Raw genomic sequence first — 144,179 nt, forward strand, 5'->3', positions numbered from 1 at the left:
CAGTTTATTATGATCCACAAAGTTGAATGTCTTTGCACAGTTAATGAAACACAAGGAAACATCTTTCTGGTCTTCTCTACTTAAGATTCTTTTACTTTAAAATCATTTTATTGGGGGCTTGTGCAATTCTTATTGCAATCCATAAGATTCTTTACTTAAAATTATCCAACAAGGGTTGCAGCAGTACATTGACGGGGAACTGCCAGAAGTTCAGGCCGGATTCAGAAGAGGACATATCATTGGTGATGTCAGTGGATTTGCTTCAAAGCAGAGAAAGGTTTGACTCTTAGTAGATTAATCTCTGTGAATGGTGGTGACAACTGGAATGGCTCAATTGAGTCTTTTATCTCAATGTCTATAAATTCTGTATTATCATCCCAGATTTCCCCATCCCAAGATTCAGGGTCTCATGATTTCCAAACAGTGCCCTCACTTTAATATCAGACATGTTTTGAAGTTGAGAATTACCTTTGCATTGCACTTCAGCTACTCAAATGAGAAGACTCTAGGTTTACTTTTGAGCAATATCAGCTCTGTAACTAGAAGAGATGAGCTTTTCTTTCATGGCACAGGCCAAAGCTTTGAGATTGCTTATTTTGCTTTGCAGCCAGACATTTCTAACCTTTACCAGTTTGTATACTGTAAAAATATGAACCAACCCGCTTCCTTCTACTTCATAGTCTAACAAAATAGTAGCGATATATCAACCATGCAATGACCCAGAGCCGATGTCTCACTCACGCTTCGTCTATTGGTGGTGCCGTTTTTCACCATTGACGTCACTGCTTTCTACCATGGGTCAACCGTGCCCTCTTTACTAAGAGTGAAAAATGTGTTTGTCCTAGCAGAGACAGCGCTGAACTCTCAATGTCATTAGGTCTAATCAGACTTCAGAGTCAATTTAGAAAATTCATGTGAACAATTTTGTTTCTCTAGGACCACTTCCAGGACCAAATGTATTAGACTGGGTTCTCTAGGGAAGCCAAACCAGGGACACTTCTATGTGTATTTAGAAAGAGATTTGTATCAAGAAATGACTCACACCATTTCAAAGTGTGTAAGTTCAGTCTACTTCAAGTCTGTGGATCAGCTGGTATGCTGTAGGCATCTCCTGACTCAGTAGGGGACTGACAAACAGGAAGTAGGAAGATGAGGCAGGAGGACCATAAGTTGGTGGATGCAGAGCTGAGTGAATGGAAGGTCAGCTGTCTGCTTGTAGCTCCTGGGGACTGTAACAAGAGGTGATACAGCACGAGGGGACAAACCAGATGCAGTATCCCAGTCCAGCAGAAGTGAGTGAACTTGCACACACTGTCCACAGCACTGTGCACGAAGGCTCTTCAGGCCTAGGCCACAGGACACCCTACGCCTACCTGGTCTCAAAGGGAACAAATAAAAAAAAATGCATTTCCTTTAGGTTATATGGTCAAGTCAGCACAAAATTAATACACAGAAGAGAAATGTTGCTTTTAAAAATGCAACTTTAAAATTCAAGATGGATTCTAAACTTACATCTAGATTTAAGATAGAACCAAAGGTCCATTTTCAGTTCACTCTATTTACTCATCATTTCTCTTAGATCCACAATCAACACTGAATGAAGCAACAAGAAAAATCTGAAACACTATTAAACCGGAGAACCCTGCAGCAGAAGGTACTAAGCAGCATATGTGACGCTTTGAGGACCAAGGTGCTCCTGACCCAGGCCATAGTATTCTTCCGTTGCCGCAAATACTCGTTAAAAGTGGGCAATAGACAGGGAAGACCAGCGAATAAGCGAGGTATTGGAGTTGTAGTGCTGGGAAGAATGTTGAAAATATGATCTGCCTGAAGAACAAACCAATCTGTCCTGGCGCAAGTGCAGCGGATTGCTCTTTAGAAGTGAGGGCGGCAAGGCTGTGTGCCCCATAGTTTGCACATCATCAGAAGTGATCAGGCTCTGGATAAAAGATGGTATGCTTGGTAGAGGGTCAGTTAAAAAAAAAGTAAGACCCTCAGGGTAATGGATTGACACAGTAGCTACAATATGGGGCTTGGCCATGACACTGGTAGTGAGGATGGTGGAAACCAGGCGGTGTTTCTTTCTGCTACATAGAGGATGCTTCCGTGTTGGAGCTAGCTCTACTGCACTTCACAACAACACACACACTACTGCCTGTCCGCGATTTTAGGCTGCCACACATCCCCTCTGTATGATAATGTAGGAATGTGAAATTATTTGATACACACAAGCCAATGTATATGTGTTTTCTACCTCCATTACAAGTCGATGTCCATTGCCTCTGGTTTGAGTTTATAATAGCCTGGACACCCTCTTCGTTCCATGCTAGGGCACTGTCTACTGTCATCGCTAAGTCCAGACAGTCCATCAATGGAAGAGATTTAATAAATGTACCTGAGTCGTTTCATTGGTAACTGGGGTTTCTGTGGGACAAAGCATTGGCAGTGACTTTTAAATAGCAATTGATTTTCAAAATTATAATGCCAATAACCAGACATGCTATAAACCCTGTAATTAACATTAATCTAATCCAACTGTGATATTAAGAAAAAAAGAATTCTTTCTGAGTTGGACTGTGTAACCATATTGCTTGGAAAATTTCTGCTGAGCATTTCATTTAAATGCAACAGGCTCTGTTAGCAAAGGCACACAGGCCTCACCACTAAACCAAAGGTTCATGATGGAGAAAACCTATGGCCTCTTCTGGACTTGTTCCTTTTCTTTCTTGTATGTTCCTCGAGGAATGATGAAGATGCTTCCACCTTCTTATTAAAATGTATATGAAATTCCCACTTCAATAACAGGTTCCTGCCTATTCCATGTCTTGGAGTATCTTCACTAATCAAGCACAGGTTAATATACATCTGTAACAGGATCAAAAGAAATAGATAGAGATCGATTGAAAATAGTTAATTTTTTTTCTTGATTAGTAACCCTTCTGACTTTAGAGGGTTTGGTTTTGTGTCAAAATAAAAATCTACCTGCTTCTTCATTACTATAAATAGTAGTTTCTAGCTGAGAATTAAATGCCACCACAAGAGATAGCCTTCATTCCGTCCCTACATGAACAATATACACCAGGCCTGTGACTCAGGTCATGTTACATCATGGCCAAGGCCCTGTCTTTGACTGAAGCTCACGTAGTATCATTGCTGCCCTTGGGTATCTATGTGTTTCTTTTGTTTAACTTCCTTCTCTTAATCTAATGCTTAAGAGAACTTGTGACTGAAATTCATCACATGGGCTATGTCCCAGTTTAACTGATTACAATAACACATTTAGCAACCTCTGAGTAGATAATTTATGAATTTAGAGTTAAAAGTGTCTTCAGATCCCGGATCTGCTAGGGAAAGACCTGAATGTCTTCCAAAGGGTTGAGCTGAACTGTCACATGCCTGTAAATATTATCATCTTTCTGCTACTAACAGCAGTGGATTTTTGCCCAAGTGCTATTCTAGGAGAACAATTTGGGGAGAGCTTTCCCCCACCCCCTTGCCACCTCCCTGGCGATGCCTGAAAGGTTCCTGGAAGAGGTTGTTGGTTTCAAAGTGAGCAATTTGGGGGTCTCAATGACCATCTTCTTCCATCCATGAATGGGCACCTCTCGATCTCATTCGCATGGGTACTTCCAATTAAAAAAGATCCACTGTACCTTATCAATATGGACTAAAGCAACGAGTCACAATGCTCTCTAAGGTGTCCAAGCTGTCACCGTGATGAAAGAAGTTGGCTGCCACAGCTTTCTCCTGCAGAGCAATGGGCGGGTTCCAATCACTGGCCTTCTGGTCAACAGCCAAGTGTCTCAACCGCTTTACCACCAGAGCTCCTCAGCAAATTGCATTGGTTAGTATTAACCAGGTCAAAAAGTCTGGTGGATGGCGGTTAGTAACCGGAATGCCTCAAAAAGATTATCTAGGAGCACTACGTGGCATGTATCTCCAGAGATCTCAGAGAACGTATTCCTAAAATGTACTTCTGTGATAGACCTATCTTCCTCTAAAGCACTGCTTCCCACAGTGGGTGATGCTGGCCAGTGGAGGGTGTCAGAGGGCTACAAAAAAATAGCTACACTTTATCCTCGATTATGGGTATACAGTTTTTAATATCCAGGGGTGATGCTGAGTTTGTTTTTGTTTTCTGTTTTCCTGAAAGGGATATGGGAGGACAAATGAATTTGGAAGCCTATGTTCTAAAGGGTCTCCATGATAATAGAGAAACTCAGATAAAGGTTTTTAGGAGATGTAAGAAGTGAAAGAGGTAAACAAAGTCTGGGGCCATTGGGGATGAGAGGGAACGGAAGAGGGGGAGGAGGAGGGAGGAAGAAAGCGGGTGTCAAATGCTAAAGGATAAATTGATACCATCGCTTTGGGAACCAGAGGTTTAGGGGCAGTTGCTGGATGAGTAACAGGTGAGTTTGCAGGGCTTTGAAACTGTGATTTTTTAAAATCATTTCAGCTTATTTGAATACAGTATTTTGCAGGGAGAAATTGTTACTGTTTGTCTTTTGGAAGTTTTTCACTGCCAGTGAGTTAATGCTGACTCATTGTGACCCCAAACTGTTTACAGGAGTAGAAAACACAGTGTTTCTCCCCTCGCAGCTGCTGATGGTTTCGAAGTGTTTACTGCGCATGAGCACTACGCTACCGGGACTCCTCTTTGGAAGCGTTAGATACCTGGTGCGTACAGCCAGGAAGTGGGGCGGCAGGGATTGGCAGGGATGCGAGAGTTTTTCTTCTCCCGTACGTTGGACATTAGTCACAAGTGCTAGTCTGTGGAGCAGGGCAGCACGTGGGGTACAGAAGAGGGACAGGAGGCAGAAGGCCCTCAGCAAGGTGGAGTGACACAGTGACGCCAGCAATGCACTCAAGCAGAGCAGCAGCGGTGAGTGAGGACATAACGCACAACAGGGAGGGGTTGTGTTCTTTTTTTGCATAACGGGTCACTTTGTGACATCACTGACTTGAGAGCCCTTAAGAACAACAATATATATTCAATCACATACTCATCAAAATCCTATAATGGAAGTTTTGTTCTTACCCCCAAATCGGCATACTAAGTTATTACAAATGTGTTAAAAGGAGGTCCTGCGATTTGTACCCAGAAAATGGATATTGAAGAAGCCTCATTTTTGTTGTTGTAGTGGAATAGTTGCTTGGACTTCATTTTGTGTATTGAAGTCATTACCCCAAATGCGTTTGCTCTGTGAGTAAGGAGGATAGAAAGGTCTCCAGGTGGTGCAGAGGGTGCTGTAGAACTAACTTAATGGTCAGCGTTTCAAACCTACTCAGGATAAAGGCCAGGTGATCTATCTCTATTTGAATCATAGCAAAAAAAATCTTACAAATCAGTGCTTCTCCTCAACATGTGCGGCACCTGAATCAGACTCAACACAAAGGCCATGGATTTGCTTTCTTTTGCTGTTGGTGCTTTGCTTGATGGGGTATGGACCAATGCATAGTCAAAACGTGCTGTTCCCATTAGTTTTGTATCAGAACTTTAAATTCCCTGGCCTTCATCTTTATTAATAATTACATAGGAACATCAAGAAAATGATAAAGTGAGGGTGGAGTTTTTTCCCTTCTTGTTGGTTTGCATTTCAAAATAAGGTTGAATTTGGTAGCAATTTAGGAGAGTAACTGGATAACCCAGTGCTCTAATTCACCTAGTGTCTTATTTCCATGTATTCTGTCCCTCTAGAACAGCGGTTCGCAGCCTGTGGGTCGCGACCCCTTTGGGGATCAAACGGCTCTTTCACTAGGGTCGCCCAGTTCATAACAGTAGCAAAATTAAAAACAATATTATGGTTGGGCGGTCACCAAAACATGAGGAACTGTATGAAAGGGTCTTGGAAGGTTGAGAACCACTGCTCTAGACTCTAGAGTTTGACTTTCCATCCAATGCCAGCCAGAATCAGACACTTCTAGTCCATAGTTTGCACATGCAGAATCCACCTGATGGAGGCATACAACGAGAGGGAGCCCACAGGAGGCACAGGAGTGGGAGTGGGAGCACCCAGGGCAGCACCATGGGAGGGGGGAGAGCAATGTCTGATGTCAATGATGATGTCTGCCTTCTGTTGTAGTCAAAACCCTGACTAATCTCTTTCAAAGTTCAAGGCCGGGATTTCATTTTTTTCCCACTTACTCTATTTATATGATCTCTGTTTTCAATGCTTAGTCCTATTACTAATCTTCTTTTCACAAGTTGGCTCATTTATGTTTCCGTGACAGTAAAGATTCTCAGATAACACCGATCACGGAGGCAGTGTGAAAACTTCCTTCCAACTTTTAAAAACACATTTATTAAGGTATACATATATCAAAAGAGAAATAAAATGTATTCATAATCTGACACTCAGAATGCCCTAATTAACTTTCACAAACAAATGAAACACAAGTTCCACTGGAAATCAGAGAGGTTCTTTATCTGTATGTATTGATTGAGTTGTGATAAGTCAGAATTTGCCTTAAGGACAATGGTTGGTTCTCGTATTTCATTTTGTTTTGTGGTAGTATTTAACGTCTGCTCGAGAGTTTGCCAAGCTCTTCCATGATTTGTTGCGAAGTGCCATTGAATTGGTGCCATAAGGAAACACTGCCTGGTTCTACCCATTCCTCACAGTTGCTGTTTGAGCCCATTTGTTACAGCCGGTGTTCATTCATCTCCCTGGGGAGCTGCCTCTTTTCTGCTGCCCATTCACTTTACCTTCTCCAGGGATTGGACCCTCCTCCTCATATGTCCAAAGTACAAGAAATGAAGCATTGCCATCCTGGCTTCTAAGGAACATTCTGGTTGTACTTCTTTCAAAACAGAATTGTTTATTCTTCTGGCAGTCAATGGTATTCAGTGTTCTTGGCCAAAACCATAATTCAAAAGCATCAATTATTTATTGGTCTTCTTTATTCATTGTCCAACTTTCCCATACACCAGAGGTGATTCCCAATACGTTGTGTAGATACATGTGCACCCTAACCCTAGTCCTCAGCATGCAATGTTCATGCTTTAACTCTTTACAGAGATTTTGTGCAGAGCTGTCCAATGCAAGATGACCTTTGATTTCTTGACTGCTTCTTCCATGAAGATTGATTGTGAATCATAATAAAATGAAAATTTGAAGATTTCAATCTTTACTCTCTTTACCATGATGTTATTTACTGGTCTATTCATATATAATGCATAATAAGAGTGAGAATTTTTGGCATCTCTACATTGAGGTATAATCTGTACAGAAGACTGAAGTCTCTGATCTTCATTAACAAATACTTCAAATCCCCTTGCGTCATCTGCCTATCAAAGGTTGTTAAGAAGCCTTCCTCCAATCCTGATGCCACATTCTTTGTGATATAACCTAAATTCTTTGATTATTTTTTCAGCATATATATTGAATTAACATGCCAAAAGGATACAACCATGGCACAGACTTTTCCTGACATTAGGCAATTCATTGTCCCTTTGTTGTGTTCGAACTACATACAGCTTTTTGGCTTAGAGACAGATTCTGCAAGAGAACAATTCAGGGCTTTATTGTTCTCACTTTTCCAATGTTATCTATTGTTTGTTGTGATCCACAGAACTGAATGCCTTTTATAGTCAATAAAACCCAAGTAAACAGTTTTCAGGTAGTCTCTGCTTTCAGACAAGCGTCATCTGGCAAGACTATTCCTCTGACCACATCCTAATTTCTGGTAGATCTCTGTTAATGTACTATTACAACCTTTATTGAATGATCCCCAGTACAATTACATTGGCCTATGGTATTGATAATATTGCTTGATAATTTCTGCATTGTATTGGGTGACAATTTTTTTTTTAAATATGGTTCTCTTTCAATTGGTTCACCCGGCAGCTTTCTTCCCCCTTTGTTGGCAAGAATGAGTGAGAAGCATCAGTGCTGCTTTGGTTTATTTAAATATTTCAACTTGTTCTCTGTCAATTCTTGAAGCCAAGTTTTCACCAATGCCTTCGGGGTAGCTGAAACTTCTTCGCTCAATCCTCTTATCCTTTGGGCTCATGACACTGACCTCTTTAAATGGTTGAATGTCTGCCAGTTCTTTGGGGGTATGTAATTCTGAATGCTCAATAGAACATTTCAGATTTTCTTCTGACATGCATTTTGATCTTCTATTCTTTTTTGTTTTTTGAATGACTTTTTTCAGTTTTTATAAATTATGGGTTTTTAAAAAATGGTTTTATTGGGGGCTCCTACAGCTCTTATCACAATCGTTACATCCCATCCATCCATTGTGTCAAGCACATTTGTACATTTGTTGGCATCATCATTCTCAAACCAGTTTCTTTCTACTTGAGCCCTTGGTGTCAGCTTCTCAGTTTTTTCCCTCTCTCCCCACCCCACATCCCTCACAAATCCTTGATAATTTATAAATTATTATTATTTTGTCATGTCTTACACTGTCCAACGTCTCCCTTCACCCACTTTTCTGTTGTCCACCGCCCCCCCCCCGGGAGGGGGTTATATGTAGATCCTTGTGATCAGTTCCGCCTTTCTACCCCACCTTCCCTCCATCCTCCCAGTATCGCCACTCTCACCACTGGTCCTGAGGGACCATCTGTCCTAGATTCCCTCTGTCTCCAGTTCCTATGTGTACCATGACATTTCCAGTTCCTGTCTGTACCAGTAGGCACTGTACCAGATGTTTTTTTTATATCATCACACAACTCCTCTGGTCTTCTAGTGAATAATGTCCAATGTGCCAAATATTTTTGAGCTGGCTCTAAAGTCAGATTAGATATACATAAGATAATATTTGGACTCTTATAGACTGTTTCAATTTTAATTTGATCTTACATATGATCAGATGACTGTCTACTGGATCCTGACCTTGTTTGGGCTTGTGATATTGACTCTCTACATCCTCTCTTTCCGAAGACATAGTCCATATGGCAAGGTCCTTGTGAGTAGTCGACATTTATGTTGTTGATAAAGGAATTTGCAATGAAGAAATCATTGATCCTACATACTTCTAACATGAGATCTCCAGCATTGTTTTATCACCAAGGTCATATTTTCCAACTACTGGTTGTGCAGTCTTGTCTCCAGCTTTTGCATTCCAATACCCGTCATTATCAGTACATATTGACTGTATGCTTGACCAGTTCCAGACTGCAGAAGTAGAATCTGTCACTTAGTTCATCATTGGCTCTAATGATTGGTCTGTAAGTTTGAAAAATTGTTGAATTAATTGGCCTTCTTATCCTCATAATGGATCTCATCCTGTCACAGAATTATATTTCAAGACAAAGTCTGATCTTTTAAATTTTTACACAATAACTGTCACACCATTCCTATTTAATTTGCCATTTTTAGCAATAAATAAATGTATATTCTAATAAATAGAAAAACAAATAACAAAAACAAAACAAAAACTTTGGTCCATGAAATCAATTCAAATCCACACCTTGCTTGGAGCTTGGTACAGAGTATTGTATGTCACTATTGCCCTCTGGTGGTAATTAATCAGACTACAGGTAAAGATTATAAGCAAATGATTTCTAGGGCCTCCTTCACTTAACCAAATGGATGTCTGTCTACATATATTTTAAAGTTATAAATAAAGCTGTAAAACTATTAAATAAAATATAGACATTTTCTTCCATGGAAAAATATATATCCATAATAAACCAGAACCCAACTTACAAATGAAAATCCTCAGACTCAAAGATGAATGGATATTTAATAAAATCTTCTAAAAATTCTCTGCCACCAAGTCGATTCTGATGCATCGCAATAGGAGTAGAAAGCCTTGTCTTTCTCCGGTGGAGTGGATGGTGGGTTTTATCGGATAACCCAACCATTGGCAGCCCGCAGCGTAACACCACGGGGACGCCTAAGCAAATATTCAGACTCTTAAAATGATATGGTAACTATCGAGGTATGAAGCGTTGCCTCTCTCCTTCCATACCCACTTTGGTTTATTACTGTTCGATCATGCACGTGGATTCCCTCTCAACCTGGCTAACCTCGATCCACAGATCCACGACAAGCCTCTCCCAATCCACATACCCACGGTGGGTCTAGAGTGTTATATTAATGCTACGTACAGTGATAGAGTGAGGGGCACCCCTGGCAATTATAATGTTGCCCAGAATCCAGGATAAAGGGTCGACATCTTATTTTTGAAGCTCCCTGAAATGATCCAAGGTTCCCCAGGGAGTGGTATCACCTAATTTGGGAATGGCTGCTCTAGATGGTGGGGTGGCGGTGCCATGAGTTCTTAGAAGGCAATTAAAATGACAAACCCAATTTTCCTAGAATGAATTTTAATATGCTTCATCTGAATGCTCCAAGCCCTAGTTTTCAGGAGTGTGTTTGGAAGGTTGGAGGAAATGCAATACCCAGGCGATTGTAGTCCTTCCGTAAAGAGGCTGGAGGTCGGGCGCCACCTAGTGGGAAATGGGCATGGCATAGATTATCACCATGTCATAGCTACTGTTACTGAATTTCTCTTGGACCACCGATTTGTGGCCCATAATAATGGATTATCCATTGACTACTGCTCACTCAAATGTTCCAACTAAAATATATACAGTAAGTGGTTGTAGTCTTGATCATTGCCATCCTGCCTTTGGCATTGGCTGAGGATTAACTCTTGTAGTTTTCATTGAGAGAGCCAGACCCGTTGTCAGCTACTGTCTAATTGACTCTGAGTCAGGGTGGTGCCTGGAGTGCCTGAGTAGAAATGCGCGCGGTAGGATTTTCAGAGGTGGGCTTTTGGAACTAGATTGTCAGGCTCTGCTTCTTAGGACTCCGGATGAACTCAAACCCCACCTTTAAGGCAGATGTGGAGCAGATTGAGCATCTGACCCACCCAGAATTATCTCATGGCCATAAAGTCAATTCCAACTCATCGTCACAGAGTAGAACTGCCTTTGACGGTTTCCAAGGCTGTGAATCTTTATAGGAGCCAAAAGCCTCCTCTTTCTCCCCTGGAGCAGCTGGCAGATTTGAACTGCAGACCTGTGGTTACTGGTCCACAATGCCCCCAGCGCTCTTTCACTCAGAGGTAATGCGAATGTAACTTTTCACATTGTGAAGATTGTCGTTGTGTGTATGTTTTCTGAGCTTTTCCTGATTTGTAGTGAATTATAAAATGAAGACAATTACCTATATATATTTAATTTTCCCTTTTAATTGTTAACAATTGGCACTTGTAACTAGTTGATTGTTGTTTTGCTTAAAAAACATATATTAGTAATAAAAAAGTACCAGCAGGGCATATAATTTCAATTATTTTAAAAGTTTTCCATCATGAAGTCCTAACACGATAATTATTTATTTTGTCGCAGTATTTTTACTGTGAATGTCACTGGTTGTTTTTGTCTGGTATTGGTCATTTTTCAAGACAGTCCCATTGACCCTAGATTCCTGGCTTGCTAAGGAGCAATATGGCCTGAAATGGAACAGAGAGGGGTGCTAGAGCCTATGATAAATGGGTTTCCACCATAGAGTGCAGTTAAAACCTATGGGTTATACCTTTAAGAAGGAAGAGGGGGTGGGGAGAAAAAATTATGGACAATTAAAAACAAAAGAAATGAAAGTTTATGGAACTATAATAGAGTTTCCTTGGGAATCTATACAGCTGCCACAGAGACATGTGGTCCAATAGATTTGTGAGTTTACAAAGAAAATTACTTTGCAAAGAAAAAAATCATTTATTTTTGATGATGCTTACATTCAAGATCTCATCTTATAATGTTGCTTGAAAGCAGATGCTAAACTACAGAAATTAACTAGCGATTGCATTTCAGAAAGCAGTGATATCCGACTCCTTTATTACATTTACTGTTAAGTGAACATAAAGAAGAAGAGCATTTCTTCCATTAGCAAAGCAAATGGTTCATCTGCGCACAAGAAGGGTGAGATAAAAAGTTGGTATTGGGAATTCACTGTGGTGTAAGGAATAATTGGCTTACAGGTACACAAGTTCAGATTTCCAGATCCTAACTTGGAAAGGATCTCACAGGCCTTAGGAATTTCATGCATTTTGTATGTTTTATTTTATTTGTTTGTTTTGGTCATTTTATTTTTATTTTAATCCTGTTTCGAAGACATCCAAAAATCAATTTCAGCCTAAGTATGAGGAAAGAAGAACTCAGTCTCTCGAAGCCTCACAGTCTTGTGTTTATACTCTGAAAGTGAATCTGTCTCTATGATCAGACCTGAAGGGCGAGGGTTCATTCAGGGAGAGCCCCGGAGTCAGAATAGAACAGGGCCTTTGAGCACTGCTAGCATTGCGTGGTAGTCCCATCATTCGGTCATTATCTATCTATCTATCTATCTATCTATCTATCTATCTATCTATCTATCTATCTATATGTTTGAAATAAACTCTGAGCCTTTATGAAAGTCAAACACAGCATTACAAAGGAATGAACCCCCTCGTCATCAGTATAGGTCAGCAGAGAAGGGAAAAAACAAGAGAAGGGTGAAATTTATGTAAAAAGAGCCAGGGTTTCAGGCCTTGTTATCTCTACCAGGTGAATATTCCTCCTATACATTCACTTTCAAACTTTGTGTTCCTTGATTTAATATTACTTTGTAAGGAGACGCAGTGGTTGATCACCCAGCATAGAAAATCCTCGGCGGTAAGCTACGCTGGGGCTGCATCCACTCCCATCCCCTCCCGATCATGTTTTAGAGAATAACTTCACCGTTTTTTACTTCTTTGCCATCTTTAAAAAGGAGCACTATTCCTCAAGTAGAGAGTATGAGGAATTTACACAAGTCAGGCACCATGATAAATTACTGTCATTGAGTTCATGCCAACTACACTCACCTTTCTTTTGCAGAGTGGCTGGCTGGTGGGTTTGAACAGCTGACCTTGATATTATCAATTCAATGATTACCACAGTGCCACCAGAGCTCCAGCGAACTATCAAAAACAAAACAAAACAACAGAAACTCACAACCACCAAGGCAATTCTGACTCATAGCGGCAGGTGGAGTAAAACAAAACAAAGCAAAAGTCATGCCCCTTGGTGTTTCTAAGGTTTTAAGTGTTTTCATGAGCAGAATTCCCCCTTTTCTTCCAAAAAGTAAGTGGTTGGTGGGTATGAACAACTGATCTTGTGGTTATCAGTCTGCCATTGAGTTAATTTTTGATTCATAGTGACCCTTTGGGCAGCATAGAGCTGGCTATGTGGGTTTCTGAAACGGTAAATCTGTATGGGAGTGGAAAGCTAGATTTTTCTCTAGAGGATAGCTTAGTGGTTTCGGACTGCTGACCTCATGGCTCGCAGCTCAACAGGCACCCTCAAATTATAAATAATAATGGCTCGCTTTCTTGCTGTGCAGATGATATAAACCCAGAAAATTTGAAAAGTACTTGTCATCAAACTGAACTCTGCACTATGTTCTGGACTTCATCTCACAGCCAAATGAACTTGTTAGTGAGCTTTTGTCCTCTGTGCCAGGCGCTATGTTTTCTTTTTCTTTTACTGCATTCACCCAAGCGGGCAGATCCTAGTATTCCTACTTTACAATGGGAAATTGATGATTAGTTGTAGCAGTTACTTTATCTCCTGTCAGTTTAGGAAGGGGTGGAGTTTAGTTTGTCAATCAGGCTACAGCTTGGTGGCTTCATTTGGAGGCTCTATTGAGACAAATATCTCACTGGAGGCCAGATACACACAGACTCTCTCTTCTTCTATCTTCCTGGTAACAAGACTCATGGAGCTACTCTAGACCCCTGACAGCACTGAGATGCTTACACCACCACTGGATCCACAAGTCTTTCCACCCATTGGCTGTGATTTTTCTGCATTCAGTGTCATTGCATGTGTTGTGTGAGTCTGAAGAGGAATTTATAGATTGGTATCAGATATATGGAGTAATATCAAACTAACACATTAGTCATATTCATAAATTGGAAAAACTACAGTGTTTGAAAAATATCTGGTATGGTCAGAATTCCAAACACAGATAGGTCTTATACTAAAGTTCACATTATTGTCACTTGAGAATGATAGGCTGGGTAACATTTTAAATTATTAACAATTGTGCTTCAATTCTCCTCTTCCACCCAATCCACTTCCTTCACCATGAGTCACACCCAGCCCAAGCTATAAGACAGGCTGAGTTTATTGATCCCAAGACCAGAAAGTTAGAAAGGGAAAAACAAAGGGAAACAAGTATACCCATTATCACTTGGCATGTTTCAAAATAGCCTTCCAAGTTCAAGACAACGGGACCAGGTGAAGTAAAAAGACTTCTGAGTCATGAGAGCCAAGGTCTTTGAGTTGAGACTGCCCTAAAGAATAAAGAGAAAAATGGTCGCACTTACACTAGGGAAAATATTTTCTGCCCTTGGGTTCCTAAGGGAAGAGGTGCAGTGGGAGACACAGATAAGACCTCTCAACAAGCGTCTGTGAAAAGAAGCACTTGACCTTGTTGTATCAATGTTCCCATCCTTCTCGGGCTAAACACTTAGAGTCTTGGGGCAGCAGATATCTTGTACCTCATTCCAAAACAGGTTAAGTAGTTGAAGGAAAAGGAAGCTGGCTTGTGAATTTTATCCGAGAATCCTGGGAATTGACAAGAGTCCAGAGTTTTCCATCGTACTGTGGCATTAAAGAGAAGCTGTGTGGGTGCTGGACTGATCGCCCCTAACCAGACTTGTGTAGGAACTAGTCGAGTGTTTTTTCTGAAAGACATGATAGGACCTGAGGACTGAAGACCTTGAAGGTCATTCAGACAGGATAAAGGATGCTTTGAAGCCCATTTGACTTCATCCACATGGAAGTGAACAGCAGATGTTAGAACAGGCAGAGGCTGGTCAATGACTACGTACCTTTCATTGATGCCATGGTACTAGATAAGAACACAAACTCACTGCCATTGAGTCTGTACCAACTCATGGAAACCCTATCAGACAGGGTAGAACTGCCTCTGTGATTTCCCAAGACTATAATTCTTTACAGGAGTAGAAAGCACGTCTGTCTCCCAAGGAGCAGCTGGTGTTTCCGCAATTAGCATGAGAACTTGTAGCCACTCAGCTAGCAGGGCCCCTGCTCCAAGATTTGCCCTTTGGAATGTGTGTATGAGTTGGCACTGACTCCGTGGCAAAGGGTTGACAGGTGGGATAAGGTCTTAAGATAGAAACTAACTCAATTAAAACAATTACATTTATTTGCACACTTGGCACATGGATTTCATATTTATTCCCACTGCTTTTTAGTGTTATATTTCTTACTTCCTCCCACGGGGTCAATTCATTCATTTTATAAAAACAAATCTCTAATGTGAAGACGTATAGAGTGGAAACAAAATGGACCTTCTAAATTCACGTACCTCATAGGAAGGTGTCATCTGTGCTGCGGTAGTTACATAATCTAGCATCAATTGGGGATTGGAGAGGATTAAGAGTGAAGGGGTGGAGTCTAATCTGTCAATCGGGTCATAGCCAATGAGGCCTCAGTGTGGGCATGGCCTTCCCCTGAGGATTCTGGGAATTCCTATATTTTCTTTTTGGAGGCGGGAGACACTGTCTCTCAGCTCACTCCCTGAGAGACAAGGCAGTACACTGATAGACCCTGTATTCTGGAAATTAGAGGAGCTACATGGAGACCCCTGCCAGTGCTGAGATGCTTCTACTGCCATTGGATCCACAAGACTTTGCACCCACTGGCCTGTGATATTCGGCGTCATTGCATGTGTTCCATGAATCAAAAGAGGAATTTATACATTGGTATTAACATGCGGGCTAATATCAGACATAAACTTGATCTGGACTGGGCATGGTGTTTTCTCAATATTCAATTGCTCTCGTATATAAACCTCTTTCTTATATACATATGAGTCTCCCTGGATTGGCTTCTCTAGTCTACTCAGACTAACACATATGCACATGCCCATGAAACTATTCATTTCATTATGGTTACTTAAAAATCCTACTGGAGTCTCCTTCTCCCTTTACCTCTATTCAAGAATTTTCAACTTCCTGCCACAAAGCTGGCAAGCCAAGCTAGTTTTGTGACATAGGGCCACCTTGCGTGTGTCAAAGCCACAGGGTTTGCAATGGCTAATTTAGGGAAACTAGAGTTCCAGCCCTTTTTCTGAGGGACGCTAGATAGATTCTAATCTCCACTCATTTATTTAGCAGCTCAAAGTATTAACCGCTTCCACCACCCAAGGGCTCCCGGAGAAGGCAAGTCTAAAGCCCAAACTCATGGTCAGAGCATCGATGCGGACTTATCACGGCCCTATTGCACAAGGGAGAACTTCTATGTGGGTTTCTAAGACTAACTCCTCCGGGGAGTAGAAAGGCTCATCTTTCTCCCTAAGATCCTACTCAGTGTTTCGAACTACTGACCTTGTGGTTAACTACCCATTGCATAACCATTATGTCACTGGACTCCTTTTAAGAAAGGCAAACCAGTACTCAGTAAAAACATCATCACTTTTTAAAATGAATAGTCAAATGAATGCACACAGATATGTTTTAAAAATAAATCAACAAGATAATCTAGACAAAGGTAACTTTATTTCCGTTTGAAATTTCTCTTGATTTTATATTTCTTTGTTAACAGAATAGAGTCAACTCACTTCTCTGTGGGGTTCTGATGAATAGGTTCTCACTAACAGCATTCAACAAAGAAGAATACGATGCTCTATAGAGCAGAAACATAAATAGTGATGAGATCCCCTTTTGATTATTTCAAACAGAATCCTGATCCTTATTTTCTAGGCTGACTGTCCTCAGTGGGGGACAGGGTAAGGGGATCCCCTCCTTTTTGTTTTCTCTGGGGAAAAGGTCCGTCTTTTAAGCACTTTGGTGGAGAATTGACTCTAAAGTCTTATCCCTGACACTTTTCAGGAAACTCAGAACAGCAGTTCCACCCGTGCCTCTGTCTTCTAAAGCTTGAGGCGGCCCTGGGAGATGGCTCTTCCTCCTGACCTTTGCTTTAGCTGCAGCTGAGATAAGGTATTTGGTCACTACAGCAATGTGATAGCTTCGAAGCTTTGCTAGGGCCTCAACGCATTGGTTATAGGCTGTACAGAGTTGGCTGTTTCCTGAGGATAGGATGTATTCTCTCAGTGAAGGAGCAGAGTGGATTTCTTCTAGGAAGGCCTTGTGGGCGGGAGGCATGTAGTCTCTCATGCGGTGCAGGAAGTCAGCTGAAAGGAACAAGTTATAACAATATCACAGCTTCAAATGGAATTGCAGCCAAGTCTTTAGTACATTGCCAGGTATTAGTGTAGCGGACTCTGTTGGTGCTGGCTTAATGGACCACTCAATTGCTGACATTGTGATTTGTAGAGTTCAAATATTCACAGGCACTTTTTTGATTGTTGCCAGGAGATGGGGTGATGAAAAGAAGCAACCCCATCTCAGATAGACAATTGACTTGAAACTAGACCTAGACATCCACCCTTACATATTTCCTTTACATTTAACATAAAAGGAAATCCATAAATGCAAGGCATAATCAACAAAGTTATCTGTTCAATGATATTTTTATTATCTTTTAAATTTCTATTGATTTCATATTAATTTGCACATAGAATAGGGCATATGCAGGCCCCTGTGGGGTTATGCCTCAGAATGACTTGACCTGATTCATTAAATACTCTGGTGAATCCTATTTCCTAAATAATTTTATTTTGAGATAATGATTATGAAGAGGAAATTTAGAACATTAATAAGGGTGATTAAGGAAAAAAGATAAACTATTAATAACCTTTAGGAATAAAGTTTTAAAAACAAATCTATACAGATGTATAGATTTGGAAAGCCATTGTGTTGTTATTACACATGGTGAATCAATAACTCACTTTACCCAATGTGAAATTCAGTGAAGAATTCTGTTTTGGAGAACTGACTTTTGTGGATGAGACTGAACTCTCTGCTGCAAACTTTCAGTCTATTTACAATTCTAATCCACCTTGGAAATTCTACCTTGGAGTGGCTTACTGCAGCTGACAGGCACTGGACGCGCTGCTGGCAGGTCACGAAATGAGCAATGTCAACTTTCCAATACGTTAGATAGCTCTTCTGGCATAACTTAATTTGACTCAAAGTTGTACCATTTTTTGAGGAAGAACTTTTAGTGGAGAAATTCAAATACAACACTAGCTGATCCTAAAATCTTTGATAAATTCCAGAGCTTTCCAACTCCAGATGCTTCCTCTATTATATAGAAAGAAAGTTACTATTAAACAATCCAAATTGAAATCATTAATATTAAAAATATGAGGGTAAGTCAAAAGGTATTTGGAATAGGGTTCCAGTTAATACATAGTGTTTATTTCAACAAAATGTGTTTAAATGTGTCTCTGATAGTGAATGGCTGAAGAAAAGTTCTTTCAGTAATACACTTGTTTTCATCTTACAAGAGTGACTTTGAAAAAAAAAAGATACCTTTTTTTGTACCAAGAGAAAAACAATTTTGAGGTCAGGGCTAATATATATTTTTTTTACCCAAACTCAAGTGGACATCTTTCAAAATCCTTGAAGCTTTGCAACAAGTTTATGGAATGATACCCACATAAAATAACAATTTTTAGAAGGAGGATGTGCTTTCAGAAAGGTTGGAAATACCTCAAAGGACAACCAGCAGAGTGAAGACTCTCAACCTCAACAAATGAAGAAACTGGTTGAAATACAGAAACTCATGGAAAAGACAGCAGCATTATTATTGATAAACAGCAACTAAAATTGAGACCAAACATAGTTCAGCATTTTCTATTTTAAATAATCATCTTGGCCTTCAGTAAATTTTGGCTTGATGTGTAATCAAAGCATTCTAAGAACAGCTTAGTCAGAGACGTGATCTTGCCATCAGTCCTTTAAGCAAGACGGAAGTGAATTAGATGGTTTTATGGAATGATCTTAACATGAATGAATCTGGGGTTTACCAACATAATCCAGAGAGTTAGGTTCAAACAAAGTGGTGGCTTTTGAAGGACTTATTTTTTTTGACCAGTTAGATCAAAGATTTGCTCAGAAAGGCTTAAAAAAATTATTTCAAAGGGGTAACCCCACTCATTTCCCAGGTGGCTAATGTGCTTCTGGGATTCTGGCCTCTGGGACACTGACATTTCAAGTACCATTAGGGTAACCCATAATGAACAGGCTTCAGCACAGCTTCTAGACTAGGAAGAAGGAGTAGGGATATCATTTCTTAAGTATTAGCCACTCAAAATAGTATGCATAGCATTAAACATTGTCTGACATAGTACAGGAAGAGCATCACCCTGGTTGGAAGGCAGTGAGAATATGCTTGGAGAAAAGTAGAATTGACTTAATGATGTAAATGGAGTAAAGCTTTGGGGACTTTCCTTTGCTGATGGGACACAAGTCGATATGAGAAAAAGATAATGGCAAGAATCCACTAATAATCAGAACATGGAATGTATGAAGCATGAGTCTAGAAAAATTAGAATCCATCAAAATTTAAACAGAATGTATAAAGACCATTATCCTGGTATTAGTGAATGGAAATGAGCTGGAAATTTTGAGTAATAATAGTATGTTAATTACAGGAATGACAAATTTGAGATGAATGGTGGCATACTCATCATCAAAAAGAACACTTTTTTCTTTTTGAAGTTCAATGTTGTCTGTGATAGGATGATATCGATATGTTTAAAAGGGAGATTGGTGAATAGAATTAATATTCAAATTTACACTTCAATTACTAAAGCCAATGATGATAATCTTGAAAAATTATTTTTACCATCTTATGTCTGAAATTGATCAAACGTGCAATCAAGATGCATTGATAATTACTGGTGATTGGAATAGAAAAGTTGAAAACAAAGATAATGTTTGAAAATATGGACTTATTGTTAGAAATGAAGCAATAGATTATAGAGTAGGATATTGCAAGATCAATGCCTTCTTCGTTGTAATTTCATTTTTCAGCAACAAAAACAGTAACCATACATGTAGATCCTGCCAGATGTAATGCACAAGAATTAAATGGACTAAATCTGTGGGAAGAGGTGATAGACAGCTTCAATCCCATCAGCCCAAATAAAGCCAGTGACGGAATATGGAATAGACCCTCAATTGTTTATATTTAAATTCATGTTGTAATTGAAGAAAATTGAAAGAAGTCCATGGAAGCCAAATTATAAACTTGAGTATATCCCACCTGAATTAGAGACCATCTCACAAATAGGTTTGACACATCAAACACTAATGATTAACGATCAAATGAGTTGGATTAAATCAAGAATATCATATACAAAGCAACAAAAGGTTATTAAAATGGCAGAAAATAAAGAAAATACTGATAGATGTGAAAAAATTCTGGAACTTGCTCTTGCTATATGGATATGCAAATCAGTGAGCAGAGATTTCTTTGAGGAAGGGTTGGAGAGACCGAACCCCTTCAATTATCTACCTACCTGGAGAATATGTGCAGAACAGTAGTCCCACATTTTGATATTTTTATTTAAGGGAGATTTCTTAGCAGATATTTTTTGTAAAGAAATGCTATATGATTTGAAAGTGAAACTCCAGTCACTTGTGTACCTTCGGGGATCAATCTGATGTTAATTGTCAAGAAACAGTAACATATGGCAGGCGTGTAGGTTGACTTAGATAAAAATAAACTTTATGATGCTGTCATTTACAGTTAGTCTTATCAACTGGTAGATCAGACTCTGCTTTCTTTTTCCATATTATTAAAAAGAAAGATGTTGGACTTACCACTTTCCTTGCTATGGGAAACGCCTAAGAACGCATCAAAGGCTTGCAGCACTGTGCTCTGAGCCGCACTCCCTCCAGAGTATTCCAGGGGCTCTTTCGAAACGCCTTCATAGATCAGCCCCAGGGGCATTGCTGGATTATCTTTCCATCTAAATAAAAGTCACAGAGAAGTAGGGAATGCTACGAGTTAGCATAGTTTCTGATAGGCAAGCAGAGAGTCACGGGAACATGATTTTGGTGTTGATAATAGGACAAGGGACTGGCTATATTTGTCGGGAGGCTGTGCATCCGTCATCTCGACAGCAGCTTCGTGGCTGTCATATAACATAGTATGACTCTTCTTCGTGGAAATGATTCCTCCGGATAAGTTCGAGTTATTTGGAGAAGACCCCTTACCAGGAGTCTTTTTTTTTTTTTTAATCATTCCATTGGGGGCTCATACAACTCTGACCATAATCTATACATACATCAATTGTGTAAAGCACATTTGTACATTTGTTGCCCTCATCATTCTCAAAGCATTTGCTCTCAACTTAAGACCTTGGCATCAGCTCCTCATTTTTCCCCTCCCTCCCTGCTCTGGAGTCTCATGAGATGTTTGTTGGAGAAATTTAGCTATAAAAATGCTCTCTGTGGTGATCAACACGGGCAAGACTATAGAACGCTTCTTCACTTTCTCTGTTCATTTCCACAATGATGAGCTGCTGCCTGCAACTCCACAAGAAGCGCCTCAAGTAAGCTCGCACACACATGCTTGCCCCTCCATAAAACAGCGATAGCTTTTACAGTTGATCACTGTTTTACCCTTACCCACTGTAACTATTCGAATCCATGAGGATGGCGGTTGAATCATTTGTTGATATGCTAGTAGCTATTAGCAGTGAGGGTGAATGATATAGGTGGCAACAATGTGGACACAATACAACCCTAAGATTGACAGAGGTAATGTTAGGGTCATGTCGAAGGATTGTAACTGGGGCTTTTAAAAATCCAAACTACAAATTCCGGGCCATCAAGTCAATTCAGACCCATAGAGAGCCCTACAGGCAGGGTCAAACTGTGGGTTTTCAAGGTTGTAAATCTTCGCAGGCACAGAAATCCTCCTTTTTCTCCCACAGGATGTCAGGTCGAGTCAAACTGCTGACCTTGGCAGTTGGCGGCACAGCTCAGAGCCCGCTGCCCCACAGGGCTTCTACCTGGGCTCTTAGTCAGACTCATATCAAGTGAGCTCCTCTCTCTCCTCTTTCCCCCTCTCCCCTTCCACCCCTCGCTTCCTCTACCTCTATCCCCACCTCTCCTCCCCCCTCCTCTCTCTCTCTCCTCTCCTTCTGATTCTGTCTCTTCATCCCTACTCGCATCTATTTTACTCGTCCCTGTGTACGGTTTTTTGCAGCGTCTTGAACAAGGCTGTGTGGGGGAGGACTCTATATACTGCTATAATCTAACAATGGTAACAAGAACACATGGCATTTGTGTGCATAATGCTTTAGTTTATACAGCACATACACATGCACTTGCCATTTGACCTTTTGTGAATGCAAAGGCCATTGAGCGCAGTCAAGTCTCTACTGTCACATACCTTGAGAATGATGAAGCCAGAGCTTAAACCCCAAATGTGCTATCCTCTCTTTCCATTTTCCCAAGAACTTCACATGTGGATTTCTTTATCGGAAAGGAAAATAAGGCTTTCCTCTTATTTCTAGGAACAGACTACTTTCTTTAGCATACGATTTAAATAGCTGGCTTACATTGACGTCGCACCTTCTTCCTGTAATTCTAAAGTCAGTTTACTCAAGAGAAAAAGCACACCACCCTACACACACTTACAAAAGCAGTAAACAGCTCTGCTTGCTATGCATGACCTTTTCCAAATACTTTCCTGTGGTAGGGAATGCTATAAGCAACCGAATTGGTTTTTTAGTTTGTTTCAGTTTTGTTTTTAGCTGTTTGGAGTTGACTCCCCTATGGTTTACACTGACTGAGCAGTGTATTCTTTACAGGTGGGAAATATCACTCTGGAAAGAGATTGGGGACATTATCAATGGTAAGGAAATGCACAGAAAAAGCAAAGAGGAGATTCCGATTGTTACACCATAACTAGCTGAATTAGATACCTGTTAAGAACGAGAATTCTCTCCATGATGCTCACCTTCCCGACACAATTGCTGAGGACAAAGCGGGTGCATAAGCAAATGTGGTGAAGAAAGCTGATGGTGCCTGGCTATCAAAAGATATAGCATCTGAGGTATTAAAGGCTTGAAGTAAACAAGTGGCCATCTAGCTGAGAAACATCAAAGCCCACATGGAAGAAGCACACCAGCCTGTATGATCACAGGTGTCAATGAGATAAGGTATAAGGCATCAAAGAACAAGAAAAGCATAGCATTGTAAATGAGGGAGAGTGCAGATTGGGGACCCAAGGCCCATCTGTAAGCAACTGGACATCCCCTTACAGAAGGATTGCAGGGAGGAGATGAGCCAGTCAGGGTGCAGTGTATCAATAATGAAACATACAACTTTCTTCTAGTTCTTTAATGCCCCCCCCACTCACTATCATGATCCCAGTTCTACCTTACAAATTTGGCTAGACCAGAGGATGTACACTGGTACAGATAGGAACTGGAAACACAGGGAATCCAGGACAGATGAACCCCTCAAGACCAGTGGTGAGAGTGGCAATACCGGGAGGGTGGAAGGAAGGTGGGGTAGAAAGGGGGAACCAATCACAAGGATCTATATATAATCCCCTCCCTGGGTGATGGACAACAGGAAAGTGGGTGAAGGGAGATGTCAGACAGTGTGAGACATGATAAAATAATAATTATAAATTATCAAGTGTTCGTGAGGGAGGGTGGGCGGGGAGGGAGGGGAAAAATGAGAAGCTAATACCAAGGACTCAAGTAGAAAGAAAGTGGTTTGAGAAAGATGATGGCAACATATGTACAAATGTGCTGACACAATGGACAGATGTATGGATTGTGATAAGGGTTGTATGAGCTCCCAATAAAAGGGTTTTTTTTAAGTGAGAATTCTCTTTGAGGCAGATGTAGAATTTCATCTCAACTTCTCCATTTAGTACCTGTGGGCCTTCAAAGAGCTCATGGGAAAATTCCATTATTTTTTTAATCCATTTCCCCTACTTTTTTAAACCCCTCATATTATTATATCCCTTATTGGATTGTTTTGAGAAATGACTAAACTATTACATTCTCAGTGCCTGAAATGTATTAAGGTACAGCATTTTTGTGCAAGTCAATCTGACTCTTTTCCCAATTTGTGCCTACTTCTTAAATATTCTGGGAGAATTAAATGTGATCCAGAGGGGCTTTGTGAATTGTCAATATTAGGATACTGTTCTTATAAAATTTCTAAACAAGGGGCCAAACACACATAGATATCCACGTTCAGATTTATCTTTGTAATCTAGCCGAGGGTCTTACTTACTCATGGTCCCTTATGTCTCTTTGTCTAGACCCTTCCCATTTTGAGGACTCTAGACATGTTGCACGTTTGACGAGGTCAATATTTTACCTTCTCTCACTGCTCGTACTTCTCACGTGATTTAATATAGAATTATAGATTTAGGAACAGCTGTCATCTAACAAATTGTTAGTTTATCCTTATTTTTTGCTCATTACTTTTGAGTTGATCCTGACAAGGTGGTGCCCCATGTGCAGAGGAGAGCCTCGCCATGACGGGGGTAGGGGGGCGGCTCAGGGCTGTGGCCTTTGAGCAGCAGCTTACCGCCACCAACCCCCCGCTTCGGCTTGGAGTCAAATACTCAAACATTTGAGTCATCCCTGACGACCATTTGTATCTGGACCTTTCTCCTCTACTGGAATCCATTGGCGCATAGACCCAAATGCCTATTTGATCATTCAGTGGAATCAACACGTTGCAAATTGACGTTCTCATCCTCCCTCTCCTTTGAGAAGTTTGTTTCTCTATCATAGAGACACTGAGAGCTCCACTATTTGAGTGGATTGGGCTCAAAATCTTAGGGTCATCTTTGACTGATGTTTTCCGTTTTCATTCGACATCCCATCCTATTGCAAATTCTGTCAACTTTTCCTTCAAAACATATCGCTGATCTGATCATTGTCCAACACCCCCACAGCTCCCAGCTCACTCTAAGCCACGGCTCTGGATTCTTTTTTTTTTTTTTTTTTTACATTTTATTAGGAGCTCATACAACTCTTATCACAATCCATACATATACATACATCAATTGTTTAAAGCACATCCGTACATTCTTTGCCCTAATCATTTTCAAAGCATTTGTTCTCCACTTAAGCCCTTTGCATCAGGTCCTCTTTTTTTTCCCCCTCCCTCCCCGCTCCCCCTGCCTCTGGATTCTTTCCACAACTTCTTGAATACGCTCCCTGCTTTCAAGCCTGCTCGCCCATCATCCATGTCCCACGTAGCAAGTACAGTGGTTCGCAACTTACAGCAGATTTATTTTACACTCTTCTCAAACATTTTCAACCATTTCCATTTCACTTAGAAGCCAAGCAGTTCTATTGATCTTGTTTCCTCCTATCATTCTGAACTAATCTTATACAATTCACTTCATGCCAACCCTGCCTGTTTGCAGCCTCGCCTACTGGTACACACGTGCTTGTACTCAGGGTCACTGGACTCAGTGTCCTTTTGCTTGGGACAAGGTTGTAGGTGGCTCGCTCCCTCACTTCTTTAAGTACATAGAAATGAAACTTCCTCCACCACCCCTGGCATGTACTAATAGCCCGTTTATTACTTTATATCTTGCTATATTGTTTGTTGACATAAATATGGTTTATAGTATTCTATTTTATTGTTTTATTAATATACTAGCTAATTTATTGTCTTCTGTCATTAAGATGGAAATTCTACAAGAACAGAGTTGTTGTTTAGTTTTACTTTCCAATTCTCAGCACCTAAAATAATTTCTGAGTTGAAGGATACATTCACTAAATATCCGCTGGATAAATGAATGGCATTCTATTAGTTTGCATTAGAAATCCTAAATACACAGACTCAAGTGGCACTTCTTAAAAGGGTCTGCGCAGTTGAAAAGAAGCATCAACTGTCTCAAATGGCCCAACCAACATCAGTTAGTAATCATTCACTTCCCCAATGTGAAGAGGCATTTGAAGCCAGCTGGTAGCTGCTGGAGATAAGGCCAGTTTTAAAGTGGGAAAATAAATAAGTAAAAACAAAGACGTGTTCTGTTTTCAAAACTTAAATTCTACTACTCTCATGAGATTCATCTCAGGAAGGAAAATCATATTTCTCTCAGAAACTTGTGGACCGAACCCATGAACTGTCAGGCTTAGGCCTCTGTGTATGAAATAAACTATTTCCCTTTCACATATCTGTCCATCGAGTCAATTCTGGCTCAGCTTGATCTCATGAGTAGCCCTATAGAACCGGGTAAAACTGACCTGGTGGGTTTCAGAACTGTAGCTCTTCACAGGAGTAGAAAACCTCATCTTTCTCCCACGGAGCAGCTGGTGGTTTCAAACTGCTGAACTTGTGGTTTGCAGACCAGCACACAACCCACTAGGCCACCAGAGGTTGGCCATATTTTAGCTTTTGGTGTACTATATTTAAAGCAACACCAAGGATTTTCAAATATTCTAAGCAAAAGAGTTTTTGAAAATGTCAACAAAATTTTAAACTAAATATAGGACAAATAAACACAAGAGAAAAATTAGATACTGCAAGACAACCTCATGAGAATTCTAAGCAATGCTGATGTTAATATATTTAAGGTTTACTATTGACAACTTAGTTTAGCTGCATGGTAAATATTTTTGAGGATCAGAATCAGAGGGGGGGCATTTATCTAGATTCTTTTTACAGTATATTACTTGTCTGCAGCTTATTTTAATAAAATAGTCAACCTCTCATGTTCAACTATTATTTTTGTTGGTACTTTTGCATCAGCTTTAGCTCATTTTGATCTCACGAGACAAAGTAGAATGACCCTATAGGGTATTTTAGGCTGTAATGTGATATTTATGGGCGTAGGATCCCTGAGGGTGTAGCGGGTTACTTGTAGAACTGCTAATCACAAGATTAGAAGTTCAAACCCACCAGCCAATCTGCAGGAGAAAGGTGAGGCTTTCTTTCCTGCACCATGAGACTAATCTTTACCTACTCTTATGCTCGTTTTAGAAACCCACAAGAGCAGTTCTTCTCTGTCTGTAGGGTCACTCTGAGTCAGAATTGACACCATGGCAACGAGGTTGTCTCTTGGCTTAGCTGAAACCATTGGTGGGTCTGAACTATCAAATTTCTGGTGGGCACCTGGAATACTAGTTCCGGATCTCCTTTGAGTTCTGAGATTTCAGATATGTAGTAGCTCATTATCAGACACCTCTTTGTAAAGAAAGAAATAGAATTTATTTATTTCCTGGAGGATATTTTGGGATAGAATTCTAAACCTATCTCGCCACAACCACCACCACAACCAAAGATACCCAACTCAAATCCTCAGAATGTTAGTGTGAATGCAATGTTATATCCAGGAAGATCATACGTTCTAGGCACATTGAAAAATAAGTTGACTTTAAGAGAGAAATTAATCTTATATTATACAGGTGATGACATCTACTTACAGGTATGCCCCGTGTTATTGTGCTCTGTTGTAGTCAGCTTTGCAGATGCTGTGGTTTTATAGACGTGGAAGGCTTGTGGCAATTCGGCATTGAGCAAGTATATCAGCATCACTTTGCCAACAGCATGTGTAATGTTATTGCACACTTCATATATGACCACGTGATGTAACCATAGCTCTTAGAAGCACACGGAAACTCACAATTCTGTCTGACTCAACGTATTGCGGTGACTGGTCTGGAACGGAACCCACAATATCTAGGAGGTATGGCTGTATACAGGTGGAGTATATCAAATCACAAGACTTTTAACAACAGAGAGCTTGCTTTGGGAAGAGACAAAAGGACACATTGGAAAAATTCACTAGAAACATTTGAAGCCCAATTGCTGTGATGGAGGAAGCACATAGAAGGACTGAAAGACTCCAGAGCGCCTCCTGTCGGATAGCCCTCAGAAAAACAGCCCCCCACTCCAAGCACGAGGAACCGACATATGGCTGGAATGGACCTGGAAGTGGATTCTTGACTAGATTCTGTGGACAAGAGCACAGCCCAACACACATCTTGATTTCACCCCAATGAGGCCTTTTAGCAGAGAACTCTGGTAAATTTGCCTGGATTTCAGGCCTCCAGAAGTGTCAGCTAAAAACTATATGTGTTGTTTTAAGTTGCTCAATTTACAATAATGGGTTCTGCTGCAAACTATCTGTTATGCAGAAAGCTATCTATAGACTTAAATGTCCAAATAAAGTGCAAATGGATTTTACTGGATTCGGTGTCTTTTAAATACCAGTCTATTTCACCCCCTGGGGACCCCCAGTCAATGGGCATGGAACACTAGGGCATTGAATCTTGGGTCTTCACAACATGCTCAAAGGCCACACCAGAAGGATCAGAGCTGGAGACCCTAGTAGATGAATCCCCACTAACTCTATCTCAAACACGCCTATAACTGGAGGATTTAAGACGGAAATTGCATGGTGTGTGAAGAAACAAGGCAGCACAGCCAAGAGTATTGAACTATCAGTAGGTGGACCAACATTGACTTACTACATCAATGACCTACTTGCTGTATTAAGATATGTATTATTCTGGCAAATCTGTGATTGACATTGTCGGTGAATATTGTTATGAGTTTTGCCTGACAACCAACTCCCATTGATGGGGTAAATTTCATCCAGTCACATAAGCATTTATTCTGTACCGGTGAATATATTCAAGTATTGTGATACGTAGTTAGCCTGCACTGGTTGAATCTCCCTCTCTCAATAGTGCTTTAAAAATGTGTGCCATGGTCAAATCACTGGGGGAGTGCAGCGGAACAGCAAGGGAATGGAGTGGCAAGGTCCCCAGGGAATGCTGAAAGTGGACTTTGGGGCCAGGGCATGGTGCCCCAACAGACTGGACTGGAAAATGCTCCTAAGGGCCAGCAAATGATCCCTGAACTAACTACAAGCTTGTCTCTTGTGAAAAAAAAAATGTGTGCCATGGACTAATCAACTAACAGAAGTGAGATCCTCTCCAGGAAGATGATCTACCATAAGTTACCAAGGATGTTTCTAAAGAAAGCCAGAGGCAGATAAAAACCACAGATTCAGGAATGTGTTTGGGGATTGCATTGATCCCAAGCCCAATGTAGGAACAATTAGTTCTTTCAACACGGCCCTGCTCGGAACTCACCTTCATGAAAGGAACACAGATGATATGGTGCTCTAGAAAAGTGTGATGAAGAAGTTAGATGTGCTAGACCATCAGATAAAATAGCATCTGGGGCCTACGAGTTTTGTTTTCAAGCAAACAGCCATCTAAATGAGATGTCAACTAACCCACATGGAAGAAGTACACCAAAATCAAGAACCAAAGGATTGTAAACTATATAATCCCAAAATGAAGCAGGGAATATTTTCAGAGCTCAAATTCTAGTTTGCAGACACCTATGGGTGACATTGGAAGCTCAGAGTGCATTTGTGGGGTCCACACAGGAAATAAGCCTCTGGTGATTTCCCTCTGACCATAATTGAGGAATAGGATTAAACTGGTTACCAGAGTATTGGTGAGACGACTATCGACTCTCAGAGATTAAAATCATAAACCTGACTTGAATAGTTAGTGTCTTGTAATTTCATCTCTCCTCTGATACACTTTGGACTTGATCTAGAGTTCAATTTTTTGTGGAATTTGTCTATTAGTTTTATTTATATTGGGGTTTAGCTCTGATGTCTTGTCATTGTGGGTAGACTTCCGGAACCTTTGTTATGTGTGTTTCTATGTTTTTAGTACATGAAACTCAGGATTGATTAAAAAACATCTATTTCAGTAGTTAATGTAAACTTGTAACATAATAGCAAGTACTTTAAAAAATTTGCCTTTCCTTTCCTTTTGCCTATTCCTACCAGAGCATAGCAGCATATATTGGTTGATATTTACTGCCAGACATGCTATGATGATCTCTATCTTGTGTCTGACATGCAAAGAACACAGAGAACAGGAAGAGGTTTATGAAATAAATACTGTTATGGATTGAATTATGTCCCTGAGAAATATGTGTTGTGCATCCTTACCTCTTTGCCTATGGTTATAGTCTCATTTGGGAATGGATTTTCTTTGTTATGTTAATGAGGCAGGATTCGTGTAGGTGTATCTTCAATCTCTTTTTAGATAGTAAATGATATTAAACAAGCAACCCAAGCAGAGATGGGGGAGATACAAGCCAAGACATGGATCTTCAAGGCAGTAGGACTCAGAAGCTAAAGAGACAAGGACCTTCTTGAGAGCTGACAGGAAGAAAACACTTTTCCCAAGAATTCCCTGAATTCGAATGTCTAAATTTCGAGAAAATAAAATTTTGTTAAAGCTACCCACTTATGGTATTTGTGTAAGAGCAATACAGATAACGAAGACAAATACAAACTGTCTTTGGAAGCAGTCTCTAAACTGAAGGAGTATTTGTGTAGAGGGAAAGACTCAATTTCGAGGCACACTCCCAACTCCTGGCTTACATTTTTCTCACTTTACCCCATCCACCAAGGTACCCATTCCTCCCAACAAACTTCCTAGCTGCTTCCTCCCGACAATGAAGATTCTCACCCAGGCTGATGTTCCCTTAGAGTTTTACCCATTCCAAACCCACCTAACCCGAGTAAATATTTAGTATATATTTCTACTTCTTCTTGCACCAGTTGAATATGTTATTGAGAGATTCTGGCACTTGGCATGTCCAGAATAGCTCTAGAATCTTCCTACTGATATGACCTCAGGCAGCTCTTAATTACCAAAATTACACACCAGATGCAACATATTTTGCATTTTTCACCTAACATACACGCTACTTCCATATTTCATTTTCACCATTTAAAAACAATGTATTTCCCTTAGTTAATGAATAGGGAAGTAGTCTTATCAAGAGATGCCAAGTAGACAATGGCTGCTACTGTTTCTAGGTGCCATCAAGTCAGTTCTGATGCAGAGGGATCATATGTACCACAGGACAAAACATCGCCCAGCCCTGCAAGGTCCTCACAGTTGTTCTTCTGCTCGAGCCCTCTGTTGCAGCTACTGTGTCAGTTCATCTTGTTGAGGGCCTTCCTCTGCCGATACCCCTCTGTTTTAATAAGCACGAATGGCTAGTGTATCCAAATGAAGGAATGTATCCAAAAGAAATGTCTTCTCTCTGGATACAATCAGCACGTGGGATAAAAGAAGACTATCATGGAATATGAAAAACTGGTTTGGGGCAGCTCGTCCAGGAGTGCTAGGTAATACTATCGTGCTACTGTCTACCCTTCCAACTTCAACTGCCTCCACCTGAAGGGGCAAGAACGGCCAGAAGCAATATAGTGACTACGTGGGTGGCAGCTTGGGCTGCTTTTTCTTTTCTTCTTTTGCTGTCAACAGTTGAGGTTCCAGGAAAGTGAACACAAATAGGTCTAATAAGGTGGCCCAAGGACAATGGCTTTGAACAGAAATAGCAGACTCGCTGTCATTTGTCAGGCAGATGCTATCCCACTTCTTTCATCCCAGAGTGGATGCAGGTGAGGACTCTGCTCGCAGAGGTTTCTTGGTGTGTTTCTGCCTCAAGGGAGCTTCAGTCTGTTCCTTTTCTCATAAATGTGGAAAATGCTACCAGAGGCCCCATGCTGGGAAAAGAGATGAACTATACTTACCCGGAGAGAAAGATCCGGATGACTGCATAAAATATGTCTGGATCTACATAATCTGGAGGAGCAATCAGAATGGGAATGTTACTGCAGGCACCACAAGAAATTGGTTACATGTGCAGCTTTGCTGCTTTCCCGGAGCTGCCTCTGCTGTCTGATCTGCTCAGAGGGCTGGACCCAGAGCAGCGCCTACAGGGGCTGGAGTGGGCTCTCCTGTGGCCTCCCTTGTTGCTGTTTTGGAATTTTTAAACTATTCCACATGCTGCCCTTTTCTGTTTGTGGCACCTCGCTGTGCTGTACTTAACAACAATAACAGCAAAAAGAGATCAAGACCACCTTCAAAAATACTGTGTTGAAGCCCTAGCCAACACAGTATGAAAGAAATAAAAAAGGTTATAAGATGATACATGAAAAAACAAAACAACATTATGTTCAAATGATATAATTTCTATATGGAAACCTCAGATAATCTACATATAATCATTAGACTTAATAAGACTGTTTAGTAAGGTATAGAATACAAGATTACTATTCAAATATCAAATTCATTTCTATAAACCAGCAGCAAACAAACAAGAGGAAATTAAATCAAAACATACTGTATGCAACATGAACAAAATTATAAATTGTGAATGAAACAATTTGCTGATAGAATAAATTGTTAAGTAACCTTAAAAACTAAATAAAACAGGATAAATGTAAAAGTATACCTTGTAGACAATGTTCATGGACAAGAAAGTGTACCATCAAAATTTAAAAAGGAAATGTATCTAAGAAAACACTTCACTATATGAATATATTTTAAGCCATATGAAAAAATTCTATCAATATGAAGAAATAGTTGGGAGTACTTTATCCAAAAACCTTAGAATAAATCTGTTATGCTACTGTAGCCCTCCCTCCCTCCCGATAATAAAAGGAAAAGGTTAGGTATAATATCAAAGTCATGCAATAGTTTCCAAGTTAATATACAGTTTATTAATATAATAATATTTCAGGTAACGTTTTCAACAAACCTATGTTTATTTGTTTGTAATGGAACTGAATGGAAGCCGCTTCTAGCAATCTATGCAAAAGGAAACGATTGCATAGGCTTTCCTGAAGAAAAAGCAGATTCAATTTTATCCATTCAACAATAAGAAATATTATAAAACTATAGTTAATAAGATAGCTGGTACAAGAAAAATTAGACCAATGAAAGAACAGAGTACTTTAAAGCACATCCAAAAATTAAGGAAAAAAGTTGAGAAAATTCTAATTTTGTCCCAACTTTATTCTATATGCAGATAGGACCTATCTGTAAATTAAGAACTGAAGCTTGAAGCGTAGAACTGTAATTTTACACAGAAAGACAGAAAAAAGGCACTTATGACTTATAAGCAGGGAAGAATTTCTTATGTAAGATATTTTAAATATAAATCCTTACAAAAGTAATGGATTTTTTAATTATATGAAGTTGAAGCACTTCCAATTATTAAGAGTCATAAAAAGACAATGCACAACAATTTGAGCACATATAATTTAAAAAAAACTTCCCCCAGAGTGAACAAACAGCAGTTAGAAATCAATAATTTGAGGATTAAAAGACTCCGAGAAAAAAATATATGACTATATGATAGCAACCAATAGAAAATATTCTCATCTTGAACTCACTCTCCTTGAGTTGATTCTGACTCATAGCTGTTGACAAAGTGGCTGTGCCAATGGCTCAAACCTAAGGAGAATGGTGAGGATGGCTCAGGACCAGGCAGTGTTTCCTCCTGTTGGACCGAGGGTCACTGTGAGTCAGTACTGACTTGGGGTCACCTAACGACAACAATAACAACATTCTAACTTTTAACCCAGCATTCTTTTCATTATTTGCATATTAGGTGCCAGGGGGAATTTTCAACAAAACTAGTAGAGAATGTTTGGGGACCTGACTGAGCACTCCTCTGAGAAGACTAATAGAGAGTTTCTTCCCTTACAAGCATGCAGCTGGTGAAGAAGGAGACCCACAGAAGCACGGTGCTCGGAGTCTCCTGTAAAGCCCTCTGGCCTAGACGGGTGGTTCCTAAAGGGCAGTCACATTTCCATGCAGGGAGCATCCAAGAACAAGCCGAGCTAAACTCACTTCTTTCTATTAGCCAGTAGAAATGACAATGGCATTCTAGACTACACCATCTGTCCAGAGAGCTAGCCAAGAATCTCCAGTGGTTTCGTATTGTTCAGAAAACATCAACACATATTAGCCAAACCTATTTCTTATTAATTACTTCTAAAGTGATGCTCAAAAAAATTACAATGCCTGGTTTTGATTCCTTTGTACTCGTCGAACCAAACTTTTCTGTTATGAAAAGTACTTTCTATTAAAAACAAAAACAAACTTAAGGAAACTTGATTTTAAGCCTTCTCAGCAATTGGCGATCTGAAGAGCATGGGGTTGCAGAGAAAGGAAGCAAAGCTGTTGTCAGTACATGATTAGGGGCAAGTGGTGCCATGCCCCTGTCCACTCCTTGGCTCCTAGCCCCAAGAATCCTGGATATTGGAGAAACATCACCATAGAATGGAAGTTGGTTTACAGCTCATACCACCTCATGGAAACTATTGTCCCAGATTTTTAAGGGGACCTTAACTGAATCTTTATAAGTTTGTTCCAGTTTTCTACCAATCCAGCTGATTTTAGGAATGTGGGGAACATGGTAAGACTAGTGGATTCTATGATCATGGGCCCATTGCTTTAATTCACTAGCAGTGAAGCAAGCCCTTTGATCTCAGGTGAAGCTGTATGAGATGCATGCCAGTGGCTAAAACATTCTGTAAGTCCACAAAAAGTAATTTAGACCGAAGCACTGTGTGCAGAAAAGAAAAACATGTATTCAGAGTAAGTGTCTATTCCAGGGAAAACAAAACACTGCCCTTTCCATGATGGAAGCGATCCTTGGCAATCAACTTGTCACCAGGTAGGTGGTACATTTCCCCAAGGCATGGGTCTATGTGTTTTACCCAGTGTGGGTCTCCGCTATCGGCAGATTGCCATTCAGAAGTGACAGTAGCCTCGTCTGTCTTGGTGATAGGAAATCCACGTTGCTGAGTCCCCTCATAACGTTCCATCCCTCCCGCCATGGCCATTGCACGCGTTCACCCGCTGAGTAGTGGCAGGAGTGGCCTGGGAAAGAGGGTAACTAGTTTCCACAGAATATACCCTCTTATCCTCTGGACTGTTAAAATCCTGCACTGCAGATGTGACTCTCTGGTGAGCATGCACACGAGACACAAATATCTTCACTTTTTTAAACCATTCAGGGCTGTCTATCCCCATCCCTCCTCCCACACCTACTTTTTACCAAATTTCCAATCATATCCCTCCCAACTCCTTAACCATCCAGCCAAGCCACTGGCCACAACAAATGAATTCATAATCAGTTGCATATATGACCATTTTTCTTCCAAATGAACTGAATGAAAAGATGTACTTGAAGTTCTGTCCATTGGGAAGACTTCCCTTTACTGCTGTATTTTCAAGACTTCCTAGAGAGGAGCTGCCGTGTGGTTGGAGTCCCCGTGTGAGTGGTACCTGCAGATCATGCAGAACGCTCAGTAAACCAAGCTCAAGTTTGCTCTTCCTCAGTCAAGTGGTCACAAATGAGTCCTCGTGGTGCCATAGATGCAGGCAAGGGGAGAAAGACTGCGTGGTAAGAGAAGGGAGCACCATATGTGTTGAGTCACTTCCTCACATAGACGACTTGCGTCTTCAGGTGCTGTTTGGTCGTATCTCGTAGATAGCATGTCCATGTAGTGATGGACTGTACTTGTGTATGTCCGACATTATGGCTCTGTGGGGCAGGGACCATCCAGTTCACGATGGCAGAGCAAGCTGCATGCTGACTTGGTGGCCCATGATGTGGTGTTTTGTCTCCATTAAAACCCAGTAAGAGGTCAAATGCTGCTTTCCCAAGAGGAATAGTGGGAGGTAGAAAAGAGTAGAGCGTGACTCCCAACCCCTAAGGGTCTTCAATGTGATTCCCCATTAGGGGCCTGCCAAAGATTCTACATTGCATCTCTGTTTGCCATCGATACCCCCAAAACCTTTGTGCCATCCTCACAATTGTCCCCACACTTGAGCCCTTTGTTGTAGCCACCGTGTCAATCCATCCCAGTGAGGGCCTCCTTTTTTCTTTTCTTTTCTTTTTTTTTTGCTACCCTCCTACTTTACCAAGTATGCTATTCTTCCACAGAGACTTGTCTCTCTAAGTCTCATCATCCTGGCCTCTAAGGAGCGCTCTGGTGGAAGTTCTTCCAGGTCAGGTTTGTTTGTTCTCTTGGCCACCAGCAGTGCAGTCAATATTCTTTGACAGCACCGTGACGTGAATGCTTCAATTCTTCTTCAGGCCTTCACATTCAGTATCCAACTTTCAAATTATGAGATTCTTGAAAATTCCATGGCTTGCGTTAGGTGAGGTGCACCTTTGTCCTCCATGTAGCCTCCTTGCTTTTATTTTTTTTTTTTATTTTTTTTGCCTCCTTGCTTTTAACACGCAAAAGAGTGTTAAATTGCATTCCGATGCAATACCTCATTTGATCTTTTGACCGCTGCTTCCATGAGCATCGAGTGTGGATCCAAGAAAGACAAAATCCTTGACAACTGCGATCTTTTCTCCATTTATGTCACCGATTTGTCCAGTCGTGAGGATTTGGGTCTTCCTTACATGGAGTAATAATGCAAACTGCAGGCTGCACTCCTTGATCATCATCAGCAAGTTCTTCCAGTCCTCCTGACGTTCATCAGACAAAGGTGTGTCATCTGCATATCACCGACTCTATATAATCCAATCCTGATACCCGATTCTTCATACAGCCCAGCTTCTCTGATTACTTACTCGGCATACAGATGGAATAGTATGGTGAGAGAATACAACCCTTACACACACCATTACTGATTTTAAATCATGAAGTGCTCCTTTTCTCTGTTGGCCACACAGCCTCGTGATCCTTGTACAAGTTTTGAAAGAGCTCAATGAAGTATTCTGGCATTGCCATTTTTCTCAAAGTTATCCAAAGTTTGTTATGATCCACATAGTCCAATGTCTTCACATAGCCAATTAAACACAAGTAAACATCTTTCTGGTATTCTCTGCTTTCGCCCATGATTGATCTAACATCAGCAATAATATCCCTTGTTCCACGTTCTCTTCTGAATCTGGTCTAAAAGTCTTGTAGCTCCCTATCAATGCACTGCTGCAAACATTGCTGATGATCTTCAGTAAAATTGTACTTGCATGTGATATCAATGATATTGCTCTATAATTTGAACATTCTTTTGTGTCACTTTTCTTCAAAATAGGTATAAATTTCATTATCTGACATTTTTTCAATTCTATGCATAAAGTTTTCAATGACTACTTCCTTAACATTAGACAGCCAATTCATTCTCTGTAGTCTGTTCTTAGTCTGGAAGATTCACTGACACCCACAGCCCTGCTGGCCTTTAAAACACCAGTACCACAACTTTCAGCATCACAGCAACACACACACACACACACACACACACAAGCCACCACAGTACGACAAAGTGACAGAAGAGTGACAGTTTCCTGTAGAATCGCCCTGATTTCACATTTAAGAATGTTGTAATGTGTGGGTTCTGGTAATTGCTGAGTATGTCTATTCCAATGATGCATTCAGGAACTGGAAAATGACTCAGAAATGGATTCCGGGACACACTGTGAGATGAAGCTGAGCGAAGACTCCATGAATCCCTTGACCTCCATACACTCCCACCCTGAGTGTTGGGCCTTCGAAGGGTTTCAGGTCGCCTGGAATAAGTGTAAAGTCAGAGCAGTGTCGCATCTTCCTCCCTGAGTCTGATTACCTCCTTTCCTTCAAGGCACAGTTGCTCTGTGAAAGGCGAGAGCCCTCTGAGGAGAGCTGCAAGATAGAGACACAGCATAAACTGGTGGCAATGTCTTGACGTCCTTTCCCCCAGGGACCCAGCCACCCCTTCATTCAAAGGCTTGGCATTCTACAAATGGGTTGTGGCTATTCTGGTTAGACCACTGTTCACCTGATTAGGATTCTTCTGTTTTTATAAATCAAGCCAATATTTAGTAGCCTTGCCATCTATTTCCAGGCATACCCTGCCTAAGCAGCCAACTCCACGGGTCCATGTGAGGTAAGCTATTGTAACTGCTCCTTCAAATCCACTGTCCATCACAGTAGCCACTCCCACCTTGTTGTGTTTGTACCCCGTGGGCCTGCCCCCTGGAGCCCAATGAGCCACATTGCAGGGAAATGTCTTCATCCTATGAAGGCAGTTTCCATCGTCAAGCCTGACTGACAGAAAATAGCAGTCACATGAATCTTCAGAGATGCCGGGACGCTCTCCACAAATTTGCTTCTGACTGTCTGTTAAATACGTATGTCTGGGAGGCATTCCATTTGTGGGTCTATGAGCTTATCCTGATAAATCTACTCTGAGATGTCAATTTCCCTAAACTTTGGATTTGATATATTCTATAGCAGTGGTTCTCAAGCTTCCTAACGCCACGGCCCTTTAATACAGTTCCTCATGTTGTGGTGTCTCCCCCCAACCATAAAATTACTTTCATTGCTACTTCATAACTGTAATTTTGCTACGTTATGAATTGGGCGACCTGTAAAAGGGTTGTTAAACCCCCGAAGGGGTCACGACCCACAGGTTAAGAAGCGCTGTTCTATAGTATACTATATATAAGGTATCCATAAGATAGTATATATATATATATACACATAAAGGATACTATATATACATACTATATATACGGTGTGTGTGTGTGTGTGTGTGTAGACTAGCTGGTGGCATCACATTTTGACAAATTGATAAGAAGGCTGGAAAAGGTTAAGAGTTAAACGACTCTTCTAAGCCTGAGTTGAGTCCGACCTGAGCCGCGGGATTCCCCGTTGCTTCGTGTGCACGCAGAAGGTAGGCAGTGAGTAAGGAAAATCAGTGAAGAACTGACGGTGTGACGGTGTGATGGTGTTGACCACAATGAATGAGAAGCGTTATTGCCGATAGAACAAACAAATGTGTCTTGGAACAAGTGCTGCTGGAATGTCGCTGAGAAGTGAGACTCGTGAGACTTTCTCTCACCGGCTTTGACCGTGTTGTCAGGAGAGTCTAGTCCTGGAGAAGAAAATCGGCTTAGTTGAAGTTCAACTGAAAATTGAAAGACCCTTAAGAAGATGAATTAACACAGTGGCTACAGGAATAGGCTCAAAGTAACCATTGTAGGGATGGTGTAAGGCTGGGCTGTATTTTATTTCCTTATGAGTCAGACTTGACTCGACGGCACTTAACAAGAACAGCATGTTGTCTCCCACCTAGAGTTTGTGGGGGAGAAACCTACACAGAATCTTAAAGTCGGTCGTGAGTATGCTAGATGGCATTTTTCTCTTGCCGCTTTCCGAATTCTCTGCTTGTTGTTGCTTTCCGAGACTTCTAGTAGGGTATTCCAGTAGAATGTGGTGCTGGTGACGAGTATTACAGGGCGATGGACTGTTAAAAAAAACAGAAACGTCTTAAAATCCATCCAGAGGGCTCCTTAGAGGCAAGACTGGCGATATTTCATCTTCCGTACTTTGGAAGTATTGTCAGGACACACTTTCCCCGGAGAAGGACAGCGGGCTTGGTAGAATGGAAGGGCAGTGGCAAAGGCGTTCCCCGAGGAGATGGGGACAATAGACAATAGACTCGGGCACAGGGGCGCTGCGAGGGCGGTGCCGGGTGGGCAGTGCCCAGGGTCTGGGCAGTTCTGTTGTGCGTCGCGTGGCTATGAGTAGAAACCAACTCAATGGCACCTAACAACATTAGAAGATGTTGCAAATTCAAGATTTTGTGTCCTTTCTGAATGGGGTCGGTGCAGTTTTCTGTATTTTCAGGCTTATTTCTCAAAGTCCAGGGATTTCCTTCTGCTTTGTCTGGAAAATTGCTCCTGTTGCTTGACTGTTGTCATGCTGCCCAGCAACTCCAATCCTTCTGATTGTGCATTTCTTAATCAAATCCAACATGTCTTCTTAGGTCCTTACTTTTCTTTATTCTTTTCTCCTCTTTCTTTTGAGACTTGATCAAGTCAAATGTTTTTTCTTCTCGTCACTTCTGTATTTTAAAACTAATGTTCCATGTTGCTCATGCCTTTTCTGACCAAGGTGACTTATCATTCAGTTCTAGTAGTTATCTATCTGTAGTTCTTGTCATTGTATTTGTTTTTCATTTCTGCTACATATTTGTCTTTAAAAAATCATTTTATTGGGGCTTGTACAGCTCTTATCACAATCCATCCATCCATTGTGTCAAGCACATTTGTACATATGATGCCATCATGTTCAAAACATTTCCTTTCTACTTGAGGAAAAGAAACATTTTCTTTCTATCAGTTAATTTCCCTCCTCCTCCACTCTTCCTCTCTCATAATCCCTTGACAATTTATTAATTTGTTTCATATCTTACACTGACTCATGATGCCTCCCTTCACCCAGTTTTCTGTTGTCCATCCCCCTTGAGGGGTTTATTTGTAGATCATTGTGATCTGTGCCCCCATTTCCCCCCAACCTTCCCCCTACCCTCCTGGTGTCACTACTTTAATTATTGGTCTGGAGGAGTTTATCTGTCCTGGATTCCCTGTGTTTCCAGCTCTGATCTGTACCAGTATATATGCTCTGGTCTAGCCAGATTTGTAAGGTAGAACTGGGTTCATGAGAGTGGAGGGAACCTTTACTTTTTTTTAATGTCATCAATTTCTTTGTTAACTCTTTCAATGTTTCCTTCATTTGTTTCCTAAACTCCAGTGCCTTGCTTTCGGTGTGCTGTTTGCTTTCCTTAAACATTTAGCACTGTTATCTGAAAATGATCCATCATTCACATTATTTTGACGTCCACGAGAAAGACTCTCATGTTTGCTTTTGCCTATTTAGCCTTCTCTTGTAAGAGTTTGTGTTTTTTAACTGACTTCTGTTGAGCTTGCTCCATTTGGTGAGCTGCCCACTGCATGACTTTGGCCTCATCTCCAGCAGGTTGAAGAGGCAGCAGATCACCTCTGCAGACTGACCCAAGGATAGTTTCTCATGAGAACCACTAGATGGCAGGCTATCATTAGCTTTTTGTTTTGTTTCCCAGTGGTGCTGAGCATGCTTGCTCTAGGGACTTCAATATCAAAGTATGGAGAAAAGAGGGGCAGTAGCTGTGACGCTTCGCCTTGTCTTTCCTGTAAGGATACAGGCCCTACAGGAATCTTCTATGTCCTTCCCTCATCAGTAGCTCTGCAGGGACACTCCTAGGGGACCCCTCTCAGGGCGGATGATTTTGTCCTGGTCACTCAGTATTCCTCTCATCCTGCTGCCTGTGATGTTCTTCCAAGTCCCAGCACCTGTCAGTGAGCATGTACAGCACTCTTGCTCAGCGCCATCGTTTCTGTTGCCCCCTCGAAACTGTGTTAACCATAAACACCTACAGCCTATTTGCACTGCTTAAAAAACAACGTAAGTGTTTCCTCTGATTAATGTGTCTTCAGTGTCCTACAATCGTGGGTCACCCAGTCCTGTTCCAACAAGGCCCTGGGGAACTAGCTCTTCCCATGAGAGCAGGTGGGAGTGCCCTATTTCTGTACTGTCCCTCTTCCTCCTCCTCCCTGTTGGGACTTCCCCAAACTCTGTACACCTCTCTAACCTCACGTGGTTCCCAGAAGCTTTAAGATTTCAGTCTATGTTTACTTTTAGTCCTCATTCAGTGGGTTCCTAGCTGGGGGGTCAATTCACTTGGCAACCTGTTCCTCCTGCCCAGTCTGGTTTGACCTGGGAATCAATAACAAGAACGGTGGAAACTGAAGAGGAATCGCGTGCTACGGAAAGGCCTAGCTAGAACTCATGTCATACATAGTATGGTGGTCCTCAGAAATGCCTGCTGCAGTTTGAGAACCAAGAGCGTCTTTGACAATGGCTTGACCATGTCTGCCTGTCTCATGACTGGAAAAGAGGTGTTTCTGGAGAGCATTTGACCCTTGCTAAAAGAAAAAAGGAAGTATTTTCCTTTGGTGAAAGAAAGACAAGAGGTCACCCGAACTGCTTACAGTTCAGGAGGGAGCTCACTCACCACCACCGACTCATTTCTGAATCATAGCACTCCCCTACAGGACAGGGGAGAATTGCCCCCATTGGATTGATGAGATTGGAACTCTTTATGGGAGTAAATAGCTTCGTTGTGCTCCCTTGGGACGGCCGGTGATTTAGAACTGTTGACCTTGCATTCTGCAGTCCAAATTAGCGACTGTAAGCCCAAGACACTAACTACAAAGTGTATGTAGTTCCTTACGCCTCGCAGGGTCTATTTATTTTCATTCTATTTGCACAGTTATTATTGCTACATAACAAACTTGTCTACACCCAGAGGCGTACGTGTCCACGTTCTGATGTTCATGGGCCTCCGGGGACACAGATTTCTATCAGAAACAGAGGGACTGGCTTGCCCCTGCTCCAGTCTAAGGTCTCTGCAAGGAAGACCTAAAGATTGAGGTGAGTTGAAGGCTAGGTAACAAGAGCCACCTATACGTGCATTTCCTCCCATGTCGAGTGACAATTGAACACCGACATCATCTCTCCATGTGCGATGGCTTCTCACTGGATGGTGACCTTGAAGTAGTTGGACTTCCTCCAGGCTGACTCAGATAACAAGATTACAGCTGTCTCACCTTTTGTAGCTTCGCCTCAGAAGTTGGGGATGACACTCCTTGACAATCTATTGATCATAAACATTACAAGTCCATCCACCTGTAATCTTTATGACAAGAGTGTCAAAGGCCCATTGCAGGAGAGTATGTATCCATCCATCTCCCAGGGACATAAGCTATCTCGTTATGAGAGGATGTCAAAGCCACATCATAAAAAAGTAATGACATTGTTAGAATCATCTTTGGAAAATATACTCTGATTAAGAAACGAAAGCAAAACTATGACTGTAGAGTTGATTCCAGCTCGCAGCAAATCCTTGCAGTGTAGACGAAAATTGCTTCTTCAGATTTTCAAGGCTGTATTTTTATTGTATTTTTTTTTTTTGGAGAGGAAGGGGGGGCTGGATTTATTTACTGGATGTATGGTTTTCTTTTTTTACATGATTTTATTGGGGGCTCATACAACTCTTATCACAATCCATACATACATCCATTGTGTCAAGCACATTTGCACAGTTGTTGTCGTCATCATTTTCAAAACATTTTCTTTCTATTTGAGCCCTTGGTATAAGCTCATTTTTCCCTCCCTCCCTTATGAATCCTTGATAATTTATAAATTATTATTTGTTCATGTCTTACACTGACAGAAGTTTCCCTTCTCCCACTCTCTGTTGTCCATCCCCTAGGACTAGGTTATATGTAGATCATTGTGATTGGTTCCACCTACCTTCCTGGTATCGCTACTCTCATTGTTGGTCCTGAGGGGTTTACCTGTCCTGGATTCTCTATGTTTCCAGGTCTCATATGTGACTGTGTCCATGCTCTGGTCTAGCCATATTTGTAGGGTACAATTGGGGCCATGACATGGGGGTTGGGATGGGGGAAGCATTAGCTAGAGGAAAGTTGTGTGTTTCATTAGTGCTATACTGCACCCTGACTGGTTCATCTCTTCCTTGTGACCCTTCCGTGAGGGGATGTCCAGTTGTCTGCAGATGGGCTTTGGGTTTCCACTCTGCACACCCACTCATTCACAATGATATGATTTTTTGTTCTTTGATACCTGACACCTGATTCCATGGACACCTTGTGATCACACAGGCTGGTGTGCTTCTTCCATGTGGGTATTTTTGCTCCTCAGTGATGGCCCCTTGTTTATCTTTAAGCCTTTAAGAACCCAGATGCTATATCTTTTGATAGCTGGGCACCATCAACTTTCTTCACCACATTTGATTAAGCATCCATTTGGACATACGATTTTCATGTTTGTTTCTCCATGTTATAGCATTCCACATATTATTATTATTTTTAATTGTTTCACATTTGTAAAATGTGTAACATTTTATTAGGAAACAATCCATATATCATTTAAACCAGTAGTTTAGTCAAATTGGGAAGTGTGTACAATTGTTATCACAATCCATTTGAGAACATTCTCTTCCTTCTTGTGCTTCTTGTTAGAAGCTCTCAATTTCCCCCCAATCTCCCCTTTCATACCCTCAAGGAACCATAAATCCATTTTGTCTCTGTGTTCACCAATTCTGAATTTCTTCTACCAAAAAAATTTTTTTTAATAACCAAGAGGCAAAAAGGCTCCCAGCATTAACAAAATGCAATAGAGATAAACCCCAGTTGGAAAGAAAAGAGGAACTATTACAAATTAGCGAATCATGAAATGCGTCAAAAGGGAGATCAAATGATAATGTACTGGATTATACCCTAGTCACATCTGTCACAATCCGATTTCCAGTACAATGTTCCCAGCAATGCCAAGGTCATTCACATCCCCGTTCACATTCATGTTCGGAGGAAATACGCTGGAGGCTTCCTCCACATGCATCTCACTTTCTGCTTTTTGTTGGTGTTTTAGGTGTTAGAACTTTTAAATGTGTCAAAAATGGGATCAGGTCTGATGTTTCCTTTTAGTCATTTGATTCAGGTATTTAGTTTTAATCTATAGTCACCTCTTTAATACCGTTTGTCTGACACCCAGGTCATTCTCATTCCTTGAGTATGGTCAGAGGGATGTCACTGGAGGTTTATTCTGTGTGTAGATCCTGCAAATGGGTTTGGGGTTTCCATTGTCATCCATGGCCTTCTGCAAACTAGGTCTTCAGAATATAGTTCTGATACCATTCCCTCCCTCAGATCAATTTATAATCCTTGCATCACCAAGGCTTCTTCCACGTGAGCTTAGCTCACGTCTCACTTAGACGGCTACTGTTTAGAAACTAGCCTTTAAGAGCCCAGGACTATTCTTTCTGATAGCTGGGTACCATCGTTATTCTTCACCACACGTTGCTGTGGCGCCCTTGACTTCTGTATTCTCTTCATGAGGACACAGATCAAGTAGGGTTAAGCCTGTAATTTTAATGGACGTGGTCATCAGTTCTTTTGCACAGCACATCTGTGTGAGTTTGAGTGAAAACCAACCCTTTGTAACGTTGAGGGACCTTGAAATGCAGCAAGGTTAGAAGTTCTTAACCACCAGCTGCTGTGAGGGATAAGGATGGGGCTTTCTACTCCTGTAAAGAGTTATAGTCTCAGGGATCACTGGGGCAGCTCTACTCTGGCCTACAGGAGTGCTGTGAGCTGGCATTGACTTGATGAGAGGGAGGGGCATTCGATAAGTTACAAAAATATGGCTTGATGCATTCATCTAGCTCATGTTCTGACCAGTAGTAAAGCCTTTTAAAACAAGTTATCTGTGTGTTGAAAATTGTACCTTTAGAGTAAATGAGAAAGCTAGCTCTGGAAAATCAACATACTCTGTAGCCAAGCAAACAAAGGAGAGGAGGGGAATAAAAACTTAAAGCAAAAGAGTGGAAAACAAAGTCCTGTGACCTGCAGCAGGAAATCATCCACAGAACCTGAGAGCGTCTTAGGAACAGACTCTGAACACTGGCTCTAGGAGAATCTGGTGGTCAGACCCAACATGCATGTGATCTGGTAGAAAGTCTCTCTCCACCTTCTCCACCTACCCCCATATGTCCATTCGCATGGTCTGAACACACTTGGGATGTTTTTGCAATAAACTTAAGGTCCTGAGTCATACATTCAGCGTCTCTTGGCAAAGTTAAACCCGGCTCACGAAGTTTGGGGTGTACTTATTTGCCAGGAGACTAATGGATATTACAATCAGAAGGGCTTGGAAATTATAGTTCAGAAAATGGAGGAAATGCACATACTAAATGTGAAAAGGGGGAAGTGGAATGTAGACAATCCCTGGGCTGTGGCTTCGGATGGATTTATACTGCCACAGAGTCTCTGGAATAACAAACATATTAGATCATGGCAATCTAATTTCTTTCTCCCTTCTTCCTCCCCAGTTTCCCGTAAACACTCTCTTTCTGAGAACCCTCATTATCTCCGTGAAGCAGAGGCAAAGGAAACGGACTCTGGGACAGATCATGCTGCTCTCTCACACCCTTCCTAAAGTAAACACACAGCTCCTGCTTTCAGGTATTTCAGACAGAGCAAAGCGAAAGAGCCACTCCTACACAGATGAAATGTTATCTAACAGTATGTGTGTAGCTGACCAGGCTCATAATGAGTCAGCTTGTGCTGGGCACAGATGGAGTATGGGCAAGTTAACTGGAGAAGGTCTAACGTCAAGGTCAGCCATCTCCTCACAATTCAGAGTAACACCGCTGGATGATGGACAGTGTATCATCCATTCTTGTGTACTTACTTCCTCCAGGCTTCCTGTCAAGACATCAACAGGCCAAGGAAATATTTAGTTACCAACGAGAAGAAAACTCAGAAAACTACAATAGGAAATATCTTTGCAAAGCAAGAAAGCAAATTATTTAAAAAAAAAAAAAAAAAGAAAGAAAGATAATGCCCTAGTGCCACCTGCTGGAGAAATATATCATCAACCAGTTAGGCTATTCCCTAATCAGACATTGGGTTTTGGGGGAAAGGCTTCAGGAACATAGTACCATGCATCTGTCCCAAGGCTCTGGAGATGTCCTGAATGGAGAGTCTCAGTCGCTGCAGTGCGTGCAGCAGAGAGTCCTGGTTGGGCTGCAGGATGGCGCTCTCTGCTTGAACAATTGCCTGCAGTCGACATAGATACCGTCAGTTTGTGTCATTCCTTTAAAGCCCACAGAGAGGGAGAGGGTGTCCAAGAGCTGTGGGGACCCAGCACAATGACTTCTGGGTTTTGTGTTGGAGTGCCTGGGATCACTCTTGATCTCTACCTGCTGTGGGATCTAAAAGCCAGAGCACATCCTCTCTGATCACTTCTGAGACAAATGCCCACCTGGGTTATTTTCAATATTCCATTGATGGTAACTTTTTCCACTATGAGGGGCCTAAATGATTCTTGGTCTAAATTCTGATTTCGATGTTTGCTTCTTTGACCATGGCACTCGCACTCTGTGATTCTATTTTATTGACAGATTGGGGAGTCTAGCGAAGGCCTTCTTCTCTAGGACGTTTGTCTCACAAAATCTCTCCCTCATCTGAACCACATTCAGAAAGCAGAAGTCCCAGCCGGTGCCTTCCCTCAGACTTCACTTAGATAAGGCCTACAGGAACCACATAGTTTCATTTTGAAAGTGAAAGAGAAATGGCCATCTTCCTGAGCACCCTGTGAGAACTCAAAAGCAGCTTTGCAGGGAAAGCCCCTCATGGTGGTGATGTCGTGCAAAGCTGATTTAATTATTTTACTGCACGGCACGAAGTCTCTAGCCAATCCGTAGCCCTTCCACTCCCTGTCGTTGGTGTTATGCGTGAAGGAATGCATTGGCAACCCGACAGGGCTAGACGATCTCTCAATGATGCATTCCAGTTCTAAGTACTTTTCTGAGCACAGCTCCTTGTACTCTGAATGTACTTCTCCTCACCCCTCTGTCCTCTTCCTTTCTCCTCATCGCCTTTCCTTATCCCCCCACCCCCTCCCCCTTCTTTCTCTCTCAGGCAATAATTTCTGTACAACAATTAGACTGACCCTCTAAATCTGGACTGGGCTTTAGGCATGTCTTGGCGAAACAGGTCGCCCTGGTTATGCATTGTGTTGCTATCCACAAGGTCAGCAGTTCGAAACTATCAGGGAGGAAAAAACAAGGCTTTCTACCCCTGTAAAGAGTTGCCATCTCAAAAATCCACAGGGCTAGTTCTACCCTGTTCTGGTTGACTGAAGTGAGTTTTGTGAAACAGTGATTTCCCCTTATTCTTTTTATTTTTAAGTTAACATATATGAAAATTTCTCTCCTTCTACTCTCTGGTAAGCTTCTGTGGGCTTGAAACAGTGTCTATTTTGTTCATCCTGAAATCCTCATGCCCCCACCCCCACCCCCGGTGGCTGCTTTCTTAATGGCCAAATGATCAATTCCAAGTTTTACGGAAATTAAGGAAAGAGAAAGAGACATTGATGTAGGCTGGAATTTCGTTTTCTTTTCTCAGAGTTAAAATACGGTGTATGCCCTTCTGTACTAAGAAGCCTAGGGACTGGGTGGAAGGTCTCCAATTATTCTCACATTAAAAAAAATGTGTCATGTAATGAAAGCTACCTTAATCCCAGGCACAGCTGCTTTCTCCACCAAAACCGTCACTAGGACAAAACCACGCAGGCTCTCTCCTCCGGGAAATGAAATGATGGTGTCCAGGTTCCTTGGGAAAGACATGGTAACCTGGTTAGGAACTTGAAGCCTGTACTGTGAGTACTCTTTGCCCATATCTCCCTACCAACTTGGTCACCATCAAGGTAAAACCTGCAAACAATGCTTCGTTTCCATAGAGCAACCAACCTTGAGAATGAGCAAACGCTTCCATCAAGGAGGAAAGAGATTCAATCAATGAAAGTTCAAATTCACCTACTCTAAGGAACCTCAAAGTTCATCATGGCCCTGAGGTTCTCAGTCCAAGATGCTTCCCCACAGGGGATTCTGGCTGCAACCTGGTCTGGGAGGGAGGCTCAGTTCTTCCTCCCATCTATAGCATATTCTCCTGGGGCCCACCGGACGACCCCTCACAATATTCTCAACAGGAGTCAAAGAATCTAACAGCAGTGTTCCAGGCAATAAATAGCCAGTTTCACATTCTCTTTTACAGATGACAGATCAGCCAGAGAGCTGCCTAAGGTCATTCATCTGGTTCGTCAGGTTCAGGTCTGGTATAAAGTCTCATGGAATGTTATATAATAAAGTGAGTGTTAGAAAACTCTTACATAAAAACAATTTTATGGGACCCTTATCAAATAGCCCAAATGTAGATCATATCTAAAAGCCTAAAAGCTTACCTCTTTAGATCACTTCTGAATCTACTATGTTTAAATAGTTTTATCGGCATATACTTCACACAGCAGTTTATTCATTCAGTCATATTAAGAAGATTTGTGCAATCATCGCTACAATCAATTGCAGACCATCTTCTTCTCAAACTTGCATTAGCTCCCAGTTTGCTCCCGTCCTCCCCTGTGATGCCCCTAAGTAATTATCAATGCAGTTACCGCCGTCATAGATCGATCTATCCTGGATTTCATATACAGAAAATCATACACAACATAAACAGGAGGCAAACAAAAAGACAGACAAAAAGCAATGATTAGAGTCAAAGCATAGGCAAAACTTAATAAAAAAAAAGCAGAAAATATTGAAAACTGAAACAACGTAAGCTATATCAAAGGGGAGGTCAACTGATAAGCTATCGCATTTTAATCTAACTCCATCTGATAATCCATTTTACAATGTTCCCTGACAGCAAGGCCGTTCACACAGCTGGACTATGTTCAGGGGGTTCCCAGAGACTGCGTCCATATGGGCACTCTGACATGGATTTGCGACTTCCACTGTCACCTTTTGTAATTAGTTTGATCACAATTTAAACTCTGATACCCTAGTTTACTTTGGATATGGATTTGATTATTTACCGTCCTTCTACCACACAGGCTGGTGCGCTTCTTCTTCGTGGACTTCCATTACTTAGAAGGCTGCTTGCTTGTGGACAAGCCTTTCTCACCTCAGAGGCTATTCTAGCCGGGCACCGTTTGGTTTCTTCACCACACTTTGCTGTAGCACCCATGTCTGCAGTGGTCTCTTTCTGAGGGCAAGCACTGAGCAGGGACACGGGCTATTTTTGTAAGAAGAAAATTTCCAAGTCCTCCTTCTTGGTCTGCCTTAGTCAAAAAGCTCTGTTGAAACCCGCCCACTTGAGTGACCCTGATGTTATCTGAAATACTGGTGGCATAGCTCTTAGCCCCCCAGCAACACAGAGACATCACAACATGCGTTAAGACTGCCCATCAGAAGGGTCCAGTCCCTAAAGAAAGAGGCCATGCTGGATATTTTAAGCATGAGAAGAGAAAGAAAATATGCAACAAAGCAAATGAGTTATGAATGCCACCAGGGTGTCCTGGTTTCACCAGAGTTGTATTAGCATGGACGTGCATCCCTCCTCTACTGAGCTATACATCTAACTCGGAATGCTTTTACTGAGCTAAGGTTTTATAATGAGAAAGGCAACATTGACTTAGTATCTAACTTTGTTCTTCAGGGAAAAAATAGCCCAAAGCCATTCAGGTCAGACTTGCCCTGCAAGATCTCCAGATCTCTGAAGTATTAGGTTACCTCAAAAGGACTCTTCTGTAGCTATAGCAACCACTACCTGCTATTTGACCTTTCAGGCTAGTTATGTTAGGAAGAAAGATCCTCCTCAGACTATTAGAGTTTAGCGAGTCACAGGGAAATAGTGATCTTCTTTGTACATTATTTCACTTTATTTGCTCTATGAGGCACCGATTGAAAAATATAAAAAAGAAAAGAAAACCCGTATAATAATCCATGCCAGGCAGAGGCAACCACTGTTAAAATTTTGGATTGCTAATTTTTGCCATATTCTCTTCCAGTGTTGTTTTTGGTTTTTTTCCTGTTCATTTTTCTTCCCACCCTGTATGGTAGATAGAATTGAGTATTTAGACTTTGGTGTGTTTTTGTTTGTTTGTTTTTACTTTTTATTGTGATTAAGGTGGGGTTAACATATCAGATCTTTTAAAAATGATTTTATGATTTTGACAGTTTATCAAACTTTTCATTAGCTTTCCCTACCCCCCTTTTGTTCCATCTCTTCTTTTGTCCGCAATGATCTTCCCCTTTCCCATATCGACCAGGCTTCCAGAGTGAGCAAACCACTGGGGGGGAACTTACCTGATTTCCAGGGGACTAGCCAGAGTTCAGGTTTCAGCAGCCACAAAGAGGAAAAGAAAATACAAGTACAATTCAGTTTGTAAATCAGATAAGTTCCTGGCAAACACATGCATGTGCCACGTGTGCGTGCGCGCACAAACACACTTACACACTCACACACACACACCTTGTGGTTTTGATGCACTTCGTGTACCAGTCACAGGTTTTGATTAGACTCAGTATGGGAGACTTTTTGTATGATTGACAATACATATATATAGAAACCCATTGAGAAAGTTCCAATTTCTGGTGACCCCAAGTGTATCCGGGTAGATCTGAACTTCATAGGGTTTTGACTGACTGACTGCTCTGTCCAACTAGATCACAGGCGTTCCTCAGAAGTGCCTCTGGGTGGACTCAAACCTCCAGCTTTTCCGTTAGCAGCTAAGCACGTCCACCCATTGCTCTGCAGCTGGTCGGTCAGTCAGATCTCAACTCACACATCAGTCGCAGGACATTTGGCTGGTGGCCCCCTTCTCTCCCTTGTTTGTAACCACTGCAAGCCCACATTGAATGTCACGGCCACCATAGCCCTATGCATCTGTTGGGACTCTCCCTCAGATCAAGTTCCACCCCTCCACAGTTTTTTCCCTGACATTTAAAGCCGGCAGTGAGGACATTTCTCTGAAGTGCCAAACGACGTAGTGCTTGTCTCACTCTCTATCACGCCCTGCCTGCCGTTGGAGTTAGCCACACTGGAGAGATCTCTGCTTCTCTCTCTCTCGTTTCCTCATTCCACGCAGCGCTGTGTCAGGCCTAGTCGTGTGAAAGATTGCAGACTCCGGCTCTGCGCTTCTGGAAGTAACTGAGCTGGAGGGCTGGGGGCCTTGCTAACGCGGCCTGAAATGTGGAAAAGAGCACCTGGGAAAGAACGCGGGCGTGCGCCTCTGAAAATCCATAGAGCCTTGGCCAGTCTGCCCCGTCCTATCGGGTCGCCAGGAGTCACAGCTGGATTAACATCAGGGGTTTCCATTTTTGTTTTTGCTCTACCTTAATAAGGGCCCTGCTGGGGCTCTCGGGTAGGGACCGGACTGCTAACCATAGAGTCACCCGTCCACATCCACCAGCTGCCCAGCGAGGCAAACAAGAGACAGCCTGCTCCTGCCTTCAAGATTTCTAGGCTCAGGAACCCCGCACTGGGGCAGTGTTACTTGGAATTAGGTCCTTGGCATTGGTTTTTTAAAAATCTGTTTGTTTGTTTTTAAGCATTTTATTAGGGGCTCATACAACTCTTAGCACAATCCATACATATACAAACATACATCTGTTTGTTTTATTAGGTTACTGGCCCTGTCGCTTTTTTCACTTTGCCGCTATTTTCCTTTTCAAAATTTCCATCTCCCATTTTCCCTTTGGATCTGAGTCCAGTTTATTCACTATACAATGCTTTAACTAGGATTGTGACTGATTATCGGTTCCTAAGTTATTTCTTAACGTCTGTCTTCTGAGCCAAAGTAAGCAGGTTCACATGGGGAACTCACACAGAGTGACGCAGACTCCAACCCAGAGTGACACACACACTCCTCCCCCCCCCCCCCCCCCCCCCCCCCCCGCCTTACAGGCTAGAAAGTCCCTTGGGAGTCTCAACTATTTCCCCTTAGAGCAGCTTGTGGTTTCGAGCTGCTGACTTTGCAGTTAGTAGCCCGGAGGGTTCTTTGGGAACAACAGCCATACATTTGTCATTAGGTAGAAAACATAAAATCCCAGGACTCAGAGGTCCTTAAGAGCTACGCGCTGGTCTGCTCTTACGGTCTCTAAGAGGTCTCTTGAGTTATCACTTCTTACAAGGACATGCCTCATTTTCTCTGGAAGTCCTGCGTTTACTGAGAACCCATATGTTAGCGAAGCTCTTCACACGGAAACAACATGTGGATCCTTTTATCAAGCTTGACTACAACTATCTAAAACAAATTTGGCAGTGAAAGTGGAGATCAGTGGGGAATTTTACACTTCAATGCTTTGGGTCACTTCTAACAATTGACTGAAATCCTGTTTATTAAGGTTCACCACACTGTTTATTTCATAGACAGATGCCCCTACTCCCTGTTCCATTGTTTAGAGAATAGTAACCACTAATTGGAATAGGCTTTATTAATCTCATTCTCAATCGCGTATCCCTTGTTCATTATTTCAAAGTCATGCATTTATTCATCCTGACAGTACATTGTGATCACTTATGAAAATCCCCACAGACTTGATTTGAATGAAGGCCATGTGTGAGGGAAAAGTAGAAGGCTTGGAAAAAAAGCCTGAGAAAGGCCTGATTGTTCTAGAACTTGAAACTCAGATTGAGAAATTAAGACTGAGAATGACAGCAAACTATAGCTAATGTGTTCAGAGTGGATGGAAGGAAACCTTCTGGGGCTTATCATTTTTGAACTTCCGTTTGGGTGCATCTTGTTTTTAATGATAAAACAAATGATAACTTTAAACGCTCCTAATCACAAACAGCTGAAAACAAAACAAGCAAACGGAAAAGCACCATGTCCTTTCCTGACTTCAATAGCACAGTGCCTAAGCCTGCTGAGTTTCCGTCCATTTCGATGGGACATACTCCCCATCCTTACCCTTCTGAATTCCGCTGAGCCCAGTTTGTGAGCACCAAGTCTGAGTGCACCAAGATGGGAGGGAGCCCCAAGCTCCTGGAGACTTCCACAAAGGGTAGGGCAAGATTCCTAGGCAGACTCTGTGAGGGGGAACAGACAATCAGCATTCTCTAGAAGGAAGGCAGTAAGGGAATTGACCTTGGCTATTTTTATTCCCGTAAAGCTGATAGAGAAAATGACCTGGGTGATGCACTCAGGGATCTTCCTGGTTCATGCACACTCACCTCACTCATATCTTTTCCATTACCCGAGCTCTGGGAACAGTAGCCAAGGGTACAAACTGCAATAGGTAGGAAAATTATGGAAATGAAATACACATGCAAACAATATAAAAGAACTTCTGAAAATGTTCACCGAACCAAAGGAAGGAGTTGCCAAAGAGTTTAAATGGAAATGACTTGGTTAAATAAAGAAATAAATGTTCTACATGGATGTGTTTGTAGGTATCATATGTGTACACACACCCACGCCCACACATTCCTGAAGGTGCAGTGATTAAGTGCTCAAATGCAAGTTTGTCAATATGAAACTATTCAGAGATGCTTCTGAAGAAAAGCCTAATGATTTCCTTTAGAAAGCCCAACTATGATGGACTGCCCTATTGTGACACACATGAGGCTCCAGGAGTCCACAGAGACCACATGAGTGGTTTTGGGTGAGCCCTGGTGGCGTAGTGGTTACAGGGTGGGTTGCAGTTTGTTGTTGGAAACCACCGGGCATTCTGAGGGAGGGAGGTGGGGCATTCTATGCTCAGAGGTACAGTCTCAGAAACCTCAAAGGGCTGTTCCACCCCTGTCCTATAAGGTTCGCCATGAATCAGACTCAAGTCTTACAGTGAATTGAGGATATATAAGAGGTAACTGAAAATGTCATGGAAAAATCCCTTAATTCTATTTTTCCATGAACTCTTGAAGTCCTCTAGTATAATATATAACGCTAGCATATAAATACATGCGTATAATATGTGCGTGTGTTTTGGGGCACGGTTGAGTACAATTTCCGTTGATAGTGATCCCGTGTGGCAGAGACGAACTGCCCCACAGGGTTTCCTAGGCTGGAATCTTTATAGAACCAGATCAACAGGTCTTTCTCTCATGGAACTGCCGGATGAATTCAAACCACCAACCTTGCAATTATGCTAACTGAAAGAAGTCAGTCACCAAAGGACAACTGTCAGATGAGACCATGGTTCTGAAAAGTCCAGACCAGGTTTTCACACAAAGAGAAACACTCTTTGATAGTCACAAGGAAGAAGAGGGGGACAGAAGGGAAATTACCAACAAGACCCGTATTACTGTGAGTGGAGAGGAAGGCATGTAGTGAACGTGAAGGAAGACACGGGGAGGAGAACCCGAGTTAAAGACGAGAGGTCAGAAATATATACACAGACTTTCAATAACAGTAATCTGCAAGTAGATGCAGAGATAGACATTGACCTGAACAGGTGTAGAAAGGAGCATGAAATGATACCCATGAATTTATATAGCCGGGATATTTCTAGAGAGGCTACAAATGTATGCTCGGATATGGTAGAACGTACATGGCACAAGGGTACCATGCTTGGTACAACAGGGGGGCCGTGTAGAAGAGGAAGACTCTTGACAAAATGGATTTGCTCAGTGTCTGCAACAACAGGCTTACACAGAAGTCCCCTTGTGAGGATGACACAGGACCTGATGATGTGTCCTTCTGAGGGACACGGGGTCACTACGAGCAAGAACTGACTCATCTGCTCCCATCAACCACAATTTAGAGGAAAAGGCTGCAAACACTTCTCAGCCATGACCACTCACTTTGAAGGAATTAGATACTGAGTCATGGGGCTCAAGATCGTAATCAAGGGAAACACCAAGGTCAGTTAGCAAAGCAGAGTTCAGATCCTACATGTCCTATATCCTGATTTGGTCCTTAGGGTCTTAAAAACCAAACATGGAAAATTCACTAGCATATAGCCTGAAGAAACAACGATATCGTGTAAAGGTTTCGGGCGTTATTGTGACTGCATTTCTGAATCTCTGCCAAATTTATTCTTAAATTTAAGAAACTTTCTATGTACCTCTGGTGAAAGAAGCTTAACAGTAAAATTAATTTAAAATGTCCTTCAGTCAAATGAGGGCAAATGAGCAGAATCAGCCTTACTATCTAGTAAATATAAATATGAGATCAACTTTTGTTGTAGTTATTGACAAATTTCAGGATGTCGAGACTTAAGAACAAAAGCTATGTGTTATTGGAGGTTGTGGCAGAACACTATGTGGTTACACAGTTTCCATTTTCTTTTCAATGAATATATTAATACAATTAAAAGGTACTCGTTTCTTTTTGTACTCTAGTATATGATTACATTTTAACTTTTAAAAATATATATTATATGCCACAATGACATTCTACACATATACCAAGTTCAATAAAACAAATTTGACGTAGTGGTGGGGTGGGGTATAGAAGGGAATTGATGTCAAGCAGTTCAAGAAGGAACAGAATGTTTTGATAATGATTGTGGTAGCAATAGTATAATACGGACTGATGCGATTGAACTATGGAATGGTTTGATATCTGCATTAATTCTCAATAAAATGGTTATGGAAAATAAATACATATTTAACTTTGTGAATAAAATGTGCCAACAGATAAAATATAAAGAACTTTATATTTCATTTTCCTTTCAGTTTCTAGTGTTTCCTTAAAGATAAAATAAAAGAGGTAGGATTTCCCAGGCAAACAAAATGGGCAGGGGCATTCATACATACCCAAAGAGTAGCAGAATAAGGGTATGTTAGTCTGGGTAAACTAGAGAAACAAATCCACAGACACTCATATGTATATAGAGAATTTTATATAAAAAGTAAGTGTAATTAAGAAAGCATCCCAACCCAGTCCAGTCCAAACCCATAGATAGGACATTAGCTTCTATGTCTGACACCGACCTACAAAGTCCGCCTCAAACTTGCAAAACACTCGCAATAACAGCGAATGCAGGAGGAAAGCCAAATCAGTGAGCATGTAAGCATTTCAGCACTGGCAGGGTCTCCACACGGCTGCTCCAGCACCCAGGGCTGCATCGGGGTAGGTCCATGTGGCTTCTCCTCAGGGATGTCTCGCGGGAAGTGAGCCTTGTCACATGAGGCAAAGAACTAGCTAAGGCAGCCACACACTGGGCTGACCATCAGAGAACTAGAGACCAGAGAAGAGGATCACCGAGCTATTTATGGCTCCATCCTTCAATTAATCCCACATGTGTCTATTGGACAGGTTGGCTTAATAAACCTTAAGTATCATAAAGGGAAAGGTATATTTATAAGAAATAGAAAAGCAAGCAGTGATTTATGCTGTGGAGAGTAGGAGTCATATCACAAGGTATGGATTAAGTTGAAACTATAAGACATTCTACAAATATCTATAAGAGACTTAGATGAACTAATAACAGACAAATCAATAATGGACTGGCACTGAATTGATTCTGGCACTATGGTCCCTAAAGGGCAGAGTAAAATGGTACCTTTGGGACTCTCAGACTGTAAATCTTTACGGACACAAATAGTTTCACAACATAATTGACTATACTATAGAGACACATTTATGAAGTATTCAGCAGACAAAGAGAATTCAACCCAAGGAGTGACACCATTGGAATCGGGGGCCGTGATGCCCTCCAAGAATTGATAGGACATGCGATTACAAGGGAAACTGCCATGGAAACATTTTTGGCCATAGATCAACACATTACATATTCTCACTGCCATCAGGTCGGTGAGAATAGAGAAAAGGGTAGGGGACCGGGATGTAGGCACAACCATCATGCTACACAGAACTTACACAATTGGTTCTAGGCAATCAGAGTAATGCTCCTGACTATGTGACCCTCGTACCCCATTTTCCATCAAAGATACACTGAGGCAAGTTGCTGGGCAGAGGCTGCCTCTCCCTGGAATGGACAGGAGAGTGGTCACACCCCACTTTCAAACACACTCTGTCTAAAGGAAAATTTTAACATAATGCCCATGGAAGGCCAGAAAGAATTCAGTGGAAGCTGAATTTTCATGGAGATCCAAAAATGGGTTGAAGCCTGTTACTGAAGGATATAACTCTCTGTAAATTTGATTCTCAGAATCTCAAACTCAATTACAAATGTAAACAACCATAAAGATTTTTTTGGTGTATGTGTGCATTTTTATTTTTCCCAATGAGTTAATTGATTCTCAGAGTCTCCCTTTAAACAAAGCTCTTCAAATATTCTTAGAAGAGACTTTCAGAGGATATAAATTTTTAAAAATACTACAAAGAGAAAGGGCAAGATTCATTTTAAATAAAATTGGCCTCCAAATCTGTTTAAAAGAAGTCTTTTATTTTAAAAGCCCCCCCCCCCACTCTATCCTGTGGAAAGCCATGTGGCATCAAATAGAAACATACTTCAGGGGCCAGGCACCTGCCACGTGACATGTCAGGTATCTAATGGACCCTTACCTGTTCAGGTTGTGTCTCTCCTTCTTGCCAAACATATCCCATGGTAATACAGCTCAGGACCAAGTGGGCCAGACGCTGTTCTCGATAACTCTTTAGGAAATGGCAGTTCAACAGAGGCATCTGTTAAAGAGAATTTCCAAAGATTACTGGTTGTGGTCGTGAAGATAGGAAAGAGGGTTCATGACACGAAGGTCCCTTGCTGTAAAAGAAATCCTTCCAACATGGGGAATCTAGGATGGATGAACCCCTCAGGACCAGCAGTGGGAGTGGCGACACAGGGAGGGAGGGGGGTGCAGAAAGGGAGAACCAATCTTGGAGATCTATGTGTAACCTCCTCTCTGGGGATGGGCAATGGGAAGATGGGTGAGGGGAGACGCCGGGCAGCGTAAGATAAGATAAAATAATTATTTACAAACTATTGAGGGAGCAGGGGGAAGGGGGGAACGGGGAGGGAGGGAGAGGAGGGAAAAAAGGAAACCGAACTGATCCCAGGAACCCAAGTGGAAGGTGAATTTTGAGAATGACGAGGGCAACGAATGTATAAGGGTGCTTTGCTCAATTGACGCATGTATGGATTGTGATAAGAGTTGTATGAGCCCCAATAAAAAGATTTATTAATTTAAAAAAAAGAAAGAAATCCTTCCATTTCAGTAAAGGAACTGAGAGCCTTGTGCACATCTCTTTGCCCTGAGATGCTAGGACACAAAATGGAGCAGTATGCTAGTAATTTGTACGGTAACGTTTAGGACGTAGCTAAGTGCCCCAACAGAGGCTTCTTAAATGCCCCCATGATTGTGCTGGGCACTGGTCTCTACCATGGAAGCTATTGCTTGAGAGTCTTGCATAATAATTACCTCCCCACATTGATACTCTTTTAATAAATGGTTACCATGCAGCATTCACAACTTTGGGGGGTATCATTTCACCCATAGTATAATTTAACCCTAATAAAAACTCTAGTTTCATCTCCAATCGTTACATAAGTAAAAAGATCCAATGGGATTGACCACACCCCTCTAGGTAGATAAATGAGAGGGACCACATGGTTGTTCAGCCCGTGTTTTAATATGCACGGTCTTTGTCTCAGGCTAAGTCTTTATACTTTCATGACTGTGTCCTCACTGTCAACATGGAGGTTTATAATTGCACCATTTTGTGATTCAAAGGTGCTATCACTGAAAGTGATACCGTGCACAAAATATTAACAGAAGTTCTGCCATATTTACAGTTTCCCAAAGTTGCCCAGACTGGATCTACCTGTCTTTCTCGACACCAGCAACATCTGAGCTTCAGCTTCTAGGTAAGAACCCCTAAACCCCTTTCTACTTCACCAACACTAGACTATCTCTGATCTAGACCTACCGAATACTTCTCTCTGGGGGGGCGCTCCAAGTACTCGAAGGGGTGGTGGTCGGGGTACATCTTCAGTATCCATTTTAGCTGCAGCCACTATCTGAGAGTGGAGAGCTGCTCCAACTGTCACTGGCCGCATTGAAAGAGGAGGTCGAGGCAGACTCACTTGCACAATGGCCTCTCTGGTGCAATCTTTCGCTGCAACCCACTCGGGACACAGCTCCTCTTCATCTGGTCACAGGGCATCACTCCATAACTTCCTTCTGATTCTTGTGGTCGAACGCTATGATGGTAACGTTTATGCCACTAGACGTACTTGGGTAAAGGAAGGTCGGGGCAGAGCCCAGCTTATGCAGCTCATGAATCAGATCGCAGCATAATGACATGTCCTTGTGGGCATGGCTCTTGGTGGTGTGGCCTTTGGTATAAAAAGAGATCCTGAGTGGAACAGAGCATTTTTGCCCCTTTGCCTTCTGCTGGATCTGGTTCTGCATCTGGTTCACCAATCTATTGTATAACCTGTCTGCTCCAGGAGCCACCAGTGGACTGCTCCCCTTTTATTTATTCAGCCAGCCTGGGACTCCTTGACCTGTGTCTATGACAGGTCTATGACAAGGACACAGCATCTAGCAGTCTGTGTCCTCCCAGCCCCCGTGCTTCTTTATCCTACTTCCTCGTCATCCCATTCCACAGTAACACAGTAAGAGAAACCGTCAGCTTACCTCTGGCCTATGATCTTGAACCGGACTGTACTTCACTACTTATACAACTGTATTAGCTATTTCTTAATATAAATCTCTTTATAGATACACATGCGAGCATTACTGGTTTTGCTACCCTGGAGAACCCAACCTAACCCAAACACTTAATGTGCTCTTGGCTTGACCAAAAAATGATGAGATTAAAAGAAGTGCAAGTTGCACTGACGGAAGTGGGGAAAACAGGCCTGCAGACATTATAGAATACCAATAGAAAGGTTTCAACGGCAACAAAACAGATGTTTTATCAAAGGGATGCAGCCCTAGCATGCCCCCTTGTCTATGCCATGACATTGGAAGACAGCGAATCAGTAACCTACCTGGGGGAGTTCCACATCTGTGCCCATGCCAAAGAAAGACAGTACAACATGATGTGGAAATGATCTAATAATCTCATTAATAGTAAGTAATATGACAACACTAATATTGAATGAATATCCGTGGAGGTGATTTAAAAATTAAAAACAGCACATTGGCATGGAACTGCCAGTAATTCAAATAAGATTCAGAAGATGACAGGTTTCAAGGAATATCACTGATGATGCCTGATGGCTCTTAGTACAAAGAATGCCAAAAAGATGTTTGCCTCTGTTTCATTGATTATGTAAAGATATTCCATATGTGCACCATCAAAACTGTGGAAAGCATTGGCAAGAATTGGAATTCCAGAAAACGTGTTACTGGTCACAGAGACGTTTGATATAAACTCGGGAAATCCATTGAAGAGGATGAGGGGATATTTTTTTAAGGTGCAGGCTCATAGTAACACTATGTCCAACAGAATGAAACACTGTCCAGTCCTGTGTCATCTGAACAAGTGTTGCTGTTGGTGAGCTACTGTCACAGCTCCTGTTGTCAGTCCATCTCATTGAAGATGGTCCCTGCTTTCTATGACCCTCTGCTTGACCCAGCACGGTTTCCTTCGCCAGGATGGGTGCCTCCTGGTAACTTGTCCAAAGCAGGTCAAATAAAGCCTCACCAGCCTCCACCTGAGTCAAATTTTGGCCACACTTCTTTAAAAAAAACGTCTGTTGTTCTGGCAGCAGAAGGTATTTTCTATGTTCTTTGTCAGCACTGTAATTCAAAGTATTTTAATTTCCATTCAGTCACATTTCTTTGGAATGGTCACAAATATAATTTTTCCAGTTTTTTTGCCTGGTAGTTGCCTTCCAAATTTCTTGGCAAAGACTAATTTGTGCTTCCAGAATCATGTTCCTTTATTCAAATATTTCCACCAATTCTAGGAGCTTTGCACTAAGGCTTTCAGTGCCGTTTGGACTCCTTCATTATTAGTTCTTGATCATATAGTACCCCTTAAAATAGGTGAACTCGGAACAATTACCTTTGGTATTGTGATTCTCTGTATTCCATTGACTGCTTCCTTCATCATTAAATATGTTCTTCATAAAATCCTTCAATATTTCGATTTGAAGTTTGGCTCCCCCCACCTCACTCCCCATAGTTTCCAGCTTCAGAAAAGTCGAACATGCTCCTTGCATTTTGTTTGCGAACCTCAAGTTGTAATGTCTCACTTTGTCTTCTTGAGGGGACTTTCAAAGTTTTCTGCTCTGGGGTTTGGTCCTTTCTTTCTTTCTTGTCTTTATAATAGACTTTTACTTTCTTTGTAAGTGGGAAACTGAGGACTGGGAAGAGAGTAGAGGCAGACAAATTCTCTATACTGATGATTAAAAAATTCTGGGGGACCAGGATTCTGGGTGGAGGGTGGCTTTCACGTTTGTGAGTTGGAAAGGAGTCCCAGTCACACTCTCCTAATTAAAGATCATCCTTGCAATATCCTCCCGGTTCAGTCCGACCTTAATGACGCCTCTTATAAATGCATGGGCTAGTATTCGGTGCCCAGCAGCTTAACCTGTAGGAGCAGACAGGATGTTATTATTCTTCATGCCCTCGAGACGCTCGCCAACAGTATGAGGTTACTCCCCCAAGGAGCTCAGGGACTTCTAGGGTTAAGATACTGCGCACCTTGTTATGGATGCAGGTTCTGTGGTTGGGGGGTGGGGGGTGGGGGCTTACATGCCTCAAGACTATATAGGTTAGTAAAAGAATACATTCTCATTCTCTCTCTCTCTCTCTCTCTCTCGCTCTCTCGCTCTCGCTCTCGCTCTCACACTCGCTCTCTCTTGCTCTCTCCTGGGCCTGTCTACATGGAGGAGGCATGCATTTAAAAACCTTTGTGTGCCTTTTTATTTATTCCCTTCAATTATACAACTGTCCCTTAAGACCCATCTGGATGTGGGCTGGTTACCACATTTGTATATCATGGTCTTAGTGTAATACTGTGGTAAAGTGAAATTGCTTAAATATGGCTTTTGTATCCATTTGTCTATGATTTCTACTAAATGATCAGGTGGGATGGGTGAATAAGGTATAAAGAACTCTACCTTGAGGATTGGTACCAATTTTGTTCTTCCTCTGTGTATAAGACCACCATCGCAGAAACGGTAGTCAGAGAGAGTCTTGCGACCATCAATAAAGAGGAGCAACAAGTAAAATGCATGGGAATTCTATGTCTGAATTAGCAGGGTCAGCAGACCCCCAGCGCTGACACCCTAAGACTGTACGGAAGAGCAGCAGTTGGGCATCCCAGCACATGGAATAAGGCAAAGGCCAAAAAATTAGGTGGCTGAGAATCTAAGTACAAGACAGAGACTAGACTCCTCACCAGTTCTAGCTTGTGGTAGACAGCCTTTTAAAATCTCAAATAAACTCCCAGAATCGTAAGTACTGTCTGTTAGTTCCTCATGAAGATTGCAATGAAAAGTCTAAAACAGCAGAGTAGTAGAGTGCTATGAGAGAAATGATTGATGTCAGAATAGAGTTTAACACGGATGGAAGGCGGAGGCATGTCTGAACTCTGCCTCACCATCAGCACCAGGCTGGTGTCGAGATGTACTCTCCTGACTGATGCCTCCATGCCATCGACTTCCATAATACAATTTGTCTGGTCTTCAGTCATCAGTGTTCAGTGTGTCAAATCTGTTCTTGAGATGATCTCTGAATCCAGGAAGAATATATTTGTGATAGGCTATCTATCAACTGAGATGGGCCAGGATTCGGCCACGATGTGGTCTACTATAGAGTGGTCAGCTCCATGCCGGGATCTTCAATGAAGCAACAAGTAGCTGTGGGAAGAATCGATTTCCTGAATACAATTTGACTTTATTTAATTTTAACATGAAATAGTTTGCTATTCGTCCTTTCATTTTAATGCTTTAAGTGTGAATTGCTCTTGTTTGGTACCATTAAGCAGGCTCTGACCCAGAATGACCCTGAGCACAACACAATGAAGCACGACATGATCCTGTCCCATCCTCACAACTAGTCCTGTGCCTGAGCCCATTGCTGAAGCCATTGTGTCTTTCCATATCCTTGTGGGCTTTGCTTTTTTTTTTTTGCCAGCCTTCCACTTTGCTCTTCACATGTCTTTCTCCAGGAACTGGTTTCTCCTGGCAATATGTCCAAAGTAAATTAGGTGAAGTCTTGCCATCCTTGCTGCTAAAGGGCACCCTGATCTTACTTCTTCCAGTACAGATTGGGGTATCCTTTTAGCAGTCCATAACACCGTCCATATGCTTCTCCAGCACCACAATTTAAATGTGTCAATTCTCCTACGGTCTTGCTGATCCATTGCCAACGTTCACATGCATATACTGCAATGGAGAATACCACGGCTTGGGTCAGACTCAACCTCAGTCCTCAAAGAAACATCCTTGCTCTTCAACACTATAAAGAGGTCTTGTGAGATGTAGTTACCTAATGCAATACATCTTTTGGTCTCTTGATTATTGCTGCAATGAGCATTGATTGTGGATCCAAGAAAGACAAAATTCTTCACAACTTCACACTTTTCTCCACTTATCCCTATGTTACTTATTAGTCCAGTTGTAAGGTTTTTGGTCTTCCTTACATTGAGTTGTGATCCCTGCTGTAGGCGAACATTCTTTAATTTCATCAGCAAGTACTTCAATTCTTCCTCACTGTCAGCAAACAAGGCTGTATCATCTGCATACCCACATGGAGAGGAGTCAACCTTGATGCACACCTCTCCTGATTGTAAAGCATGTAGTATGCCCTTGTTCTGTTTGCAGAACTGTCTCTTGATCCATGTACGTGTTCTGAAATTCAAATTTTTTTCTCAAGGTTATCCACAGTTAATTATGGTCCACACAGTCAAATACCTTTGTGTGATCAATGAAACACAAATAAATATCTTTCTGGTATTTCCTGCTTTGAGCCAATATCCATCCCACATCAGCAATGATTTCCGTTGTTCCGTGTCCTCTTCTGACTCTTCCCTGACCTTCTGGAAGTTTCCTGTTCAGGTGTTTCTTCAACCAGTTAGATGATCTTAAGCAAAATTATATTTGTGTGATATCAATGATAGATTGTTCTATAGTTCACGTATTCGTTGGGTCACATTTCTCTGTGATGGGCAAAAAATATGGATCTCTTCTAGGTAACTGGACAGGTAATTGCCTTCCAAATTTCCTGGCATAGACCAGTAAGTGCTTCCAATGCTTCTTCAGCTTTCTGAAATATTTCAACGGGTATGCCATCAATTCCTAAAGCCCCCTCTCCACAAAACCATTCTATTGGGAGTTAATATAGATATCATATCATTCAATAGTTCAATCACATCAAGCAGTGTTCTACAATTGTGCAATCAGTTTGAAAACATTCTTTTCCTTCTTGAACTCTTTCACATCAGCTCCCTTTTACAGCCCCCAGCGCACCCCCCACTCACACACACACACCACCACCACCACTGTACCACCTAGAAACCCTGATTCCAATTGCCATCCTTATAGGTTCATCAATCCTGGGTTCCATATGTTGAAAAACAGACAAACATATAACCAAAATTCAAAAGGTTACCCCAGTGACAAAGCACATCTGAGATAAACCCCAATATGAAGAAGCAAAAAGCAAAACAAAAAAATACAAAAAATGTTGAAACCCAGATCAGGTGTAATGTGCATCAGAGGGGGATGAACTGACGAGGTTTTAACCACTCAAGTCATTCTGCTCGTTTTTATCTTGGTCATCTCTTCAATGCACTCTGATTGGTAGCCCGTGTATTTCCCATTGCTCTATAAAGGATAGAGGGAAATCACCAGAGACTGATTTAGATCCCACAAATCTATCTTGTGCTCCCATAGTCATCCGCAGCCTTCTGCAAACCAATTCCTCACAATTTAGGCTCATACACTAGTCCTTCCTTTGGCTTCGGATTATATGATTTAAAATCCGTAGGTCACTGGTGTTGGTGTCTTCTTCCATGTGGATGTAGCTGCCACTCACTTAGATGGACGCTTGTTTTATCTGCTAGCCAGGGCACCACCTAATTTCTACACCTCACTTTGCTGTAGCACCCATATTTACTATGTTGCCTTCCTGAGGGTGAGTCTCAAGCAGGGCCATGATGTAAGAATTCATTTTTCTTATATTGGAGCTAGGATTTAGTGTCAGCCCCAAATCCCTTCTTTGCCTATGACTTTGGCTCCCTTTCAAACTTCTTTGTTAATTTATGATAGAGAGTCTTAAAGAGCTCCCCATGAGGCACAAAGATCATCAAATAATGTTGTCTTTGATTAGCCTCTGATACTAACTTTTTAAATCTCTTTTGAGAGGGGGATATTAGGCCAAAGTACGCTAACACTATATCACTGAATTATTCACTTGGACAGAATCAATTCTTTTGTGCCTGGATGCTATTTACAAACAATGGGCATCATTTTCAGGGATAAATTTATAATAGTAGTCACTGAGAATGTCAGTCATAGTTTTGCCAGAATTCATTCTATCTATCTATCTATCTATCTATCTATCTATCTATCTATCTATCTATCTATATGGAGCTCTTACAGATATAACATTCCATAGTTCAATCAATCAACACATCAAGCTGTATTACACAATTGATACCACAATAAGTTTCAAAACATTTTCTTTCTTCTTTAACTCCTTGATATTTCATTGTGTGTATATGCCAGGTGTCCTCAAACTACAGCCCGTGGGCCACAGGTGGCCCACCAAGGACTTTTATCTGGCCCGCCGGGTGTTTTTGTCCCCTTTGTTTTTTACTTCAAAATAAGATATGTACAGTGTGCATAGGAATTAGTTCATAGATTTTTTTAAAAACTATAATCCGGCCCTCCAATGGATCTGAGGGACAGTGAACTGGCCCCTGTTAAAAAAGTTTGAGGACCCCTGGTATGTACCATAGTTTGTGTTTATTTGTTTGTTTTAATCCAATCTTCTGATGGGAGTTTAGGATGTGTCCAACTTCTTGCTATTGTGAACTGTGCTGTAGTGAACGTGGGGGTGGGGTGTGTGTCATATATATGTTCATGATCTGTTTCCTATTTTGGGGGGGATATATTCCCAGTAATGGCGTGGCTCAGTCACATGATATTTCTATTGTCATTTGTTGTAGAAATTACCGTATTGCTTTCCACAGTGGCTGAACATATTTACAAGCCCCCAAGCTGAGAATGAGAGAGTTCCAGTCTCTCCACGCCCTCTCAGCTTTTGTTGTTCTCAGATTTTTGTTTTTAATTGGGCTACACTTATGGGTGTTAGATGGTATTCTGTGGTTTTGGACTTGCATTTCCTGGATTGCCAGGGAACAAGAGCCTTTCCTCGTGTGTTTAGTAGCCCTTTGAGTGACTTCCTTTGTGAATCGTCTGTTCAGGTCCTTTGCCCACCTTCTCAATGGGTTGTTACATTTTTTTTGTAGGGTTGTAGTATACTGTAGATTTTAGTAATTAGTTCTTTGTCTTTTATGTCATTCGTAAATATATTTTCCTAATCCTTGGACTCTCGTTTTATTCTTGTAATGAATTCTTTGGATGTACACAGTGTTTTGTTTTTAATAGGTCCCACTCATCTATTTTGTCTTCCATGGAGTGTGCTTCCTTTGTTTTTATCTGGTAGCCCGTGTATTTCCTGCACTAGGGCACTTAGATTTGTCCTGTGTTGCTTGTACAACAGGATTCATGTAATAGGTTTCCATAATTTATGCTTGTAAAGCAATGTAGAATTGGCAAATGCATTACATTACTTTTGCAGCAGTGAAAATAATATAAATAAATACATGTGTATTCCTCCATCACCTCGTTTAAGAAATACAACGTTGCAGTTCTCTGTGTGCTTCTTCTCACTGGTTATACTTTCCTGCTGCATCCTCAGGGGCTGTCTGCGGGTGGCGGCGGTGGTGGTTGGGTTGAAGGCCATCGAGTCAGTTCTGACTCATAGTGACCCCAACGGACCAAAATGCTGCCCAGTCCTGCGTCTGTTTCACAATTGTTCTTATGTTTGAGCCCATCGATGTGGCCAGTGTCTGTCCATATTGTCCAAGACATTCCTATTTCCTAACTTTGTAGTTGTCATTGCCTAACTAGTTATATATAATTTAAGATTCAAATGTCTTCAATAACTAAATGAAATATTGTACAGTTTTACTGTTGCAAACCTTGATATAAAGGGAGTTATGTTTAATATATGAGTCTGTGATTATTTTCTTTATCATTGACACTGTGATGTCCACCCACATTGCTGAATGTAGGTACAGTTTGTTATTTTTATGACTGGTTTGCATGATTTCCTATGACTAGTATCCTTTTTCAACATCCCATTATATACACATGCTGAAAAATCTCCAAATTATTTATCAAATGCCTTAGAGAATGAATGGGAGAAAGACAGGGATTTCTACTCCCGTAAAGAGTGACATTCTAGGAAATTCACATCCCTGTCCTATCAGGTTGCTGGGAGTCAGCAGTGACTTGATGCCAGTGAGTTTTGCATTTAGGGAATGTAATTCTTGGGTGGCATGGATGTTAATTTTAACAGTGTCACAAATGCCAAATAATTTTTCTGAAAGATGTTACATCCACCCCATACTGCATAAGAGTCAGACCTTAAGCTCTTTTATCTTTTCAATTTTGTGAGTATACAATGTTATTTTCTGTTCCAAGATTATTAATGAAGGGGAGCATGCTTCTTTTCTATTAATTATTCATACTTTGTATTATAAAAATATGTCTGTTCCTGTCTACTGCCATTTTTATATTCAATTATTTGTTTTTTAATTGAATTTTAAGACTATGTGTTCTGGATATATAATACCTTTATGTTATATTGGTGCCAAAATCTCCTTGCTTGAATTTTCACTTTCTTTCTGGACTATTTGAACCATGTAAACAAATTCAAGGATTTGACGTTGATCATTAAAAAATTTTTCAAGTTTTATGTCTTATTTAGGAATTCTTAGTCCAAATTTACTTCTAGAAGGTTTATTTTTTGTTTCTTAATCCACCTGGTATGCTGTTTTATGGTGAAAAGAGAAGATATGCTTGTTAAGTCGATCACTTATGATATTCCTGTTACAGCCGAAACAAGTAACTAAGATAATATATTCTATCAAATGGCACTCAAAATGGATTATTGATGTAAATGTAAGATGCGAAACTGTTCAACTTCTAGGATATAATTTAAGAAGGAAATCTAGGCCCTCTTCGGTTTCATGGTGGATGTTCGTGTCAAGAGAATCAAAAGACAAGCCAAATATTGGAGAAAATATTTGAAAAGCACATGTCTACCTGAGTGCTTTTACTGAAACTGCAGCTCTTAGAACTCCGCACTATGAACACGAATAGGACAATCACAAAACAAAACATTGTGAACAGACATCTTACCAAAGAACATGTAAAGATAGTAAACAGCACAGGAGAAGATGCGTTAACACCTTGTGGTATGAGGGAATTGCACATTAAAACCACAAGATACCACTGTGCCCCTTTTAGAATTGCTACAGTACAAAATTCTGGCAATACCAAGAGATGTTGAGCCACAAACATCGTCAGTAATGTAAATTTCATGTCTGGAATGAGTGTGCAGTACAGTCAAGATGAAAGACAGTCTGGTGCTTTCTTATAAAATGAGGCATAGATTTACCACATAAAACAACAATGCCACTCCCAGAGAGTCACCTAAGTGGATTTAATACAATGGCCAAATAAAAACCTGTACACTTATGCAAAAACAGTTTTATTTATAATTGCCCCAAATTGAAAAGTACCCGGATGTCCTTGAGATGAGATCAGCAAAGGGAGGCATATGATCCAGTGTCATTTAGCAATAACTACGAGAGCCACTAAACTGGGAAAAGTAGCAGAGGAATCCAGATTATGTTGCTCAGAAATCTTGAAAGGACTAAAGAAGGAAAAAAAACAAAACACACCCAAATCTATGAAAAAAGGGGGGGAATGGTTACCATGGATTGGGGGTGAGAAAAGGGATGAGTGGGTGGCCACGAGCATATTTTAAGGCATTGAGACTATTCTGAATGATACTGCAGCGAAGGACACATGAGGTGACATAGTTATGAAAACCCATCAGACTGCTCATCACAGCGAGTGGACCGTAATATAAACGACGAAGTTTACCCAAAGCAAACCTAGTGTCACCAAGTTGGTTCCACTTTCTAGTGACGCTGCAGGGCAGACGCGAACTGCCCCTGGGGATTTCTGGAGCTGCAAGTCTCTGTGGAAGGAGTCTGGCTCATCTTGTTCCCCAGGGAGAGGTCAGAGCATGATCTTTCACTTCCCATTTCAATGCATAGTCAACGGTGTCCCCAGGATGCCTAGGAACTTCAGTGACCTACATAGACACGTAGCTTTTCAAAGAAACATACCTTGTTTACATGAGTTCGGAGTTGGTGGCTCTCAATCAAGTGAGGAAGTTTGTTGGCAATTTCCATCCAAGGTTTATAATGATCTGGAAGTTCTTTCTGCATTAAAAGTAGAAATGCCTCAATATTTTGCACTTCTTTGGAAATCTATTTCAGGAAGTAGCTGCTTTTAGATTTGTTTTTAGGCAGAATTTCAGTCCACTTATTTCTATAACCATGATTGATCAATCTTTCCATGATAGGCTCTGCAGATTTCAGATGACTAAAATACAGTCTTTGTCCTTGAGCACATGGTCTTTCTATTGATGGGAAGACACATGTAGTCAGACATAGCTCAATTCAGTATAGTATGGTCAATTACTGGTGCCTGAAAATCATAAAGGATTTGTAAAGAGGGGATAGTAGTTAATTCTGTTAGCTCTTATAGGGAAATAAAGGAACATATTATTAAGAAGAGAAGAGTTGAGTTGAGTTGAGTTGAGTTTTAGAGTCTGAAAATGACTTTCAGAGTGCTCACTATTCCACCAGTATCAGAAAATCCCTTTCTTGGTGGCAAATTGCAAGAGAAAGGCAATAAATGGAAGGCCAATGAACAGATAAGCTAAGATAAGTGTAATTCTTGGGACTACAAATTGTTCCATGTGCTAGAATAGAAAGAGCCGTAGAAAGTATGGTAGACAGTGGCCCTAAAAGGTTAACATTCAGATCAAAAGAGTGAAGTAAAAAGAGCTTCCTTTCATGTAAGTTGGTGGCGTGGCTTCATTTTAATATTAGGAAGATAATTTTGACTGCAGAATTTTAGGATATTGAGTGATATTAGGAAGCCTTTGAAAAAGTATTCATGGCCTAAATTTGAGCAGTGATCGTGAACATACAGAAGAGTTAGAGTGTGTTCAACAGCTTTTTGGAAAATAAAATTCAAGTGATGTCATGATTAACTTTTGTGGAGAGGAGTTCAGGCAAGATGATTTGGAGCTTAAATCGCCCCATTTATGTGCCCACTATAGATTGATGTGCCCTCCTCTCCCTGCGTAGCCAAGTAGAACAAAGGCTATGTTATAGCAACTCCAGCATTTTTTTCCAGTAAACTAAAGCTGCTTTTGTAAATAAAGTTATATTGTCACTCAGACACATTTTTTCTTTTCTTTTTTTAATGGTCTTATTGGCATATAATTCACATATCATATAATTTAATGTCCGCTGATAGGGAGAAGAGTTACGCAATCCCCACAATCGATATCAGAACATTTTTTTCTTATACTCATTGCTGTCAGCTCCTCAGATCCCAGCAACCTCCTGGTCATCCATCCAAGTAAGTATTGGTCCAGTTCCTGCCTCTAACTATCTACTATCCTGAATGTTATATGCAGAAAATATCACAAAACACAAACAAAAGTAATGACAGAAAAAAACATGAACAGAAAAGAAAGCAGAAATTACTGCCTACTGATATCATTTAAAAATGGGTCAAAGGCGACGTACAATGATGAGGCATTTTACCCTAACTGCATCTGCCACACTGCCCTTTACCCTATAACTACTGACCTTTACCCTATAACTGCATCTGCCACACTGACCTTTGACCTAACTGCATCTGCCACTCTGATCTTTGACCTAACTGCATCTGCCACTCTGATCTTTGACCTAACTGCATCTGCCACACTGACCTTTGCAAATGCTCTGCAGCATGGCAAGGCCACTCACAGCCCTGCACTGTGGTCAGAGGGGATTCAGTCATCCATGTGGGAACCCTGCAATTGTATTTTGGGCTCTCACTGTCATCCATAGCCTTCTGCCAATCAGGTGTTCAGAATTTAAGCTCTAGCATTGTTCTCTCCTTTGGTTTTGATCTATTTTGATCTATAATCCTTGGATCCCACAGGATTACTATTTCCCATTTTTAAAATAATGTCCAGTCATTTAGATGTTTATTCTGTACAAGTCAATAATTTATGTATTATGGTCTGAAAATCTGGCCTATACATGTATAATTTCATTTTCTCAACAGTGTTCTAAATTCTATACCATTGGCTAAATTATTGATAATATCAATAGTACCTTATTGCTCTTGTACAGTGGTTCTCAACCTGTGGGACGCGACGCCTTTAGGGGTCTAATGACCCTTTCACAGAGGTCAGCTTAAGACCATCAGAAAACACATAAATATTCCACAATATGTAATTACATATTGTTTTGTGATTACTCACTATTCTTTCATTATGTTTATCATATATACTCATGTATAAGTCAACCTGAATATCAGCCAAGGCACCTAATTTTAACCACAAAAACTGCATTAAAAATGTGCTGAAAAATTCGGCTTATACTCAAGTATATACAGTAATTACGTTCAATTTGTAACAATGAAAATACATCCTGCATATCAGATATTTGCATTATGATTCATAACAGTAGCAAAATGACAGTTATGAAGTAGCAATGGAAATAATTTTATGGTTGGGGGATCACCATAACATGAGAAACTGTATTAAAGGGTCATGGCATTAGGAAAGTGGAGAACCACTGTCCTAGTAGATGATTTATAATGTTCCCTTAAAAATGATTATAGTGCCGTGGGGGCCAACATTAGAGCCGCTGTGTGGGACTTGTGCCCAATCTGACCCCACATCGGGGTGAAACACTAAGAGCATGCAACAGAGCAACAAAGGGAGCAAGGCAATGAAGTTCCTGAGGAATCCCAAAAATAAACTTAGGGGGCAGGGTGTGGCACCCCATCAGACTAAGCCAGAAAACACAAAAAGGTCAACAAATAAACCTGGAAATATTTATAGGCTTTTCTTTTTCTTAAACTATTGTCAGTTTTGTTTTGTGTTTATTATTATGTTTGCATGTTTAGTTAGATAAGATAGGCGGATAAACAATCCAGAGAAGAAAACACCAGGACCAACAGTTCTAGGGGGGACACAGAAGAGGGGGTGAGGGGGGAAACGATGGTGGAAAACCAACAAACCCAGGGACAGAGGAACAATGAGTGATCTAAAATTGATGGAGAAGAGGGTGTAGGATGCCTGGTGGGGCTTGATCAAGTGTAATGTAGCCAAGAGGAATTAATGAAAGCCAAATGAAGGTCATACATGATAGTGGGACAAGAGGAAAGTAAAAGGAAATAGAGGAAAGAACTAAGAGGCAAGAGACATTTATAGAGGTCTAAATACAGGCATATACATATTTATATGTTTGTACATACATATTGATAAGTATGTACATATTTATATGTTAAGTATTAAGGTAGAGATAGACGGGCCTCTACTCAAGTCCTCCCTGAATGCAAGAAGACTTTGTTCTAATAACCCAGCATTCCTGCTGCTCACCTTCCAGACATGATCACTGAAGACAAAATGGGTGCATAAGCAAATGTGGTGAAAAAAGATGATGGTGCCCAGCTATCAAAATATCTGGGGTCTTAAGCTTTGAAGATAAACAAGTGGCCATCTAACTGAGAAACAACAAAGCCCACATGGAAGAAGCACACCAGCCTGTGTGATCATGAGGTGTCGACGGGATGAGGTATCAGGCGTCAAAGACCGAGAACAAAAATCAATCTTATCAATGTGAATGAAGGGGAGGGTGGTATGGAGACCCAAAGCCCAACTGTAGACAACTGGACATCCCCTCACAGAAGGGTCGCAAGGAAGAGACGAGCCAGTCAGCGTGCATTATAGCACCTATGAAACATACAATTTTCCTCTTGTTCTTTAATGCTTCTTCTTTCCCCCTATCTTGACCCCAATTCTACCTTACTAATCCGGCTAGACCAGAGCATGTACATGGGTACATATAAGAGCTCACAACACAGGGAATGCAGGACAGATAAATCCCTCAGGACCAATAATGAAAGTAGTGATGCCAGGAGGATGGGGGGAAGGTGGAGGGAGAAAGGGGAAACTGATTTCAATGATTGACATATAACTTGCTCCACCCTGCCCCCCAGGGGGACGAACAACAGAAAACTGGGTGAAGGAAGACAGTGGTCGGTGTAAGACATGAAAAATAAATAATTTATAAATTAGCAAGGGTTCATGAGGGAGGGAGGGTGAGGAACGGAGGGGTAAAAATGAGGAGCTGATACCAAGGGCTCAAGTAGAAAAAAAAGGTGTGAAAATAATGATGGCAGCATACGTACAAATGTTCTTGGCACAATGTGTGGGTGGATGGATTGTGATAAGAGCTGCAAGAGACCCCAGTAAAATGATTTAAAATGAAAATGTTTTGGAGCTGATGATGGCAACATGTGTACAAATGTTCTGGATACAATTCATGTTATATGGATTGTTATAAGAGCTGTAAGAGCCCTCAATAAAATTATTTATTTAAAAAAACATTTGAAATAACAATTGTGACGTTTCTAAAGCCTTATATAAGACTTGTGTAACATGTCCCTAAAGACTTATAGATATCTCTAAGGACTTATATAAGCAATAGACGCATGAATGTACTTTAGGCTTGCAATTAACCAAAGCCCTATTCTTAGAGCAATTAGTACTCATGACATCACCCTCCTTGCTACTTGCCCTCCTTAGAAGATCACTGGAGTGGGGGTGCTGTAGCACAATGTAGTTAAGGAGCCAGCTTGGTGGCTAACTCTCAGAGAGTAGTGCCTGTCCTCACACTGTTCAAGAGGGGCCAGTTCACTGTCCCTCAGACCCGTTGGAGGGTCGGACTATATATTTTTTTGAAGAATGATGAACAAGTTCCTATGCACACTGCACATATCTTATTTTGAAGTAAAACAAATGGGGCAAAAACACCTGGCAGGCCAGATAAACGTCCTCAGTGGGCCGTAGTTTGGGGAAACCTGGCCGAGGGTCTTAAGACTTCTCTTCAAACAAGCAGCGATCTGAGAGAGCTGTCAACTAAGTCCACATAGAAGAAGCACACCACATTTATTTATTCCTTATGGTTGCTTTTGCTCTACAATGGAAGAACTGAGTAGTTATAATAGACACCATATGGCTGGTAAAACTTAAAGTATTTGCTCTCTGTAAATACCTTTAGACACACACACAGACACAGACACACATATACACAACACACAGTTGGCATTCTCTGACTTGTCTCCATGATCTGGTCCTCCTTATTCAATTCACAACCTCCATGAGTGAATATTGTATTGCTGAATTAAACAGATGAAGTGAGATTGTTTCCCAGGTTTATGGTGTCAGAATGAATCAGTGATTACATAAATTGAAACCAAAATATAAACTGAGAAAAAAAAGTGAGTTTAAGAGGAACTGCATTTATTTTCAAATACCATGAGTTTAAAATATTCTTGGAATGTAACTATCACTGTGTATTCAGATGTTGGATATGCAGTTTGAAATACAAACAAGAGTTCTGATCAGAAATACACATGTATAATTGGGAAGCATAACTATCATAAACCCCCCACATTGTGATTAAAAATAACATTGGTATATGAGGTCATTCAGGAGTCTATGCGAAGGGAAAGAAGAAGCAAGCCTAGACTGGAACACTGAGGAGTATTTACAAGGCAGGCTGAGGAACTGAAACTACCAATAGAGATCATAAAAACATGCATAGAGATTGAATTCAGAAAGGGAAGGAATGACCCATAGAAGTCAATAGGTTAGAGATTTCACAGAAGTTTGAAAAAAACCAGTCAACGCATCATTAGAAAATCAAAGACTGTCCCCTTAAAAAAAAAAAAAGCAGAAAGTCACTAAAATACGCCAATCTTTTCTACTTAAGAAGTTCAAAGTCTGGGAAGCAAAGTTCAAAGTTTAGTGTATTGAGGAAGTAATAAAATCCCCCACAGGCCCCAAGAACTTGTTCCAAGGGGAAGTGAGCCATAGGTTTCAGCAACTCAAGAATTCCTGTTTGAAAACTGTTTTCATTGAAGAATGGGGAATTTCAGCAATTGGCCTGCTATTGTGAGAGAAGTAGATTCCCCAAAATGAGCGAGGGGAGTAAGTGATGTCAACCAGTCTGAGAACAGGAGAAGAAAAAGAGCCCTGGTCAGGGCCTAGTTTTTGCGTGGTAGATGGAGAAGCTGGCGGCAGATCGATATATCATAGTTACATGTGGGACCACAGACACAGAAACCGGAACATGATTTGGACATGTGAATTTTTGAGAGTCAAAAGTTTACTAGATTGGTCCGGGGCCTTTAGATCAAGACAATCCAGGAATGACTTATGACTGCGCTCCATTGTTCCCATGTCAGAACCCATGGATGCAGCCACTGTGTCTTAGATGACCTTCCTGTTTTTTACTGCCCTTCAGCTTTCCCAGACAGAAGTTCCTTCTCCCGAGGCTGGCTGGCCTCTGGACAACATGTCCAGAGTATGTAAGACGAAGCTTTGTCATCCTCGCCTCTCAGGAGTACTTTGGCCTTGTTCCATTACAGATCAGTTTGCCCTTTCAGCAGTCTAGGGTACTTCCAATATTCTCCCTCCCCACCATAATTCAAGTGCATTGACTCCTCTATGGTCTTCTTCAGAGATGTCTCTCTCTCTGTCCCTCTTTCATAATCACTCACTCACTCACTCACTCACTCACTCACTCACTCACTCACTCATTCACTCATTCACTGTGACCCTTTAAAGCAGAGTAGAACTGCCCCTGTGGGTTTCTGAGACGGTAATTCTTCACTCAGTAGAAAGCCTAGTTTTTCTCCTGAAAAATGGCCGATCATTTTGAACTGTTGACCTGACCGTTAAAATTCTACTCTTGCTTTTGACTTTACTTTCCCTTTAGAGAGTAGGCAGTTCCAAAATTTATTTGGCTTCGGCCTCCTCCTTTTCAGGAAAAAGGTGTATAATTTCTAGGGAGGTGCTAAGCAATTTCTATTTCTTTTTCCTGCAGTCTAGAACAAAATGCACATATCTGCTTTTACAGTCCCCCTGGATGACTCCAGAGGCCCCTCAAGGCATGGGATCACCCACTTAGGGAAACACTGCTGCAGAGAATGAAGAAAGTATTAAATTATGTTCATTGCATTTCTGATTGCCAAGACTAGCTCTTTGAAAGTCCCAGTATGGGAATAAGGGTCAGCTGATGTGATTTTTACTAAACAGTTTGCCTTTTGGGGCCATCGTAACATATTTATGCTTCTGTTTGTAATAGCATAGCAGGATAGTCGGGTCACTATGAAGAATTACAGCCATGCTCAAGCAGAAAGCAAATGTTTTGAGACTGATGATGGCAACAGATGTACAAATGTGTTTGACACAATGGCTGTATATATTGATTGTGATGAGTTTATGAGCCCCCAGTAAAATGATTAAAAAAAATTGCATTACACTCTTAGAAACCCACAGGGGAAATCCTTCTATTCTGTAGAAATGCTATGAATCTGAGCCAACTCATTGGCAGTGACTTTGGTTTGATGGTAGTAAGTTTGGTCAATATTACTAATTTTTTGGTAAACTTTAACTATTATTAACAAATATAAAATTAAAGTCCCTGTATCTTTTCAAAAACTGTCTGATTACATCCTTAGAAATAATGTCCAAATGTAGATTTACTACACTATTCTTCATATTGTGTAAAAACTACTTTTTCATTTACTTACAGAAAGTTTATGTTCATTTACATTGGAGTTTATATTTAGTAAAATATAATAGGAGTACTAGTCCATCTGTGCTTCTGGAACCATGGAACATTATGAATCTTTTTGAATTTGTTTCTTTAAATATAATGATTATTAAACTATTTGTTAAAATTTGATTGTTTAATAATTTTAAGCTTATTAAAATAATTCTCACATATGCACTTCTTAAATATAATTTTTAATTAGATTAAACAGGTGAAAAGACATTAAAAGACACAAAATTTAGTAAAAGCACTTTACTTCTCATCCTTCCATGTAGCAGTGACACCCTCAACATTTTCTTATGTGCTTTACCAGAAATTCTCTATGGCACCTATGTCATAGGTGAGAGAAAAATGTGGCTGTCTACTCATAAGAAGTTACAACCCCAGAAACCCACAGGGCCAGTCTTACCCTCCTGTAGGGTCACATCAGTAAGAATCCACTGAAGGGCAGTACATTTGTTTTGGGGTGTTATATCACATATGCCATTACTAAATTGTTATTCTAATAATTAAATAGACATTTTAGTGATTATTAATGACTTGGAACTCTTTTCATGTGCTTCAAGTAAGTGTAGTGTGTGTAATGTATATTCATAGCAAGGTAGTCAAATTAACCCATATTTTTATTTGTACTTCTAGACTTAAAATCATGCTTACAAAGATCTTTCTTATCCAACATAATTTTATAAGAACATTTCTGGTCGTATTGTTGCTCTTCAAAACTTAGTCCATTTGCATTTGTTTTTTATATTTTATGAGCTGAGGCATATTATCTCATTATTTCCCTTTTGAAACCGAGGAAGTTAAAGTGGAGAAAGGTCTCCTGGGGTTATACATGTGATCAGTGACCAGGTCACTCTTCCTGTGATTCTGTGTACTTTCAGACACCTTATTAAATAAACACATAAAGATTGGCAGCAGGGTAAGGCATGGAAGGTTAGTACAAGAGGAGATAAAACAAACTTTAGATATTTTTATTCTCATTCCAGACACATGAAGACCTAGATTTGGATAAACAGAATTCTTGGCATCTTTTCCTTTATAAAAAAGCAATTTTCTGGATTATATTAATTTTCTAGACTTCCACATTTATAAAGTAGACTTTTTAAAGGTTAAAAATACGATTCACACTATCACGGTGTGTGTCAAAGAAATGTTTTAATTCAATGAAAAAACAAATAGGATGCTAAAGTTGATTTAAAAAGATACTATAAATTTAGGTTTCACAGGGCTTGCAAAACAGAATGTTGGAATGAAATTCCTGGGCTCAGTGGAAAATTGTTTAATTTCTATGTAATAGTACAATCATAACTTTGGGGGTTATGTTTTCTAGTCAGCAGGAATCATTTGCATGTCTTCTGTTCGAAACGCTAAGTTAATAAGTAACTGCAAGGTCTGGGTTCTAATCAATTGTACATAGCAAGTCAAACAGACACTCCCCTAGATAAGTGGATAATCTGAGGATCAGCCTGTTGAGATAGCGCTCTAGTGAAAGATCAATATCAAAAGAATATCCATGCAACCTTCACATTGTTTTGGATACTCTTTTTCAACATATTTAAAATCTAAAAGAAAATAGACTTTAAAAAATTAATTTGTAGAACAATAAATTATTTGTTATATTGACTGTACAGTTAGTTAACTATTATTCTGCTAAATAAAATAACACCCTCTACCTCAACCCAAATTATGCTAAATTATATATGCTAAACACATACACACACAATCTTGATTCAATTCCAACTTATTGGAAACTCACATGTTACACAGTAAAAGGACTCCAGAGTATTTTCTTGGTAGTAACTTACAAAGAAGCGGATCTCGCCAGCCTTCTTTCACTGAGCTGCTGTTTGTGTTTTAACTGGCAACCTTTTGTTTAAGTGTCAAATGCAACCCATTGGTGTCACCTAGAATCTTGCATAACATAACACAGACAGAGGTTGTACAGTTAGGAACCGGAAACACAGGGAATCCAGGGCAGATGATCCCTTCAGGACCAGTGCTGAGAGCTACAGTACCGGGAGGGTGGATGTGGAGCTGGGGTGGAAAGGGGGAAACGATTGCAAGGATTTACATATAACCTCCTCCAACAGAAAAGTGGGTGAAGGGATACATCAGACAGTATAAGATATGACAAAATAATAATAATTTTTAAATTATCAAGGGTTCATGAGGGAAGAGGGAATGGGGAGGGAGGGAGAAAATGAGGGCTCAAGTAGAAAGCAAATATTTTGAGAATGATGATGGCAACAAATGTGCTTGACAGAATGGATGGATGGATGGATTGTGATAAGAGTTGTATGAGCCCCCAATAAAAATGATTTTATAAAATGGGGGAAAGTATTAGAATTTAAACTCATCGGACAGTGAAGAATGTTAAGTAGATGATTTCGCATAAAATCAAATGCTTATATTTTTAAAAGAGAAAGCAAAATGAAGGAGAAATGTATTAAATGATGATGAGGTGGTAGATATGCATCAAGGAGATCGTGAAATATTTTGACTTTGTGTAAGGAAGGTTTTAAAAAGCAGAGTGATATGATTTGGTATTCATTTTAAGCAGACTCATTCTGACAGCCATGCAGAGAATGCTTTAGGGAAGGGCAAGAATGGAACAAAGGAAGCAAGGCAGGAGATTCCAGGTGAGATATAATAGCTAGTAGAACTAGAATGGGAATGGAAAATGTTAGGCAGGTAGGAGATGCATTTCTGTGGTAAGGCTGGGGGATTTGTAATCACTGGCAAAAGGTGAATATTACTGTGAGGATTAGGTGAAAAATGTACCAGGGTTACATGTACCAACATTACAGGGCTGGTACAAAGTAGCAATTACTGAGTGGTTATTATTTGAGTTATTGATCATTAACTCAAAAAGATAACAATAGAAAATAAAAGGAATTCAATTTAAAAAAATAATATTTTATAGTGCTTTTTGGTGAAAAATTTAAAGCTCAATTGTTTATGAAATATAGGTAAGTGTATGAAGACATTTTGCTAATGCATCTGACAATCTGAATTAAATCTGCATTTATATAATCATAAAAGATAAAACCTACTAGACCAATAAGCATGGTGAGAATGTCATTTAAAAATTATCACTAAAATATCTTTAGCCTCAGGAACTATTATATTACCTATTACACACTCCAATGGATAGAAAAGGTAAGAAAGTATCTAATTCATCCTAGGCAAGAATAACTCTTGAAATAATAACTATGATAATATAACACTAACCAATGAAAGTATTAACCACCACTGTTCATGAATGGAGTCCCTGGGTGGGCCAAATGGTTGATGTATTAGGCTGCTACCTAAAGGTTGGGGATTGAAGAGAACAACCAAAAGGTTGGGGGTCAGAAGAGAACAACTTTCCGGAAAAAAATTCACCCACTGAAAACCCGACTCTAGCACACACGAATAACCAGGAGTCAGCGTGGACTAGATGAGAGCTGGTTTTGTTTGTTCATTATTTATATTAGTAACAAAATGTGTAATTCTTTTAAAAACACCAAAAAAATTAATTCAATAATATATTAAAGACCTCACCTATCTGACAGTTTGCCCTGTCATGGTGGCTTTTGTGTTCTGTGATGTTGGAAGTTATGCCCAGGGCACATCAGATACCAGCAGGGCCACCCACAGTGAACCAGCCTCGGTGGAATTTCTAGACTAAGAAACAACTAGGAAGAAGGAATAGGTCCTGCACTTCTGATGAATTGACAAATAAAAATGTCAATAGTTCCAGGGAAATGGTGTCTGATAAGGCGCTGGAAGATTGGAAGGCCCTCAAAATACGACTGGGGGAGCGCTGCCTCCTCAAGGTCCTGGCTTGGGGGGTCCCTTTGGGATGGACTGTTATTTGGGCTCTTTATTTCCTTGTGGCACTAAACATAAAGTGAGAAAACGAAGCTGCAAACCTTCATTCATGATAAGTTGTAACTTGAGTTACGCATAGGTGGGCTAGAGGGTGCAGGGCTGGGTATTGACCTGCGGGAATGGGATGGGATGGGGTAGGGGGTCCGGGTGGAGGGAGGCGGCTGGGGCCTGGGGGTTCAAGCAGCACTGATTCTGGCCTCAGGCAGGACTCTGCAGGACGCTGCTCTGTGACCTGCACCTGGCCCATGGCGGGAAGATGGTGGAGTTCGAGGGCTGGAACTTGCCTGTGTGGTATCAGTACTGGTACTGGTACTGCTGCAGTAACGGCGCTGCTTGATCTTGGTCGGGTCTCAAGTGCTGCGGGTGGGAGCAGGGAGCCCACTGCCTGGGCCGCGGGCCAGCCAGCACCCTGGTTTAACAGGGGTGCGAGCCTCCACTTTGTTTCCTGGGTGCCTATGTCCCAGGGGAGTGTCTTCAGTGTCCTGAAACTGACTGAAGTTCTAGGGGGCAGGGGACGGGAGGGGGTACCGGATTCCAGGGCAGGCACCTCACCCTCACCAGCCTGCTGGAAAAGGATTTCAGGAGAGGGCTCAGTTCCGTTTTAACTCCCCACCTCCGTCCCTTCTCCCCTAGTGAGCACTACCTGGTGCTGGAGGCCTCAGCCACCTGCAGAACCCAGTTGGGCTTTTCAGCCAAGGGAAATTGCTATACTCCTAGGCCTCTGTTGGTTACTCCGCGGTACTATTCCTACGCCCTGCATTTTCATTCTTTTTGTAGACACTATCAGCTCACTCCCCATTGGTAGTCTCAAATTTCTTTCCAATCTTAAGATCCTGGGTCACAAAGCTCTAAGGTAGTTCATCATTTAAATTTCCTTGGACTTTCTTGACAGTTGCTGCTCTTATTCCCTTTCCCTTCCCGGTCGCTTCCCGCTTGGCTTTGTCCAATGTTCACCGTCCCTGAATCCAATAGTGCCACCAGCATCCCATACACATTTTATAATTGATCTGAGTTTTATTGACAGATTCTTATGAAATCTGACATCTCTTCATCTCTCGTTCTATTATGTAACAAGCATCGCCTCAAGACTCCTTTTTACATAACCAGAAATGCATAGAAAATATTAGAGTTTAGTTAATTTATCAAGGTAATGTCTAAATTCTTTCTAAGACATTATCAAGAAGGCTCATATATTATGTCAATTGATTTTCTACTTTTCCTTCTAAGAAACTTCAGTTTTGTTCCCATTAAGAGTTTTTAGTTTCTATTTGGCAGTTGTTATTAGGTACCACCACGTCGCTTCTGACACAGAGATACTGTCGACCACACAAGATAAAGCACTGATGGGTCCCATTCATCTTCTTGATCAGCGTTCTCAACCTGTGGGTTGTGACCCCTTTGGGGGTCAAGCGACCCTTTCACGGAGGGCGCCCAATTCATCACAGTAGCAAAATTACAGTGATGAAGTAGCAATGAAAATAATTTTATGTTTTGTGGTCACCACCACATGAGAAAGTGCATGAAAGGGGCACGGCATGAGGAAGGTTGAGAACCCCTGTTCTTGATGGCCCTCTTCGTTTACTTCTTGCTTGTCTGACAGGAGAGGGTATATGCATTTATTTTTTTCCTTCCTAGCTGTTTCATTATTAGAAAGAATAATATCCTCCAATCGTGCCTTAATTATTTGAACCAGTCCTTCTCTTAAAAAGTCCAGTGAGACTTTTAAAAATGTTCCTTTCCATTGTTACTGTACTTAATTTACTATCACCCCTTCTCAGGTTTTCTCAAATGAATGACAGGCAATTCTTCAAGTGTACACCCTTATCTCTCACCTGGACCCCGGGTAATCTCCTACGCTGTCATCTCTTCATCCTATGGTTTTCAAGTTCTGAGGTCAATCAGAGGCAGAGATGAAATGTTTTTGTCAGCAACTGTCACAGGTTGCTCATGGACTAGGAGGGGTTTGGTTACCAACATCACCATGAACATTTTGGCAGGAAATCTTGGGTGTCTTAGTTTGAACAGGTGCTTAAATTCTGACGTAAAGTAATTCTTCTGGGGTCTGGCATCAGTAGATATTTTTAAAGGTCCTTTTGAATGAGAATTGACTCAATGACAGTTTTTTTTTGTTGTTTTGTTTTTGTCTTGGAAGCATTGTGGTTTACAAAATGAGCGTCTAACCGCAAGATCAGTGATTAAAACCACCAGTTAGCTACTCAGTAGGAGACAGTCAAGGCCATTTGCTCCCCTAAAGATTTAAAGTATTGAAAACTCCAAAAGACAGCTTGACACTGTCCTATGGGGTCATCAGGAGTCCAAATCAACCCCATTCTAGAGGGGTTGGCTTTTTAAATTTTCTTCTTCAATGTGACTTTAATGTGTAGTTTAAGAGCACTTCTCTAATTCACTGGACACTTAATTTCTGCTAGAACAATACTCAAATGCCACTTCTATTTTATAATTTCCCAGATGTGCAATTGCAAAACCCCGAACTTAATATTCAGGGTCTCTCAGTTCTGCTCCTCTCTGGTCACCTACTCTAATTGACTGGACCTCTCTTTATCTTCCAAGCTTCTTTCCTTGTCTTCTGTACATCGAAACAGAAGCTCTCTACAAACAGCCACTGCCCACCCCCAACACATCAAACATGATAGGACCAAAGATTGTGTGTGTGATTCTGTGTGAGAGAGAAAGAGAAAGTGAAAAAGAGAGAGAGGTTTATGAATGCAAGTCTCAGAGATAGTCTATACATTTTTCCACTCTAATTTTTTGGGCTGTTTGGGAGTATATAAAAGTTTGAAACTTTTATAAGCAGTCCTCATTCAGAAGTCAAGCTGGTCTAACCTTATTGCTTATTGCTTATTGATTGCTGGTCTAACCTTTCTTCAGAGATATTTCTAGTAATTATTAATAGCATCCCGAAAGTGTCTCTGGCCAACTGGCAAGAAGTCTTCTCAACACTCAGGCATTTGTAGTTCAAAACGCAAAGTGTGACTGGGCCTTGAAACAGAGAGTTGTTCTTTGCCTGCCAGTCAAGTGACTATTTGCTAACCCTTTTTTATGAATTGAATTGTACTCCTCCAAAATATGTATCCTAAATCCTTCCCTCTGCACATCAGTTTATAATCCTATTTGAGAATATACTGTCTTTGTTCTGTTAATGAGCCCATTAGACTAGATTGTGTGATAGTCAGGGTTTATGTTAACTTGTCCCTGGGTGAAGTTAGTGGTGGAATCTAACCTCTCAATCAAGTCACAGAGCGATGCTGCCTTCTTGGGGATATGGCTGTTTTCTAGGTGACACTGAGGATAATTGCTCCACTTCTTTTGTTCCTCTTCATCTTCCTGCTTGCCGGGATCCAGCACCCAGCTCAGGTAGTGGCCTGCCACCTTTGGGAACTGTACTGACTGACCTGTGATAATCCCACCCACCTGAAAGTTCACCTTCCTGCTTCACTGCCAAGCAGCTGCATGACCCTGGAAGGGGCTCCAGCTAGCATTTGTCTCATGGACTTGAGTTGGACTGGACTGCTTCCTCTTCCTTGAGATAAAGTTATTTCTTATACATATATGAGTATACCTGTACTATTTTCCCCTCTAGAAAGCACAGTCTAACACAATTTGGTACTAGAAAGTAGGGTCTAGGGAAAACATACAGATCAGGTCAAGTTGAATTCTCAATCTCTTTCTGCAGCCAGAGGACATCAGATCTGGCCTCCATGGATGTTCATCAGTTAGTATGTGGAATGGGATGGGAGCATGGAGCTTTAGGAATGCCCAGGGGGAGGGGCCTAGGAAGTGCAACTACTGATACAAGCTTGGTTTCAAGTTCAGCTAAAGGGAGAAAACCCACTTTTGAAATTCCCCTGGAAAAGGTCATGCTGTTAAAACAAAATGACTAATAAAAGGCCAGATCTGCTGGATATACCTCTTATAGGCCTAAAGCCATGTGTACATGAATGGAGAAGTCTAGCGCCGATAACAGTGGACCTGGGTTTTAAAGGATTATGTTTAGGAGTGTTTGTTTAGTTAGCTGTACTAGGATTATATTAATTTCTCCTCCTCAGTATTATAGATCTACATGTGTGATAGAAAAGAAAATTGGGCATTATGATTAGAGCGAGTTTAAAAGCTTACAACTGTCCGCCTTTACAATTAGATTTGCTCAAAGGGTAGTAAGAAATTCCCCAGAAGAAATAGATTTTTGCTTCAAGCCTCTGTAGAGTAAGGGGCTTAGATGGAAATTAACCCCAACCAGGGTCTTGAGCATCTGTGCATTTGAGAAACATGTAGACCACCCTAGAACTTCTGAAGGACAGCCCTGCAGAAAAGAGGGGGAAAATGGTGACTGATTTAGCTTTTGAACTTAAATGAATACAAGCTGTTTCTCGTTCATATGCCTAGACTGGGAAAGTGTGGGTTCATCAGAAATCATCCCTTTCAAGGACCAAAAGGTAAAAGGAGTGTGAGAGGAAACCTTGTATGCTTGGTAGGTGACCACCTGGAGGTAACTGTTGAGTTATTTATTAGACCTATAAGAGTGTGTACCTGGTTTTGCTTCTCTAGAGAAGTCATCTAATACAGGCTGTATTTTAAGTAAAACTTTAAAAAAGATATTAAACAAGCAAAGGCTAGAACCAGAGTTGGGAAATGAGCTGTCACGCAATGGGAAGACTAACCAGGAGTAGAAGCTCAGAGATAGAACCTTTCTCCACAGAGTCTACAGAGAAAGAAAGCCTTCTTCCAGAGTCAGCACCCTGAATTTGGACCGCTGTTCTCCTAAACTCTTGAGAAAAAAATTTCTGTTTGTTAAAGTCATGCATTCGTGGTGTTTCTGCACGAGATAGCTTAGAAACCTAATGTGTAGCAACATTGTGGCCTGGTGAGGCTGATCACTGAGCATCTCCTTATCTATGCAGCATCCTGAGTTGATGAAAGCATTTCCTCCCCACCTCTTCCAAGAATTAGAGTTGTTTGCAAGCAAATGTCATAGCAGAGAAAGGAAATGAAAACTGAAACAATAGACTTCATGTGATACATGGGAAATTATGACCATGGTGAAATTGAATCAGCTAGCCAAGGATGTTGTATTAAAGCTAACAATAGAAATTTCATCCAAGGATCTACATGAAACCATCTGGTATGCTCCATCTTCTCAGTATTTCCAAAGCACTTAAGCTTATGGTTTCTTATTTGGTTCCCCTTTTCTTCCTTAAGAATAAATATCAAAGATGGGAAAACTACAATTGGAGCCCTACCCTTTTTTACTGACTTTTAAAATTCTATTATTCCTCAGTGTGGTATGCATATGTAATCTTACTAAAATCATATTTTTCATTTGCATCCCTCTAATAGTACTAAAACAATAGGGTAGAGAGTTATTACTTGGATGAGGCCGGCGGCAGTTTACAACAAGAGGGACATTGACTAAAAAAGGTGGGAGCAGAAAAAGATATTGGGAGGAGTACAAGAGGTAAATACAAAAGAGGTAAATACTTTTGTATATACATTACTGCTGTTAATAGATTCAAGGTTTGGACATGCAGGTGATATACAAGGAAGAGTAGGAATAGAGGTAGATGGAGGGAAAGATAGATAGATAGATAGATAGATAGATAGATAGATAGATAGATAGATAGGCATATATATATATATATATATATATATATATATATATATATATATATATATATATATATATATATATATATATATATATATATAGAGAGAGAGAGAGAGAGAGAGAGAGAGAGAGAGAGAGAGATCTTTGAAAGAAGTTTGTGCATGGGTATTTACCTTTGTTTTACGAATACGCATGAATGTGATGGAGCACAAAGGGAGAAAGTTATGAACATTTCTTAGACATAAATCAAGATCTGGGGAGAATGAGTCCTTGGGCATCAAGTTCAGAACCAGAGTCACCGTAGACATCAAGGTCAGCTGCTATAGCACAATGCTCTACTTTCTCATTTGATGAGTAGTAGCTGGAGTACCAGGTCTCCCTTGTCTGGAGAAAAGAAGAGTGGTAGAAAGCAAAGACGGATAAAAACAATGAGTTCAATGGACTAATGGATTATATGAACAATGGTTTTCATGACCCTGAGGCCAGAAAGAACTAGATGGTGCCAGACTCTCATTACCAACTACTCTTAAAGGGATCACAAGAGGAAAGAATGTTGAATGAAACTCAAAATCTTAAAGCAAATCAAGCTGATTGATCAGCTAGAAAAGGGTGCTACCCTAAGATTATGTCACTTGGTCACTTTTTAGTTCTGCTATTGGATTCACCCATGGAACTCAGTTTTCAGCCAAACAGTAAATAGCTCTATAAAACTAATAGCACTGGTGACATAGGAACATCTTCAACTATCCAACCATTTTAGGCAAAGGAGTAGCATTTATCCAAGGACAACATTCAGAAAGTGTGATGATTAGATTTTTGTCTTAACGTGGCAGGGTCATAATTTTCCGTGGTCTTGTGATGAGTTTCTATGATGGAATCTGCTGTGGGAAAGAAGGCAGCTGTAAGGGGACAGGGAGGCTCTAGGCTCCTTACTCAGGTCACAGCCCTGAGACACTTGGAAGGAAGTTGCTTGGGAAATATGGTGTACTCCTGTTGAAGCAGACTCTATGGGAAGGCTTTTTCTCTCTCCTTGCTTGTCTGATTCTGTGTCTATCTCGTCAACCTCCAGTTCTTTGGACTTCATCGAATAGTCTAATAGATTGTCTTCCCACCCCGGGAGCTGTGAGCAGTCTGCCATATTGCCTGCCAATGTTGGATCTGTTCTACTAGACAACCATGTAATTGACTGTTGACTTTGCACTCATTTTCTTCTGCCTCCACCAGCCTATAGCCTACTTGCTTCTGGACGCATCTTCCTACATCCTGGTTTACCAGCTCTGGCAGCCATACGAGTCAATAAACACCTTCACTTAACATCTTATCCATAGACTCCACACTGGAGTTGCCTGCAAGTCACTTTCTTGATATTAATGTATTTCCTTATCTACAAAAATAAACATCTTTGGTTTGACTTCCATAGAGAACCCAGTGTACCACAGTAGGGTTAGAAGAAAAGAGGGAAGGAAGACAGAAAACAGGGAGAAGTTGGATGGCTGGTATTGCATTGAGGGGATTTATGTGGAAAAGATGGCACCGATTGTGTAGGAATTGCTGATGGTATGCTCAGGAAACCTTTACCTAATTCACAGTAAACTAGTGAAAAAGAAGAGGAGAAAAAAAGTTTAGTTGATCAGAGCACATTGAATTCCACATTAATTTTTTAATCATAGTTAGATGGCAAATTATACCGATGGGGAAAAATAGTTGTTTCTAGTAAGTTAATGAAAAGCCTCCAAATATTGAATCCTTAAATGTTTAACTTAGTGTTCTTGGCTCTTATTTATAAAGCCGTAACAATAAAAGATTTCAAGATGCCTGCATTCTAGCTCTGCTCTTGCCAATGATGGATTTCGGGCAGGTAAATTCTTTAGATGTCCCTCATCATGCCCAGGAGTTGGCACATTTTTTAGCCAGAGAGCCAATCCTCCCTCACAACAACTTAAAAATTATTTGCAAGTCATAAATATATTTTGCTCAAATTAAATCACCATTACCTGAAAAATATCCTTTCATTTTTTTTTCAATTTTACTTCTGAGCCACATGTACATGCCGAAAGAGCTGTATGTGGCTCACAAGCCACAGTGTGCTGACTCCTGATATAGCCCAAGTATTAAAGGAAGAGGTTGGAATCAGATAGTTTCTAAGGACTCTTACTGTTTTACCATCTTTTAAAATCAACAACTTGATATTTTTATTGTGTCTTTCTTCATAAAAATAACAAAACAAAACCAAGCCAAATCTACTGCCTCAAGTTGATTGATCCCTATAGTGACCCTATATAGGTTTTCTGAGACAATAACTCTTTCTGATAGCAGACAGGATCCTCTTTGTCTAAAGGAGCAGCTGGTGGACTGGACACACTAACTTTGTGCTTTAAAAACAACCTTTAAGCCATTGTGCCGCCAGGGCTCATTTAAGCAACATGGGGATTTAAAAGATAACATAATATAAACGATCATCTGAAGGCAGCATATTGTGATCAGATTAAAAGTTTTTCTTACCAGAGGATTTGGTAGGAGAAAGCCATAATCTTCAGATATGTGAAATCTTTCTAAAGCCAATGTCAAGGTGGTCTCCAACTTATGCTTTTGAGCCTCCATTGTTTCCTTTGAATTATCCACAGTAAAGCTGCACTGAAGAGGCAACTGCTTTAAATACGAGTTTATAAAAAAAAACAGTATCCTAGAACCGACGCAGAACTTTGCCCTCAGATGGAATTCCAGATTGTTCCTGTACTTTCTCTGGCACAAGGTTGAGCAAACAATTAAAGATTGCTGCTTAAAACAAACAAGTAAACAAGACCACCTCAGGGAAACTGATTGCATAACCCACATGCAATATTGTTCCACATTGGAGAAAGGGAAAATGGACTGGATTGTCAGTCATGATTGATCCAAAACATACTTACAAGAATCTGGCTCATGGTGAGATTTCACAAGTGAGTCTTTATTCCCAAGAAGTAACCTATGACAGCCAGAAGTTAGCACTAGAGAGTTATTGCAGACAGGCACTGAGAAGGGTGGGTAGAATGACTCTAAATGAATGTTGAAACCTCAGTGGGGTTCTATTTGTAGTTTGCAAAATATATATTTAAAATATTAATGCTTTAATTACTTTTTACAGTTACCATCACAGTAAAGGGAGATCTTGGATTTTTAATTTTATTTTAAATAATGGGGCAGTATGGTACTAACAAGCTTTAAAATATTCTGAACAGAAAATTTAATTCAAGCAACTTTATGGGTCAACCATTAAGATTTCCCCTTCCTTTGAAGTAGATATTACTACCTTAACTTTGCACCCGAGTAAACTGAGGTACCAACATATGAATAAACTTGCCCGGTATCACTCTACTAATTATCAAGAAAACCAAGACTAGAACTAAAGTGTCTTGAAATACAAGCCATTCCTCTGTTCACTAGATAACTAGGCTGACCATACCCCCAAGATTTGCGTTCACCTCCATGTGCATCCCAGCATGATTAATGCCCAGCCGGCTGTCAATCTGACCGATCTGTACTTGAAATTTTTGGACATAATGTTGTTAGCAGATGTATTTTAAAAATAATTGAACCAATATACACATTCTTCTTGCCCCTCTTAATCTGAGGTAAAAAGCATGAATAGTAATAGTACAGGATTAAACATTTCCTAGGGAGTTTATATCTTTAAGGACTGGGTACCTAAAATCGCCTGTGGACTTAAGGGCTCATTAAGAGTCACATAAAGGCTATACTCAGCCATCCACATCCTTCCCGTCTGTTATCCAACCAGGCTTGAAGTTCAATTTCTTACACTTCCTAAGAGCAATCTTCCAAACTCTGTGGGTTTAATGACCTTCCTATGCTTCTCTTCCTTCTATCTGAGATGAAAAGATGACTAGGGGATTTTGTTTTTTTATGTCAGGTATACTATTTTTTATCCCTCGTGTTGGGAACATTCAGGAATTTATTGCAGTAAATTATAAAACCAGAGAATCTTGAAGTACGTGTACTCTAATTGGAAATAACATTATATAATAAATAAGCTCGTTTGATTCATACTTAAGCTAGCCTCGATTGAACATAGGAGGTACCTTGGATTTTATAGGAATTAAGTGATATAGCAAATGCCATCCTGGGAGGTGGCATCAGAAATGAAGCAGAAGGCCCAGTGGCTGCCTTTCAATGCAAGACTTCACCACCATTGACCTGAGCTCATTCTTCCTGCATGTAAATCTTGGCTCAACCATCTGGTAGCTATACGGCAATGGATAGGTGATTTGAATTCAGAATTAGTGTTCCACATATGCCAGAAATACAAGTATTGATTCCAGAGAAAGTTTATGATGAATAAATACCAAACCAGAAGTGAACCATCTACAATACAAAAAAATAACATAAAGGTTATTTCTATCATGTTATTTCCTCCTTCTGAAACTCTGTCTTAACAACATACATTTCTGATTTTCTGTTCTATCATTCTGACCAATGTCTTTATATTTTACTGTTTCATTTTGTCTATTCAGCATTCATTATATAAGCACTTAAAAAGTCATTGTGAAAATATTTTTTATTTGTATTTTCTCCCTCAGTGTTGTATTTTCCATCTCCATACAACTTAAGTAATAAATCTGTCAAAGATTGCAAAACTATGTACCCAGACTTAACCTTTCTTTATCCCAAGAATGAGTGTCATGTGACTTGTGGGTCAACAATCTTCTCATACCTAACTTACAGAAACCTTCAAGGGCACCTCAAAATAAATAAAATATATAATAAAGTTCAAATCCCTCCACATTTCATTCAAGGATACATTTTTATAACTGTACTTAAGTCCTCTGCTCTGCTCATGCTTCCATATTAACTTGCTTCCCCTGAAATAAGTAGTACTTTGTATATTTGTGTATTTATTCACAATATTTCTCATTCCCCAGAGTTTTCTTGACTCTCTCTACATGTCTAAATTCTACTTACTTTTTGAGAAACATCTCAAATTCGAACACTGCTTTAAATACTCTTTTAGAATTGTCCTAAGTATTACATCTCTCTTGCTGAGAAGTTTTAGTCATTTTGTTGATCTTTAAGTTCTCTGCTGTTTGTCACTATTAGATCTCACCTCACTTCACCTTCCCTATTAGATCACAAGTTACTTGAGAAAAAACAGATATCTAATTTAGCTTTGCATTTTCTTTAGCAGCTCATCCACTGGTTAGTGCTCAGTAAACAAAGCAAGAGCCCATTTCTGTTGGATCTATTCCAACTCATAGAAATCCTAGAGGACAAAGAAGAGCTTCTCGAGTGGGATTTCCAGTCCTGTAAACCTTCTCTCCTAATGACATGACAGACACTTTCAAGTGGTGAGCCCTTCAATCAGCTTCTCTAGGGATCCAAATAGTAAAAAAAGACATGACGCATTCATTTCATCTTAGCCTGGGGTAGTTATCATTTGCTTTCATCGAGTTGGCTCCAGTGCATGATGACCTGATTTACAGGAGGACGAAACACTGCCTTTCCAGTCCAACGCCACCGTCATGTTCTCTGGTGTAGCTGAGTCCATTACTGTGGCTATTTGGGGTCTAGCATCTTATGTACGTGGACTAAGGCACGCCGAGGAAGCAAGAAAAATTCTCACCACCGAAATGGCATGACAGCACATAGGGCTTTACTGGAAGCTGCAGGGAATAAGCTTAGTTTCTGTTTCAAAACTGCTCAAGTCCTCAATCTTAATGGTCAAAGCAGTGATCCCAAACAACAATGCTGGTCCCTGAGCTTATTCTTGTCTAGCTCATTAATTTCCGTTTTGCACCGAAATTCAATGGGGACTTCCTGAACCTTATCTTAATTGAATACACAGGCATCTGGCACTGCAGTATTTTTTTTTTAGCTCTTTCTTCTGGAAATCATCCATGACATCTATTTCTCTTGATTTTATTGTACTTAACATTTCATTTAAAGTAACAGCTAGCCATCATTGAATGTTTTGTTGCGCCAATCCTTCTGTAGGTATCTTCTAGGAAGTATCCCATTCAACTCATAGAAATCATATGAGCTGGGTTCTACTGTTCTTTCTACAATCCAGTGGGGGGAACTGGATATCAGAAGAGCTAAGTAAAAGCCCAAGGTCAGACTTTGTATCAGTGGCAGAGCCAGGACCTGAGTCCGTGCCTTCTAATTTTAGAGGCAGCACTCTAGACCATGCAGTCCTCCCTGCTTTCGCTCTTCATTCCCAGGCTTCTTATAAGTTATCTCCATAGTTCAGGCTTAGCTTCTTCTCTTCACCTCAGGTGTACTACCTCTGGGTAGCCTCGCTTATTCAAGGACATGAGCCATCTTCTGCCACCTGCTGACTCCAACCGTGTTGTTTGTATTTGAATCTCAACTCATCTATCCTGCCATCTCTTGGAACATTTTGCCTGAGTGCTCTCCAGAGGCTTCATCTGAAATATAATTCATTGAGTAGTTGTTAGGTACCTTTCATTAATATGGATTTTGGATGGTACAAATAATTTGTGCTAAGTTACCAACTAAATGACTGGAAGTTCAAATCTAGTTTGCAGCACCACAGAAGTCTATTTCCATAAAATTACACCCACTGAAAATACTTTGGAAGATAATTCTACTCTAACACACATGGAACTACCATGAATTAGAATTTATTTGATGGCAATGAGTATAGTGGGTTTCACACTAAATGGAACAAAGAGGTTTTTTTTCCCTACCATATATCCCCAGCAACTAGCTCAAGGCCTTTTTCAGATCACTCTTGTCTAGGGACTTGTACCCTTTATTCTCTTACATATATAAAATTAATGTTAATTTTACTGTCATTTCATGATCTATCATGAAGAAGAATTCTATCTGAAGAAGAATTCTATCAATGATTGTATAGTATTCATGTGTCTAAAGTGAAGATCAGTTATTGTGATGATTATTTTCATTAATATACCAACCACTAAGGCCAATGATAAAAAATCAAATGTTTTATCAGTCTCCATAGTCTAAAACTGTTTTAAAATTTGTAATTAATATTTATTGATAATTACTGATGATTGGAATGCACGGTGGGAACAAAGAAGGATTAGTAGCTGGAAATAATGACATTGGTGATGGAAAGGACAATAGCGAACACATGATTGAATTTTGCAAGACCAGTGATTTATTTATTATAAAAACCTGTTTCTTCCAACAGCACAAATGGCCATGGTATGTGTGGACTATATCAAATGGAATGTATAAGGCCAAATAAGCATTTGTGGAAAGAGAAGATAGAGAAACTCAATATCATTAGTGAGAACAAGCTTAACAGCCAAATGCTGAATAAACCATCAATTGCTACTGTGAAAATTTAGTTGAAGTCAAAGAAAATTTTTTAAAACTCCATGAAAGTTGAAGAATGACCTTGAGTATATCCCACTTGAATTTAAGGACCATCTCAAGAACAAATTTTAGACACTGAACCCTAATGAACAAAGACCAGTAAAGTTAGGGAATGATTTCAAGAGTATTGTGTTAGTCTGGATGGACTAGAACAGTGGTTCTCAACATTCCTAATGTTGCGACCCTTTAATACCAGTCTTCATGTTGGGACCCCCAAGCATAAGAGTATTTTCGTTACTGCTTCAGCACTGTAATTTTGCTACTGTTATGAACCAGGTAACCCCTGTGAAAGGGTTGTTCGACCCCCAAAGGGGTCGTGAATAAGATTGAGAACCACTGGACTGCAGAAACAAATGTAGGGAGACACTCATATGTGTATAAGAAAAAGGTTTACATAAAAAAGCAATTGAATATTGAGATGTCCCTACTAGTCTAGATTAAGTCCATAAGTCCGATATTAGCTCATATGTGCGATATCAATCTATAAAGTCCTCTTCAGATTCATGAAACACATGCAATGACACCGAATGCAGGATGATCACAGACTAGTGGGTAGATAGTCTTTGGATCCAGTGGCATTGTAAGCATCTCAGCACTGACAGGGGTCTCCACGTGGCTCCTGCAGTTCCCAAGGCATGGGGTACATTAGCACAGTGCCATGTGTCTTGTCAGTAGAGTGTCTCCAAGGGAGTGAACAGTGAGAGAGCAGTGTCTCCCTCCTCCAAAGAGGAAAATCCAGGAGTTCCCAGAATTCTCAGGGGAAGACCATGCCCACACAGAGGTCTCATTGGTTATATCTTGACAGACAGACCAGACTCCACCCCTTCACTCTTAATCCTTTCAAATTGACACCAGATTATGTAACTACCACAAATATCATACTTGAAGAAAACAAAAATGAGTGAAAAATATTGATTCACAATTATGCCTAAGAATTATTGTATATACTTGTGTATAAACCAAGTTTTTCAGCACATTTTTCTGCTCAAAAGATCCCCTTGTTGATACCATATTGTTTTTGTTGACCCTCTTTTTCACTTCCAGAGCAAGTTTACTGTTTTTACTTGAAATAAATATTCAAAAACATTTAACCTACTGATGCCTCAATTAGTGTGATTTTATTGGTATCTATTTTTATTTTTAAATTTACCAGTACCTGCTGTAATTCCCACCCTAGGCTTATAGTTGAGTCAATAAGTTTGCCATTTTTTGTGGTGAAATTAGGTGCCTTGTCTTATATTCAGGTCAGCTTATGCTCAAGTATATGCAGTACTTCAAATTCAATGATTAAAAAGTTACAATATGATTTAGAACCAATGATAGTGAAGAAAGAAGTCTAAACTTCAATAAAAGCATTGGTAAAATCTCAAAAAAAATCCAATACCCTGAATTAATTCTTAGGATAGAGTAGAAATGGCTTTGGATTTCTGAGAATTTGCATTTTTTAGGAGGAGACAGGCTCATCTTTCTTTAATAGAGTTACTGTTGGGTTGCACCACTGACCGTGACATTAGCAGACCCATATGTAACCCACTTTAACAATAGGACTCTTGGGTAGAAAACTGGCTTCAGGAAATGATGGAATACCATCAAAATGTTTCAGCAAATGGATGTAACACTTGAAGAGTTCACTCATCTATGACCAAAAAAAAATTTAGGAAGACAACTACCTAGCGCCAATCTGCTAGAAGAAATCACTATTAGTATCCATTCTAAATATAATTCAACAGAATGTAGAATTTATCAAACAATATCATTTATAGCACACCAAAAATTCCTCACTTTCACCAAGGCAACTCCTACTCATAGCAACCTTATGGGGCAGGTATAATAGATGCTGTGAGTTTGACACTGTAACTCATTACAGGAAGAGAAGCCCTCCTCCTTCTCCGGAGGAGTGACTGGTGGTTTCAAATGATTGATTTTGAGCTTAGCATCCTGACTTGTAACCACTATGCCTGTAAATACCACGTGCGCACGAGCACACACACACATACACACACTTTTGCTCAAGATTTCTCAAATATGTGTTCAATATTATATCAACAGGGAACTGACAGATATTCATGCCAGATTCAGAAAAGAGCATGGAATTAGACATACAATTGTTGATGCCAAATGGATCTTAGTTAAAAGCATAGAACACCAAAAATGCATTTTCCTGTGTTGTATTGACCATGCGAAGCATTCAGTTGTGGGGACCATAAAAATTATGGTTAACATTGAGCAGAATGGCAAAACCAGAACACTCCATTGGACGCCAGTGGTACTTGTACCCTAGAGCAAGGCTCCAGTGTTCAGACAAAGCAAGGGATTATTGTGTGATATAAAATCAGAAATTATGTGTGTCGGGGTTGTAGCCTTTCACCATCCTTATTTAATCTTTATTCTGAGACAATATTCCAAAAGGTGGATTACATCAAGATTAGAGGTAAACTGATGAACAGCCTGTTGTAGCAGACAACACAACATCATTTACAGAAAGCTTAGAGGACCTGAAGAGCTTACCAATGAATATTTTATTTATATATGTATATATTATTTATATATATAATTGATTTTGAGCTTACAGCTGTCAGCATGGATTGCACATCAGCATAAATAAAACAAGAATCCTCATAAACCAACAATAATCCATTGTAAAATGCCTCTTTAAAGGGTTATTTTTAAAAGCCAAGGTACTGATTTGACTATTATGTAACCATTATGTACTTGAAAAGTAGAGGGTCAGGGAAAAAGGAAAAGTCTCAAGAAGATAGATGGATGCAATGGCTGAAACTAGGGGCTCAAACATAGCAATGATTTTAGATTGGTGCAGGACCAGGCCAAATTTTGCTCCCACTGTAAGTCAAATGGTCTGAATGGCATGTAGCAGAAACAACTTTACCTTATCCCGAGACATACCACTTCTGATAACATGTCCAAAATAAGTGAGATGAAGTCTTATTATTCCAGCTTCTGAAGTGTATTCTGACTCTACTCCTGCTAAGATTTGTTCAGTCTTCTTGCAATATTCACTGTTGATGGAATATTCACTATTGTTTTCTTATACCTTAATTTAAAGGAATCAATTGTTCATTGGTCTTTTCTTTTTATTTTCTAGTATTCACATGCATATTATAGGATTAAAAATACCTTGACTTCTGTCAGACACACTGTAGTCCTCAAAGTGATAGTTTTTTGTTTTTTTTTTTTAATCTTAGAGATCTTTTGCTCTTAATTTGTCCAACATAATATGTGTGATTTACCAACCCTGCTTCCATGGTCATTGATTGTGAATGCAAGTAAAATTAAATACTTGATCACTTTGATCTTTCCCCTTCTGTTGTGATGTTGGCTGGTGGTCCAATTGTGGAGATCTTTGATTAAAGGATACCTGGTGGTGTAATGGGCTACACACTGAGCTGATGACCATAAGGTCAATGGTTCCAACCCACTAGGCACTCAGAGGGAGAAAGGTAAGACTGTCTACTCTCATAAAGATTTAAAGTTACAGAAACCTAAAGGGATAGTTATACTTTGTTCTGAAAGATGGGGCTTTCCAATCCTATAAACAGTTACAGTCTTAGAAACTCACAGGAGCAGTTCTATCCTGTCTACAGAGTCAATATGAGTCAGTATTGACATGATGGCAGTGAATTTGACTTTTTTGGTACAGGGTCCTTATGAGTAAGAATCCATCTAATGCAGTGAATTTGGGTTTTAGATATTGAGGTAAAATTCATACTGAAGGCAATTATCTTTGAATATTCATGGCCATAGTTGTAGTATGAATAAATTGTCATTGGATCATGAAACTGCTAAGAAAGCATTTCTTGAAAGTACAGAAACCAGAGGGGAAGGGAGACAGCGGTTGGTGTGAGATTTGAGAATAACTAACAATCTACCATCAAGTGGCCATGAGGGGTGGGGTGTGCAGAGGAGGGAGGGAATAAAAGAGGAACTGACTCCAAGGCTCAATGGAAAGTAAATGTCTAGAAAAGAATGGCGGAATATATGGACGAATATGTTGGATACCATTGAAGTATGGATTGTAACAAGAGCTGTAAGAGCCCCCAATAAAATGATTACTAAAAAAAATACCAGACTAGTTCCAAAGAATTGGAGATTGAAGATGTCCCAAATGTCCAAGACTTCCAAGATATTACTTTGCTTCATTTCTCTCCTGATTCCTACCCGGAGCATATTTCCTCGCTCCCTGGGCTCTGTGATTCCACTTGTCTTGCTTCTTGGGAACGCCACCCCACAGGAATGGGTATGGGCCCAGGGAGACGCACTTGCCTCTACTGACACAGCAGCTAAACTTGAAGTCTTTCCCCCAAGTGGAAAAGTCGGGGTAAAAATAAATGAAAACAGGAGGGAGAAATCATAGCTGAAGGTAAAGGAAGAAATCACAGCCTCAACAATTATACTGGATGACTTCAACACACCTCTCTGAGAAAGATAGATAACAGGAAAGAAACTCAACAAGGAGGCTAGAGATCTAAATACTACAATTAGACCATTTGACCTGATAGATATTTACAGAGCTTTTCATCCAAATATATTTTTTTAATTACATTCTTTTCAAATTCATATTGGAAGATAGACCACATGCCAGGGCATAAGGCAAATCTACATAAATTTAAGCAAATTGATATCATACAGACCTCTCTGACCACCGTGCCATATGGCTGGAAATCAACAAAAGGAAGACAAAGAAAACAAGAACAAACAATTGGAGGATGAATAACACTCTACTGCAAAAGGAGTGCATACTGGCACAGATCAGAGATGAAATTAGGAAATTTCTAGAAACCAACGAGAATGAGCACACAATGTACAAAAACTTATGGGTCACAGCAAAGGCAGTTATCAGAGGAAGTTTCATAGCAATGCATGCACACCGGAGAAAGGAAGAGAGATTCATGATTGATATGCTGGCACAAAATTTACAACAACTAGAGCAGAGTCAGCCAGACAATCCTACTAATAGCAAAAGAAAATAAATGATGAGAATCAGGGCTGAGATTCAGGAGAGGGAAAATTAGTATTATTCACCACATTGACATTAAAAACTATTAGAACTACATGATAATATTGATAGATGCAGAAAAAGCATTCGACAACATCCAACACCAATTCCTGTTTAAGACACTTGAGAAGATAGGAATGGAAGGAAAGTTCCTCAAGACAATACAAGCTATATATGAAAAACCAACAGCCAACGTGGTAGTCAATGGAGAAAAGACTAGCACAATCCCACTGAAAAAGGGGACCAGACAAGGATGCCCCTTGTGCCCACTCTTATTTAATATCGTGCTGGAGGTCTTAGCTAACAGCATAAGGCAAAGAAAAGACATCAAAGGTATTCATCTGGGGAAGGAAGAGGTGAAATTATCATTATTTGCAGATGATATGATTTTATATATGGGAAATCCCAAAAGTCCCACAAGGGGAGTACTGGAAGCAATAGAGGAGCTTGGCAGAGTGGCAGGATACAAGATCAACAAACAGAAGTCCATCAGACTGTTATACAGATTGGATAAAAACACAGAAGAGGAGATCAAAAAGGCGGTACACTTCACAATAGCCACACACAAGTTGAAATATCTAGGGATATACCTGATGAAAAGGACAAAAGATATACATGGGGAAAACTACAGAACACTATTACAAGAAATGAAGAGCAACCTCAACAAAGGGAAAAATATCCCATCCTTATGGATTGGAAGACTCAATATAGTCAAGATATCAGTTCTGCCAAAGGTACTATATAAATTTAATGCAATCCCGATACAATCACCCTCATCTTTCTTCAAAGAAATGGAAAAACTGATTACCAACTTCATATGGAGAGAGAAGAACCCCAGAATTAGCAGAGAACTCCATAATAAGGACACGGTGGGAAGGTTTGCTTTACCTGACATTAGCACATACTATACACCCACAGTTGTCAAAACCACATGGTATTGGTACAATGACAGATACTCAGACCAATGGAAAAGAACTAAAAACCCAGAAATAAAATCATCAGCATACAGCCAACTGATCTTTGATAAGGGCCACAAAAAGATCAAATGGGAAGCAGATGCCCTCTTTAACAACTGGTGCTGGGAAAAAAATGGGCATTTACCTGCAGAAAAATGAAGCAAGACATTCATTTCACTCCATTCACAAGAGCAAACTGAAGGTGGATCACAGACCTTGAAGTTAAACCCCAAACTATTGGGGCCATCAATGAGGGAATTGGGACCAAGTTGCGAACTTTGGCACAGGGAAAATATAGGCTATCAGAAATAGGGAAGGACACAAGCACAGAGGAGGCACAAATTAACAAATGGGATATAATGAAGATAAAATACCTGTGTATATTGAAAGAATTCACCAAGCGAGTAATAAGAGAGTTCATGGACTGGGAAAACATCTTTAGCAATGACACATCAGACAAAGGTCTTATTTATAAAATCTACAATACTCTGCTAGCTTCCAAAAAAAAATAATTGCCCACTTGAGAAGTGGGAAAAGGGCCTGAACAGAAGTTTCACAGTGGCAGAAATCCGAATGGCCAACAAACATCTGAGAAAATGTTCCCAATCTTTAGCCATAAGAGAAATGCAAATTAAAACAACAATGAGGTACCACCTAACACCCTCAGGGGTAGCCCAATTCAAAAAATCAGAAAGCAACAAGTGTTGGAGGGGCTGTGGGGAGACAGGAACTCTCATCCACTGCTGGTGTACTTCTAAGTATGTACAGCCACTATGGAAATCGATCTGGCGATATCTAAAACAGATGGAAATCTAGTTACCATATGACCCAGCAATCCCCCTACTGGGAATATATCCAGAAGAGACAAGAAACAAACCAAGGCCAGACATCTGTTCTCCAGTGTTCATTGCGGCACAGTTCACAATTGCAAGGAGTTGGAAACAACCCAAATTTCCATCAACTGATGAGTAGATTAAAAAGCTGTGGTACATACAATGGAGTACTAAGAAGCAGTGATCAATATATGAAGCACATTGTGGCATGGGAAGAACTGGAGGACATCATGCTAAGCTAAGTAAATCAAGCACAAAAGGACAAGTACAACATGAATCTGCTGAGGTAAGCTTTTTTAAAAAAAAATGCAAAATGGGCATAGAGTAAAAGCTACAGTATACAAACATTCCTGGGGTGAGTACCGGTAATATGGCAGGGATCAGATCAAATACAGGGATGCACATGGTATACAACTAAAAAGGAGGTGGGGAAAGGTAGAAATAATAATTATTATTATAATAAAGAAATGGGTAGCAAGGACACAGGGCACAAACCCACCCAAGGGGAAGGCATTGTGTATATCCCCACAAGGAAGACTTCAACTTAGTGCTCCAAGATGTGAATGCAACATGCTGGCATGGAGTAGGGAACCAGTGGAGTGGTTTGGGGGCAGGCCCTAATCCTAACTACTAAATGGACACCTGACACTCACCCCAGAAGAATCTATTTCAAAAGATGGCATTGAATCTGCAGCTCCAGGAGAGGGCCATATCTGATCAGAGCACATGGGAGCAGATGAAGGGGGAAGAGGAGAGAGTGGAGCACATCCTGGCCCATCAGGCCTTGAGGGCGATGTTCCCAATTAGAGCAGCCAGTCAACAGAGAGGACCACATGGCCAGCCCCACTATGAGACATGACACCCCACACTGACCCATAGCCCTACAGGGGACAACACTGGAGACACAGTGAGGGAATTGCACCCAATCTGGTCCCGCCACACCCAGGCAAAACACTAAGGGGGAGCAACAGAACAGCAAGGGAATGGAGCGGCGAGGTCCCCAGGGAATGCTGAAGGTGGACTTTCGGGCCAGGACATGGTGCCCCCACAGACTGGACTGGAAAACACTCCTAACGGCTAACAAACAATCCTTGAACTTACTACAAGCTTTCCTTTCTTGTTGTGTTTTGTTTTATTTTTTTTGTCATTGGTATGTTGTTGCTGTTGTTTTGTTGTATATTGTTGCTTGGTTTTGCTCTGCCTTGTTATGCATGTTATAATCTCCACAGGTCTGTCTAAGTAAGATAGGCTGGATGAACAATCTGGAGGAGAAAACAACAGGACTGACAGTTCCTGAGGACATGACAGAGGGAGAGGTGGGGGGAAAGGTAGTGGTGTTAACAAATCAAGGGTCAAGGGAACAACAAGTGATCCAAATGAGTGGTGAAGAGGGTGTTGGAGGCCTGGTAGGGCATGATAAAGGGTAATGCAACTAAGCGGAGTTGCTGAAACCCTGGTGGGAACTGAGCATGATAGTGGGACAGGAGGAAAGTCAAGGGAAATAGAGGAAAGAGCTGGGAGACAAAGGGCACTTATAGAGGTCTGGATAAAGACATGTACATATGCAAATATATTTATATATGAGAATGGGGAAATAGATCTATGTACATCTAATTATAGGTTTAGTATTAGTATTATAGTAGCAGAAGGACATTGGGCCTCCACTCAAGTACTCCCTCAATGCAAGAATACTTTCTTCTATTAAATTGGCATTCTGTGATGCTCACCTTACTGACACAACCACTGAAGACAATGCGAGTGAATAAGCAAATGTGGTGAAGAAAGCTGATGGTGCCTGGCTATCAAAAGATAGTGTCTGGGGTCTTAAAGGCTTGAAGGTAAACAAGTGGCCATCTAGCTCAGAAACAACAAAGCCCAAATGGAAGAAGCACATCAGCCTGTGTGATCATAAGGTGTCGAAGGCATCAGTTATCTGGCATCAAAGAACAAAAAATCATATCATTGTGTGCTCATCTCCATGATAAGATCGCTGAAGACAAATGGGTGCATAAGCAAATGTTGCAAAGAAAGCTGTTGGTGCCCAGCTATCAAAAGATATAGTGTCTGGTGTCTTAAAGGCTTGAAGATAAACAAGCGGCCATCTAGCTCAGAAGCAACAAAGCCTGGTTGATCACGAGGTGTCAAAGAGATCAGGTACCAGGCATCATCAGAACAAAAAATCTTACCATAATGAATGAGTGGGAGAGTGCAGAATGCAGACCTAAAGTCCATTTGTAGGCCACTGGATATCCCCTTAGAGAGGGGTCTAGGGGAGGAGGCGAGCCAGTCAGGGTGCGATGGAGCAACAATGTAACATACAACATACAACTTTCCTCTAGTTCCTAAATGCTTCCTCCCCACTGCCCACCCCCACTACCATGATCCGAATTCTACCTTGCAAGTCAGGCTAGACCAGAGCATGTACACTGGTACAGATAGGAACTGGAAACACAGGGAATCCAGGGCGGATGATCCCTTCAGGACCAGTGATGTGAGTGGTGATCCTAGGAGGGTAGGAGGGAGGGTGGGTTGGAAAGGGGGAACCGATTACAAGGATCTGCATGTGACCTTCTCCCTGATGGAGGGACAACAGAAAAGTGGGTGAAGGGAGATGTCACACAGCTCAAGGTATGACAAAATAATAATTTATAAATTATCGAGGGTTCCTGAGGGAGGGGGAGCGGGGACAGAGGGGAAAAATGAGGACCTGATGCCAGGGACTTAGGTGGAGAGCAAATGTTTTGAGAAAAATGAGGGCAATGGATGTACAAATGTGCTTTACACAATTGATGTATGTATGGATCTGATAAGAGTTGTATGAACCTAATAAAATGATTTTTAAAAGTTATTTGTCTTTTACACAATGGAAAAGTATTTGTGCAAAGGCATTTGACTGGAAAGTCCAGAACCCTTCCTTGTGCTCATAAAGAACCTGTATGTAGACCACGAAGCAGTCATTTCAAGCAAGCAAGGGGGTACTTCACGGCTTAAAATCAGGAACAGTTTGCACCAAGGCTGTATACATTCATATATAAGGATTGACTCTATGAAGAAAATGCCCACTCTGGATTGGGGGGATTGTTATGAACAACATGCAATGCACAGATGGCATAACTTTCCTTGCTGAAAGTAAGGAGGCCTTAAAATACTTACAGCTTGAAAGTAAAGACTAAAAATTTCAGTATGAATTGCAACTCCAGAGGGAAAGAACACCTAAATTCTTACAACTGAATCAATCGATAGCATTAAGATAAATGGAGAAACGATTCAGTTCTGAAGGATTTCATTTTGCTTGGGTGAAAAATCAGTGCTCATGAAAGCAGCAGTCAGGATACCATCAACATGTTGTCTTGGGAATATCTGTTGAACAAGATCTTCTGAGAGGGTTAAAAGAGCCAGGGCATCACTTTGAGGACTAAAGCATGCCTGAAGTCAACCATAATGTGTACAGTGATGTTTTCAGTTGCCTCCTATTCGTGTGAAAGGTAGACAATGCATACAAAGAACTGATGCATTTGAACCATGGTATTGCTGAAGACTATTGAACATACTGAGACTTTTAGAGAAAACAAATCTATCGTGGAGGAAGCACAGTCAGAATGCTCCTTAGAAGTGAGGATGGTGAGACTTCGTCTCTCACACTTTGAACATGTAATCAGGAGAGACCAGTCCCCAGAAAAGCGTAGCACGCTTGCTATGGCAGAGCGTGAGTGAAAAAGGATAGATTTACAAGGAGCTCAAACACAGTCATTGTGACGATGATGCAGGACAGAGTCAGCATTTACTCAACCACACCTAACAATAATAGCAACAACCATCTTATTTATTGAATTTCTTTATTGCCTTCTAATATGCGCATTATAATCAGATTTGTTAGCAATTTTAATCACTATTTTTTGTTATTTTCATTCAAGAAATCTACAGGCAACAGAATCTTTTTTATGTTAAAATGTTTTGTAAGACAGGATTTATAAACTCTTACGTACTTTATGGATTACAACCAGTTTGATGGATAATGAATATTATTGATTATTAGGTCCATGACATGAATGTATACTCTTGTCTACTCCTGGCATAAAATGTTGCTGGGGTCACTTTAATCGTCCTGCAACTGATATTTCCTAGTGGTATCTCGTACACTCTTTAGAAATGTCATGAGATCAGTGCCCCCAGTTCCTTTGTTTTGGGGTTCAGATGGTTCTGACGAATCTCCAGGCTTTGGGTTTGTTGTTTGCTTCTTTTTTGAAGGAATCAGAATGTATTTGGTTACTATCTGCAAATGGTAGTCCCTCAGGGAGACAAGAGCTTCCACACACTCATTGTAAATATCTTTCAGGCCATCAGCATCTTCCCTTGAAAGGACAAAGTTTCGGACGGAGGGACCTTTCTCCAGTGTCTCAAGAAAGGCCTTGTGAGCTGGCGGCATATATGTCCTCATGTCCTGGAGGAATTCAGCACCAGATCCTAAAGGGGAAAGGAAAATTAAGGTAGTAAGAGGAGTAAAAAAAAAAATTAAAGAAAAAAAAATCACTGTGGGGGCTATTTTTCTAAGGTTAAACCAATGCATTTCAGATTAAAACTGACTCATATTTTTGCATGGCTGTAATCTTTGAGAAGTGCATCCTCAGGCATCACTGAGTGGGTTGAGAATATTAACCTTTCATCCATAGCACAGTGCTAAGCCATTGGTGTCACTCCAAGAATCCATGGGCTATCAACACAGGCCCTAACTAAAATTTATAATAAAGGATATGAATGCAATTACTGTGATTGAGATATCACCGCCCACACCACAGCAGAAACATTGAAGTAACACCTATCCTATTTGATGATGAAAGACTATTAGTCTTGTGCCTCGCAGTGATAACTGTTATGAGTGCAAAATTGTAGTTTTGAAAAGCATATTAGCCCAATTCATTCTTTCATAGTGAAAGTTTATTTAGTGTTCCCTCTCACTCGCTTAACATACTTGATCTCAATGATGGTGATATAAGTAGAGTATATATAAAATATTCTCAAAAGGTCATGATTCCAATTATAGGAGAGTTTAAGAAATACTTAATATTAAGTCAAAAGCCTATTTTAACCAACTCAGTCTTTTTCGCTTTGGCTCTGAATAGAAGTTTAGGCAACAGCGAGAAGTTCAGAGTTCTTCCCAGAGAGTCTCCCTCTCCCTCTTCCAGTTCCCGCGGAAGAACATAATGAATGTGGCCCTCTTTACACTTAGACAAAGGCATTGTCACTGGGCCATGAGGGGGCGCGGACATGAGAGTGGACAGTGAACAGTGCCCAACCCGCTCCTTGATATTAGTCTCTATTTCTCCACTTCAACTCAGTCCTGCCTCATGTGTAGGAAGCTTTCTCTTTCTGAATCGGATCTTACAGAGTACATGTTTCACCATGACTAAGCTTCAAACTATGAATCTTACAATGCTAAAAAAATTTAACCCAAACGGTGATCATTGCCTGTCATCACCAACTCACCATGTTCCTGCTGGATGCCCAGCAGGACATCAAAGCACTGAAAGACGCTGCTTTGGCCCGCGCTGCCCCCTGAAAACTGCTTGGGGGTATCCCAAACCCCTTCGTACAGGAGACCCTCCGGCAGCAGGGAGCTGCCTCGCCAACTACAACAGAAAGGGAAAAGTAAAATTCTATTGATCAATCATCAAAATTCAGATTTTAAAATTTTGCAGCCATGGTGAATAGAAGGTTTTGTGGATTAGGCATATTTCTTCAGTCTCTTTTCACATTAGTTCTGATCATTTTCATGAATGAAGATAAGTCATGAAAGTAGAGAGGATGAATCAATTATTGTCCAACTGATTTGTCTCATGGTCACACAGGAGACCCTCTGGCAGCAAAATGTCATTGGGTTAATTGTCAATATTCAGATATAAAACTCTCACAGCAGAGGCTAAGTAGAAGGTAATATTGGCTAGACGGATGCCCGAGTCTTCGACCATGTCTTTCTTTTTCCACGAATGAGGATGAGTTATGAAAGTAGGAAGGACTGAACCAAAGAAAACCAAATTAATGTATCTCTTGCCGATCTCCCATGTCTCAGATTGGAATAACTTCATGGCTTTGTCATTGCAGTGCGCTTTTGGAAAAGTATCCGCAGGTCTTTCTTCTGAGGCACTTTAGAATGCATTCAAGCTACCAACATGTTGTCAACAGCCCAGTCATTCAACAGAACTCAGTATAGCAGCCATCAGCATTGTCTTTGAAATGACTAGCTCTCCGGTACTCCCCCCCTCCCCACCGCCCAGCGGTAATTCCTAGATGAGTAATAATGGGTAAATTATTCTTTTTCTAAACATGCATTTTTAAATTGGAGGGAAAATTGTGTCCTAAACTTGATGCCATTGGGGACTATCACCGCAGATTTGTTCTTTCATTATTTACTGAGAGAGAAAGATGAGGTTTTCTGTTCCCACAAGCACTGAAAACCCCGCAAAGCATTTCTTTCTACTCAGTCGAAAAGCTTGCTGTGAGTCAGAATCGACTCTGTAGCAGCGACTTCAATGTTTTTAAAGAAATTCAAGAATAAAACTACATACCCAGACAAGTATATTCGAAGAACGTTGAAAAATACATTTGGGTCCACATGGTCTGTGAAAAGATGGAGTAAATTTAATTAAGTGGCATCAGAGTTACTGTGAGAAGCTAACCTAGATAAAATAAGGTGGGGGGGGGGGAAGGTGTTTTAAGCAATTGGAATTTAATTCCTGACAGACTTCAGGAGAGGCATTAGGTCAACTTTTTTCAGAAAAAAAGTCCCAGGCGAGGCCCTCTCACCACAGGTCTTCACAAAACACTCTAAGCCTGCTTCTCAGGCTAATATCTAGGAGCCTGGGCTTACTCATCATTCAGACACCACACAGATAAAACTCTCAACCTTTCCTCAGCACTGCTTCATGTGATTATGGACATGAAGGACTAATTACATACATACAAAAGAAAGGAGACACAGAGAGAGACAGAGAGACAGTATATTACTGTCTTCCTCCTAAAAGCTTATTAACCCATATGATTTGGAAACCCATCTCCTTGCCAAAGACTAATAAACAACTCAAAGCCCACTACTAATAAACAATCACATCATTGTTAGGGTGTCCTGTAGTAAGACAATTATTTTGCTAATCTCTGTTTATGTTTTTTCTTAGTTTATTGTTGTTTGAATTGTTTATTTTATAAGCACTTTGAGGTCAATGCCTTTTCTCTGTCACTCCTTGGTTGGGGTGTAAAAACCCAGACTTAACAGAGGGCTTCTATCCAGCCTCAAGTTCTCTAGGACTTAAAGCAACTGGTTTGCTTGGCAAGTTTTCCGTTTAATTTCTATGCGATGTTAGATTATGCACATATCTGCCTGGATTAAGATAGTCTTATCTGTAAGATAGAAATAATAAAATATATTGCATAGAGAGTGTTTTGGTTGAGATACACTACATCCGTTGGAAGCACACGGAAAAAATGTTGCTTTCGCTTCCTATTCCTCCACCGCTTCAGATAATGAAAACATTTCCCTGGCAGGTCTAATACTGCGTAACACACTTACTGTGGATCTCTTCAAACACTTCATGGACTCTGAACAGGCATGCAGTGATCTCCCTCAGTGCATCTTTACATTTAGCCTGGTGCTGCTGTTGAACTGCATCTAAGAGACTGGGAATTTGCTAAAAGGAGAAGAAAAAAGAAAGAAAAACATTTTGACATTCCTAGAAAAAAATGGCACAGAAAATATTACCCCCAAGTTATTAATTCTTAAAGTAAATATGCAGTTTCCACACCTTTCCTTAGCTGCATACAGTTTCAGCAGTTGGCTACTGTTCTTTATCCAGTTTGAATTTAAAGATAAGCTTATATCATACTTCCATTGTTTAAAAAATATTTACATTTGTTCACATTATAGTAAAAGACATTAGAATTATGTCACTATGGGTTACAATTTCAATGCCAAATGGCATGGAAAATATTTGCTTATCTTTGAAGTATCAAATTTGACTGTCTATATCTATTTTGTACCTATATTTTAGGTGATAACACAGAATTGGACAAAATAGGTATACCTATCCTTAATTAAATGATTAAATGTTTCCTAAAGTCAGACTGTTAATATAAATGAATATAATTTATGCTTGGTATATTTCCATTACTAAAGGATTGACTTGCTATGCCAATCAAGAGCTAAGTGTCCCTGGGTGGGTGGACGTACTTTGATTGCTGCAGCCGCTGCTAGTTCCACCAGGAGGGACATCAGGAAGAACCCTCTGTCGCAGCCATCCCCGGGAAAGAAGAACAGGATGTCCATGTTCCTAAGGAAAAAGGAAATACCTTTTTTTTTAATTCTGTGAAATTTTAGAGTATTTCATGGTTGCAAAACGTGTTTATTTAACCTATTTAGCTATCAAAATACTTTTGTGAAATACAGAGGACAGGTTTTATTACTCCCATTATGTAAATGATGGCTGAATCAGTTTTGTTAGGTAGGTAGGTTGTCTAAGATCATATATTAAATAGGAAGTTAAGGTGGGAGTTGAACTTCTTAAAACTCCAAAGACTAGTTTTAGTTCCCATTATTTTTCTACTTTAAACACACACACACACATAACCTGGTGTCACAGTGGATTGTGTTTTGGGCTGCTAACCAGAAGATTAGAAGTTCAGACCTCAGCAGACTCGCTGTATGAGACAAGGTTCTCTGTTCCTGTCAGGATTTAGAGTCTTGGAAACCCAAAGGGGCAATTTTACTGTTAGAAAGTCACTCTGAGTAAGATTGGATTTGATGGTGGTGAGTATGAGTCTATATATTCAATTTACCATATATTATATACTCAAAATTTTAGCAGTCTCTGGGAGATATTGCTTAAGGAAGTAGTCTTCTTAGTAAATATGTTTGCTAATTTGTTTCAGTTGCTCACGGACTCTAAGGCGATGTGCTTTACAAAGAAATTGGCAAATGTAAGTCATAGGGTAGAGCACAGTTTTCTGTGACTACATTGTTTGAGTTGGCTTGAACTTGACTTCAGTGTGTATATGTGTATGAATACTGTGGCCATTAACTTCATAGTCCTGAAGCAGTTTATTTGCTATGTGACCTTGAGTAAGCTATTTCATCTGTTTCATTGTTCCCATTTAAAAAATGAAACTGATGAGGCCATGCTTCAGTTTTAAATCTTCAGTAGATTCCTGTTTAAGATGTGTTTAACATTAACATTCTCACAGGAGGCAACATTGTCCTCCCCTTAATCATATATATATATATATGATGTATATGATCATAATATAGATAAGTTTCTCCTCGTTATATTTTGTGTGTCGAATCTGCTATCCACCCTCCACTTCTGGCCACGGCCCATGGTTTTCGACGGCCCATCGTTTTCTCATCAGCTCTTCCCTCCACTAAGAACACATCACACATTTGCCTTTAGCTCATCCCTTCAGCTTCCTGGTCACACACACACGATTAAGGACTTTGCTGCTAACGTGCAGGGCTGGCAGTGGAAACCCACCCTAAGTTTCTGCAGCAGAAACACCTGCAGTCTGCTTCTGTAAAGATTACAGCCAAGAAAACCAGGTGAGGCAGATCTACTGGAGAAAGAAATGGGGTCCCTATGAGCCAGAATCCATCCCAGATCACCCAACAACCACAGCAGCGGCGAGTGCCTATTTAGCCATCAGTGCTCAGCTTAAATTGTAGACTTTATATAGCAATTTTTATCACTGTACATACTTTTATTGCATTAGCCTAACATCATTAGGACAGGCTTTCCCAGTTGCTTTCAAGTCGATCTGGGCTCATGGTGGTCCTGTGCGTGTTAATGTAGAACTTTGGCCACCAAGGATTTTCCCAGGATGGCCAGGCCTTTCCTCTGCGCTTCCTCGGAACATCTGACAGGGCTTGAAGCGCCAAGTGTACTAATGGCTTCCGCCACGCAGTCTGACGGCTAATTTAAAAGGATTGCCTGTATCCTAGCTCTCAAGGTTTTTCTCAGAACATATGTTAACCACTGGAGGAAGGATTAGATAAAAAGGGAAAAGTTTTTCCACAACTGCTTATCAATCCTGGCAACTAATTCTGGCCACAGGTGTCAATAGGTCGTAGATACCCAGATATGTGTGTATTTGGTATTTATGCATATTGATTGCATATATATTCATTCAGGTTGTATTTATGGATATGTAAATACCTACAGTATCAAGCAGACACAGTCACATCACCAAACCAAAGGAGAGAAAGAGAAAATAAACTCATTGCTTTCGAGTCGATTCCAACTCAGAGCGGCCCGATAGGACAGAGTAGAACTGACCTTGTGGTTTCAGACTGGAACTCTTCATGAGAGTGGCAAGCCTCGTCTTTCTTCTGAAGATAGGCTGGTGATTTTGAACTTCTAACCTTGTGGTTAGTAAACCAAGAAGCCCACCATCTAACCGCTATGACACCAGGACTTCAGTCACAGATACAATCAAGGACTGAACTTACTCATTCTTTAAATAATTACTTGAGTTATTTTTATGACAGAATCTAACTGATTTAAAAAACAGCCATTTGGGGGATTTGATAAACCTATATCCACTTAAAATAATAAATAATTTTGAGAGTGAAACAAAAAACAAATACTTACTCATAAGTCAGGGGTCTATGAAATCAACCAAGATGCAACGAGTCATTTGGAAGAAAGAAAAAGAAATTTACAAATCAAATGGTTCCAAATTATTGTTAAGAAATTTAGTATTACTAATCTAGCAAAAGTATGACATAGGTTAAAAAAAAACATTTGTGGTGATTTTTATAGTTCTAAGTAGAAATTGCAAACACTTGGGACTTTGAGAGTGAAACAGAAGACTCAATCTGAAAGGAACAAACATGGATAGGCAAAATTGGTAGGTGCTAATAAGATTAATAAGAATGAAGCCCTTTCAGTTTGGGTACCTCATTTTCTGGAAAGCACCTGTGAAGATACAGTTCCCGGCTTCGGGGACAATGTATTCATTCCTTCGTGTAGAAGAGCCCATCGCTAAATGGTTCCTAGGGGCTTCCATCTCTAGTTAGGAAAATGTGGTGATTTTTAATATAACTGGCTGCTTACATCTTAAATTTGTAGAATTTTAAAAGCAGATTCATCAGAGAATACAAAGCAGATACTAAATGCTCATATTCTATGATTACACTTATCAGAGATCCAATAACAGAAAAGAACCGTAGTTTTTGGTGAAACAGATCAGACATATCATTACCTGCACCACCAGGCAACCTAATGGGATTTGGGACAAAAAATAATTTCCTGGGATGATATAAATATTCATTCTCTTTCTTGTAATGGCAATTATCTGTGGAAAATTTACCAAACTGAAAACTTAGGTCTGAACCTTTCACTCTCTGTCCCTTTTAAAGTTCTCTCATATATGCACAATTCTTTGGTCATAGTTACAACAGTCACAAACCATATGCAGCAACAGAATTGTACTGAGAAAAATTAAACCAGCATTTAATTACCATTTGAATTCAATAGAATATACCCTTTCAATTAATGTTGTAATCTAAAGGACATACCCATTTGGATCCTTTTTCTTCCAGTTTGCCAAGACACAGTCTGCATAAGCCAGAATAGGACGTAGACCCAGCTTCTCCGAGAGTTTGCAGTAAGGGACAGCAATGTTTCTTGGCAGAATCTAATTAAAACACACTATTTATTATTAAATTTCTCAAGTTTCCTACCTCTTCTTATATACCAAATATTATCTGTCCATAAGAGGGCATTTTTAAACCAATCAAGTCTTACTTGTTTTCTTCCTCATTTCAGAATGTATATTGATAATTATTAATGGCCATATTTTAAACTTACATTGTAGACAAAACCTAATCACAGAGCAAAATAGGTAATGAGCAAGGAGAATAAGCCTAAGATGCACCCCTGACTTCATATTGTCTTTGTGAATGTTTGCATTCATTCATTCATCTATTTGCCGTACAAATATTTACTAAACATTTATCCTATGCAAGGCACCATATTACCCACTGATAAAACATTGATAAAAAGATAAAAGTTATTATCTGAAATAAGTGCCATCATTTTCAATCAGTACTTTTGTAGATGAGAAAAATAAAAGTATAGATAGATTGCTGATTTTGGACCACCATGCAGAAAGAAACTCTCTGACCCGAATATTTAACAGAAAGATATTGGCACTCAGCCTTAAATATTCATGGTGGTTCAAGGAAGAATCTGCTTTACTCTAGTCCTTGATCTCTAGGCAGACCTATCTCAATTGGAGGGATACATTTGTTTAGCCCAACGATTTTATTATCTATCCTTTCATCAGAGGAAATATAAAATTTGGAATTGAAAATTGTGATAATAATTCAGCCTCTTTTTTCCCTTTCTCCCTCTTTCCCTTTCTTTCTTCTTATCTCCGAGTTTACCACAAATAGAATTCTGCTTTCTGTTCAGTAGGGTGGTCATAGGTTTCTGTCTTCCAGGGCAATCCAACAATTGTCCAAGTAGGTGAATTAGTCTGATTAATTCTGTCCTGTACTTTGAAGAGGATCCATTTTCCCCATATTGAAGCTCTACTAGGAACAAAGGTGTTATTTATGTTCGTCTGCATGACTGCATCTATCAATTGGTTTATCATGGAATTGTCCAATGTAATCATTAGCATAATCAAAGTCACATTCTATGACAGGGCTATGTTGAGCTAATGCTAGGCAGGCAGGGATGTATTGCTAGTCAATGGCAGTGAGTGGTACCCTGCCAGTGGTGGAGCACTTGCATCCCTTATGCTCACGGCAGCATTGTGGAAAAACCATGACTTAGCCTAGTTCCCTATAGCTAGTGATGCCATGTCTCCAAGAGGACAAATGTTACCACAGAAACATTGGCAATCCATGCCATGGCTAGATGCGTGCCTTCCGTTCCAGCACTCGTGCCTCTGGGAATTGGAATACTTTTGTTTCAGTTGTTATTTATATCAGGTATCACAAAGGAAGAAATTTTACCCCTCTCAGATCTAGAAAAAACATTCAAGAAAATAAGATGGAAGGAAATTTAATGATTACCTTGATAGGATTTGGCATATAGCTTTATTAAAGCAAATGTGTGGCTGATAAGAAGCTCCGGTGTTAATTCTTATCTATTCTCAATAAAAAGGCTATATATTGATTTATCTTTTGTCCATTTATTTTCGCCTTTCAAAAGTTTTTCACTGACCATACCAGTTCCTCAGATACATATAAAAGATACCAAAGCTGAACACATTAAGCAATTCGGATCTCCTGAAGGATAAATTTCATTGCTACTTGTGCCATGGACACTTTGGTCTCCACAGGCTTTGCCTCTGCTCCTGTTGCTAGTCTGCTCCTTTCCCATTCTCTGCACTCTGTCAATCTTCTAAGTTGTAACTGAAGTCCTCCTTCCTACTTGAGCGAGACACGATCAGTTCAACTAATACATTCAACCTTGTTCTTCTGTTCTTAGCATATGTTGCCTTGAACTACTATTTCTTTTTTCTAGATTGTCCCTATGCTTTTAGTTAGATTCTTAATTTTTTTAAGTTATTAACAATATGTGGTTAGTTATATTTTACATTTGATTATAAAACTAGATCTAGTGTTAACCTTAGTTTAGTGTAATTTTAGAATCTAGGTGTGAAAAATGTTCAATAGGTGCAGTTGAGTCGATTCCAACTCATAGGGACCTTATAGGATAGAGTAGAACTCTTCCATAGGGTTTCTGAGGCTGTACATCTTATCATTGTTAGGGAAGCCGATTATCGCTCCTCTTTCTTCCATAGAACAGTGGTGTTTACAAACTACTGAACTTTCGTTGACAGAGCAAACACCCCACTGGGCCAGCAAGCCTCCTGTTGATGAATGTGAGGACGGACAAAGTGTCCCCATAATTACAGGGTGCAGATTCCTCTTCTTTTCATTTCCGTAAATGGTTCATCAGAGAAGTGAACTGCAAGGGCGTCTCTGTCTTCAAGCAGCTTAGGGGGAAAAAATCACTAAATAAAACATCAATTGCTCCTATTCATAGAAAAGAGACTTCCACTAAAGGATAAAAGATGCCTCCAGACATTGTATTCTTTCTCCTCGTTGAAAATATAGGCATTGTGGTTTGTCTTTGGTTCATGAGATGAGGGTGCAAGGTATCAAGTGGAATGCCTAAGTAAATTTGCATAATTCATTGGGCCTACATAACAAAACATATTGATTATTTGAGATTCAAATTTCACTGGACAGCCTGAGCTTCTCTTGCTGAATAAAATAGACATAATAAGAATGAGAATAAAGGGTGTTTATTGCCCGACTAGTTGGAGAATCAACAGAGATAGTTTGCAAGTATTATTTTACTTCATGTATTCATGTGCTTTACACCTATCCCTTAGTGTGAAGTTACTATGAAAGATTACTTTCATAATGACTTTATTTAGAAGTTTTGCATTATATCAACTGCTGCTGTTACATATGTAGCAATGAAAAAAGTTTCAATTATAATTTACAAGAGAAAAAGATATTATGTATATGAACAGGAAAAGTCACTTTGTTATAGTATTTAAATAAGTGACTAAAATAAAATTATAATAGTCAACATTAATTTAAATTAAGTAACTGGATTATTTTCCCCATTTATTTTTTTGTTATTCAAGTTTAGAAAAATATAGTTATATTGCATTGAGAATCAACTACCTTAAATTTCAATGGGAATACCTGCCAGGTAGCACAAGCGATATGAGGAGAACTCCATACCTTACAGACGTCGTCACCACCTTTGTTCCACACATATGCCATGGTGATGTAGCCCAGGGCCAGGTGTGCCAGGCGCTGCGACTTGTGCCCCTTCAGGTCATCAATGCTGAGCTCAGGCACCTGAGAGCACAAGGAGTGGTTGACTCCAATCAGTTTGGGTGAAAGGTGTTGCTTCAAGACCAAGACTAAGAATCTATGAAAGGAGGCGATTACATAACACACAGTTCAAACCTCTTTGACTCTTGCTCGTAATTCGTCATTCTCAATCAGCGCAGGCAGATTTTTAGCAATACAAATCCATTCAGCGTACTTCTCAGGTAGTTCCTCCTGGAAGAAGAGAAACGGGACTTTTATTTATTAATTGACTTTATTGTAAAATCTGATTGACTTCCCACTGATAGACTGCTTTCCCCCCACACCCATTCTGTGCAAAGCCGCTCTCACTTTCGCCCGTGTGTCTAATAGTGGCGGCATTGGCATTGCCATCCGTACACACAGGAAGCAAGCCTTCCTCTGTGTTCCTGCTCCCTTCTGTTCAAACCCTTTCACCTACTCACTGCACAATTCCAGCAAAATATTCCTGACTTCTCTTCCAACACTTGGTTTTCATTAATCCCTTTGTATTCTACCTTTACACCATGTGAAGTCTTTCAAAGTTATCTATGGTTTGCTTCTCAAGGATATTTTTATTATTTGAACAGAAGAAAAATAGGATTCACTGCATTTCAGGAGGCAATTATATCAATACTTTTATATGTGCCGTCATATATTTCTCTGTGAATTCTATTGGCTGTCTCAAAACTAGTTTTATATCTATGTCAAATAGAGAAACTGCGGGTTCGTTTATATAATTTGTTTTGTACATATAGTTTATTAGTATTCAAATATGAGTCTTTGAATACAACTTTTTACATGATTCAGTGTGTCATGGCAAAGATCATTTTGTGCTTTTGAGCCCACATATCTCCTAGGACTTCACACAGCACTGAGCATGCAGGAAGTGCTGCATATACTCCTCCATGGTGATTGACTACTTTGGTTTCACAATAGGCTTATCTCAAGGTAAATAAGTTCCAAGGAGATCCAAATGAAAGTTCCTCCACAGAGCCTAGATACTTATGAGCTCAGATAAGGAAGAAATATGGCAACAAAAGCCCTAGGAAACGCCCTGAACTGACATGCCACTCCCAAAACAATTTCCCAGCTTCCTACTCCTATGACTCTTTCACTGCCTATTTTGAGGCAAGCTTTTATGGGTCAAAACTAATGCTGCATGATGAGGCCTCAATACAAATTGATAAATAAATATATAGACACAGGTCTAGTTTTAAACTTTAAAAAGCATTAATATTAAAGTAAGTTATAAAACCAAACTAATGTATTATATCATTGAAAAATTCCAAGCTTCTGCTTTGGCCATGCTTATCAGCTGGGGCAGTATTTTTCAGCCATGAGCATTCAGACAGCATAACCCCCGCCACCCCCCCGCCACACACACACACACAATACTGGCCTATTCTCATTCGCCCGGGAGTTTTTTCCTTGACTATACAAACAATGCCTCAGAGCCTTATGGGAAATCTGCTAGATTTGAAGTGCAGTTTTTATCTATGTATATTTGCTTTAACCCTTGCAATATGTTCTACATATCTCCATAATTACCACGATTAGTTTACTTTTTAAAAAAGAATCAACTCTTAAAAAGCTTTCCATTAACTTCTATTGTTTTTAGAGATTTTATATTCTTATATTAAGTCTTTCAGCTTCCATTTCTAATGTGTGTGTGCGTGTGTGTGTGTGTGTGTGTGTGTGTGTGTGTGTGTGTGGCGGGGGGTGAGTCCGTAGAGGGTAGATCTGAGTATTATTGATTTGTGCATGCAAATCAAACTAGGTGCTTTAGTAATATCATTAAAGCAGACATGTCCTTTCCATAAAATAGCAATTTAAAGAGGAAACTTATATTAGAAGGAAAATGTGGCTTCCCATTTATCTATACCATGCATGCTTTTTTACAAGATTTTCTTTCTAAGGCAGTTCGCCGAGAGCTTTAATACTATATCGGCATGTTCTATAGGTTTTGTATTTCGATGGTATGAACTCATGTAAATTTACAAAATTTTCACAAGATGTAACTCATTGAAATAAGTCCAGAATCCTCTCCTGGAACTTCATATAACATATTAAACCCAGGAGTGAATAATAATAATGTTAAAAACAATCATGAAAGGCATTGTCTTCCAAAGCTCAGGTTCTAACTCCAGGACTTAATAACTGGGTGAGCTTGGACAGCTGCTGATTGTCTGACTCCCTTTTTACCCCGGTCTCAGAAGGGAGATAAGGATAATCACATGCATACCTTTTAGGGTGTTGATGAGGTTGAATGGGTTACTACAAGTAAATTGCTTTAGAAAACTGATATACAAGCATTTGGTGATTGAAATATTATCGATAAGTTGTTTTACATGGTATTCTTTCAAAAACAAATAGGAAAATGCAATTCTTGTGTCAAATATATTTGCTCATATATATGCTTTGGGTTTCATTGCTGTTAAAATAGCAAAGACACATATTAGCTGAGACAACCAAACAGTAGGTAGAGGTGACAAGCCTTTCTAAAATATCACAAAAGTTGCTTACTGTGGCATCTCAGAAACCTAACCAAATGACTAACTAGCTAGTCACGACATGTAATATGCAGAAAATACATTTGACCCCAATCCCATGCCCTATCTTACCAGTGGATCTAGAAGAACAAAGCCCAGGTCTTCATCTATGTGGAATTTTTCATGAATGTTCCTAAAAGCGTCCATAGGAAGGATCTTTTCTTGGGCCATTCTTGCAGTCCAGTTCTCTGGCCCCTGTGAGTCTGCTGTGCTCCAGAGCATCTATTTATATGAGTGGTTGCTATGACCAGTGATCAGGGCACTTCTTATTTAGGCAAGAGAGAAGGGTTACTGTAAGAATGGTTTCATTTTCTGTTTTCCTTAGTCGTCTTATGAGAACATAAGACCACAAAGGCATCTCTGTCCATTCTGTTTAGAAACTGAAAGTTAATAATCCCTATGAAAATTTTCCCTCTATAAAATCACCTAGGAGGACAGATAGATCTAATCAAAATCATCCAAATCAATAAGAACAATAAAGCAAGCTGCATTGAACACTAATGACAGAAGAGCTGGTGACTGTGGGAGGACATCGACGTCATCATTCATGAGGAAAGAAAATGCTCATACATTTTCTAATGCCTCCTCTCGTAGTAACCTTAGAAAGAAAATCTCATAATATTTCAAAATGAAATAAGGTACGTCTATACGTGTAGTTACCTGAATAAGGACATGGGGTGGTAGAGTGGGTTACTTGTTGGGCTATTAACCACAAGGTTAGCAGTTTGAGACAACCAGTGGCCCCACAGGAGAAAGATGAGGCTTTCTACTCATGAAGATATACAGCTTCAGAAATCATCCACAGGGGCGGTTCTCCCCTGTCCTCCAGTATTGCAATGAGTCAGAATTAGCTCAGTGGAAGGAAGCTGCTTGTTTATAGTTACCTGAGTCAAGCAACCCAAAAGAACTTGATACAAGAAGAGACTTTTTGTAACTATGCAGACCAGATTCCATGTGTGTGAGTGTGGTTGTTGATGTTGCTTTATGATACCATTTATTTTAAACTGTTTAAAATGCAGCTTTTCAGCATATCTCAGAAAAAACAGCCACTGAGGCTAGCAGTTGGAAAATCCATGTAATTACTCATTGTAAATTACTCGTGCTTAATTATCAGCAGACAATTTTGTCTAGAGAGTCTTGCCACGGCTTTGTAGCTGTCAACCAATCAGAATTTTCTCCTTGTGAGTTCCTCGATCCTCTGTATTTAGGTGATATAAAAACTCACTCTCCTAGATGCCAATTTGTGAAAGAACAGCAATGTGAAGAGGAAACTAGCACTGGGAAGAAAGAGTTAATTCACATTTGTTTTTAATAAACTTTTAAAAAAGATTTTCCTTGTAAGTTAGCGGAGGACTTTAAGACTATATAGAGGTGTTCTGTGGGCTTCAATGTGAAGAATTACAAATAAAGACTATCCTGGTGTAACCCTGTACCAACTGACGTAATTTGTACATTCCCTAAAACGAGAGATGGTAAAGTCCAATGATATAATGTCCTGACAAAGTACATAATTGGCACCTTAAAATATATCTCTGTATAAAATAAGTATCCAAATATTTCTACCTAAGTATTTTTCCAAGTAATTGACCTTTATGGTTTTAAGGGAAGTTATTTGTTCTTACTGTTTTCAAATGTTCTTTACCAGTGATACATTTCCATTCCTTCCTTTGTCTGTTTTATCTTTCTGCGCCTCCAGGTGGTGCTGCTTTGTCAAGGCAAGAATTTAGTGTTTCATCCACACAAAAAATCACAGGTCCATGGATTGCATTTGTTATTGTTTATAAGAACTTTATTGTCATATTTGCTATCATATTTAATTGGAAGTAATCTAGACCTCTATCTTGTGTTAAAATTTTTTAGTAAAACAACATTTTATTGCATTTTAGGAAAAGTTTTACACAGCAAATTATGTCCTCATTTAACAGTTTTGGCATAAAGTGTCTTGTTGCGCTCACAGAGCCAGGGGCCTCACTTTGTTCATCCTCTTTGTTGATTTTTGATTAATCTACCTTCTTCCCTCTTTATCATCTCACTTACATTTGAGATAAGTGTCGATCATCTGTTTTTGTTTATTTTTCTATTGAGGTGTCACGGTTCTCTATTGGTTTTTTAGATGAATCCCTTATTGTATCATTTCCAATACCCATCCCGCCCCCCTCTTTCTATGAGTTCTCTTTTTACTCATCTGATAGTCTTTCGATGCACACAAGCATGGTTTAAGTAGGTCTCAGTTATCTATTTTGCCTTTAATTTGTCCCAATTTTCTCATTAATAATCTTATAGCTTTGGGATTTACATTTAGGTCTTTGATCCATTTTGAGCTCATTTTTCTATGTTCAGTAAGGTTTGAATTGTATTCATTTTGCCAGCATCATGTATTAAAGAACCTCATTTATTTATTTAGTTGGTCATTTGTCAAGGATGCAAGATATCTTCTTAGAAGCACGCACAGGAAGTTCCCTCTACAACAATCAGGATAAAATCAGCATAAATTAAAAAAAAAAAAACATTCCCGGAAGCCTTGAAAAACAAGTTGGGAGCTAATATGGACCAAGGTCTTCATGCTGTGGAGACTCCGGGCAATGAAAAGGGATGAGGGAACAGAAATGCTCATAAGGCACCCTGTGCCCTCATTAGACACCACCCTCTCTCTACTCCCCTCTCTCCAGGCCCCTCCCTAACAAGTGACCACACAGTGCCAGAAAATGCCAGACACTGCTCCCCTGCACAGACCCACCCCCCCATAGCCCACAGCCACATGCAGGCCCATGATGCTTTGTCCCCTGGCCCATGTACCTAAAACACACCAGCCCATGCAGACATGACACCACACCATACCAGCCCATGTACAACCATGCTGCCATGCTCCACAAGACTTCAAGCCCATCTTTTGGTAGTTCATCTGTGCTCTCGCCCATATCAGCTTCACTTATCCTAGGCCTATTGTTTTAAGAACTTTTTTTTTTACTGTTTGATTTTCTTTTCCTTATTCTGCTTAATTTGCCTTCCCCCATGCCCCCTGCACTTCTCCTTTCTACCCCCTTTTGTTTGGGGTTTCTATTATTCTTCCGGTGCACCATTTGATAGAATCAATGACCCCTGTGTGCTTAGCCTACCTCTTAACAGCTGCAAGGCAATGCCATCGAGATAACAGTCACTATAAGTCCACATAAAAATCAAGAAAAATAGGCACAAGCAAGTTAATAATACATAGATCCAAAGAAACTTTCTGAAGAAAAGGCTATAAAACTACCAATAAAATAAATCTGAAAATTGATGGCCAGATATTTCCAGTGGGGACAGAGATTGAGAGAACTAGAGGGAAAAAAGGAAAAGAAGAGGAAGAAGGAAACCTAGAAAACTTCCAACAACAACAACAACAACAACAGAAATCATGAAGATCAAAGTTAAGACAACCAGAAGTAGACAACGCTTTTTAAAAGCAGAGTGATAGAAATGAAGAAATGGAAAGTTGAATGAATGAGATTAAGAACAAATATTTATTTCTAGTTACTTTTTTAAAGAATAGTTTTATTGGCACATAATCTATATATCAAAATTTATTAGTTCAATATTATCAAGAAGAGTTGTACAGGCATTGTTGTTCTTGTTGTTAGGAGCCATTAAATCAGCCCCAACCCATAGTGACCCTCTGTACAACACAACAAAACACGGCATGGTCCTGCACCATCCTCCCAATTATTCATATGGCTGAGTCCCTTGACGAAGCCACTGTGTCAGTCCATCTTGTCAATGACTTTCCTCTTTTTTACCACCTCTCTACTTTATCAAACATGGTCCCCTTCTCCAGGGACTGCAAGGTTGTTAAACTTACCAACTGCTCTCAGGGCCAAAGATGAAGCCACTTCCTCCCATAAACATGGACAGTCTCGGAGACCTTATGTGGAGTCTTTCAGAGGAATTGACTTAATATCATCTTTAGAATATAGGATGAGTATCAGCACTGACCCAATATAAGGTCCATTATACCATGAGTTAAGCTATGATGTTCCAGTTGAATGGCACACTGGTGCCTGATTCTGCTGAAAATCAAAACATAGACATCCACTTCAAGAGGTGGTGTGAGACCACTGGGAATGCCAAATAGCGGGCAACAATGGGACCTGGGCTGATTCTGGAAGGGGGATTCATTAATGGCTGGTGAGGACAGGACATATGGTGTGGCTTTGACACCCAGGGAAATGATGGGAGTGAAGACATTAGGAATACAACCAAATAACCAAGCTTCAGGACATGATATATGCCTCAATAGCAAAGGGGATGAAAGACATGGGACCTGGGCATCCTTGCTGAAGCCCAGACAAATGAGCTAGTTAACATCAAGTTTCAGCATCTGTTGTAACCTTTTCCTTGACTGGTGCTCTGGCCAGAAGCCTGGGAGGACATGTGTCCAATGCCTATTGCCAGTAGGGTTCATGTATGTTTTAGGAAGAGGTTCATTAATAAATCAAGGCTTTAATATATTACAAAACATTCTCAATTTTGCCTAAATCAATATGTTCAATGAAGATCTTGGAGTCTAATATAGGAGGCTGGGTGGTACAGTGGGTAATACACTTCATGACTAACTGAATGGAGCTAGTCTACTCTGTCCTATGAGATGGAATTGAACCAGTAACAATGGTAGAGGATAAGATACCTCTAAATTTTAGCTTGGTTACTAAAATTGCTAGGATCATTCTCAATTTTGAATTCTCTTTTGGGTGTTTGGGATTCATTCTCCAGAAAACTAAATAGTCACAGTGAAATTTTTCTTAGCTTTCAATTTGCTTATCTATACAATTGATCAAGTAACAACAATGTTTTTGTCTAGTTCATTTCCTTGACATTTATTATGTCTAGCTCCTGGATGCTGAATCTACGAGGAGATTTTAAAAGTTCGTGGAAAATGGAATTAAAAGAAAAAATTCCCGCCTGAATCTTTTGAAGACTCCGTAGTTCCTACTTTTCGATATATGTCTGATACATGAATAATATTGAGAAGCATATCTTCAACATCCAACTCTTATGAAGAATAAGCTAAGTGCGTCAGCATAAATTCCATCTTGGGACACTTCTCTTCCTGTTATACTGTGTTTATGTTGAAGGAGTGACATTCATGTAGACACCAATGCAAATTTCATCTTGAGTAGTGCACAATCAGCAAATAGCCATGAAAATCTTGAGTCACAACCGCCAGAGTAATGCCAGTTCCCAAGTTTACACTTTTCACAAATACAGGCACCACCTGACCAGCAGAATAATATTAGAATCGGGGTTTCAGGCAAAGGCTCAAGAGTCCAAGGGTCCTCTCTTCATTTGATTCAAGGGAACCCCTCTTGTCTATTGAAATTCTTCCAAACTCTGGTAGATCTTACTTATGCTTCAGCACAATTATCTCTGAAAATGTAAACTAGACCTGTAAAACACCCATGGGAATATCCTGCTTCTCTTTTTGGACTTTTAATCACAAAATACGAGGCAAACCCCTCTGTTGCAGTTGTCATCATCATCACTTTTATTTCTAGAGTAAGGACTGAAAAAGAAAGCATTAATCTCCCTTAAGATGTTTTGCCTGCTTACATTAAAGAACTTGTGAACTCAGAATATTACAATAATTTCTGTAATTAAAAACCAAAGCAGACCTTTTAATTTTAGGAGGATGGCTATGAACTGTTTTCCTTCTTGAAGACCCACCTCCTCATTACACCATCTCTTACCTTTTTTGCTCAGCAACCCGAATGTAAATTAAGGGTGGCAGGGGTAGCAACTTCCGGGCACCATACTTTAGGTTTTTCTTTAGAGGAAGCCCATCCCCTCTTCTGTGAAGTGAAAGAAAGCCGAGGGTGACCACGTGCTAAACTCTCAACCACATTGCCTCCTCCATCAAGCCTCATCACCTTCTGCCACACGGTACCTAGGCAGAATGCAGTGCAAACTTTCTTTTCTTTGGGATCATGATTTGAAAGCTGATATGTGATCAGAGACTCTACTATATAAAGATGGGGGAAAATATATACAAAAAAAACAGGAAAGATGAGGCTTTCTATTCTCCTAAAGAGTTATAATTTCAGGAATTGCTGGGCCAGTTCTACCCTGTGCCTGTGATTCAGAATTGACTCAATAGTAATGATGTTTGTTTGTTTGAAGTTGCTTAGTATTACCTTGGTGGCATTAGGATTAACCAGTCATCTGCTATCAGAGAGGTTGGTAGTATAAACCCACATAGCACCTCCTTGGGAGAAAGCCCTGGCTGTCTGCTCCTGAAAAGATTACATTCTGGGAAAACTTAATGTAATTTTTGGTGGGGGGGGTCATATAGCATACTGACATAGTGTGAGTTCCAACTCATAGTGTCTGTGTGGGGCAGAAGAGAATGACTTCTTGGGATTTCTTAGACTTTAATCTTCCTGGATGGTTGGGGATGCAGGAAAGACAGGAGACAGAAAGCTGAGGTCAGGGGGAGACTTTTCCCTTGATGATGGAGAAGACTGCTCAGCCACTGTATTGCAAGATTTCCTAAGGAATTTTATCACAAGCTCAAAGAGAGGATGCAGCCAGGAATAGGGACTATAGTTGATCTTCTGCAGAACATTGTACTTCAGCTGGTTGACAGTGAACAAGAGGGGAAGTATGTACTTTATCTTCAGTGATGGCTTGCATCAGCTCCTTGGGCTATCAGCAACTGCCCACGGGGCCTTGCTTCAACCGTGGGAAACCTTCACAAGGGGCCTTGCCTAAAGATCAGAGGTGATGGTCCTGTCCTACTTGCACAAGGAGTAGACAACTTCGCACCGAAGACAAAACTGTGCTATTCACACATCTAAGGAGCAATATGCTGCACTTCTTTTAAGACAGAATAGTTCATTGTTCTGAGTGGCCATGGCAATGACAATATTCTTCTACAACATCCTAATTCGAATGCATCAGTTCCCCTTAGCTTTTCAATTCATCTAAGACTATTGAAATATCATGAGATGGATCAGGATCACCTGAGTCCTCAAAGTGACAACGTTTCTCATTAACACTTTAAAGTAACAGATACGTCCAGTACAATAGTTCCTTTGATTTCTTGATTGTGGCTTAAGTAAGCTCTCCAAGTAATGCCGTTGGCCTTGATTGAGTTATATAAAGTCCCCAAGTAAAATGAAATCTTTCACAACTTCAATCTCGTCCTTTATCTGTTTTCCATTTCATTGCTTATTAGTTCAATATGGAAGAGTTTGTCTCCTTTACATTGAGGTGCAACGCATAATGAAATCTATAATCTTGAACTTTCATCAATAGGCGCTTCAAGTTTCCTTCTCTTTCAGTAAGCAAGCTTGTGCATGGGCTCTCTTGGGTTCCTAATGAGTCTTCTTCCAATCTTGTTGACACATTCTGCTTCAGACAGTACAGTTTCTTAGATTATGTGCTTAGCACACAAATTGAATTATTTTGGTGAAAAGTTATAACCCTGACACACATCATTTGTGATTTTAAAACACAAAGTACCCCTTGGTTCTGCTAAAATGATTGCCCCTTGGTCTAAGCACTGGTTCCACGTGCAAAAAATGGAGTGTTCTAGAATTCCTGTTCTTTGAAATTTTATCCAATGTGTTTATGATACACACAGCCAAATGATTTTGCATAATCAAAACACAAGCATCTTTCTGGTATTTTCTGCTTTCAACAAAAATACACCTGATATCACTTCGAAATTCTCTTCTGAATCTAACTTGAATTTCTGGCCATTCCCGGTTGATATACTCCCACCATCATTTAAAAATTATCTTTATCAATATTTTACTTTTGTGTGATATTAATGACATTTCGAGATAATGTCTGCATTACATTAAGCCGCCTTTCTTTGGAGTGAGCACAAATGTGCATGGCTTCTAGTTGGTTGGCCAGGTGTCTGTTTCACAAATTCTTGGCGTAACACAGGCGATTTCTTTCAGTGTTGCATCAGGTTGTTGAAACATTAAAAGTTGAATTTTGTCATTTCCTAAAGTCTTGTTTATTTGCTAGTACATTCAGAGTAACTTGGACTTCTGATTTCAACACTATCCTACTTTGATCGTATGTTGACTCTAGCAATGGTTGAACAGTATGATTCTTAGGGGTACAAATGCCTCCGTGGATCCCTTCCATCTTCTTTAGATACTCCCTGAATCATTAGTATTTTGCCAGTACCAGAACAAAACTCAGTGCTCAGTCAATTAAATCTAGATTTAATATCCCCATGCTTTTCTTCTTAGGTGTGGTCAGTCATATGTATGAGAGACTGCTACACACAGACAATGAAACACTGCTAGTCCTGCCCCATCTTTACTATTGTACTTGGTTATGCTTGGGCCCACTCTTGTTACCACTTTGTTGATCCATCTCTTTGAGAGTCTTCTTTTTGGATGACTCTCCACTTTATCAATCATGATGTCTTATTCCAGGGACTGGCCTCTCCTGAGGAACCCTGGTGGCACCGTGCTTACTTATTGGGCTGGTAACCACACATTCAGCAGTTCAACACCACCAGCCACTCATTCCCAGGAGAAAGGCTGAGCTTTCTACTCCCATTAAGAGTTATAATCAATCTCAGAAACTCACGGGAGCCATTGTACACTGTCCTACCAGATCACTATGACTTGGCATCTACTCGATGGCAGTAAGTTCTGATTTGATATTTTCAGATAACATATCCAAATTACATGCAGAGAAGCTTTATTATCTTCACTTTTAAGGTGCTTTCTGGCTGCTTTCCTTAAGGAGAGATAATTGTTATAGCAGTCCATTACCCTCTCAATACACTTTGCCAACACCACAAGTCAAATGCATCAATTCCTTTTCTGTCTACTTTATATATTGTCTAGCTTTCACATGCATATGAAAGGCTTGAAAATACCATGACTTGGATCAGGCACACCTTAGTCCTCAAAGTGACGTCCTTCCTCTTCAGCACTTTAAAGAGGCATTAGCCCAATGTAATGCATCATGCAAATGTTTGACTGCAGCTTCCATGTGTGTGGATTATGGATCCAAGCACAATCAACTTCTTGACTTCATTTTCCTCTCAGTTTATCATGATGCTCTTTATTGGTCTCCTTATGAGGATTAGAGATTTCTTCATACTGAGTTGCAAGTCCATATTGAAGGCCCCTCTTGTTGACCTTAATCACTGTCAGCCGGCAATGCTGTCATCTGTATATCACAGGTTGTTAATAAACCTTTCTCCTATCCTGATGTCACGTCCTTCCTCCTATAGTCTATCTTGTCTAATGAAGTGTTGTGCATACAGATTGAATCAATATGGTGAAAAGATACAACCTGGACACACGTCTTTCCTTGTTCAAAACCACCAAGTAATCCATTGTTCTATTTGAACAACTGCCTGATTATTCCATGGGCATTTCCCACATGAGCACAATGACGTTCCTGGAATTTCCGTTCTTCTTAGTGCTATGCATATTTTGTTAAAAGTCACACAGTCAAATGCCTTTGCCTGGTCAATAAAACACAAGTGAACATCTGTCTGAATTTCTATGCATTTAGCCCAGATTCGTGCATCTGACATGGGCAATGGTGTCACTTGTCTCAAAGCAGGCTTGAATTTCTGGAAACTCCCTGCTGAGCCATTTTTTAATGATCTTCATCAAAATTTTTCTCATGTGATATTAATGATATTTTTCCAAAATTTCCACATTTTGATGGTGCAATTTTCTTGGGCTTTGAATAAATTGAATATAGATTTTTTTTTTTCTAGTCAGTTGGTAGGTAGTTGTCTTTCAGATTTCTTGGCATAAATGACCGAGGGCCTGCAGTGCTTCATCAGCTTGTTGAAACATTTCATTTGGTTTTTAGTCAATTTCTTTGGTCTTGTCTTTGTCTAATACTTTCAGTGCAGCCTGGATTTCTTTATTCAGTGCCATTGTTTCCGATCATATGTTACATCTTGAAAGGTTGACGATTTTGTTTTGTTTTTGGTATATTGAATCTACATATTCCTTTCTCTTCTTTGAGGTTTCCTGCATTGTTAATTTTTTGTCCTGCGAACCCTTCAATTTTACTCAAGGCTTGCATTTTTTGGTTCAGGTTTTCCACTTGCGTTGTTCTGCACGTATTCATCCCTTTTGGTTTGTTAACTCTAGGTGCTTGCATATTTTGTTATAATATTCTGTCTTCTCAAGGAGCCCTTGGAAATTTTCTGTTAAGTGTTTTGCTTCATAATTCCTTCCACTCTACATTCAAGCACAACTTTTAGAATTTCTGGCATATATTTAGACATTCTCTTCATCTTCCTGTCTGCTTATTGGTATTCGGCATGCTTTCATTCATGAAGTTCTTGATATTATTCTACAATTGATATCCTGTCAGTAGTTTTTGATGTGTCAAATCTGTTCATGAGATATTCTCTAAATTCATGTGGGAAATACTCAAGGTTTCATTTTGGCCGTAGTGGACTTGATTGAACGTTTTTCCAATTTCAATATGAACTTGCATATCATAAATATATGATCTAATCTACAGTCTTCCCTTGGCCTTATTTTGACTGATTGTGTTGAAATGTTCTTTTTGACGATGAATAAGACACCATTCCTCTCTAAACCTTATGATTGTCAGATTCCATCTGGACAATACTAGTCCACTTCATTTCACTTAATATATTCCAATTTATTTTTTGATGACTTCTAATTGTCCTAGATTCATATTTACTTGTTATAGAAATTGTATTATTTGTCTGACATTTTTCATCGTCTATACTTTACTATTTGCACCTCTACTTTGTGGTTCTATGTGCTTTTGATTTTTAAAATAAATTTCCAGTTGAACTTAGAAGTTTGATAAGGATATATATAAAACTTAACCATATATATACATAGATATGACTCTTTATAATGGCAGTCTGTCATTCTACCAGGAAGCATACAATCTCTGTCGGTCTCCCTTTTTATAATATTGTCAGCATTTGTGTTTAATGCTTAGGTTCACTGGTTCATCAAGAGTAAGTCTTCATAATTTGCTTGAAGTTTATAAAATTGATATGATAGGAATAAAAATTTGATATTGTGATATTAAGCAAAAAGTACAGAATAAGACATTTACTGTTTTGTATCTAAATTGAGGACGCTTCCTTTCTTAAGACTATTAAAAACATTGCAATAAAAGTAGACACCAAAATACTTTGCTACTATTTTCTGTTACTAACTTTGTAAGATATTACTTAGATTTTCTTTTGTACTGTGCCTGCATATTTTAGTACACCACCTTTAAAAGTCCCCTGAGGCCTTGAACTGGTGTCAAATATGCATTTAGAGATGGGTGCAGATGGTGATATCTTTTGCCCTGAACTTTCCTCTGAATTTCTCCAAGGGTAGCAGAGTGACTGTTATTAGATGAGGAAATGTTTTCAAGAATCCCATGGTTTCCCTTATGGCAAAAATTAATGTCTCGTAATTGTTGTTTATTTATCTTAAGTTGCTGCTTCTCTAATATCTTATAATATAGATCATTTATGCTATGACACTTTATATTACGCAAAGGTATTTTAAAAGTTTCTGGAAAAACGGAAACAAGAGACCATGGAATTTGGCTGATGAATGTGGCACCCTTCAAGGCAGAAGCGTGTCTCTGAGACTGTGGGGCACAGAGCCGGGGGCCCACCACAACGAAGTCATAGCAGACAACAAGGACATCTTTGATGGTGACTTTGATGATGTGGAGTCAAATTCAGGCCTAGAACACATGGCTGGAGGGGGTGGCTAGGAGAACCTCCAGATCCTTTCTCTGGGAGAGTCCTGCTAGACATGGATCACTATGCCCCAGTTGACCAAGTAGTAGTGTTGTCAGTGGGCTGTGCCCTGAGTCCTCCAGATGGCCAGGTGGGCTCATTTGATGGTGGAGTTGGAAAGGAAGATGAACCCATTGCTCACCACCTTGAAGAGGCTCACCGCCCGGGAGGCCCTCATCATGATTCTCCCCTACCTTCTTGACTGGAGCTAAGAAGACCAGCTTATCATCACCTAATGAGCGGTCCACCCACCTGCCACCTCGCTGTCTGGTCTTTTCTAAGCCTCAGTGACAGTGTGCAAAACATTCCAGACTTTCCCAACATAAAAAGATAATGTGATTTTTTTCAAACTTCTTGAGGCCCACTTGTTTATGACAATATTGCCATCCATTCATCCATCCATTCATCCATCCATCCATTCGTCTGTTCGTTTATCTATAAAACACTATTTTTTTGCAAGGCTCTACATCTTGGTTTGTTTAATGTAAGAACAAAGGGTGTTTCTAGATTGTTTACAACACCCTACCTTTTCTCCTCTCTGTCATGGATTAAATTTTTTCCTACAAAATAAGATTGTTGAAGTCTTGATGTCTGCATGAGTGAATAAGGCCATGTTTGGTAAAATAAGATTTTGTCTACACATGGTGAGTTAATGCATCACACCAGGGTAGCATGAGCCCTAGTCTAAATTCTCTCTGCATGGTGTCTGATAAAACAGAACAGCTATGGAACCAGAGTAACACAGAGAAGGAAGACAGCACGGATCCCCCTTGCAAGTCAAGGAACATCAAGAACTGTCTAGATCTCTAGAAATGGAAAGAAAGGAAGAATCTATCCCTAGAGGCAACATCGGGGGAGCAGAGTCTGCAGATGCCCAGAGTTTGCACTTCCAGCATCCAAACCTAGAGTTTGCTTCGTGATATTTTGTTAATATGACAATCTGAAGAAACAAATACATGCTCCAAGTGTTTGTGTCTCAGGGTTTCACTTTTGAGACTGAAAAGAATGTGAACCTGACTTTCCTATCTCTTTCTATTTCACATCAGTAACGTGATTTCCCCACTATTAGAGTATATTAGGTCAGTTGGTTTCTTGAAAAATTAATATATTTACTCCAAATGAAGAAATGCAGTAAATGAAGGAAGAGATAGACAAGAAAAAGTAATATTTGTAGTCTATTAAGGTCCTCCATGAGAAGGATAATAGTTCCTATTGTGTGATTGGATTGGGGGAGTTCCTAGCCTCCATTGAGGAAATTGTTTTCAGAAGATCAAGGTAATTAAGAATCTTTCTTTCGCATCATTTGAAATGGCTGCACAATGTGCTTCAAAAATTCATGGAGAATTAGAATGACAAGATCATGAAATTTCTCTGAGAGCTTTTTGAAGCTCTTGTGTATAATATTCTTGGTAAATTCACTATAATTTACTTACTTCTTCCATAAATGTTGAATATTTAGGCTGTTTGCTTTTGCTTTTTTATAACATTTGTGTGAATTGATATTAATATTTTAAAATAATGAGTCCGAAAAATGTAGTAGTAGTAGTAGTATAAGGTTTTCAAAAATAAACTGTTGTTTGTTTTTTTTTTCATTGGGATTTGTGTTAGACAGGGTTTTCTAGAGAAGCAAAACCAGAATCCTAATAATTATATATATTTATATAGATAGATATATAACATAAGAAATTAACAGTTAATTAAATTATAAAGCAGTATGAATGGCTCAGTACACCTCACTCCCATGAGACAGTTGTGAGACACTGGCAGTCTTTCAAGTCTTGGGGACCTCTGGGTAGTCCTCTGTAGAGCAATTCAGACTATCTGGGCACAGGCAGCAAACAGCAAGGCAGGTCACCAACAGTCAGCCAGATGACAGGGTCCAACAGTCCCCAGCTCAAGAGATGTCTACTCCAGTAGCATGGCGAAGGAGGTCTTGAAGAAACCTCAAATGACAGCCACACATTCCATGGGTTAGGTGTCCCACAGGTAGTGTAGCTTGCAAATTGAGGCAGAGAACAAGCAAGGCAGTCACACACTGGTCCAATGTTCAAAGAGCAAGAGACAATAAAGGTGAGGCTCGACGAGCCATTTATTTCTCTGCTTCTCCATTAATCCCACATGTGTTCATTGCAAGGTTGACACAATAAAATTTAACTATCTGAATCCACCCCTTGCCAACTTGGCACCTGTATACAATTCTTTAGCCATATATAATTTCCAGATATCAATGAAATCACACTTATACTTAATATCAAACATCTATCATATATATAAATGAATACACAGAGGCTAATTGTATCTGATATATCATACATGAACAAAGGAAAGATAGTCAATAAGCACTTATAAAAAAATACACTGATAATTACAAAACTTGTTTTAGAATTGATCACATGTTCATAATTGATAGGCAAAACTACCTTCTTCTACTACCCATTCTGTATTACCTTTGCACTCGGCAAGCACCTCAGCTGGCTGTGGGTTTTTTGCCTGGTGGGGTGACCCAGACCTTCATTCCTGAGGGGTCTGGGTCATTATAAGTCCTGTTAGGATTGGGTTGGTGTAACTTACCATTTACTTTAATCACAGAGCATGGTAGCACTAAGAGTCGGCCTATGGGATCTCCTGGATTCCAGACATATTCTTCTTTACCTCCATTATGTAGCAGCAGTCCAATTTCTCCTTGGCCATCCGGATCAATCACACCACTCAGTACAGTGACACCCTTCCTGACCTGTTGATCCAAAGGTATGAGAAGTCCAAAGTGGCCAGGGAGCATTTTCAGCTGGCAATTCAGTGGAATCCATGCTGTGTTTCCAGGTGGGAGAGTTGCTTCCTTCAGGACCAGGACATCCAGGCCTGAAACGCATAGAGTTGCTGGGACAGGAAGCCAAAATGCTGCAAGTGGATCACTAGGAGTAATAGTGAGTGGTGCCACTCCAGTTTCCACCCCTTGGTTCCTGGACCCATGAATTCTGGCTATTGGAGACACAGCATCATATATTGGTCACTGGTTTGGAGTGTATACAGCTTCCTGGAGAACATTGCCCCAGCCTCGTAAGTTGTTGCCACCTAGCTGGCGCCATAATTGTGTCTTTAGGAGCCCATTCCATCGTTCTATCAAGCCGACAGCTTCAGGATGATGAGGAACATGATACGACCAGTGGATTCCATGGGAATGGACCCATTGCCTCACCACATTTAATGTGAAGTGACTTCCTTGATCTGAAGCATTGCTATGTGGGATGACATACCGGTGGATGAGGCATTCTGTAAGTCCGCAAATGATAGTTTTGGCAGAAGCATCACGTGCAGGGAAGGAAAATCCATATCCAGAGTAGGCGTCTATTCCAGTAAAAACAAAATACTGTCCCCTCCATGATGGAAGTGGTCCTATATAATCAACATGCCACCAAGTTGCCAGTTAATCTCCCCAAGGAATGGTCCCATATCTTGGACTCAATGTTGATTTCTGCTGCTGGCAAATGGGACACTCAGCAGTGGCAGTGGCCAAGTCAGCCTTGGTGAGTGGAAGTCCATGTTGCTGTGCTCATGCATAATCTCCATCCCTGCCACCATGTCCACTTTGTTCATGTGCGCATTGGGTGACAACAGGAGTGGCAGAGGAAAGAGGAGGACCAGTCTCCACAGTGCATGTCATCTTATCCACTTGATTATTAAAATCCTCCTCTTCAGAGGTAATCCTTTGGTGAGTGTTCACGTGAGATACAATTACCTTTACTTTCTTGGCCCATTCAGGAGGTCTATCCACCTACCTCTTCCCCACACCTCCTTGTCACCAATTTTCCAATCATGGTCCTTCCAATTCCCTGACCATCCAGCCAAGCCATTAGCCACAATTCATGAATCAGTATATAGTCTCACATCTGGCCACTTTTCCTTGCAGGCAAACTGAACAGCCAGGTGCAATACTCCAAGTTCTGCCCATTGGGAGGATTTCCCTTCACGACTGTCCTTTAGGGAGATTCCAGAAAGGGCTGTAGTGCTGCTGCTGTCCACTTACGAGTGGCACCTGCATATTGTGCAGAGCCATCCATAAACCAAGCATAACTTTTTTGTTCTTCAGTTAAAATATGGTAAGAAACTCCCCAGGAGGCCATAAGTGCAGACTTGGAGAAAGAAGGTAATGTGACGGGAGTGGAGACTGTGGGCATTTGGACCACTTCTTTATGGCGCTTGTCCCTTCAGATCCTGCTTTGGCCCATTTTGGGGCCATTTAACTTCCATTTAACAATGGAGTGTTGCTGCACATGTCCAACTTTATTACTCCATGGGTAGGACAATACCCAGCTCATGACGGTGACTTGGTGGTCCATGGTGAGGTGTTCAGTCTCCACCAAGGTCCAGTAACAGGCCACCAGTATTTTTCAAAGGGGGAGTAGTTGTTTCCAGAGGATGGCAAGACTGTACTCCAAAATCCCAATGGTCTACACTGTGATTCACCAGTAGGGGTCTGCCAAAGACTCCACGATACATCTTGATCGACAACTGACACCTCTAGCACCATTGGGTCAGCTGGATCATATGGTCCCAGTTGCAAAGCAACTTGCACGGTAGCCCGAACCTGTTGAAGAGTCTTTGCTTGTTCTGGGCCCCACTGAAAAATGGAGGCTTTTCGTGTCACTTGATAAATAGGTTGAAGTAGAACATCCAAGTGAGGGATATGTTGCCTTCAAAATCTGAAGAGGCCCACTAGGTGTTGTGCCTCCTATTTAGTTTTTTTTTTTTTGGGGGGGGGATGCAGTAGTTTATTCTTCACTTTAGTAGAAATATCGCAGCATGCCCCACACCACTAGAAATTTTACTTTGGTGGAGGGTGCCTAAATCTTCATTGGGTTAATTTCCCAACCTCTTGTATGCAGATTTTGTATCAGTGAATCTAGAGTCTTTGATACATCCTCCTTAGTGGTTCCAATCAGCATAATGTCATCAATATAATGGACCAGTGTGACATTTGGTGGAATAGACAGGTGGTCAATGTCCCTTCAGACTAAATTATGGCACAAAGCAGAAGAGTTGATGTACCCCTAGGGGAGAGTTGTGAAAGTGTATTGTTGCCCCTCCCAGCTGAAGGCACACTTTTTCTGGTGGTCCCTTGAGACTGGCATTGAAAAGAAGGCATTAGCCAAATCAAGCTCTGCATACCAAGTACCATAAGAAATAATTATTTGCTGGAGCAATGTAATCATATCTGGAGAGGCAAATGCAATTGGAGTCACGACTTGGTTAAGTTTACGATAATCCATTGCCATTCTCCATCCACTGTCATTCTCCAGGAGCCATCTGTCTTCTTTACAGGACAAATAGGTTAGTTAAAGAGGGATGTGGTAGGAATCACCACCCCTGAATCTTTCAAATCTTTGATGGTGGCACTGATCTCTGCATCCCTCCAGGAATGTGGTACTGCTTTTGGTTTACTATTTTCCTAGGCAAAGGGAGTTCTAATGGTGTCCACTTGGCCTTTCCTACCATGATAGCCTTTCAATTAATCTCATATGTGTTCATTGGTGATGTTGGCACAATAAACATTAACTATCTCAGGATTCATGTACTTGTGTTTATATTTAGAAAATCTCTTTTCGCTCAGAAATAAATTTTTCATTTATATCCATCATCTAATTATATGTACCTAATTGGTTTGTTTTGTTTGTCCTTCTTTCCTCCCTTTCATTTTAAAACATTGACTATTTTAATCCTTCTGGGGTATATTTTGTTTTATGAAATGAAAATAGGACTTATATGACTTTTAAATTTTTACAAAATCATTTTATTGGGGGCTCATACAATTCTTATCAAAATCCATACATACATCCATTGTGTCAAGAACATATGTACATTTGTTGCCATCATCATTCTCAAAACATTTGCCGTCTACTTGAACCCTTAATGTCTGCTGATCATTTCCCCCCACCCTCTCCATTCCCCCCTCCCTCATGACCCCTTCATCATTCATAAATTATTATTTTGTCATATATTAATTACACTGTCCGATGTCTCCCCACACCTTCTTCTCTGCTGTCCATCTCCCAGGGAGGAGGCTATACGTAGATTCTTGTAATCAGTTCCCCCTTTCTACCCCATATTTTCTCCACCCTTCAGGCATCGCCACTCTCACCACTGGTCCTGAAGGAGTCATCTGTCCTGGATTCCCTGTGTTTCCAGTTGCTATCTGTACCTATGTACATCCTCTGGTCTAGCCAGATTTGTAAGGTAGAATTAGGATCATGATAGTGGGGGGGAGGAGGCATTTGAAGAGTTATATGTTTCATTGTTGCTACCCTGCACCCTGACTGGCTCATCTCCTCCCACAACCCTTCAGTAAGGAGTTTCTGGTTGGCTACCAATGGGCTTTGAGTCTCCACTCTGCACTCACCCACATTTTCAATGATATAATTTTTTGTTCCTTGATGCTTGATACCTGATCCCTTCGACAGCTTGTGGTCACACAGGCTGGTGTATTTCTTCCATGTGGGTTTTGTTGCTTCTGAGCTAGAAGACCACTTGTTTATCTTCGAGCCTTTAAGACCCCAGATGTTATATATTTTGGTAACTGGGCACCATCAGCTTTCTTCACCACATTTGCTTATGCACACGTTTGTCTTCATTGGTCGTATCAGGGAGGTGGGCACCCATTGATATGATTTATAATTCTTTGATGTCTGATAACTGGTCCCTTCCACACCTCGTGGTCAGCCAAGCTGGTGTGCTTCTTCCATGTGGGCTTTGATGCTTCTCAGCTAGATGGCCGCATGTTTATCTTCAAGCCTTTAACACCCCAGATGCTATATCTTTTGATAGCTTGGCACCCTCAGCTTTCTTCACTACATTTGCTTATGCACACATTTTTCTTCAGCAGTTGTGTCGGGAAGGTGTGCATCCTAAATGCCAATTTAATAGAACAAAGTGTTCTTGCATTGAGTAAGTGCTTGAGTGGATGTCCAATGTCCATCTGCTGCCTTAGTACTAAAGTAAATAAGTTAGTGACTTCTATTGAAGAATTTAATATTGCAAAAATTAAGGAATTTTTGAGAGACCAGATCTGAATATCAAATTCAAGCTTTTAGCAGCTCTATTATTAAAGTATTCAGAGATTACTTCAGAATTTAAAAAAGTCAACAATAACCAGGTTATCTATCATAATGTGTTTATCTGTGTTAGACCTCCAAGGGTTAATTCTATGATTTTATTTATTAGAATATTATTGACTACACTGATGCAAGTTAGCAAATTCTCATAGTTACTGAGTATCTGATAGCAAAAAGCTTACGTAAGGGACTGCATCCTTCGTGTAGTAATGTTGGTACATATAGGGAAGCAAATAGAATATAACCAATAACTGAAGTTTGATTACTATATATTTTACATGATATATTAATTCATGGGATATATGGAAGAAAAATATTCAAATGAAAACAATCAGGAGATTTATTAAAGTCAAGGACTGAAAAATAAAACCAAGTGCACTGCCATCTCGTTCATTCGGACTCACAGTGAAACTACGAATCACAGTAGAACTGTCCCCTTGGGGTTTCCCGAGACTTTGAATTGCTGTGGAGAAGACAACCTCATCTTTTTATCAGTGAGCCACTGGTGGGCTCTAAAGGCAGACCTTACAGACAGTGGCTCAGTGTGCAACCCACGGTGCTTCCAGAACTCCTGGTGTCCTGTTCACACTTGTTATACTTTACACTTGTTACAGAACTCAGAAGGCTAGTTGTTTGGGTAAAAATAACTTAGTGTTACGGCGTCCAGGACAGATAAACCCCTCAGGACCAATACTGAGAGAAGCGATACCAGGAGGGGAAGAGGAAGGTGAGGTGGAATAGGGGGAAGCAATCACAATGATTGGCATATGCCCCCTCCCAGTGGGGTGGACAATAGAAAAGTGGGTGAAGGGAGACAGAGGTTGGTGTTAAGACATGAAAATGTTATCAAAGGTTCATGAGGGATGGAGAGTATGAGCTGATACCAAGGGCTCAAGTGGAAAGAAAATGTTTTCAAAATGATGATGGCAACATATGCTTGACCCAATGGAGAGATGGATGGATTATGATAAGAGCTGTGAGAACCCCAATAAAATGATTTATAAAAACAAATAACTCGGAATCTCAGGATTTTTGTAAAACCAGGTTGTACTTGTAAGCAGTTAAGGAGGCAGGTACATCACCTTCCAAATGCGATCTTCCATATATAAGGGAAACAGGTGATTTTAAAATCTAGAGAGGAGGCAGATTGGATGTGTGGTTAGCCAGAGTCTTAAAGTGGAACACTCATGTCAATGTTGCGCTCTTCTTCTTCCAATGGCTCTTCGACCCCATTCTCATGATCTAGCCTTCTCCGTGAGACAATGGTCAGACCTAGAACAAGACACAGAGACATGTGGTTGAGGTGAGAAGTTTGCGAAAGCAAACGTTGTGAAGCAAAAGAAGTTATTTCTAGATTGTTTGAAGTGTTGTCTCATCCTGTGGGTTTCCCTTGTTAGGACATACTTTCTGTGTCTCATAAATTTCCATTGGGCTCAGTGCCCTCTGCATGCCTCCAACTCACCGTGGTACCTGGTAAGCCCTCCAGTGATTGCTGAGTAAAACTGAATTGAAAGGAAATTCTTGATGATGAAGGGGTTATGAACAAAAACATGACTTCATTTTCTCTAAGGAAGAGGCAGTGAATCAAAATGCATATTTGTGTGTATTTCTCTACAGCAGGAAGTCTTAGTGATATTTCGTATCAGATGCTCCGATGATGCTGAAGCCCTTATGCCTTCAATGAAGAATGATTGTCCTTAGCAAGATATGCTTGCACGGTAGCACTCAGCTTAGAAGCTTTGGGCCCAGGATATGACAAACAAACCAGGAAAGCAAAGCCAATTGTTGTGTCCACTGTATCACTCCGTAAGGCCTACAGAAACTGAACCAACAGAAATCTATCATTTGGAGGAATGCAAAAGTACTGTCTGCTCGACTACTTTAGAGGTTATTGGTGAAAAGGAAGCCCAAATGGGAATAAATGTGAGAAGATGTGTTTACTTGATTAGCCATTTAGAGACCTGACAGATGCATGCCTCCTCTGAGTGATTTCACAGTCCACTGGATTAGCTGCCCTTTGCGGCTGGCAAAGTCTAGGGACCTTCCCTCTGCAGTGATACACTCCTGTGCAAACTATCGGGCCTTGTCTACTCCTGGGGATGCCTTTGCTTCGGGAGGAAAGCAAAATTGGTCCATAGCTGGCCTGGCTTGAGAACTCTGAGCATATCCAGCCCACATACCTGCATGCTCCTAAGTGATGGTTACATCCAAAATAGACTTCGGGTGGTCTTCGGGTGGTCCTATTTGCACTCGCTACTTTGAGACATGATAGTCTCCTGATGATACTGCAACCACTGCCAGTTTGCCCACATATAGACCTCTGCCTGCCTAGCGCCTACTACAGCAGAAATAGTGGGACTGCCTTTAAAAAGCAGGGGAAAGCAAAATGGAGAAAATTGTATTTGATATCCTATGACAGCTTGAAAATAAAGAACATAATTAACTGCATACACTTTCCCTATTAAAAAAAATAATGCAAGTTTGCCCCAAAGGTACACCTGCAGAAACCTTCCGAAATGAGTAGTCCATCTTTGTTCAGTACCTTCATCGATGCTGGTGTGCCCACTGCTCATGCATATCTGCATGTTTTCACCAGGGGCAAACTGCTCTCAATCATGCAAAGAGATTTTGTTATTAATGCCAATATCTATAAGACAAATGAACACAAAACCAAACACCGCCATCGAGTAGTGCCAACTCATAATGACCTAAAAGATCCTGGTGGTGTAGTGGTTATGCATTGGGCTGCTGACCTCAAGGTCAGCAGTTTGAAACCACCAGCCAGTCCACAGGAGAAAGAGGAAACTTTTCATTCCCATAAAGAGTTACAGTCTCAGAATCCCTCAGGGACAGGTCTATCCTGTTCTGTTTTTTTGTTTTTTCTTGTTAACGATTTTATTAGGACCTAATCCAGACATTATATTTCATAAGATTTCTATGATAACTAACACAAGACCTATTAATTCTTCACTTAGATATTTCAACTTCTGCTTGAGCAATTACCTTTCCTCTGGTATCCAATATTCACCCTTTAAAACAGCCAGCAGGAGTGAAATGCCCAGGTTCCGGCCTTACAGACATTCCATTGTTCTTGTGAGAGCTGGATAGATAAAACTGTCATATCATCACTTTGCCTCATTACTTTCTCTGCATAGTGAAGGAATTGTTATTTTTAAATCATTTTATTGGGGGCTCGTATAACTCTCATCACAGTCCATACTTAAGGAATTGTTTTTACATAATTGACACCAGTCCCTATTTCTTTTACTGTATCATGGAAATCTACTACACCTAGTAGAATTAGTCCTAGATTTAGTGTCAAAAAAGGACATTTTAGGACTTGCTGCGATACAACACGAACCAGTTCTCAGTCTTGACTTCCTCGCATGCTGTACTTTTTGTTTGGCACAATCGGGTCAGTTCCAGCCAGTCGGGACCCTGTGCACAACAGAACGAAGCACTGCCAGTCCCGTGCCAGCCTCACAACATCCTGTGCTTCAGCCCATTGTGGTAGCCACTGTGCCGCCCCAGCCCCTTGAGGGCCTTCCTCTTTTTCGCTGTCCCGGCACTTTGCCAAGCATGATGTCCTTCTCCAGGGACTGGTCTCTCCTGACATGTCCAGGAGTCTCCACATCTTTGTTTCTTAGGAACCCTGTGGCTGTCCTTCTTCCCACACTGATTTGTTTGTCCTTTCAGCAGTGCATGATACTTTCCATGTTCTTTGCCAGCGCCAACTCGATTCTTTCTCAGGCTTCTTTTCCAATCTCTAACTTACACATGCACAGGAGGCAAGGGGAAATATCATGGCTTGGACAAGCTGCAGCTTCCACACGGAAGTTGTCAATAGTACTCACCTTACTAAGCAGCAAACAGTAGCACCTGTGGACTGGGCACCATCTTTATCAGCTGAAATATTTTCTGGTGCAAAGACATGTGGAATTTATTTTTAAGTATTTTTAAGGTGAAGTGGGAGATACAACATTAGCAAGCTGTATAAGCATGAGTGAGTATATACGAGTCTATGGTATCTATATTTGTGTAAGTTTAAAATGTTTCATAGCAAAAGTTTTAAGGATCCTATTACAAGGTTGTTTGGGATAAGGATGAAGTAAAATGTTTTAAGCACAGACCCTTTTGAAACTATTGCTTATATAGTATGATATCAGTTTTCTGTGGGAAGAGAGTTTGTTTACTATTTCTCATGAATATCCCATTGCAGTCCCATCTTTTAAGTGGGGCCCACCAGAGCACACTTCTCACCCAGGACAGGTCTTCCTGCTACACCCTCAGGCTACAACATTCTCCTCCATCTCATTTGTAGATGTGTTTTCTTCATAGTATTTATCTTTACCAGAAATTACCTTTCCTATATATCTATACGCAGAGCCCTCATGACATAGTGGTTGTGAGGTGGCCTGCTAACCACAAGGTCAGCAGTTCAAAACCACCAGCTGCTTGGCAGAAGAAAGACAATGCTTTCTACTTCTGTAAAGAGTTAGTACCCTGTCCCATAGTGTTGCTATAAGTTGTAGCCACCCTGTCGATCCATCTCTTTGAGGGCCTTCCCTCAAGGAGGGAATGGACTAGATGGCAGTGAGTTTTCATTTTTGGGTTTATTTTTATGTTTGTGATCCCTCCCTATTAAAATGCAAATGACTTGGGATGATGCCTGGCACCCAGCAGAGGATCAGTAAATGCTTGTTAAATGCAATAGGGAATCGTTTCTTAAGTGCTTCAGAGGCCCTCGTTCTACACTTAGTTGGCAGAGAAATGTCTCTTTGTCAATTAGAACCATTCATGTCTAGTTGCAATTTTTAAAATGCTGCCATCAAGTCAGAATTCACTTCGAGTCCCCTACATGTTTCAAGGTAGAATTGTGCTGCTTAGGATTTCAATGCCTGGTTTAATTCCTGCAGTAAAATTTTAGGGGCTATGTGTGACCTCTTCTGAATTCCCCATTGCCAAGAGGCAGGGCCCAGAGATGGCTCCACACTCCATCTTTCTTTATATATTCTGCACCAGTCATTCCTCCCACAACACTATACTCCTATGCTGGGTTTGAGAACGTATTGCCAAGGTCACACAAAGGTCACCGCTAATACTCGAAACTACAGCAGGTTATTAGGGAATTTAATAGGTTCCCACAAATGAGGATCATTAAATTACAGCTCCTCCATCAGGAATCAAAATCTCTCTCTGGTCCTCAACCTCTCAGCCCCGTGGCCCGATGTGCCTCCATGAATCATGAAGCTTCCTTGTCACGCTGTCTCACAGACCCATCATCCCCAAACTGTTCCTCTTGCTCTGACCCCTCGGCTTCACGTTTCCTCTACTTTTTCAGAGATTTGGAAGGTGCTAACCTGATGGTCCTGGGCTTTCTCTCTGTCTATTGCTTCAAAGATGGGGGTTGGTAATGCAAACTGACCAATCGCCTCTAACAGTGTTACAGACACCTTGCTTGCATAGTCCCACCAATCATTTGATAAGAGAGACTTATGTAGAAGAGCCATATTAAGAGATTTCATTCCACAAAACCACCATCACGTAGGCTTTGGCTCACAGTGACCCTATGTCACTGTTAGGGGCCATTAGGTGGATTTTGACTCCCCTCCAACACACGTACAACAAAATGCAAAACTGCCCAGTCCTGCACCAACCTCACAGTTGTCGGTAGGTTCCATTGTCACTATGCCAATCCATCTTATTAAGTCTTCCTCGTTTTCACTGCTGCACTACTTTACCAAGCAAGATGTCCAGGGACTGGTCTCTCCTGATAGGATGATCAGAGTACCTGAGATGAAATTTCATCATTGTTGTTTCTAAGGAGCGTTATTGCTCTACTCCTTCTGGGACAGATTTGTTTGTTCTTTTGCTACCCCATTGTGCCATCGATATTCTTCGCCAGCATCATAACTATATGCATCAATTCTTCTTCAGTCTTCCGAATTCAATGCCTAGCTTTAGCCTGCATAGAAGTGATTGAAAATACCCTGGCTTGGGTCAGGTGCACCTTATTTCTTAAAGTAACAACCTTGCTTTTCAACACTTTAAAAGAAGTCTTTTGTAGCAGATTAACCCAATGCAATCCATCATTTGGTCTCTTGACTGCTGCTTCCATGAGCATTGATTGTAGATCCAAGTAAGATGAAGTCCTTGAAAACTTCAATCTTTTCCCATTTATCATGCTGGTACCTACTGGTCCAGTTGTGAAGATTTGGGCTTCTTTACAGTGAGTTATAATCCATAGTGAAGGCTGCAATCCTTGATCGTCATCAGCAAGTGCTTCAAGTCCTCCTCACTTTCAGCAAGGGAGGAAGCTGTGTCATTTACACATCAATAGTTGTTAATAATCCTTCCTCCCAACCTGATACTTCATCCTTCTTGATATAATTCAGCTTCTCTGATCATTCTCTCAGCATACAGACAATTATGGTGGGAAGATACAACCCTGAGGCACACCTTTTCTGATTTTAAACCATGCAGAATTCCTTTGTTCTCTTCTCCCAACTAGTACCTCTTGAGCCATATACAGCTTTTACTTGAGCATATATTCTGGAATTCCAGTTCTTTTCAAGCCTATCCATAATTTGATTTGTTTACTCCACATAGTTGAATGGCTTTTCACAGTCAATTAAAAGAAGTAAACTTTTTTGGTATTTTCTGCGTCATTCAATATCCTGCCCATAGAATTATTCAAATGGCAACTCAAAGATTTTTCATTTTAGTTTTCTCTACTTCAGATATGCTGTCCTGTTCTTCTGGTTTTTGTTTTCTGGTGCTCGGTCTTCACACCTTGTATTGTCCTGCTTTACTTTGTGTTCTCCAGCTGTCCTCTGAAATTGTCTGTTCAGCTCTTCAACTTGATCATGTCTTCCAGAGGACATCCTACTCCACGATTAAGAGCAAGCTTCAGAGTCTCCTGCGATGTCCACTTTGTATCTTATCTTTCTTTTCTGTCTTAAATCAGGTACACACGCTAATCAAATATTCACAGAATTTCTTCCTTAGTTGATCTCGTCATGCCTCCATTCTCCATGGAAACATTTTGCCCTTTAATCAACAGTTCAATTCTTCTATAGGAATCAGGTTGTTTGGTTGATGGCATCTGACAGATTTAAAGGTCCAGTTGCAGATACACACTCTCATTGTAAGCAATATTCCCCTGTCCTGTTTGTTATCATCTACTATATATAAAAAATGGGCAATGAATAAAGAAGACCAGTGGATAAGTAATGCATTTGACCAAAAAATGGTGTTGACAAAGAATGTGAAATATACCCTATGTGACCAGAAAAAGGAAAAAATAGTTATTGGGGAAAGAAATATATAGCCAGAATGCTCCCTTGAAGTAAGAATGGCTAGATTTATCTCTCATACTTTGGGAAAGTTATAAAGAAGGATCAGTGACTGGAAAAGGCCATACATGGAGGGTCATTACAAAAGAGGAAGATCTTAGTGTCAGCAA

General features: G+C 40.3%; 2 protein-coding genes across 2 annotated transcripts; both read right to left on the reverse strand.

Annotated features, from left to right (window-relative positions):
• Nucleotides 1-16,779: 16,779 nt before the first annotated feature.
• On the reverse strand, nt 16,780-88,865 carry IDO2 (indoleamine 2,3-dioxygenase 2). Its single transcript, XM_075555746.1, has 10 exons — nt 88,767-88,865; nt 69,191-69,286; nt 57,362-57,481; nt 52,859-52,977; nt 50,253-50,267; nt 47,622-47,721; nt 46,047-46,164; nt 31,439-31,490; nt 20,677-20,825; nt 16,780-17,135 (listed from the first exon to the last, which is right to left on the reverse strand). Exons 1-10 carry the CDS (start codon nt 88,863-88,865, stop codon nt 16,780-16,782), a joined length of 1,224 nt encoding a protein of 407 aa, XP_075411861.1.
• A 15,411-nt stretch (nt 88,866-104,276) lies between these two features.
• On the reverse strand, nt 104,277-118,029 carry LOC142454428 (indoleamine 2,3-dioxygenase 1-like). Its single transcript, XM_075555747.1, has 10 exons — nt 117,917-118,029; nt 115,413-115,508; nt 115,182-115,301; nt 111,984-112,102; nt 111,055-111,069; nt 108,645-108,744; nt 107,988-108,105; nt 106,990-107,041; nt 105,911-106,053; nt 104,277-104,890 (listed from the first exon to the last, which is right to left on the reverse strand). The coding sequence occupies exons 1-10, from the start codon at nt 118,013-118,015 to the stop codon at nt 104,523-104,525; spliced, it is 1,230 nt and encodes a 409-aa protein (XP_075411862.1). The 5' UTR covers nt 118,016-118,029; the 3' UTR covers nt 104,277-104,522.
• Between the last annotated feature and the right edge of the window lie 26,150 nt (nt 118,030-144,179).

Source organism: Tenrec ecaudatus, chromosome 8, assembly GCF_050624435.1.
Source record: "Tenrec ecaudatus isolate mTenEca1 chromosome 8, mTenEca1.hap1, whole genome shotgun sequence".
Taxonomy (NCBI): Eukaryota; Metazoa; Chordata; class Mammalia; order Afrosoricida; family Tenrecidae; genus Tenrec; species Tenrec ecaudatus.

Excerpts from the sequence above, each read along its gene's own strand:
- IDO2 (XM_075555746.1), bottom strand. The coding sequence starts at position 88,865 with ATGGAGGCTCAAAAGCATAAGTTGGAGACCACCTTGACATTGGCTTTA. Across the intron at positions 20,826-31,438 it reads ATCCGGATCTTTCTCTCCGG|ATGGAAAGATAATCCAGCAA; the intron begins GTAAGTATAGTT and ends ACTTTTATTTAG. Across the intron at positions 17,136-20,676 it reads TTCCCATAGCAAGGAAAGTG|CTGACTTCCTGCACCGCATG; the intron begins GTAAGTCCAACA and ends TGTTCCTTTCAG.
- LOC142454428 (XM_075555747.1), bottom strand. The coding sequence starts at position 118,015 with ATGGCCCAAGAAAAGATCCTTCCTATGGACGCTTTTAGGAACATTCAT. Across the intron at positions 107,042-107,987 it reads AGTGTTTGAAGAGATCCACA|ACCATGTGGACCCAAATGTA; the intron begins GTAAGTGTGTTA and ends ATCTTTTCACAG. Across the intron at positions 106,054-106,989 it reads CTTCGAATATACTTGTCTGG|TTGGCGAGGCAGCTCCCTGC; the intron begins GTATGTAGTTTT and ends TTTCTGTTGTAG.